The sequence below is a fragment of the Lithobates pipiens genome, unplaced genomic scaffold (assembly GCF_037356315.1).
Source record: "Lithobates pipiens isolate NorthernLeopardFrog02 unplaced genomic scaffold, aLitPip1_a1.2 Scaffold_16, whole genome shotgun sequence".
Taxonomy (NCBI): domain Eukaryota; kingdom Metazoa; phylum Chordata; class Amphibia; order Anura; family Ranidae; genus Lithobates; species Lithobates pipiens.
In genome coordinates this window covers 60969608-61113786 of record NW_027507748.1, presented here as the reverse complement: position 1 = coordinate 61113786, position 144179 = coordinate 60969608, and the positions used below count along the sequence as shown (strand labels likewise).

Genomic DNA, 144179 nt, shown 5'->3' with positions numbered 1-144179 from the left:
ACACTGTCCACTGAGCTACTGACACCGTCCTCTGCCCTACTGACATCATCCACCTCCCTCCCCACAGACTCCCCTTCCCTTATATCGGTCCCCCCCCCCCCTCGATTAGATCAGGGAACCCAGCCATCAGTGTCCCCTGCCCCGAAAGACCCCCATTGGACTGCCTTACCGAGAGCCGCTTCGAGCCAGGAAGTGTGGGAGCTGGAGTTTGGGGGTGTAACTCCTCTACTGTAGTGCTGTTGTTACCGGCCTCAAAATGTGAATTAAGAGAGCCGATGATTGTAGACGCGATGAGATAAGGTGATCAGCTTGGCGTGGACTGTAAAGAATCACACAAACAGCATGAGATATGACCACTGACTTTATGGCTGGAAGTAGTTTAATTTTTACATAACAATACATCTTTTACATTTTTATAGTCACATGTTTATAAACATTAACAATATATATAATACAGATTTTAACTAAAGTATTTTAAAACGTAGTTATAACAATGAACATTACTAAATTTAATAACATATATATCCCTGTTATTCAGCGTTATAGATAATTATCTTTATCTCTCTGGTACATTTTAACTGTGCAATAATCATACTAGCAATGCATTGCTTTAATACAAATATTATCATGGTAGTACTCTTTTTTAACCACTAGATGGTGCACATTGCATGTCTGTATGATGCAATACATAAGCTTTACATACAATAGGTTTTTTTCTATATTAAATAACAGAAAACATGTGCTTCTATAAATCTATGCAATTTCCAATAAATCAGGTTTAAATATACCTATTTAGAAAGGTTTAGTGTTTATCATAGACATTTGTTCTGACTAATGCAGTATTTTCATGTTCTTATGCACTTTTCACTTGTTTCTGACACATGCTGTTCTAAACTTCTAATTACAGCAAAACTATAGCATAAAATCTGCTGAGACTTTTTCTGCATCTGCTCAAGATGTTTAGGAATCTTTCTATCACAGGTTAATACAGATTAGGAACAATTTAGAGTACATACCTGCAAAGAATCACACAAACAGCATGAGATATGACCACTGACTTTATGGCTGGAAGTAGTTTAATTTCCAGTCACATGGTGTGTGGCCTTATATAGACTCTGTTTGTGTACCTTCTCTGCCATCTACTGGTTATTAATAGAATAGAAGGGAGATGTTTAGAAATATAAAAAAAAAAAATGAATATGTACTTTGCTTTGGGGTGTCTGTTTTGTGACCATATAAACCCCAGTCCGTCACACTCTCCCCTCCTTCAGTTAATGGCTCCCGACATTAAACTCAATTGGTATCTGAACACTATTTAGTGATTTAAGTAACCCAAATAGGTACTTGTTGCCACCAAGGAGCTACGTTAACTACCTGGCATGTCCTGGGAGTAGCTAGCATTGTAGGAGTTTGTATGGTGTGAATCTGACTTGGTATGTATCTTGGCTGACCTAGTGTGTCATATGTAAAGATCTCTTTAGGCTTAACTTGTCTGGTAGATCTTCTGACAGGAGTTGAGTCTTCTCCATCAACATCATTTTCCATTTGCATATCTTGGTTCACAGGTAAGTCTTGACTTAATGAGGGTAATTCTGCAGTGTCTAGTCCCACCATATCTGTAGCCCAGATTTGGTCGCCAATTACTGTTCCATCATTTTGTTCTTGTTCAAGATTGGGTGTGGTAGTTGTAGGATAGAACTCTTCAGCAGAAACTCTTAATGGGATTTTCTGTATTTTTTGACACCATTCGTCCAAGGTATCGAATCTGTCGTTTAAAGAGTTCACACTTCTTCGGTCTAAGTTTGATACCATGCTCACGCATTCGACTAAGCACTTGCCTAATATCATTGACATGCTCCTGAAAAGTTTTGGAGTAGCAAAGTACGTCATCCAAGTATGGAGAACAACATTTGTCTCTGATGCCCTCTAATACATTCTCCATGCATCTCTGAAAAGCTGCTGGGGCATTCGTTAATCCAAATGGAATACGGTTCCACTCCAGGAGTCCCCAGGGGGTGCTGAAAGCCGTCAGATGTCTGGAGTCTTCATGCACAAAGCCTTGATGATACGCACTACCCTGGTCAAGGATTGAGAACCACGTAAATCCTCCTAAGCTATCCAACAGATCTTGTATTCTGGGTAGTGGATGTCTATCTGGGATAGTCTTTCGGTTTAACTCCCTAAAGTCAACACATAGTCGTAGGCTACTGTCCTTCTTTCGAACACAAACAACTGGTGATGAGTATGCGGAAGAAGATTTTGTTACCCAACCTCGGTCAAGAAGGTTTTGGATATATTCTTTCACTTCTTTGTATAGGGGTTTCGGTATCGAATTGTAGCGTTTCTGGACAGGAGTTTCATCTTTCAGATTTATCCTCAGTTTCAGGTTAGGGATGCATCCTATGTCTCCCTCATCTCGAGCAAAGACATCTGATTCATCATATAACATTTGTCTCGCTATCTCCTGTTCTTCTTCTGAGAGATCTTCCAAATTGACAGGTGGGTGCCACTTAACAGATTTGTTAGTGGGTAGCTGATTTCCAGTGTCCCCTTGATTCAACTGGTTTACATGAAACACCCTTTTCTTCTGATCAATTCCCTTTCCATCGTCTTTGTTTGGAGACAATGGTAGAATCTCAGCTGCTGGAGAAATGGTACCCAATACTGTTCTGGGTGGAAGGTAGATGTCATGTTGAGCACGGTTCAGTATAGGTATCTTCACCAGTTTAGAGAACCCATTTGGCACATCTACCACTGAAGGAAATAGTTCAAGTCCTTCCTCGACTGGATATTCGGGAAGTGGTTCAAATGGCATGATTCCTCCTTTCGGCCACGCTCTAATTCTGCATTTGACTTCACAGAGCTCGCCTCCTTTAATCTGGAGTCCCTTCTTCCCCACTTTGACCATACGACTATCGAATATTTCTCCTGGGTCAGTTGCTTGACTGACAGCATTTACAATGTTATTCGCTACACTCTGTCTTACTTTCATAGCTTCACTCAGCAAGATAGTCAGGTTTTGGGTGCTGTTTGGTCGGTCACGGTTTTCTCTGATCAATTCTTCGATAACATTAAACCCAAGAATTGGATTGTCATTACAGCAGTCACTCACCAGCATTGGCACATAAATGGCTGAGTTTCCATGTCCACTACTTTTGAATTCCAGGCAGACTTCAATCCATCCGATGAATGGAATGAGAGAACCATTTGCAGCTGTAATGGATAAGTTGTCATCACAAAGTAAATCTTGTATGTGCCTAATGGAGACACTGGGTAGAAACTTTTCTAACCATGCCTTCCCGACAATGCTGACCTGAGCTCCTGTATCCATCAACATGTCAACCGGAACACCATTCATCCGACATGACAGTAGGCATTTTCCTCCAATTAATTGTGCTACGTGTTGTTTGGAGAATCCATTCTCTTTTGGGAGTGTTCTAGTTGACCGGTGGGTGAATACCCTGTTTACCTTAGTATGGGACAGATCATTTGAGGTGGTCACTGGTTGTCCCTTTCCCAGTGACCGTCTGTCGTTTCCCGACTGCCTTCTTTTCTTCAAGCAATCAACTGCTCTGTGTCCTGTCCAACCACAGTAGAAACAATGGTAGCAGTTCTGACTCTCTCGTTTAATGCAATCATCACACCTGGGCTTGCAGTGAGTTGTATCTGGAACTTGAACATTGGTTAGTGGCTTAGTCATTTGGTTTCCAACAATAGGAGTTAGCTTCATCATCTTTTCCAGGTTCTTTGTGAAAGCAGAGACCTGTGTTAGTTCCATTAATGCAGTGTGATTTGCTCTAGCATCTCCCTCAACTCTCTGTTGCAAGGTGTCTTTTTCGCTATTCCCTGGTGTCTGTGATGAATGAACAGTAATAGGTTTATGTTTAGGAGCACTGTTTAAGCGTCTCTGCCTTTCTGTTTCCTCATCAACTGATCTGGTGACTTGCTCTATGATAAAGTCATCCGTTACTGTCAAATCAGACACATAAGGCTTGATATCTCGTCTAACATTAGAATTTTTCTCATTTAGTCCCTGATAGAGTGTATGAAGGAATATGCCTTGCACCAGTTTTTTGTCATAGTTAAACTCTCGCCTATCATGTTGTGATGTAGACAGAACTTTTTGTTTTAACCCCACTAGCCTGTAAACAAATTGTTGTGCTGTTTCTCTTTCTTGCTGGGCAGCATTGCTAAGGTCCTGAAATAACTCCTTACCACTTCGTTCTCTCATATGTGACTTCAAAAACCTTTTCAATTCAGCAACAGTAAGATCATCTTTGTCAGTCAACATATCTTTAAAATTACCAGGTTTGATTATTCTCAACACTGTGCGTATAATTTCAGATTCAGGGAATTTTTCTGTTAGACCCTGGTCAATTTGTCTGCACACGCTACTGTAATTCATGTCCGAACCATGATCTGAAATTACACCACCGTGCATTTTAAATTCTCTACGTGGCAATAAAGCAACAACATCAGTTAATCTCACCACCTCCGATACCTGTTCAGTCCTTGCAGTCCTACTACTTATTTTTTTTGCAGCGGTTGCAATGTCCACAGTTGGTGTACTTTCCTTGTTAAGTTTTAGTTCATTGATCTTGTCTTGGATGATGAGTAGGTAAGACATACCTTGATCTTCCAACTTTTCCAGCTGATCACTTCTCAAGTAGTCTTCAATAAATTCAACAAGTTCCATTTCGTTGGTACCAGTCACTGATGGAACGTCCACGTCTCTTTCATCTCCCAGCGTAATAGCGAGGCTATGCAGCTGTTCTTCATTAAGCAGATGAATTTGTTTCCGGATATCCCACATCAGCGCACGATGAGGAGACGCCATCTCTGTTGCAATCTGAAGACTTGCACTCACAAGGCAGACGACACTCAGGACTCTCCTTGTAGCTCTGTAGCAGGCTCACGCTTGTCTCGCACTTCCTTCTCACTGGTAACACAACGAATCCCGGCACACGAGCCCCCAAAATGTTACCGGCCTCAAAATGTGAATTAAGAGAGCCGATGATTGTAGACGCGATGAGATAAGGTGATCAGCTTGGCGTGGACTGTAAAGAATCACACAAACAGCATGAGATATGACCACTGACTTTATGGCTGGAAGTAGTTTAATTTTTACATAACAATACATCTTTTACATTTTTATAGTCACATGTTTATAAACATTAACAATATATATAATACAGATTTTAACTAAAGTATTTTAAAACGTAGTTATAACAATGAACATTACTAAATTTAATAACATATATATCCCTGTTATTCAGCGTTATAGATAATTATCTTTATCTCTCTGGTACATTTTAACTGTGCAATAATCATACTAGCAATGCATTGCTTTAATACAAATATTATCATGGTAGTACTCTTTTTTAACCACTAGATGGTGCACATTGCATGTCTGTATGATGCAATACATAAGCTTTACATACAATAGGTTTTTTTCTATATTAAATAACAGAAAACATGTGCTTCTATAAATCTATGCAATTTCCAATAAATCAGGTTTAAATATACCTATTTAGAAAGGTTTAGTGTTTATCATAGACATTTGTTCTGACTAATGCAGTATTTTCATGTTCTTATGCACTTTTCACTTGTTTCTGACACATGCTGTTCTAAACTTCTAATTACAGCAAAACTATAGCATAAAATCTGCTGAGACTTTTTCTGCATCTGCTCAAGATGTTTAGGAATCTTTCTATCACAGGTTAATACAGATTAGGAACAATTTAGAGTACATACCTGCAAAGAATCACACAAACAGCATGAGATATGACCACTGACTTTATGGCTGGAAGTAGTTTAATTTCCAGTCACATGGTGTGTGGCCTTATATAGACTCTGTTTGTGTACCTTCTCTGCCATCTACTGGTTATTAATAGAATAGAAGGGAGATGTTTAGAAATATAAAAAAAAAAATGAATATGTACTTTGCTTTGGGGTGTCTGTTTTGTGACCATATAAACCCCAGTCCGTCACACTGTGTTCCTTCCTTCCATTGTGTGGGGAGCCTTGGGGAGAAAAATGTCGGCAAGACACAGGATTCAGGCCACATCCAAACTGGTGCACTCACTCACAAAGCTGCTGTTAGCAATTATTGGGGCCCCATACAGCTATACTCATGGGGCCCCCATCTCCTGAGGAGGGAAAGAGGTGGGGGGGAGGGAGGTCAAAAATGGTAGGGTAAGAGGAGGAGGTTGAGAGAGAGGAGAAGGTGAGGGGGTGAGAGAGAGGAGAAGGTGAGGGGGTGAGAGAGAGGAGGAGGTAAGGGGGGTGAGAGAGAGGAAGAGGTGAGGAGAGGAAGAGAAAGGGGGGAGGAGGCAGGAGAGAGGGGGGAGTGGGGGTGGGGTGAGATGGTGGGGGTGAGAGGGATGGGGATGAGAGAGAGGGGGTGGGGTGAGAGGTTGGGGATGAGAAGATGGGGGGTGAGAGAAGGGGGAATAGAGAAAGAGTGGTGGGTGCGAGAGAGGGGGTGAGCGAGAGGCTGAGACAAAGAGTGTGAGAGATAGAAAGGGGGAGCTGACACAGAGGAAGGGGGCTGACACAGAGGAGGGGGCTGACACAGAGGAGGGAGGTGACACAGAGGAAGGGGGCTGACACAGAGGAAGGGGGCTGACACAGAGTAAGGGGGCTGACACAGAAGAAGGGGGCTGACACAGAGGAGGGGGGGCATGACACAGAGGAGGGGAGACACGGGGGGGCGACACAGAGGAGAGGGAGCTGACACAGAGGAGGGGGGGGGCGACAGAGAGGAGAGGGAGCTGACACAGAGGAGGGGGGGACACAGAGGAGGGGGGTGACACAGAGGAGAGAGGGTGACACAGAGGAGAGAGGGTGACACAGAGGAGGGGGAGCTTGACACAGAGGAGGGGGTGACACAGAGGAGGGGGAGCTGACACAGAGGAGAGAGGGTGACACAGTGGAGGGGGGTGACACAGAGGAGGGGGTGACACAGAGGAGGGGGAGCTGACACAGAGGAGAGAGGGTGACACAGAGGAGGGGGAGCTGACACAGAGGAGGGGGGTGACACAGAGGAGAGAGGGTGACACAGAGGAGGGGGAGCTGACACAGAGGAGGGGGAGCTGACACAGAGGAGGGGGAGTGACACAAAGTAGGGGGTGACACAGAGGATGGGGAGCTGAAAAAGAGGAGGGGGTGACGCAGAGGAGGGGGAGCTGAAACAGAGGAGGGGGTGACTGACTGATCCAGAGAGCAGAGGGGGACAGGACGAAAGAGAAAACGAAGGGAGAAGGTGTGAAAAAAAAGGAGGGAGTCCTCAACCTAACCTTTTTTCTTTTAGGGGTTGGTAACCCTGCATTCTATATGTAGCGCATGTCTGAACTCAGCACTCTGTGTGTAATGCACTCCTTAACCCTGCACTCTGTGTGTAATGCACTCCTTAACCCTGCACTCTGTGTGTTAGGCACTCCTGGTTTTATTTAACAATGTTCCTTTAAAGCCCTCTGACTATTAGTGCAATTTGGCCACATCCACCATATGACACTGTGTGCGCAAAGCACCGCATCGCTACTCTCCCCGCTGGGGTTGGAGTTCCTAAACCTATTCTCTGAGAAAAAAAGCCTTGACTATACTGTATGATTGCTTTGATCTGAAACAAAAGGTAGATGAAGGAATTGCTTAAGAAAGCAAATAATATCATGACTAGACTGTGAAACCATAAAGTTTTTGTACGCCTGCCAACCCATTTCCCCAACCCATTTCCTTCTTAGAATCTAACTCACTGTCTACAATTTTCCTGGTACTGTAACTGCATGGCTAGGGCTGGGTTTTAGCAGCTGCTACATATAGATAATAATCAGATTTCAAAAGTATCTAAACCCAAAAACAAATGCAATTTATTGCAGCTTAGCAGTCCTTATGCCGCGTGCACATGATCGGACTTTCTGGCAGACTTAGACTGGTAAACTTAGATGTTGCGGCAGCGTTTAAAAAAAAAAAAATTTAAAGGCTCTGTTTTGCCTGGTAATAATAATAATAATAATAATAATAAAAAAAAACACTTCCTATCCTTTTGTTTCCACACTAATTTCTCCTTTGTGCCGGGGGGAGGCTTGCGGCAGCCATGGTTGTCAATCACACAGGCTGGACTTTAAACCCTTGTTCAGCTCCATTACGTGGGCCTATTGGATCTATATGGGTCTAAAGGGACTACAATAGTAGTTTACACAATTTGTCTTTTATCGATGTGTCATTTGCAAGCCTCCTTTCATAGATTTGATTGGTGGAGGGACCCAGTTAAAAGCCAGGAGTACCCACCTAGAGGCGTGCCACTCTTTGTTGTTGATCCTTTACGTGCCTGGTCCACTCAATTATTAAACAAGGAGTGCACCCTGTAGTAAAAATTCATTAAAATAATATATTAAAAAGGACCAAAAGCTTGTGTAAATTATTATTACATTTATTTTCATCAGTGGCGTCCCGTCCATATATTACCGTCCCCCGTCCCCCCAAATCCATACACCTGGACTCTATTTATTTTTTGCGTAGAATGAGAGGCAAGTCTAACCCATATGTTTATTTAAGGTTTCTATTATACCTGCCAAATACATTTATATCGGCTGATTTTCCATTAATGGGTTAATATTAGTTTGGACTCGGACTTTAAAAAGTAGATTGTCCTTTAACCCTTCAAAACACAATAGCCTGATTAGATATAGAAATAAGGTTTGATTTTTATATTAAATTTTTGGTTAGTCTACTAAAGCGCTATAGATATAACTATCTCCGTTCTTGGGAATAAGGGAAAACTTGCCCATTTCCGTGGCGTTTTCTAGATCCATTTACTGGTGACTCAGAGCAAGGCTTGGGTGTTCTATCTATGAAGGTGAGTCACTGCGGTGCCTGTTCCCCATTGAAAACGTATACTTGATGACGAAACGCATCTGGAAGAGCACGCAGTGATGTCACCACGCCATTCGTATAGGAGGACAGGCTCCGTTTGTAGATGCCGGTCGGCATTGTTTCTTATATGCATTCTGATATTACAAAACTGTGCAACCTTTACTAGATATATTTGATAAGTTTTAAATATACTACACTATGGCAGTCCTTCTCTTTCTCCTGAGCAATATATGAAAGTGTACGGACACCTGGACGGACTTAGTGTACAGTTGTATCTGGTTCCCATTTGAGTTGCGGACATCTGCAAGCTTAAAGGCCCTAGGCTGGGTTTAGCCAACTGTCTTTAATGCTTGCCATCTGGTAAGTACAATTTACATCTATAGTGATTGGGCAGTTTTTAGAGTTCATGCATTTGCACTGCGGTGTTCAACAATATTTTTTCCCTGTGATCATTTAAGTAATATTTTCCTGGGACTTTGTGGGATCATGGACATTAATGCATTCATTTTATAACATATGACATCCCCGGTACAAGTTTCATAGTTGTACATGAATACTCATGTTTTTCAAAATATGCATGCCTGTGGCTCTGGCAGTGATTTGCATCCACGTGGTTTCTGGAAATGTTGGTGGTGTTGGGGGCTTCTTTTTCTCACCTACGGAAGCTGCGATGCGCATTATGGGCTCCTCCCCCTCCTCCCAGTATATTTCCTATGTCTGGGAGGCTCGGGTGGTTGCCCCTCTGTGCATCGGCGCCATGGTCCTCGCCTCATGCGTGTCATGTCGTTTCTGACTTCATTGCGCTGACATTGTGAGCACCATCTGCCTGGTCATGATGGGGGTAGCGGCTGGTGCCAATCACTGAGCGGTTCTATCAGTTCTAGTGTGGGCACCCCTCCCCCCATCTCAGCTCATGCACGTGGTGTTGGCGGCGTGTATTTATTTTCTCCCAGTCGTAGCTGGCTGTTTACACAGCCGGTCTCCTCCTGGGGTTCCTGCACACCAGTTGTTTTTTTACTTGGTGTTGCATGGCTCACAGCAATCGGGTAGGTGCAATTTGGTCCTAGGTTCACATTGGTTGTCATCTCTGTTTTATTTTCTGCACACTTCAATAATCATTATATTGCTTACATTACCATTCACTTGCTTTACCATTCCACACTTCTATGTTATTACCCGGCACTCTGTTCACTCAGGTTTACTTACCACACACCCCACGCTTTCACTACATTTCCTATCCCTATTATACTTTTGTAGGTACACTATAATTACTACATACATTTACATATTAATTTTAAGCTCATACCCATGTTCACTCAATACCTTTTCAAATGTTTGTTTTTAGACATTATTTTTCCAATACAAACTTTACATTATTACTATACTCTTGTAGACTTATTATATTTACCATACATACTCATGTATTACCTCCAAGCTTATTACCGTAATACTTCTTAATTACATGTTTACTCAACGCTTATTTATAAATCTGATAGTGTGTATGGTGCTTTAGAGGTCAGGAGTAAGTGACGCAGAGCATTCAGGAGTCAGTAGTAAGTGATGTGGAATTCAGGGGTCAGTAGTAAGTGATGTGGAATTCAGGGGTCAGTAGTAAGTGATGCAGAGTTCAAAGGTAGGCAAAAGTGACGCAGAGTTCAGGGCCAGAAGTAAGTGACAGAGTTGAGAGATCATTAGTAAGTGATTAAGAGCTCAGGGGTCCCAACCAGTTTCAATCGAGTCTTCATCATGGAGAGGAAAATACTCATATCTATGAAATATATAACAAGAGCAATCAACTCATAATGTAATATACATGTTTAAAGATGTTTATATGGAATCCCAACAAGCTTACATCATAAGGCTGGATTCACACCTATGCAGTTTTAGTGCTGTTTGCAGATTTGGACTACAGTCCATTTAACTTGGTTTCCTATGGAACACATTCTGTAGTACAAATCTGCAAAATGCAAAAAGCACTAAAAATGCATAGGTGTGAATCCAGCCTCAGAGAGGAAAAGATACTTATCAGACAAGCAAACCCATGAGAGCTCATCATGCACATAGCAATGCCAAAAAACAATTAACAAAATGAAAGGAAACGTAAACGCACATACGTGAACCTAGGCTAAAATTAGATTTTGGGTTTCTGATTGATATTCGTTCTTGTTTTTGCATAGTGAATACTTATTCTGTTCTGTTCACTGTCCTACACAGACTAAGCAAGCAGCTTGTAGGAGGGAAGCACATTAGGTGGCTTGTATTGAGAGGACATACCGGCACACATAGCATATAGTGTACTGATGTCTTTATATAAATCTGACACAGTGTGGTTGCAGCAACAGATAAACTGATCTTCAGCACTGATATCAGAAACACAGGGAACATATAATCTCATTGTTTACAGCATTGGTTCTCACTTGGTCCTCAAGTAACCCCAAAAGGCCATGTTTTGGGAATTTCTCTTAGCTAAAATAGCTGTCCAAAATACAGTACCAGGCCATTGACTCGGATTTAAAGCACCTGTGCAAGATAAAGGAATACATGCAAACATGGCCTGTTGGGGGTACTTGAGGACAGGGTTAAGAACCACCGGTTTACAGAATATGATACCAGAGAACAACTTCTGTTACCAGGGGTAGGGTAGTGTCCAGGGGCGTAACTATAGGGAGTGCAGCAGTCGTGACCGCAACTGGGCCCTGTGCTGCAGGGGGCCCATGCAGCCCCCTCTACATATGGCCGGTAGCAGCATAGGCAGCTAGGGGTACCAGTGCACCATGCACACGGGTGGGCGGAGGGTGACTAGCAGAGCTCCATGCTCGACTATCGCACTGGCTGCTTTTTAGTTGTGCATTCCCCGCATGACCTGTGTCCTCGGCTGGCTCCTCAGAGTACCCCTCTCCTGCTCCATGCATTGCCGCTCAGTCCGATGTCTGTTCTCCCCAGCCAGAGTCCTGCCCCCCCCCATCCGAGTCCGGTCCACACTGCACTGCATACTTCTCCCGAGTAAACAAACTTTAAGCACCCAGATGCAGTGCAGCCCTATGAGAGCCCCCCGGAGGACACTGCAGGCTTGTCTGCCAGCCCCCCTCCTCCCCCATCATACACAGATGATGAAAGGTCTTTCTGGGAGATATGCTGATCGCCCGTCCAGCACACTGGATGGAGCCCAGGCCAACATAGATGCGTGCGCAGCCTGCAGCTTGGTCATGGTGAGTGAGAGGACCCCTTCTCACATGGGGACAGGGACCCCCATCTCCCCTGGGGACAGGGACCCCTTCTCACCTGGGGGCAGTAACTTCATCTGCCCTGGATAAAAGGACCTCATCTCTTCTGGGGATGGGGACCCCATCCTGCCTAGGGACAGACCACCAATGGTGCACCTAAAAATAAAATAATAAAAAATAAAAACTACTGATGCCAGTGGTGGAACTACAGGGCTCACAAAGGTCATACCTGTGACCACGCCCTGGAGTTCCACTGCCGGACTCGGAGGGAAGGGCCCTGGCTGGGGTTCAGGGGGGCCCTTCATGGTTTCTTGCATCGGGTCCCTGAAGGTTCTAGTTACGCCACTGGTAGTGTCCCTTCTTGGCATGGGCTGAGGAAGCTTCTGCAGTTTGTACTGGCGCCTCACCTTCACACCAGTGTGTAAAAAGTGAAGAAGGAACCTTTGATGAGCTATTTCAGGTTTGAAAACGAGCCCTGTGCTAAACTCTGTCCCTTACAAGCTGGTTCCTCTCCCTACTACTCACTCGCCAGAAGCTCATTAAAATGACGTGGGGTCCCCTATTTAAAAGATTCCCTCACCCAATATGGCCGTTAAAGTCTCTTGAGAGTTTAATGTCCAATCAGGCTACTTTCTTCTCTCAAGGGGCCAGGTGGAATCACTAAGGGATCAATTCCCTTATGAGACTCCCCTTCCCATGCAATAATGGCATGATGCCACCTACAGGCATGAAGGCTAACTGCACCTGCTACAAGCACCCCCCCCCCTCGTAAATGGTGTGGTCTGCTGTGGCATTCTTTCAGAGTTGTGAGGTTTGGCATTGTCAATCTTTTACAAGGAACAAAGCCTTACCTACTCACTAGTCATAGTTCCCAACTGTCCCTGATTTAGAGGGGGCTGTCCATGATTGGGAATTGGAACAAAGTCTTTCTGTTCCTCTTTTCTCCTCGTTTGTCCCCCATTTTGGTCTGATCAATATAGTTGTATATAAAATGATAAAATTAACTTTTTATGTTTCAAAAAGTGTTTCCCAGCGCTAAACCTTTCATCCAATTTCTAAATTGCTGCATTTATAAATTGCAAAAGCCAATATAAAGGAATAGTAGTGGAAATAAAAAAACATAAAAAAAAAAGCACTTGTGGGTTTAACTAATCATTTTTTTTTTCTTTAATTCTTCTTTAAGGGGGAGTGGTAGGGGAGGTGTCTTATGCCTACATACTTTTTCTAATATGTGTCCTTCGTTTCAATTTCAAAAAGTTGGGAGGTATGTCACTAGTGTTGTAGTCTTCCCTTGAAGGATGGGATCTTAGTTTCTAAAGCTGTTATTTGAGCACTATTTTGCCTCAGGCACCAGGGGACCATCCTGTGGGCCTCCCAGGAGCACATTTCTGCTACCTGTTGTGGCACTCCAATTTAGGCGAACTTGAATCTGGGTGGTGGAGCCTGGTAGGATGCAGGGTTACTAACTGCTATGCTATTAGTACACACTATTTTTGTCTATTATTCATTTTTAAATGTGTTCAGGTTGCCTGTACACTTGCCATTTTCCCTCTTTATATTTTGTCAAATCTGTGTTGCGGAAATTATCACTTTATGCAAAACATGTAAACCTGTTGCCTTTAATGCAGACCTGCATTTCAGGCAAACCACAAATGTTCTATTTCCCCTGCTATCACTTCCTCTTATATTACTTTTATACTATGCCCACATTTTGCTAAAGCTGTGCGTGCGTATCTAGCAGCTGAGCAGTCCCGAAATGGAACAAATTCACACTTCTGAAGCAGCACTAAGCACCTTTGGGTGCTATTAATGTTTACAGCAGTATGTACCCAGAAAAATTCATGACATTTACTGGCAGAGCCACATTTTTTACTGACACTGCAAAAAAGTACCTAAAATGCCTGTTTTCAGTGCTAAACGATGGTTAGAGCAGCCCTCAAAAAATCCACTCTCCTGCTCCCATTTTGCAAGTGGATTTTCAGGGCTTGCGAGTGTGGGAGCCGTTCTCCCAGCGATCGGAGGGGAGGAGAGCCGCCGCCGTCTGTTGGATTAGAGCGCCAGGGAACATAACAGCTTTCATTTCAATAGCTATGTGTTCCCCGCCACGCGCTGTCATATACAGCCCCTCCCCCTTATCAGGGGAACTTTGATAGACAGATCGCCTGACCCAGGATTGAGCGGGTGATCTGTCTATCAAAGTGACCCGAACAAGGGGGAGGGGCTGTAGCAGCAGGGAACACACAGCTATTTAAACGAAAGCTGTTATGGCACTCTAATCAAAATTGCGGCGGCGGCTCTCCTCCCCTGCACAGGTAGGCTGCACTGGGGACACATGCTGCACCAGGGGACACACATGCTGCACTCGGGGACACACATGCTGCACTGGGGGGCACTGGGGACACATGCTGCACTGGGGGACACTGGGGTACACATGCTGCACTGGGGGACACACAGGCTGCACGGGGGGAAACACTGGGGACACAGGCTGCACTGGGGGACACTGGAGACGCAAGCTGCACTGGGGAACACATGCTGCACTGGGGGACACACAGGCTGCACTGGAGGGGAGACACAGGCTGCACTGGGGCTGGCTGCATTGGTGGACAAAGTTGTTGTTAATATTTATTTTTATAACTTAATTCTGCATAAAACATTTAAAGAGGGATTCCACCAAAAAACAAATATTAAAAGCCAGCAGCTATAAATACTACAGCTGCTGACTTTTAATAAATGGACACTCACCTGTCCCGGGTTCCAGCGATGCCGGCAGCCGAGGCCGATCGATCGCTCGGCCCTCGGCTGCTGCCACCACCATTCTAGGTGAGGGAATCAGGAAGTGAAGCGAATCGGCTTCACTTCCCGGTTCCCTACTGTGCATGCGCGAGCCGCGCAGCGCAATAGAAAATCTCCGCGCTGTCACTGGGACCCGTGTGTGTCCCAGCAGACAGCGCGGCAGGGCAGGAAATGGCGTAGACTCCCACGGGAGTCTATGCCCGGAAGTCGGTGTAAATACCTGTCTTTGACAGGTATCTCCACCCCCCTCCCCCCTGAAAGGTGTCAATTGTGACACCGGAGGGGGGGAGGGATCCAATCAGCGGAGGTTCCACTTTAGGGTGGAATCCCGCTTTAAGTGTCATTTCATGAGATCATTTATGGGGGCGTGTTTAGGGGCGGGACAGGGTAGGGGTTGGGCGGGGCAACTGGTGGCAAGTAACCCTTGAGGCCTGGCTAGTAGCTCTGGAATGTTGAGCCCTGGGTTAGAGGATGCGAACATGGTACAAGAGATGGTTAGAGGCTGCGGACGTGATACCGGAGATTGTTAGAGGCTGCGGACATAATGCAAGAGATGGTCAGAGGCTGCGGACATGATACAGGAGATGGTTAGAGGATGCGGACATGATACAACAGATGGTCAGAGGCTACGGACATGATACAGGAGATGCTTAGAGGATGCTGACATGATACAAGAGATGGTCAGAGGCTACAGACATGATACAGGAGATGCTTAAAGGATGCGAACATGATACAGGAGATGGTGAGAGGCTGTGGGCATGATACTAGAGAGGGTTAGAGGATGCAGACAGGATACAGGAGATGGTTAGCGGATCCGGACAGGATACAGGAGATGGTTAAAGGATGCGGACATGATACAGGAGATGGTTAAAGGATGCGGACATGATACAGGAGATGGTTAGAGGATGCGGACATGATAAAGGAGATGGTTAGAGCTACAGTTACTCCATCAGTAAAATCCCTATACAATTCATACTAAAATATATAGTCAATGATCCACATAGAGATAACCTTCCTAATCGAACAAAAGGAACAAACAAAGACAATAATGAGATGTATATATACCTAAAAAAATGAGGATATGGCTTAGTAGTGCTGTTCAACATGGAGTTATTCAATCACTTTTAAGGATAGTGTAGGGTATATACTCTGCAAATAATACAAAGTAATATGACAAAGGAATTAATACTGTCATTAGATAAGTGTGTATGAGAGTTCTAGTAAAAGCAAAGAATTCACCAGAAGCTGACTATGTCAATTTAACCACTTACCGTCTGACTAGTGGCAATTGAAACTCTCCACCCTACTAACATTGCTATCTAGTAAAAAAACTCTTGTCTCATATTCCCTCCACCGTGGTCATCCAAAGGATATGCAATTACATCACAGAAGGCCTGACCAAAATGGGAATCACTGTGCTCCTACCACCTCAACCCCACCACCTTGGTCAGGGAGAGGGCAGAAAAAAGCCCTATTGCCCCCAGATTAGAACCATGCCTGACCAAAGTGGTGGGGTTGAGGTGGTAGGAGCACAGTGATTCCCGTTTTGGTCAGGCCTTCTGTGATGTAATTGTTCCACTACATATTTAAAATGATGAGTAGTTTACCCAGTCTGTAGAAGGAGGAAGGTGTGGTGCAGTGTGTGGATTTTTTGGGGGGTTTTGGATCTGACATTAGACTCCAACACCCTCTGTTCGTTGCAGGACAGGGTTTTTATGTTAGCTTTGATATTGCGATACTCGTGTCGACTCTGGCTGGCATGCACGGACTTTGGCTCAGCGCATGCACGGGAATTCAAATGGCTCATCACATTATTATTTTTCCTCCCTACCCTCCCCACACCTTGCCAGTACCCTCCCATCATCTCACCTGCTTTTCAGATCAATTAAGATGCCGTTTTGGCGCCAAAGCAGGCTATATAATCAGTGTTGATTACAAGGGCTTAGTGAACAGTGCTGTGTTTGTTGATGGGAGACATAGACCCAAAGGGCCTTGTATGGATTTTGGGGGGAACCCCCACACCATTTTTTAAAAAGAAAATTGGTGTGGAGTTCACCTTAATATCTATAACAGACCAGGGCCTAGTATGGACTGGGGGGGGTGCCCAACCGCGTTGCTTTTTTAAATTACTTTTTATGTATATTGCCAGGATCTGGAAATACGTTACAGCCGAGAGCAATTTTAAATTACATGTTTTTCTTTAGAGAATACTTTTACATATAAGCCTTTAAAATGAGCACTTTTGATTTTTCACATGCATGTCCCATAGACTTTAACGGTGTTCGTATGTTCGCACAAATTTTTTGTCTGTTCGCAAATTCTGGTGCGAATAGAACCGGGGGGTGTTCGGCTCATCCCTAATCTGGAGAGTCTTTCAGTGATCTATGGTGAGCTATGGTATCTGGGACCCATAATCCTCACCTCCTTAACCTTCTGTAATAAAACTATTGTAGCACACAGACCAGGTTGGTCTGGTGGTTTGATCCTTGTTCCATTCCCAGATAGGCATGCAGCAGCCAGGTACATAGCATTTCCACAAACACTTTGGTCAGTAACGAGGTTGTGCAAGTCTTTTTTTGTTTTGGGGATAGAAATTGCATAGGGTGAGTCTAGAGATACTCCAGTAACAGTAAACTTGAAAAATTAGGACATTACTCTGCACAAAGACTTCAGGGTGAAGGTACCCCATGTGAAGTGTCTAACGAACAGCACCAAACAGAAATTCCTCTACAGGAATACAGTCCTGAGTATACAGACAGCAACTGCTGATTTTACAGAAAAGCTAAGGAAAGACTTTAGTATGTCAGGGTGAAGGCATTCCCTGAGAAGTCTATTGTTGAACAGTACCAAGCAGGAATAAAGATGAAGGGCGGGGCATGAAATGTCCCCGACCCCACCACCTGTGGGATCGTGGCAGACCACTAATTTTAAGTTAGGTCAGTTATTTAAAAGAAAAGAATAATGTAAAAATAAATACTTACTTGGTAAGGATTGGTAGATACATTGGCAGTTGCCCAAAAAAATGGACCTCCTATATAAAAGCTTCAACCTATACAAAGAAAGAGGATGTGTCATTAGTGGGCAGGAGATGACGTGGATACAGAAAGCAGCACATCTACGTTTGCTTCTCATGGAGCCCTTACTTTGTCTGATGATGGATCAGGCAGGGGATGGTGATAGTTGGATGCAACAATGCCTCTCTCTGCCTGGGCCTTCGTCTGTGCTGGGGTAGCTTCCTTCCTTGCCTGCCTTTGTCCTCTTGCCCCCTGGAGCCCAATATTAAGGCCATGTGGACTAAGGGTACCCAACCTATGTATCCACTGGGTTTCGTTCTGCAAGATAGCTTTTTTAAGGTTAGAACCCCTCCAGTGGGATTCAACTCTGTCAGTCCCACAGAACTTCAAACCCCTAGGATCACTATTATGAAATAGTCTAAAATGATTAGACAAACTATGATATTTAAAAACCTTTTTTAATCCTGTGCACATGTTTTCTTAACCACATGCCAACCGGGCCATAGCCGAAAGACGGCTACAGCGCGGTCGGCTTGTTCTGGAAAGTCTTAGACGTCCTCTGGAACTCCTGCTCCCTGCGCGCCCTGTAGGGTGCATGCACGGAAGTGTCCATGCCCGCCGGGTTCACGGGACCCGGCACAACACGGATCACGGTGAAGGGTAAATTACAGCGGCCCTTTACCATGTGATCGCTCCCTCCAATGAGGGAGCGATAATAATGTCAACAAACTTGGGTCATGCAAAGATCCCAGCTCTCTTCTCTCCTTACACCGATACAGCGTGAGAGGAGAGAAGAGAGATCTAGTGAAAAACAGTGAGTGATCAGTACAACAGTGCCCAGCAGTAGAGATGGACGAACTTCCGATGGGACGCTTCTAGAACGCGGCCGAAAGTTCGCGAACCGCAAAGTTTGCGGCGAGCCCCATTGACTTCAATGGCAGGCGAACTTTAAAAACCTACAGGTCATATTTCTCATTCAAAAGTTTTTATTTTATGTTAAAATAAATTATATGTACAGAATATAAAACAAATTATTTGATACCAGAAATAAAAAGACATATTGAAGTACGGATGATATAAAACAAAGAAGAATTTCAAGATATTCTCGTGGGAATGACAATAAATGGCCTTATATATTTTAGAATTTGAAAACATTCTTATAGCTGAGTTTTAAACATTTTAATCCCAAGAAAATATAAATATGTCTAAAAGAAAATATATGATTTTAAAGTTTTGACCATAACTTCTAAAGTATGTTTATAGTAAGTATTATATAGTAAGGGAGGAACGAACATAAAAGGTATATAGGAGGGGAAGGGGAGGGAATAATTCTCTGGAGGAGGTTTTATATATCAGCTAATGTTGTAATTCTATAGAAAATCTTAATCACCATAACAATAAAACTCGGTTATCAATATTATCTGATGTATAATATTTAATCCAGGGTTTCCATATGATATCAAACTTTGTCATCTGGTTTTTATCTATAGCGTCCATTTTAGCATGGATGAAAGATTTATTCATTCTACGTTTGGTTTCTGCAATATTCACCACGTCTGTTTTCCACGCATTGGTAGTTGGAGTGTAAGAACTAATTTGAATTGTTTCTGATTCAGAAAGGCTGGTTTTAAATTAAGGTGAGCTATAATTGGGTCTGGAAAAATTGGACGATCAAAAATTTTTGAAATTATCAGAAAGATCTTTTTCCAAAATGATTGTACAATTGGGCAATGCCACCAGGTATGTATATAGGTAACTTTTTCTGGACAGCCACGAAAGCAGAGGCCAGTGTTGTCTGTTGAGAATTTGGCGATTTTCGCAGGAACCAAATACCAGCGTGTGAGAACTTTATATGATGATTCAGACGCCAATATATTTATAGAGGAAGATTTTGTGAAAGACCATATGTTGGACCAAGACCTAGAATCGATCGTACAATCCAAATCTTTTTCCCACTTGGCCACGTATTTAGGTATAACAGTATTAGAATTAGATATCAATTGTGTATACAATGATGATGACCTTTAGCATGTGGTTCCTTGAGACAAAATCTTTCAAATTGAGAAATATTATGTAAGTTTACATTTAAATTGAGAAGAGGAGTATAAAAAAATTTGATTTGGAGATATCTGAATATTTCTGATTGTGGAAGCTTATATAATTTACATAGATCTGTAAAAGATTTTATTGATGTAGTTGAAGTTAAATTATATAGACAAGTGATACCAGCCTTAGACCAAGCTTTAAAGGTTTTGGGATATTTCCAGGCTGGGTAAAAAGTCGGATTCTTGTGAAAAGATAATAGCGGATTTTGTGGAGATTGCAGACCATGTGAATTTCTATACCTATCCCATATAGATAGAGAGTGCTTAGAAATGGGGTTATTTATAAACTTACGATCCGCAGGTTGTAAAAACCTACAGGTCATATTTCAAGCCACAAAATAATTACTAGCTGTGCACACATAGTCCCACCACATGGCCACTGACATAACACATGTATGAAGTGAATCTGGGATCGACAACTACAAGCATTCTTTTTTTATATGTGAAATTTTGACAATTCAGGACTCAGGAGTGCATGAAGGCAATGGAGGAGAGGAAAGGTCAGGGTACACGAGCACCATGATAGAGTGCACTGACACCAGCACCGTGATATAGAGAACTGACACCAGCACCGTGATATAGTGCACTGACACCAGCACCGTGATATAGAGCACTGACACCAGCACCGTGATAGAGTGCACTGACACCAGCACCGTGATAGAGTGCACTGACACCAGCACGATGATATAGAGCACTGACACCAGCACTTTGATATAGAGCACTGACACCAGCACCGAGATAGAGAGCGCTGACACCAGCACCAAGATAGAGAGCACTGACACCAGCACCGTGATAGAGTGCACTGACACCAGCACCGTGATATAGAGCACTGACACCAGCACTGTGATAGAGTGCACTGACACCAGCACCATGATAGAGTGCACTGACACCAGCACCGTGATATAGAGCACTGACACCAGCACCGTGATATAGCGCACTGACACCAGCACCATGATAGAGTGCACTGACACCAGCACCGTGATAGAGTGCACTGACACCAGCACCGTGATATATAGAGCGCTGACACCAGCACCGTGATAGAGTGCACTGACATCAGCACCGTGATATAGAACACTGACACCAGCACGAGATAGAGAGCACTGACACCAGCACCGAGATAGAGAGCACTGGTAGCAGTACTGATACCAGCAACTCGCCGCTGGGCCCCAAAAATATGTCACCGCTCAACCTCTTCAAACAGGAGGCTACAGGCATATAGTACGGTGTGCTTTTTTTGTACAAGGAAGTGAGCCAAATGTAGAAAAAAGGTCTGTGTGCTCGATTAAATAAATTGTTTATAGAGATATATATGGTCTACTGGTCACATGTGTTAAATTCCTCCGAGATCCATGCCTCGTTCATTTTCAGAAATGTGAGGTAGTCAACACTGTCGTGAGCTAGGCGAATGCGCTTATGCCCCCTGCTGCGCTGAACATCCTTTCGGACAGGACACTGGACGAGGAGCAAGCCAACAGTTCCATTGCAAATTGGGAAAGCTCTGGCCAGAGGTCAAGCCTGCCCACCCAGTAGTCCAGGAGTTCATCACTCCTCAGAGCGTCCACATCGGCCGTTAACCCCATGTAGTCGGACACCTGTCGGTCTAGGAGTTCCCTGATGCTGGATCCAGATGAGACCTGTCGATGGATCGGCTGAAAAAATGACCTCATATCAGAAGTCACCAACACATCTTCAACCCGCCCTCGTCTTGCAGGCGCTGTTGGATTGGTACCCGCAACTCTTTCTCTGGGAGTGGGAATTCCTCCTCTGCCAGCGCACGCAAAAGCAGAATGCAGCATTTATCGAAGCAAGGCCTGGAAGTGCTCCATTCTGACAGCCCTCTGTGACGGTCGTAGCATTTCCGCCATTTTGTATTTGTACCGGGGGTCTAAGTACGTTGCCACCCAGTACTGGTCCTTGACCCTTATGCTTTTTATACGAGGGTCCCTGTTAAAACACTGGAGCATGAAGGCCCTCATTTGCACTAAACTGGAAGCGGTGTGGTGGCCAGGCTCCTGCTCACCATCCAGGATAATGTCGTTCTCCTCTCCCCATACATGCACAACAACAGGGATCCCAGAAAGGTTTAAAGCATGCTCTTCTTGCTCCTCCTCATCCGCCCCGCCACCATCCTCCTCTGACTCCTCTTCAGACTCCTGTTGTTGACTTGTCTCAGATAGAGTAGCCCACCCTGGGAATTCATCCAGCATTGCGACTCCCTCATCTTCCCTCTCCTGCTCCTCCACGGCTTGATCAATGACACGACGCAATGCACGCTCCATAAAGAAGGCATAAGGTGCCATGTCACTGATGGCACCATGGCTGCGACTGACCAGTTTGGTGATCTCATCAAATGGCCGCAGAAGTCTGCATGAGCAGCCACTGGCACGGTGAAAAAAAAAAACAGCTCCCCAGAACCTGTTCTGCCGCAGAGTTCATACAGGTAGACGTTAAATGCACGTTTCTGCTGGAACAGCCTATCAAGCATATAGAAAGTTGAGTTCCATTGCGTCGGGCAATCGCAAATAATACGTCTGACCGGCAGATTGTGTCACCGCTGAATGTCAGCAAGGTGAGCCATGGCCGTGTAAGATCTTCTGAAATGGGCCGAGATTTTCCTTGCCTGCCTCAAGATGTCCTGGACCCCAAGGTATTTGGAAACGAATCGCTGCATGACCAAGTTTAAGACGTGTGCCATGCATGGGGCGTGTGTAATTTTGCCCTGTTTCAATGTGCTAAGCAGATTGGCACCGTTGTCACACACCACTTTACCAAATGTCAAATTGAGCGGTGTTAACCACTGATCTGCCTGTGAACGCAAAGCTGAAAGGAGTGCAGGGCCAGTGTGGCTCTTGGCTTCCAGGCACAACAGACGCAGCACAGCATGGCAATGTCTCACCTGGCATGTCGAATAGGTTCTGGGGAGCTTGGGCGGCGCAGTGGAAGAGACACTAGCAGCGGAAAAGGTGGAGTCAGCTGAGGAGGAGAGGGAGGAGGATGAAGTAGGAGGAGGAGGAGAAGAAGAGCCAGGCCTGCATGCAATCTGTGGCGGTAAAACCAAATCTACACGGGTGCCACGGGTTACATGCTTGACGGCCATCAGAAGGTTCACCCAATGATCAGTAAAAGTGATATACCTTCCCTGCCCGTGTTTGCTAGACCACGTGTCTGTGGTCAAATGTATCTTGGCACCGACACTGTGTGCCAGAGATACCTTCACTTGCCGCTGAACATGGCCATATAGCTCTGGGATGCCCTTCTGTGAGAAATACTTCCTTCCTGGGACCATTGTGGTGTTCTAATGGCCACAAATTTGCGAAAGGCCTCAGAGTCCACCAGTTTATATGGCAGTAGTTGGCGAGCTATGAGTTCTGACAAGCCAGCCGTCAACCGTTGGGCAAGAGGGTTATCCGGCGTCATCATTTTTTTTTTACGCTCAAACATTTGGCCCACGGAAGCCTGCCCTTTTGCAGAAAAACGTGAGCTTGTCGTGATGGAAGGTGGAGTGGAGGACAATTGTGAGGAGAGAGGAGAAGGAGAAGTAGAAGATGAGGCTGGAGTGTGGCTTTGTGTGTTCCGTTGCTCCCACTGGGCTCGGTGATGGCAGCTCATGTGCCTTCTTAAGGCGGTCATCCCTAGGTGAGTGTTGGGCTTACCGCGACTTATGCATTGACTGTAAATATTGCAGATGGCAACACTATTGTCATTAGTGCACAATCTAAGTTCTTCCTGCTTCTCCTCCCTATCTGCTGGTCCATATCTCCCTCTGAACTCCCCTCCTCTTCCTCTCTTGTGGGCACCCACGTGGCATCACTAGACACGTCATCATCGACGTCACCTTCCCCACTGCTATAATTAGAGATCTCGGATTAGGCAGCAACAGCGGGGACAAACCTCCTCCTTGGGCTGATCTGGGTACTGTCATCAGACTGCTGAGCGGCGGTTGTTGCTACCTCCTCTTCTTGATCCAATGCCAAGAGTGGCTGCACATCGGAGATGTCTTGATATGGATCAGAAAATAATTCCTGTGATTCAAGCGGAAGGTAAATGGTGGTGGTGGTGTTGGTGGTAGTGTCTTGGGGGGTGCACATAGCAAAGATTGAAGAAGAGGGTGCAGATCGAGAGGATGAGGAGGGTGCAGAAGAGTAAGGCTGAGTGAGCCACTCAACCAAGTCTGGTGCGTCCTTTGACGTAATCGCATGCACCTTCTGCAATTTGCCACTTTGGCTCAAGTCTGTTGCTCCTGCCCTACCCCTACCACCCCTGCGGAAGGGCCTGCCTCTTCCTCTGCCTGTAATTTTTTAAATGACCCTGTGACAAAAGGCTCTAGAGAAGTGCAGTATGTATGTGGAAGAAGGTATATAACACCCCGCTTCAATCTGTTGTTTTGGGGGGCCACTGGTCTATCACACCAGTTATAATACTTTTTTTTATTGCGTTTGTCACTCTTTGTAGTATCGCTGCAGAACCGCTCAGCAGTCACAATGCTGCACAGTGGAAATGCACTATACTATGCTTTCTATATGTGCAAGTATTTTATATGTTTATTACACAACTATATACTGCACACCAAATAGTACACCTATACCAGTCCTTACAAGGACCTTTGTGGACCAAGTACGTAGCTAGTGATTTGCAGACTGTACCTCAATCCCTACACTGATAAAGGACTGCTGCAGAATAGGACAGCAATCTGCAGCAGTGCACCACAACTCTCCAAATAGTACACCTATACCAGTCCTTACAAGGACCTTTGTGGACCAAGTAGCTAGTGATTTGCAGACTGTACCTCAGTCCCTACACTGATAAAGGACTGCTGCAGAAAAGGGCAGCAATCTGCAGCAGTGCACCACAACCCTCCAAATAGTACACCTATACCAGTCCTTACAAGGACCTTTGTGGACCAAGTAGCTAGTGATTTGCAGACTGTACCTCAGTCCCTACACTGATAAAGGACTGCTGCAGAAAAGGGCAGCAATCTGCAGCAGTGCACCACAACCCTCCAAATAGTACACCTATACCAGTCCTTACAAGGACCTTTGTGGACCAAGTAACTAGTGATTTGCAGACTGTACCTCAGTCCCTACACTGATAAAAGGACTGCTGCAGAATAGGACAGCAGTCAAGTATAATTTTCTTTCTATATTTGGAAGAAAGTATATTATACGTGTACAACCCTATATACTGTACACCTATACCAGTCCTAGAAAGGACCTTTGTGGACCTAATAGTAATAGCTAACTAGTGATTAAACTGACTGTCCTTGCTGCACTCAGCATCCTGTCCCTCCCTGCACTGACAAAAGACAGGCTGCTGCAATCACCAACACAGCAGTGCACTGAACCCTATATACTGTACACCTATACCAGTCCTTAAAAGGACCTTTGTGGACCTAATAGTAATAGCTAGTGATTAAACTGACTGTCCCTGCTGCACACAGCGTCCTGTCCCTCCCTGCACTGACAAAAGACAGGCTGCTGCAATCACCAGCACAGCAGTGCACTCAACCCTATATACTGTACTACACCTATACCATACCAGTCCTTAAAAGGACTTTTAAGGAGCTAGCGATTTGTGTCAATACAGTCTCTCCCTGCTCCACACAGCATCCTGTCCCTACACTGAAATAAGACAGAATGTAAAATGGCCACCAGAACAGGTCTATTTATATGGTAGGGGGAATGTACAATTGTCCATGTGCTGAAATGTCTCAATTGGTTGTCCTGTACCCCATGATGGATGTGTCATCATGGGTCAAAGTTCTTTCTGTAAACACATATGTCCGCCGGGCGAACAGCGGCAATAGTCCGCCGATCGGGCGAATCGAGAACACGCAAAATTCGCCATGAAACGACCGCTGGGCGAACAGTTTGGCCATCCCTACCTAGCAGTGCCATACAGAGCCAAACAAGTGCCACTACAGTGCTAATCTGTGCCATACAAGGCCATCAGTGCCACTACATTAACCATCAGTGCCACTACAGTACCCATCTGTGCCACCAGTGCCACTACACTACCCATCAGTAACACTACAGTACTCATCTGTGCCACCCGTGCCACTACAGTACCCATCAGTGCCACTAAAGTGTCCATCAGTGCCACTATAGTGCTCATCTGTGCCATCAGTGCCACTATAGTGCTCATCAGTGCCACATCAGTGCCACTATAGTGCTCATCAGTGCCACCTCTGCCACTTCAGTGCCCATCTGTGCTGCCAGTGCCACGTTAGTGCTCTGTCAGTGCCACACCAGTGCCCAGTGCCATTACAGTGCTCATCTGTGCCATCAGTGCCACATCGGTTCCACCAGTGCCCATCAGTGCCACCTGTGCCACTACAGTGCCCATCAGTGCGACCAGTACCACGTCAGTGCTCCATCTGTGTCACGTCAGTGCTCCATCTGTGCCATGTCAGTGCCACTACAGTGCTCATCAGTGCCACATTAGTGGCAATACAGTACTCATTTGTGCCATCAGTACCACATCAGCATCGCTAGCATGCTCATCCGCACCACTACAGCACTCATCAGTGCCACTACAGTGATCATCCTTGCCACTACAGTACCCAATAGTGCTCATCAGTGCCACCATATCAGTGGATCCTCTCAGTGTCCATCAGTGCTACTTTATCAGTGCACATCAGTGCCAGAAAATCAGTGCATCCTCAGTGTGGTGCATTTGTTCCCATCAGTGCACCCTCATCAGTTCCCATCAGTGCACCCTCATCAGTACCCAGCAGTGCACCCTCATCAGTACCCAGCAGTGCACCCTCATCAGTACCAAGCAGTGCACCTTCATCAGTACCCAGCAGTGCACCCTCATCAGTACCCAGCAGTGAACTCTCATCAGAACCCAGCAGTGAACCCTCATCAGAACCCAGCAGTGCACCCTCATCAGAACCCAGCAGTGCAGCCTGTTCAGCACCCAGCAGTTAAGCCTCATTAGACCAGCCTCATCAGCACCTATCAGTGCAGCCATATCTGTCCAAGTGTCCCTACCACAGCAGTTTGCCACCACAGACACCAGTATGGCGAAAAAAACTGTTTCCGCTGAGGAGGCATACCAACAGCTTAGCTTGACCGATGAGAGCAGCGGGGAGCTCTCTGAGTCTGCATCTGATTCTGGTTCAGAATATGAACCCTTTGTAAGCAGTGGGTCTGATGCAGAATCAGAGGAAGAGCAAAGTGCGCCCGTGAAACGAAGGCGTTCTGGCATGGAGCAGCAGGCTACCACAAGTAGTGCTGTGGCATCAACCAGCAGCTCAGTGCCATCAACTAGCAGCTCAGTGCCATCCACCAGTAGCACAGTGTCATCCAGAAGAAATGAAGTACCACTGCAGCAAAGGCCAAGAACTAGGGGGGTGTCATCTCTGCCCCAAAGCGTTAGGACCCATGCTGGCCTTCCCTATGCCCTTGAAAACCCTCTGTGGCTTCCCGCTAATTCAGGAGCAGCAAACATCCCCCCTTTCACCACCCAGCCAGGTGTTCAGGTGAACACAGAGAACACAGAGAATTTTGCCCCTATTGATTTTTTAATCTAACTATTGATTTTTTAATTTAATTTTTACCCAAGACCTATTTTCCTCCATCGTGGCCCAGTGCAACCTCTATGCACAACAATTCATAACACGCAACCCTGGTTCAAGTTATGCCCATCCCTATGAGTGGAGATCATTAACAGTGGAGGAACTTAAATTATTTTTAGGCCTAACATTCAATATGGGTCTCACAAAAAAAGGAATTATACTCCTATTGGTCCACCAACCCCATCCACCACATGCCAATCTATTCATCCATTATGCAAAGATCAAGATACCTCATGATAATGCATTTCCTCCATTACAATGATAACACCCAGTGCCCTCCCCGAAATGACCAATCACATGACAAATTATTTAAAATTCGGCCACTTCTAAATTCTTTCTCTGAGAAATTCCCCCAGCTATTTATCCCCGACCAAAATATCTCCGTGGATGAGTCATTGGTCCACTTCACAGGCAGGTTTGGCTTCAAGCAGTTTATCCCCAGCAAAAGGGCCCGATATGGGGTTAAGCTCTACAAGTTATGTGACCGAGAAACGGGGTATATCTACTTCTTCTGGGTGTACGAAGGGAAGGACACCCAACTGCATCCCCCTGAATGTCCAGAGCATATCGGAGCCAGCGGAAAGGTTGTTTGGGAGCTTGTATATCCACTCCTTGGAAAGGCTTACCACCTTTATATGGATAATTACTATACAAGATTGCCCCTCTTTCGCAATTTTTACCGCAAGGACACTCCAGCATGTGGTACAGTGTGAGCCAATAGGAAGGGCTTCCCGCAAAGGCTTGTTACTGAAAGACTACGACAAAGGTAGATGGCGTCTTTGCGCAATGAAGAGATATTGGCTCTCAGGTGGAGTGACAGGCGAAACGTCCACATGCTCACAACTATCCACAATGACACCTACGTGGAAATCCCCAGACGAAACGGCCCAATCCAGAAACCAAAATGTGTCCATGACTATAATTTGCTCATGGGGGGAGTCGACTCCAATGATCAGATGATCGAACCCTACCTTCCCACTTTTGGTATAAAAAAGTCTCCATATATCTTTTCAGTTTGGCCATTTACAATAGTTTTGTTATTTACCGTAAATCTACAGAGAGCCCCGTATCTTATCTTCAGTATCAAGAAGAAATTATCTCCACCCTTTTGTACCCTGAAGGAGCATCAGAAAGCATTCTGTCGGATTCAGTGAGCAGACTCCACGAACACCACTTTCCTGAGAAACTCCCTTACCATGAAACAGGTCGGAAATGTCAGAAGAAATGCCAGGTGTGCTCCAGAGGAGGAGCTAGAAAAAGACACTGTGTATTATTGTCCTGATTGTCCTTCCCAACCAGGCCTCTGTATTGATTAATGTTTCCGCCGTTACCATATTTCTCTACATTATTAGGGAAATATGGTAATAACTGTACATACCGCTACCTTCTCTGGAACTGACCCTGGCCTGCTAAACGGCCACGCTTTTGCCTAATGCTAAACTTTAGCTACCTCTGCTTTCTCCGGAACTGACCCTGGCCTGCTAAATGACCACACTTCTGCCTAACGCTAAACTGTACCTACCTATGCTGGCTCTGGAACTGACCCTGAACTGTTTGACCATGTTTTTTGCCTGCCTCTTGAACTGGTCTTTTACTCTGCTACTGGAGTAGTGGGCTTCATAACACATATGTGAGGGCTGCAGAATTGTTTTTCTGGATGAAGAAAACTCTTTTTTTTGTTTTCTCATTCCCGGATTAGGGTCTGGAGACTCGGAGGCTTCAAAGAGATTTTGGTGGGAGAAGCCTCTACCCCTGTCCCCATTCTTTCCTGCCCTGCTACTTGGACTATGTTCCTGCTTACTACCAGGACCAATATTTTGGCACTGCTGGAAATGTCTCTACTTGCACTGACCCTGGACTGTATATGGACAGTATCCCTGCCTGTACTGACTATGGACAATATTCCTGCCTGCTGCCTGGACATTTCCATTCACTGTTGCTGACCATGTCCCTGCCTGCTGCCTGGATCAAGGCTCTCCTCCTCTGGACAGCTGCACTACTAAAACCACAGGTAATATTTTGTTTACCTGTCAGGGAAATAGGCGCAATCTCACGAGGTTTGTTCGTGTTAGCGCGCGTCGGCGCCTACGGAAGCGCAAGGTAGTTTGAAGACGAACGGCCGACGCTACGTCTAACCAGGCGGGCATACGCGGTGATGTTACGAACACACAACGTACTCGACGTAGCCGTACGATCGCCTCGACGTGCTCACGACGTGACCTGGGTACCTCGCCTATTTAAACGTTCGCCTGACAGTGCTGCATCGCTGGATTATCGTCAGCTCCCCTGTGTACCTGTACCCGTGTTTCCTGCTATCCGATCTCCTGTGTACCGACCCGGCTTGCTCGACCTGCTCCTGTTATTCTCCTGGCTCTTACTCCTGGCTTGTACCCGACGTTCCTGGTCTGCTCCCTGCACCCGATCCCGGCTTGTCTTGACCACTCTCTGGACTTCTGCTGCCCACTCTTGGACCTCCTAGCACGGTTGCTCTCAGAGACTTGTTTACCCGGCACTTGACCTCTGCTGCTGCTACCTGGAAACCTGTGCTACTGTGGGCACTGCATCCCTGTGTCAACTTCAGGGTTGTGCTGCACTCGGCCGCAAGGGGAGCCCTCTCAGCATCTCGGCCTCGATCCTGACCGTGACAGTATAATCCAGCCATGTCAGAGGTCGACAGAGGTGACTCCCCAATGGAGGCCATTTTACAAGAACTTACGGCCCTTACTCCAGCTATTCAGGAGCTCCAAGAGAGATATCTCTGGCTGAAGGAACGCCTGCAACACCCTCCTGAACCGCCCACCTCCTCTGGTCAAGTTCCTGCTTTTACAACCTCAGCCGCTCCAGAACCACGAGTCCCAGCCCCAGAACGCTTTTTTGGGGACCGAAGGAAATTCAGATCCTTCAAAAATTCATGCTTTCTCTATTTCTCCCTGCAACCTCAGACCTTTTCTTCAGAAGCGACCAAGGTGGGGTTCACCATTTCACTGCTGAGGGACGATCCCCAGACGTGGGCCCATGGCCTGCTGGAACAATGCAGCCCTTATGTGGATACTTTGGATCTGTTCTTCAAGGCTATGGAACGCTTGTATGATGACCCTTTTCGGACAGCTACAGCTGAAGCAACCTTGTACGCCCTTCGCCAGGGTGAGCGGCCTGCAGAGGACTATACAGTAGAATTCCGTACCTGGAGCTCTGATTCCGGCTGGAATGAAGCAGCACTGAAATATCAATACCGGGTGGGGTTGTCTGAAGCTCTCAAAGACGAGTTAGCCAGATTAGAGATTCCCACTACCCTTGAGGATCTCATCTTACTTGCTATCCAGCTCGACAGGCGTCTACGGGAGCGCCAGTCTGAACGCGCTCGGATTTCTTGTTCTATCCAGGCTCCACCTTCAGCTCGCCCAGCAGTAGCTCCCGTTCTGAGGGGCATGCCCCATCCCGCTTTAACCTCCGAAGAGAGACTTCATCGCCGACAGGCACACCTTTGTTTTTATTGTGGGGAATCAGGACATTTCATTAACAACTGCCCCACAAGACCGAGTAAACCAGTCCTATGCACTCCATTTCATCTTCAGGTAGCGAAGTCAGCTTCCGCCCACATCACTCTTCCGGTCACGTTGATGGTAGCAGGTAGAGGAGTTCCTCTACAGGCAATAATTGACTCCGGAGCCTGTAGCTGCTTCCTGGACTTAACCCTGGCTAAGAGTCTGGCTCTCCCACTTAACCTCAAGGAACGGAGATTGACTGTCCATTTGGCCGACGGCTCCTTACCCAGTTCTGGCCATGTCACCAAGGAAACTATTCCCATCCTGGCGATCACCGATTCAGGTCATCGGGAATTCCTTAAATTTGATGTTCTGAGTTCTCCGATGTTCCCCGTTATCCTAGGGATTCCTTGGCTACAGGCTCACAACCCCCGGATCGATTGGCTCAAAAAGGTGGTATCCTTCACATCTGCCTATTGCCAACAGCATTGCTTAGATTCCGTATCCCATAACTTGCCCAGTTGTCTGACTGTACAACCCGTACCCAGTCCAGTTCCTCACATACCAGCAGTTTACCAGGAATTCAGAGATGTGTTTGATAAGAAGAAAGCCGATACCCTACCTCCACACCGCCCCTATGACTGCCCCATTGAATTATTACCCGGGGCCCCCATTCCTTTTGGCCGGATATTTCCCCTTTCTGAGACTGAACTTGAGGCTCTGAGACAATATATTGATGAGAACCTGGCCAAAGGAATCATTCGTCCCTCTTCATCCCCTGCCGGTGCAGGCATCTTTTTATGGAAAAAAAAGACAAGACTCTAAGACCATTTGTGGACTATAGAGAATTAAATAATATTACCCTTAAAAATCGCTACCCACTTCCGCTCATCCCTGAACTCTTCCAAAGATTCCACACCTCACGTGTCTTCACCAAACTCGATCTACGTGGGGCTTACAACCTTGTCCGTATCCGGGAGGGGGAAGACCGCCTTCAGAACAAGATTTGGGCATTTCGAGTACTTAGTCATGCCCTTTGGACTATGTAATGCCCCGGCAACCTTTCAGCATTTCATTAATGACATCTTCCGGGAGCATTTAGACCACTTTGTTGTCGCTTATCTTGACGACATTCTGATTTTTTCAACTTCGCTAGAGCTTCACAGGGTACATGTTAAGAAGGTACTATGTATTCTTAGAACACATGGGTTATATGTCAAAGCCGAGAAGTGTGATTTCGAAAAGGAATCCATTCATTTTTTGGGACTCATCATTACCACAGGTGGAATTGCCATGGACTCGCAGAAAGTGAAATCTATCCTGGATTGGCCCGCTCCTTCTGACAAAAGGAGTGTACAGAGATTCATCGGGTTTGCAAACTTTTACAGAAGATTCATAAGGGGCTTCTCCACCATTGTAGCCCCCATCACTCAGAGCACTCGCCAACACACCAAGTTCCACTGGTCCCCAGCAGCTCAGTCCGCCTTTGACCAGCTCAAGACCCTCTTTACCACTGCGCCCATCCTGCAGCATCCAGATCCCGCCTTGCCCTACGTGCTAGAAGTTGATGCCTCGGAGGTGGCCACAGGGGCGATCTTATCTCAGCGTCAAGGTTCCAAAGCTTAACTGCATCCTGTAGCCTTTTTCTCTCGAAAGATGAGTTCCCCAGAGAGGAACTACGATGTAGGGGATCGGGAACTTCTAGCGATCAAAACCGCTCTTGAAGAATGGAGGTATCTCTTGGAAGGTGCCGCTCACCCCATTCTAATTTTTACTGACCATAAGAACTTAGAGTATCTCCGCACAGCCAAACGTCTGAGACCCCGACAGGCCCGATGGGCTTTGTTCTTTTCAAGATTTAATTTCCACATAACCTATCGCCCAAGATCTAAGAACAGCAAAGCGGATGCTTTATCGCGGATGTTTCCTGATACCCCGGAAGGAGTCCCACCCAGTACAATTTTGTCCCCCCAAAATTTCTTACTGATCCAACCGGACCTAAGGTCTTCAATCGAGCTGGCCACTAGGCAGTGTACAGAAACTGAAGTTTCTTCCCTGAGAAGCCAAGGAGGGCTTCTATGGCATCGGGACAAGATTTTTGTTCCCCGGCAAGCCAGGTTACTGGTATTAAAGACTTTCCATGACCACCAACTAGCAGGCCACTTTGGAGTCCGTAAGACGACTGACCTTGTACAGCGGTCCCTATGGTGACCTACTTTAAGGGCTGACTGTAAAGTATACGTTGACTCCTGTGCCATCTGCCAACGTAACAAGGGATCTAACACCAGACCCTGGGGTCTGTTAAGGCCACTGCCAGTCCCGGAGAAACCATGGAAAGAAATTTCCATGGATTTTATTGTAGAACTACCTCCCTCTGAAGGGTTTACGACCATTTTGGTGGTAGTAGACCGCCTGTCCAAGATGGCGCATTTTTTGCCGTTAAGAGGGACTCCCTCTGCCCTGGATACGGCAAAAACTTTTATAAAAGAAATTGTCCGATTACACGGGGTACCTGACAGCATTGTATCGGACAGAGGGGTACAATTCACCTCCAAATTTTGGAAAGAACTGTGTAAATTACTCTCAATTAGGATATGTTTGTCCTCTGCCTATCACCCACAGAGCAACGGTCAAACTGAAAGAACCAACCAAACGTTGGAACAGTACCTGCGATGCTTCTGTTCCTTTTCCCAGGATGATTGGGTTTCCTTGTTACCTTGTGCAGAATTTGCCTATAATAACTCAGTGCACGCCTCTACCAACCAGTCACCCTTCTGGGCAAACTACGGATTCCACCCCTCATTTCTGCCTAATACCATTCCTGAATCTTCTGTCCCGGCAGTTCAAGACAGAGTAAACCTCATTCACACAAACTACCAAATACTTCAAGATACCATGAAGAGGGCTCAGGAGGAGTACAAAAGACAGTACGATAAGAGGAAGAGAGTTAACCCTACCTTTAAGGCAGGAGATAAGGTGTGGCTTTCAGCAGCAAATCTTAAACTGCCATGTCCATCCCGGAAATTGGGACCTAAATTCCTGGGTCCTTTCGAAATTAAACGGGAGATTAATCCCGTAGCATTTGAACTTGTTTTGCCTTAATCGTTTAAGATCCATCCTGCATTTCATGTTTCCCTTCTTAAACGTGTTACCTTTAGTCCTTTTTCAGGAAGAGAAGAAGTGCCCCCGCCTCCAGTTCAGGTTGGAGAAGAAACCGAATACGAAGTTGAGTCTATCCTTGACTGTCGTCGGAGAGGTAGGACTATCCAGTTTTTAATCAAATGGAAGGGGTATTCTGCTGAAGAGAACTCTTGGGAACCTGCCAATTACATACATGCTCCTAAGCTTATACACAGGTTCCGCAGCCGTTATCCTGAAAAATGGGCTCGGTTGGGTATCCGGAGGCTGCCCCTTGGGGGGAGGCACTGTCAGGGAAATAGGCGCAATCTCACGAGGTACGTTCGTGTTAGCGCGCGTCGGCGCCTACGGAAGCGCAAGGTAGTTTCAAGACGAACGGCCGACACTACGTCTAACCAGGCGGGCATACGCGGTGATGTTACGAACACACAACGTACTCGACGTAGCCGTACGATCGCCTCGACGCGCTCACGACGTGACCTGGGTACCTCGCCTATTTAAACGTTCGCCTGACAGTGCTGCATCGCTGGATTATCGTCAGTTCCCCTGTGTACCTGTACCCGTGTTTCCTGCTATCCGATCTCCTGTGTACCGACCCGGCTTGCTCGACCTGCTCCTGTTATTCTCCTGGCTCTTACTCCTGGCTTGTACCCGACGTTCCTGGTCTGCTCCCTGCACCCGATCCCGGCTTGTCTTGACCACTCTCTGGACTTCTGCTGCCCACTCTTGGACCTCCTAGCACGGTTGCTCTCAGAGACTTGTTTACCCGGCACTTGACCTCTGCTGCTGCTACCTGGCAACCTGTGCTACTGTGGGCACTGCATCCCTGTGTCAACTTCAGGGTTGTGCTGCACTCGGCCGCAAGGGGAGCCCTCTCAGCATCTCGGCCTCGCTCCTGACCGTGACATTACCCTTTGTTCAGTAGAATGTATTTTAGGGTGTAATTCTTGGTATGTTCATGCTATGTGTTAGAAATATGAAGGGCCTTCAAAAATGTGATAGATTGTACAGAAATTAGATGTGTAATTTATGCTCCTAGAACGCCTGAATCTGCTACTTCAATGTTGGGCCTCTGTTTGTGGCCAGGCTGTGTAAAAGTCTCACACATGTGGTATAGCCACACTCAGGAGGAGTAGCAGAATATATTTTGGGGTGTCAGTGCCTGAATGTGCTACTTCAATGTTAGGCCTCTGTATGTGGCCAGGCTGTGTAAAAGTCTGGTGGTATCACCATATTCAGGAGGAGTATCAGAAAATATTTTGGGGTGTCATTTTTGGAATGTACATGCCATGTGAGAGCAATAACCTGTTATGATGATAATTTGGTGTGAAAAAAAATAAAAATTAAAAAAATCTTAATTTTGCAAAGAATTGTGGGAAAAAATGACAACTTCAAAAAACTCACCATGCCACTAAATACCTGTCTACTTTCCAAAAAGGGGTCATTTTGTGGTTATTCATACTTTCCTGGCTTGTTAGGGTCTCAAGAATTGAGATAGGCCTCAGTACATCAGGTGTGATCAGCTGTGATCAATTTTCAGTGATTGGCACCATAGCTTGTAGGCTCTATAACTTTCACACAGACTAAATAACATTCACTAATTTGGGTTATTTTTATCAAAGATATGTAGCAGTATAAATTTTGGCCCACATTTATGAAGAAAAATTACTTATTTGCAAAATTTTATAATCGAAATGAAGAAAATGTATTTTCAGTCTTTTTTCATTTATAGCACAGAAAAAAAAAAAAAACAGAGGTGATCAATTGCCACCAATGACTAAGTAATTGTCATTCAAAGTGTGAGAGCACCAAAAGCTGAAAATTGGTCTGGTTAGGAAGGGGGTTTAAGTGCCCAGTTGTCAAGTAGTTAATCTAATACCTAATTTTCTGATAGTTCTCCATACATATTGAAGCCCCCGGGGGCAGGCTAAAAGATAAGTTACATGGGTAGCTCCACAAGCCATGAATGTATTTATTTCATATGTTTTACCTTGAAAAAAAAGAAGTACAATTTTTCATTTTTCACAACTATAAAAACCTATCTGATCCAAAAAAGTAAGAGATTTCTTAGGTGGATTAACAACAATATGTACCAGTTTTAAGTGGGGGTTTTGGTATAACTGAACTGCGCTACAGTGAGTAAGACCTTACCAAGATCTCTATCTTTAAGCAGCAATGACCAATGTTCTTTAATTATTTTTTCGAATTGCTTATGCTGTCTAGTAAAGCCTGTTAAAAAAGCAACTCCATAATCCTTTTTCTTTCGAGGATTTGTTTTAAAAAGAGAGGGAGAACCACCAGAAAATTAGGTATTAGATTAAGAGTACCTGTGAACAGGATTAAAAAAGGTTTTAAATATCATAGTTTGTCTAATCATTTTAGACTATTTCATAATAGTGATCCTAGGGGTTTGAAGTTCTGTGGGATTGACAGAGTTGAATCCCACTGGAGGGGTTCTAACCTTAAAAAAGCTATCTTGCAGAATGAAACCCAGTGGATACATAGGTTGGGTACCCTTAGTCCGCATGGCCTTAATATTGAACTTGACTTGAATTGTTTTTTATCTAATTTATAATAAGTTTTAATTTAATTTTATATTTATTTTTATTATTTATTATTTTTTTTATTTTCATTTTTTATTCATTTGCATTTATTTATTATTTGTTTTTCATTATTATTATTATTTTTTTATATTTTATTTTCATTTCTATTTTATTATCTTTTTTTATTTACATTTTTTATTCATTTGTATTTATTTATTCATTTGTTTTTTTATTTGTTTTTATTTTCATTTTATTTCAAATAAATTTTTCACCAAATTGATTTATTTATTTAATCCAAGTGGCTTTTTTCCTCAACTTAAAGATTTTGCAAGTATTTATATTTGTATACATTTGTATTTTATCATGTTATTATTATGTTTCTGAATGTGTAATTTGCCATTAAAATTTTTTACGACTTGATATAAGACAGGAAATGATGTAATATGGAAGTCAAATGAGTGTTGATTATACTGGATGGTTTCCTTTCATTTCATTGGTGTATTCGCCAATTAGCGGCGATCTGTAAGCATATATAAACCAACTCTGCGATACCGGAAGTGATGTCCTTGATGACGCTCTGGAGGAGGAGCGAAACGCATCAACGTATTTCCGATATTGAGAACCAGTGACGCTACTTCCGGTTTCCGGGGAACGCACACTCAAGGTGTGGACCCGGAAACACGCTGATGCCTGTTTTATCCAAACGTCTTGTGAGTGACAAATGTTAGCAGCGCATTTTGTGTGTGTATTGAAGGTACTTCACATGTATGTTTTCTCTCTTTTTTTACCCCGGCATATTCCAACATTCTGGATTCTTTTGAGAACATAATGATTGAGTCTCTGGATGGTTTGTACATTGTCTCCCCCACTCTTTAAGCTCTCTCTGACCCCTGGACTGAAAAGCTGAGGGTTCAGCAAATTTGGTGAGTGGGGTTACCAGAGGGGATCATCACCTCAAGGAATAGAGTTTTTTCATCATCATCGAAAGCACTATTTTAGCACTTAGCATTTTTATTTATTTAAGCACCTTTGCTAACACTTGTTATATTATGGCATCATAAGATTATTATGTCACTTGTTATAGCACTTTATATGTACAAGCACTTTATTCCGCTAGCGCAGTTTTTTTTCTGTTATTTATTGCTTTCTAAAATTTAGCTGGATCTGTTGTGTTTACATACTGTTTTGACTAATACTATTTTTTTTTTCAGAAGTGAGCCTTCAACTTAGTTGGTTTTTATACTCGTATTGTAAATATTTTGAGAAATTTTGAAAAAGACTTAATGGGGCTATGGATAAATTCATACCTATGGCTCATGGTATGTCATATAGACATGTGAACTTAGAAGCAGTGGCGGGTGGTGCTCATAATTGTTTAGGGGGGTGCAAACAAACTGAAAAATTCTAACACACACTGTGCAGGGACTGCCCTGTCAGATCTCCGCTCTCCTATGGGGGATCGGATGATCGGATGTCCGTGTTTATCCGATCCGCTCTGCAGATGGATAGAAAAATAGGAATTTTTCTCCATCTGCAGAATCGGACCATAGCGGAGACGGACGATATCAGGTGTCAGAGGATGTTCGTCCTCAGACACCCGCTATCCCATAGGGATGCATGTATGTCCGTATTTCATCCGCAAACGGATGGATGAAATACGGACATACTGTCCGAATGTGTGAAAGGGGCCTTTGGTTCTAATCAGGTGCTTCAACAGAAACACTCCGTTGCTGTAATTCAGGCACCCGGCATTCTTAAAGGGCCAGATGCCTGAATAGGAGGTGGCGGCGGCGGCCATGGATAAATTAAAGCTCTGCATGAATATATCCATGATACATATAGGGTGGGTGGCGTGATAATGGGGGCCGTGCCCCTGCGCCCTTAATGCACGGGCTGCCACTGCTTAGAAGGCGGATTGTCTGTTTTTTTTTTTAGACATGACAATGTGCATTTATCTGATATAGCCCGTGACAGTGGCTGCCCAAATGAGGGGCTAATGTGGCCACCAAGCAGTGGAACTACAAGACTCAGAAACTGCCTGAGTAACACAAATGATGTTCCCAGGACTGAGGCCCCTGGGTTCGAGCCCTGCCATGCCTGACCTAATTGCGCTGACGTACGTGATGTGGCAACACAAATGAGGGGGTGAACCGAGGCCACCAGTTTGAGGAACTACAAGACCCAGCGGTTGGCCTGAGTGACCCCACTGAGGTGCCCAGTGCTATGGCTCCTGGTGCTGGAATGTTGACCGCTGGCCAAACTGATGGTAATGCAACTGCCACATGGTGTCATAAGGACAGCTTTGTCATGAATAACCATCAGGAGCCGCAGGTGCGGAAATGGAAGTGTGGTGAACAACGAGTTGACAGGTACACATGAAAACAAGTGAAGAAGTAACAAACTGCAAGATTCAATTTCAACCCCCTAACCTGTGAACACCAGGATTCCGCAGGTTGAACCTGAGTGATGTCAGTGGGACTGCCAATGCTGTGAGCCACGGGGACAGAGAGTGGCTGACTGCTACCCTGGGACTGAAATAGTGCCCTGCTACCCTGGGCTTCTGGTCCCGCACCTACCTTCTATCTGAATGAAGCATGCTAAATAGGGATGAGCTTCATGTTCGAGTCGAACATACGTTCAACTCGAACATCGGCTGTTCGCCCGTTTGGCGAATTCCGAACATTATGGGCCGTTCGCGCCAAATTCGTGTGGCACTCACGGCCCACAATGCACTGTGTCATCGCAGTGCATTGCTGGCTCATGATTGGCCAAGCATGCACTGTGACCCCGCATGCTTGGCCAATCACAGCGCCAGCAGCGAGTAGAGCCATGATTGGCCACAGGCAGGATGCCTGTGGCCAATCATAGCTCAGGCTGTGTAGTACACGCCCCACACTATATAAGGCCGCCAGCGCGGCGGCCTTGTGTAGTGTGTTGGCGTCTGAAGCAGTTAGTGGGTGTTCTGTGTACCTTCAACACAGTATACACCGATCGTTATCGGCCGATTCTCGATCTTGCTGTTGTGTAGTGGTTGTTGTCTGCGTGCCCTGACCGCAGTATACACCGCTATATTCACCTCACCTATATAGCAAGTGATCTATCTTTTATAATAGAGCTTGCAGTCAGTAGTGTTAGGAGCTTGTGCGTGCTGTCTGCGTGCTCTGTACCCAGTACACATCGCTATATCCACCTACATAGCTCTTCTCTATTTGAGCCCACTTGCCATCTGCAGGAGTTATTGGAAGTTGTGTGTGCCTCCAGCACAGCACAGTATACATCTGTATATACCCCTTTATCTCTGGTGTTCTATAATAAAGGCATCTGCAGGAGTTAGTGGGTGTTGTGTGCCTCCAGCACAATATACACTACCCAACTGCTGTTTTACCCAACTCCCTTCAGGCCATTATCATGTCTGGAAGGCCAGCAAGGAGAGGCAGACAGGCGCGAGCCAATAAAAGAGGGCAAGCAGGCTCTGTGTCTAGAGACAACAGTGCTGGTCATCAGCACGTGGCCATGGGACATGCTTGTCCTTCTTTTCGGCAGCTGGACATGTTGAACCGCAACATGCCAACGACTTGGTAGAGTGGATGACCAAGCCCTCTTCATCCTCCTCATCCTCTCTCACCCAGTCTTAGGGTACTAGCAAAGCAGCTGCCAACGCATCGTCTTCCCTCCTCTCAATGTCATCATCAGTGACTCCTTCCCTAGACCCACCACGTCCTCCCGAGGAGTCTCCAGAACTCTTTGAGCACAGTGTTGGGTACATGCTCCAGGAGGATGCCCAGTGTTTTGTAGGCTCTGATGATGATACTCAGCTAGAGGAAGGCAGTAGCGTGAGCGCAGAGAGAGGGGATGCTCAAGAAGGACAGCAATCTGGCAGTAATGTTCCACAAGCTGCAGCATATTGCCAGGTTTGCTACAGCGATGAAGAGGGAGGGGATGATGAGGGCACTGACTCCACGTGGGTGCCTGGTAGGAGAGAGGAGGAGGAGGCACATGTCCAACGAGGCAGGGGGGGCCAGCTTAGGGGCAGCACACCGACTGAATCACACCGCAGAGCTCCGCCTGTGCAGGGCGCTGCCTCTGTTATTCTAAAAGTTCTTTGGCGTGGGCCTTTTTTGAGACGAGTGCATCAGATCGCACCGCTGCTATTTGCAACATATGTCTCAAGCGTACCTCGCGTGGCCAAAACATCAGCCGCTTGGGCACCACATGCTTGACCAGACATATGTTGACCTGCCATGCAGCTCGTTGGCAAGCGTACCTCAAAGACCCACACCAAAGAACAAAGCGGACCTCTCCTTGCTCCTCATCAGCTGGCATCTCCAACCCCACTAGACCTTCAGTCCTCTCTAAAACCTGCTCTGAGAGGAATGAAGGTGTAGAATTAGGTGTGTCACAGCCAAGTGCTTCCGGGCACTCTGCTAGCAGTACACCCACATCCGATTATAGCAGGCAAATGTCCCTGCCCCAGCTGCTGGACCGGCGAAAGAAGTTCACTCCCAGCCATTGACATGCCCAGCGGTTGAATGCTAGCTTGGCTAAATTTCTAGCACTTCAACTGCTGCCTTTTCAGTTGGTAGACTCGGCCCCCTTCCGTGAGTTTGTACAATGTGCGGTTCCTCAGTGGCAGGTCCCCAAACGCCACTTTTTCTCACGGAAGGAAATTCCGGCTCTCTACCGGCATGTGGAAGGCAATGTCCTTGCCTCGCTGGACAGGGCGGTCAGCGGTAAGGTGCATATTACCGCTGACTCATGGTCCAGCAGGCATGGACAGGGACGTTACCTGTCTTTCACGGCCCATTGAGTCACTCTTCTGGCAGCTGGGAAGGATGCAGGACAAGGTGTAGTAGTGTTGGAGGTTGTTCCGCCACCACGCCTCCAAAATGCTACTATTGATTGTGACACACCTCTCTCCTCCACCCTCTCCTCTTCTTCTTCCTCCATGGCCTCTTCCAGTGCTCTGTCCTCAGAACCAGCGGTGCTCCGTAGGCGTTCCAGGGGCTACGCAAGTACACAGGCAAAACTATGCCATGCCGTGCTTGCGCTGGTTTGTTTGGGGGACAGGAGCCACACTGGGGCGGATGTTTTGTCAGCTCTGCAGGGGCAGGCTGAGAGGTGGTTGACGCCATGCCAGCTTAAGCCAGGAATGGTGGTTTGCGACAATGGCACCAACCTCCTCTCCGCCCCCCGACAGGGACAACTGACCCATGTGCCCTGTGTAGCTCACGTCCTTAACCTGGTGGTGCAGCGGTTCTTGGGCAGGTACCCCGGCTTACAGGATGTCCTGAAGCAGGCCAGGAAAGTCTGTGTGCATTTCCGCCGATCATTTAATGCCTATGCTCGGCTGGCTGAGCTCCAAAAGGAGTTGAACCTGCCCAAGAACCGCCTTATATGTGACATGCCCACCAGGTGGAACTCAACGTTGGCCATGCTGCAGCAGCTGCACACGCAGCAGAGGGCTATCAATGAGTACCTGTGTGACTACGGCACCAGGACAGGGTCAGGGGAGCTCGGTTTTTTCTCGCCACGCCAGTGGGGCATGATCAGGGATGCATGCACTGTCCTGTCACCGTTTGAGGAGGCCACAAGGATGGTGAGCAGTGACAGTGCATGCATCAGTGACACTGTACCTCTTGTCCACCTCTTGGAGCATACGCTGCGTGGAATAATGGACAGGGCACTTGAGGCAGAACAGAGGCAGGAAGAGGAGGACTTCCTTGCCTCTCAAGGCCCCCTTTATCCAGACAGTGTTCCTGCTGTGCCACCCATCACACAGGAAGAGGATGAGGAGGAGGAAGAGGAGGAGGAGGATGATTGTGTCAGCATGGAGGTGGAGGCTGGCACTCAGCATCAGCAGCGGCAGTCTTGTAGGGATGATTTACAGTCCCAAGAAACACGTGGACTTGTACGTGGCTGGGAGGAGGTAGCTGCGGATCATGTTGTCCTTAGTGAACCAGAGGACTCCAGACTGAATGCCTCAGCTAACCTACGCTGCATGGCCTCCCTGATCCTGCAAAGCCTGCGGAAGGATCCTCGTATTCTTCGGATCAAGGAGAGGGACCATTACTGGCTGGCCACTCTCCTTGATCCACGGTACAAGGGTAAGGTTGCCGACCTCATCTTGCCATCGCAGAGGGAGCAGAGGATGAGACATCTCCGGGAGGCCTTGCAGAAAGGTCTGTGCAACGCGTTCCCAGAGACTGGGAGGTTGCAAACTCCTGGTCCTGGACAACGTGTTGCTGAGGCATCGGTCAGATGGAGCGGTGGAGAAGGTGGCCGTCTGACTGATGCTTTCAGACAATTTTTTAGTCCGCAGCCCCAAGGTATGATCGGTTCCAGCAACCATCGCCAGCGTCTGATTTACATGGTGCAGGAATACCTAGGGGCAAGGTCAATCTTGGACACCTTTCCCACCGAAAATCCTCTGGCTTACTGGGTCTTGAGGATGGATCACTGGCCAGAGCTTGCACAGTATGCAATTGAGCTACTGGCCTGTCCTGCATCCAGCGTTCTTTCGGAACGCACCTTCAGTGCTGCTGGTGGCTTTGTTACCGATCATAGGGTGCGCCTGTCCACAGAATCAGTTGATTGACTGACCTTCATCAAGATGAATCAGTCTTGGATCACCCACAGCTACCAAGCACCTGAAGCTGATGTAACCGAATAATTTTTTTTTAAATATCACATCCCTTCAAGACTGCCTATGCTGATGCTGAGTGACTGTCCTGTTATGTTGATTGTCTATCCTCTTCCTCCTCCGCTGATATGTTGGAAGAACATTTCTGGTTCTGGGTGATGCCATCAGCCCAATTTTTCTGCCCCTGTTTAACAGGGGCGTTTAATTACAATTTTTGATGCAATGCTTTGCAGCAGGGCTAATTCCTGCAATAAAACTAGAGTATATGGGAGAGGTTGCAGTGTGGTGGCACCAGCACCAGTGCCTAAGGCCCAATTTTTCTGCCCCTGTTTAACAGGGGCGTTTAAGTACAATTTTTGATGCAATGCTTTGCAGCAGGGCTAATTCCTGCAATAAAACTAGAGTATATGGGAGAGGTTGCAGTGTCGTGGCACCAACACCAGTGCCTAAGGCCCAATTTTTCTGCCCCTGTTTAACAGGGACATGTAATTACAATTCTTGATATAATATTTCACAGGAGGGCCCGTTCCTGTGCCCACCCAGAGTAACTGTGAGGACTTATAGTGTTGTGGCACCAGCACCACAACCACCAAAGGTAAATTTTTCTACCACTGTTCAACAATGGCATGTAATTACAATTCTTGATATAATCGTTCACAGCAGGGCGCTCCAGCGCCCACCAAGAGTCACTTTGAGGGCTTACAATGTTGTGGCAAAACCAACATATTGTTCTGCCATTTCTGCAGAGCATATAGGGCAGGCCCCTACTTTCAAACATCCAACTTACAAACATCTCCTACTTGCAAACGGAAGGAGACAACAGCAAGTGAGATGAAAAAAGATGTACGACAAAACAAATTATACGGGGGTGATAACCCTTCCCTATGTTTTCCAAAAAGCTTAAAAATTGTTTTTTTGACTGTATACTGCTGTTCTGAGTATATAGGGCCTGGGGGCCACACGCATTTCCTTTTTTTAATATGGGTACGGGGTTCCCCTTAATATGCGTACAAGACCCAAAGGGGCTGGTAATGGGCAGGGAGGGCTACCCATGCCATTTTTCTCAATGATTTTCAACCATATTGCAGGAACCAGATATAACATTAAAACCGCAAGCAGCTTTAAATTATGTTATTTCCATTTAATGTCATTTTGTGCAAGGACTGTTCTAAACACGGGAAACACGTGGCACTTCACAGGCATACTACAGACACCCCCCCCCCCCCCCCCCAGGCACCATATTTAAAGGAATATTTCACTTTTTTTTCACTTTAATCGTCATTAAAATCAGTGTTCCCGCCAAAACGGCCATTTTTTAAAACATTTCAGGCATTGACCCATGTCCCCTGGGGCAGGAGCCAGGTCCCCAAACCCTTTTTAGGACAGTATCTTGCATATTAGCCGTTAAATTAGCACTTTTAATTTCGAACGTTCGAGTCCCATAGACTTCAATGGGGTTCTAAAGTTCGTACGAATTTGGGGTCCGTTCGAAAGTTCTGGTGCGAACCGAACCGGGGGGTGTTCGGCTCATCCCTAATGCTAAATCCTGTGATATCCTCGCTAAGTACCCACACCACTGGCCGAGACTGATGCTGCTATGACAATGAAGGAGAGTCAGAGGGCCCAGAGTATCCACACTGCCTGCCACAGACCACTGTACAGAAACCAGAAGTGACATTGTCGACCACGTCACGGAAATTAAACCAGAAAAAATGCTAACCGATGAGTGAGTAGGGAAGGAGGGGGGATTAAAAGCCCCAGATTCCTCCTACAAACTCAGACTAGCCAATGGCCAGTCCCCACTGTATATATATACAGTGGGGACGGAAAGTATTCAGTATCACAGTTTCGAAGGCCATAAAATGCCAAAATAGCACAAAACCCCCCAAAATGACCCCATTTTGGAAAGTAGACACCCCAAGCTATTTACTGAGAGGCATGTTGAGTCCATGGAATATTTTATATTTTGCCACAAGTTGCGGGAATATTACAAACTTTTTTTTTTTTTGCACAAAGTTGTCACTAAATGATATATTGCTCACACATGCTATGGGCATAAGTCAAATTACACCCCAAAATAAATTCTGCTGCTTCTCCCGAGTACGGGGATACCACATGTGGGGGACTTTTTGGGAGCCTAGCAACGTACGGGACCCCGAAATCCAAGCACTGCCTTCCGGATTTAAATATAAAATGCTACCAAAAAAAACTGTTAGCGATCGCAGGGATCAGGCCTGACTCTGCGATCGCTGCAGTTATGTGTTTAGTGTTTTGTAAGTGACAGTGATCGATCGATACTGCACTTGGGTGGGCTGGGCAAAGGGGCAAAACGCAGGTGCTAGCAGGTATCTGGGCTGATCCCGCTAACAATGCGTTTTTTTGGAACCCTAAACTGCTGGGGACGCTAGTATAGATCTGATCAGATCAGATATTGATCTGTTCAGATTCTATACCACTACGGGAGGTTTATGCTTTGCGTGTGGGTGTTAGCGGTACTGGCACTAACCTAGCGCTGCCTGGGGCGACGCAGACCCTGACCCTAAAACCTAATTGATATCACCCGCCGGGTGATCAGGGGGTTAAACTTTTATTGGGTAATAAATGGTGGGTGCCCTGATGCTATAAAAAGCAAACTAACCAGAGTCACCCGTAACACTTATACGGTGATCAGTGGTGAAAGGGTTAACTAGGGGCAATCAGGGGGTTCAAATTTTTATTAGGTAGTATATGGGGGTCCCTGGCGCTATATAAAAACCTGACGGGGAACCTAAACAACTAACTGGCTAACCAGCGTCACCAGTGACACGTATACTGTGATCGCTGGTGAAAGGGTTAACTAGGGGCAATCAGGGGGTTAAAACCATTATTGGGTAGTATATGGGGGTACCTAACGCTATAAAAACCTGGCGGTGAACCTAAAAAGATAACTAGCTACCTAACGACACTAGTGACACTAATGCAGCGATCAGAAAAACGATCGCTTAGTGACACTGGCAAAAGGGGGTGAAAGCGTTAACTAGGGGCAATCAGGGGGCTAAAACCATTATTGGGTAGTATATCGGGGTACCTAGCGCTATAAAAACCTGGCGGTGAACCTAAAAAAATAACTAGCTACCTAGCGGCACTAGTGACACTAATGCAGCGATCAGAAAAATGATCGCTTAGTGACACTGGCAAAAGGGGGTGAAAGGGTTAATCGGGGATCGGGGGGGGGGGGTTTGTGTACCTATGTGTACCTATGTGTCAGTGTAGTGTTTTGGTGCACTTACTTTTTGTCTTCTCCTCGTAGTCCGGTCAAAAAGACCGCCCCGAGGAGAATGACATCACTTCCTCCTTCCTGTGTATACAATACACAGTGGGAGGAAGCTTCTCATTGGCCAGGAGCGATCCAGAGGGGGTGGCCAGAAACCAACGGCCATCCCCTCATCATGGTTCGCTCCTGAAGCTACTGAGAACTACATTTTCAGCGCACACCACCACAACGCAGTGGTGTGAACGGACACCATAGGAAAAAAAGCAAATTGCATTGTCTTTGTGTTGGGACTGCACTGCACAAAGCTGCCTAGCGCACCCCAAAGCAAATGGTGTGAATGGGCCCTCACAGCCAAGGAAGCTGCCATCATAGCCTCTGTCTGATCTGCAGTTGCCATTGTGCTGTACATGTGATCAGTTATGACACCAGACATTTGATGGCTTGACAGTTCTGTTTAGAGCACAAGTAACTGTGGCGTTATCATTGACAGCACGCCTTGAATGTAAATGTTTAGGGAAGCCGTTAAATGAATGGATTTAGTACCGCAGTAAAGGGTTAGTTCACCTTTACCAAAAAACTACCTATGTAGATTAGGGGCATCTGTAGATTAAAAACAAACTGTGCACCTTTTACCAAAGCCGAATAATGCCCTTGCTATAGGTGAAGGCCATTTACATACCTCATGAAGCCTGAAAAACTCCCAGGATGTTGCAAGAATATTGATAAGCAAAGCCCAGCTTTTATTCTTCACCTTCCCTGGCGTGAGCTTTCAAACACCAAGCTCAGAGCTACTACATCAGGAAAGAGGAAGCTCATGTGAGGAGGTTTGAATCAAATAATGAGCTTGCTCCTGTCATGGTGAAGGTGAAGCATAATATCTGAGCCCCGCTTAGCAATGTCCTAGCAAAGGGATTTTTCCAGTCAGGCTTTATGAGGTACATGAATGGCTTGCCCTACACCAATAGCAAAGGTATTATTCAAGTTTGGTCAGAGCTGCACAGTAAAGATACTCCTTTATCTGCATAGGTAGTTTTTTGGTAAATGAGACCTAAGGCCCCGTTCCCACCTGAGCGATATTCTGTTCAAAGCTTGTAGCTCTAAAACGCTCAACAAGCCAAATCCCATTTATTTGAATGGGGATAAGGATGAGGACACTGAACATTGAAGCTCGGGGATAGGGATGAGGACACTGAACATTGAAGCTCGGGGATAAGGATGAGCACACTGAACATTGAAGCAGGGGGATAGGGATGAGGACACTGAACATTGAAGCAGGGGGATAAGGATGAGGACACTGAACATTTAAGCTCGGGGATAAGGATGAGGACACTGAACATTGAAGCATGTAGCTCAGGATAGGCACTACAAGTCCCAGCAATGCAGAACCTAACACGGCACGTAGCTCAGCATGGTTGGTAAAAAATGATACTAGGTAACAAGGGAAGTATTAGTGTTGTAACGCACGGCCCAGTGTTTGTGTTGTCTGTAACGTCACTTCCGTAACATTATGTGATGGTTTCGCTGAACTGTATTGCCGAAACTAAATTGGAACTCACAGCGCGAGTGTTTGGAACGCTTTGCGCATGCGCAGTACGCAATTTCTGGCGGCAACGTCACTTCTGTAACATTCTGTGATAGGCAGCAAAATATGACACTACACCTGCATACATATGTTAGTAGATGTCCCTCATTCCCATCTCTAAATGTTGGGAGGTGTGGGTTTGATCTAGTTTTTAATCAAAAAATCCACCATGTTTCTCTCCCTGTCACCTCCACTGGATGAATGAGACAACCGTTCTATGAAATGAGGAATCCCTGAGGACATTCTCTAGTCTAAAATTAAGTGTTGCATTCTAAATATTTACTATACTACTAATACATGCGTTTTCAGGTTGTTGAGAGTTATTATTGCATGTAGGAGACCCCTTTTTATTAGGCTTTTAATACTGTAAGCTAAAGCACAGGTACTCAGGTAATTCATTGTTATTATAAGAAGTGTGAGGGGACAATCAGTCACTCCTTATCTGGAGCACAGACTCAGCAGAGACCAGGCTGTGAGGAAACAGAAGCGAAACCACGTGACCCGCCCCTGACTCATGACGAAGGGAAAGCCATCTACAAGCACGTGGTCGCAATCCCTCCCCTTTGCTTGTCATTCATGGGTGTTCCGCCAATCAGAGGACTGAGTGGCTTGTTGCTGGAGGAGAGAGGCGGGGACACGAAGCAAACGTGTGTGCTTTCAGGAAATGACACAGAGAGGAGCTGGAGAAGGAGGGTGGTGCAGGTAATGTGCTTCTGCGTATGTTCTATATCTGCGCTATATATGATCTATGCATGCTGGGTGTTCTATATATAGAAATATGATCTATGTATGCTGGGTGTTTTTATATATATATATATATATATATATATATATATATTGTATGTGCTGGGTGTTCTTAAATAAGAAAAAAATATGTGTTTCTCTCTCTCTTGTTTGATGCACTTCAGAAAGTGCACCATCCCTGCAGGATATAATAAAAGTCTATGGCAAAGTACAGCTAAGCCACAGGTGCACTACACTGCACCCTCAGAACACAATCAGAACCTCCATTCACCTCTAGTGAACCACAGATGTAAACAAACTTGTGGCTATTTACACCCACCTACCTCCAATCCGATAAAAAAAAATACAGAAGGGAAGGGGGTCCATCCCCTTCGATCTGAGGGCCCATAGAGTTGAGTGGGCTGTGTCTGTATCAGCTCTGCATATGCGGAGTGCACTTGGACCTGTCATCCGCCCACTCATTGTGGCCCGTGATTAGTTACCAAGTTGCAAAAGTGGCCCTCGCTCTTCAAAAGGTTGGGCACCCCTGATCTATGACCTCCTCATAGTTTGTGGCCCCCTTGCAGTCTTCCTGCCCCCCCCCCTCCATTGCCTCTTAATATAGACCCTATCAGGAAGTGTGGGGACCCCATATAATGACATCGGGTATCCCTGGTCTGTTATGGGTTTCCTGTGTGTCACGCTGGCCTGGTTGGCATTACCGGGTATGCAGCAGAATTGTGTGTGCTCCAGAAGCGCGCTGTTCCTTAGACTTTAGTATCGCCAGCTGCATGCGCAAAACTGCATGGTGCGGTGCAATGGTAAAATAAAGATTGGGAGACTTCTTTCCCCATGATTCTCCCAGGAGAGGCACCCCTTTGAAATGACTGCCCTGCAAGTGATGTGTGAATGCACATGGGGTTGCACCTATTCCAATACTGCGCATTTGCACAAGTACTTGTGCAAATGCTGTGATACTTTTTTATACTTTAGAAAGAAGATCTCCCTGAAAGGGGTTGGTGACGTAGCCTTCCCAGGATTCAGCTGTGGTGTGGGGGGCGCTACATCACCAGAACCTAAAGCTAGCCATACATGGATTTCTTTTTTTTTTTTTTTTTTCGATGAGAAAAAAAAAATCACGAAGTGGGTGGAGAAATTCTTCCTGCTGTGTTATTGTATTCTGACAGCAGGTACCGCTCCCCCCCCCCCCCCCAAATATGGTGGGTGGGGAAGGTCCACTTAAGTCTAGGTTCACATTAGGGTTGCACCTAGTTTTGCAACAGCTGGAGCTCCTCTAATTGCATATCCCTGGTGTAAGAAATAGGTAATTTTATTAGTTTTACTAAATAGATTGCTTTAATGTAGTCAAGTTTATTAATGTGGAAAATAATTATTATGACTCAGGAAAACTGAGCTAAATATACTTTTTTTTTTTTTCCTTACAAATATATTTAACCACTTTCAGACCGGACCATTTTGCTGGTAAATGACCAGAGGTCTTTTTACACTTTGGCACTGCGCTGCTTTAACTGGTAATTGCGCGGTCATGCAATGTTGTACCCAAACAAAATTTGCGTCCTTTTCTTCCCACAAATAGAGCTTTCTTTTGATGGTATTTGATTGCCTCTGCGATTTTTATTTTTTGCGATATAAACGTAAAAAGACCGCAAATTTTGAAAAAAAATGATATTTTCTACTTTTTGTTATTAGAAAAATCCAATAAACTCAATTTTAGTCATACATTTAGGACAAAATGTATTCAGCCACATGTCTTTGGTAAAAAAAAAGTCAATAATTGTATATTTATTGGTTTGCGCAAAAGTTGTCACATCTACAAACTAAGGTACGTTTTCTGGAATTTACGCAGCTTTTAGTTTACGACTGCCTATCTCATTTCTTGAGGTGCTAAAATGACAGGGCAGTACAAAACCCCCCCAAATGACCCCATTTTGGAAAGTAGACCCCCTAAGGAAATTGATAAGAGGCATGTTGAGCCCATTGAATATTTTATTTTTTTGCCTCAAGCGATTGAATAATGACAAAAAAAAAATTTTTTTTTTTTTTTTACACAAAGTTGTCACTAAATGATATATTGCTCACACATGCTATGGGCGTATGTGAAATGACACCCCAAAATAAATTCTGCTGCTTCTCCTGAGTACGGGGATACCACATATGTGGGACTTTTTGGGAGCCTAGCCGCGTACAGGGCCCCGAAAACCAAGCACCGCCTTCAGGCTTTCTAAGGGCGTCAATTTTTGATTTCACTTCTCACTACCTATTACAGTTTTGAAGGCCATAAAATGCCAAGATGGCACAAAACCCCCACAAATGACCCCATTTTAGAAAGTAGACACCCCAAGCTATTTGCTGAGAGGCATGTTGAGTCCATGGAATATTTTATATTTTGCCACAAGTTGCGGGAAAATTACAAACTTTTTTTTTTTTTCACAAAGTTGTCACTAAATGATATATTGCTCACGCATGCCATGGGCATATGTGAAATGACACCCCAAAATAAATTCTGCTGCTTCTCCTGAGTACGGGGATACCACATATGTGGGACTTTTTGGGAGCCTAGCCGCGTACGGGGCCCCAAAAACCAAGCACCGCCTTCAGGCTTTCTAAGGGCGTTACAGTTTTGAAGGCCATAAAATGCCAAGATGGCACAAACCCCCCCCCCCCAAATGACCCCATTTTAGAAAGTAGACACCCCTAAATTTAGGGGTACACTAGTGAGACTAGGTAATAAATGGCGGGTGCCCTGAAACTATAAAAAAATAACTAACCAACCAGCGTCACCTGTAACAGTTATATGGTGATCACTGGTGAAAGGGTTAACTAGGGGGCAATCAGGGGGCTTTATGCGGTAGTATATGGGGGTCCCTGGCGCTATAAAAAGCTGCGGCGAACCTAAATACCTACCTGCCTAACTAGCGTCACCTGTGACACTAATACAGCGATCAGAAAAACGATCGCTTATTAGGCTGGGTTCACACTGGAGCGATGCGGGAACGCCACGAATGCGCGGCGGGTTCCCGCATCGCATGCCTCCCGGCGGCAGTTCACACTGCCCTATGCGAACTGCTGGGAGTGTCAGTGAAATGTTAATGACACCCCCAGATCAGTTCGCATATCGCAGTGCGATCTGCAAACTTGGATCGCATGGTGTGAACACCCATGCGATCCGATTCTGCTGCGGACCAAAAAAAGGGTCCCGTGCGAGTTTGCGGCGGGTGCGACACGAATTCAGCCATACTATCTGTATAGCTGAACTCGAATCGCACAGAGATCGGATGTGATTTGCACTGCAGTGCGGTGCGAATCACATCCGTTCTCATAAACCGCTGCAATGTGAACCCAGCCTTAGTGACACTGGCGACGGGGGGTGATCACGGGGTTAAACCTTTATTGGGGGGGTTAGGGGGGTACCTTAGAACTAAAGGGGGCTAACCCTAACTGCCCTAACAGTTATTAGTCACAAATGACACCTGCCGGGTGATCAGGGGGTTAAACCTTTATTAGGTAATAAATGGCGGGTGCCCTGAAACTATAAAAAAATAACTAACCAACCAGCGTCACCTGTAACAGTTATATGGTGATCACTGGTGAAAGGGTTAACTAGGGGGCAATCAGGGGGCTTTATGCGGTAGTATATGGGGGTCCCTAGCGCTATAAAAAGCTGCGGCGAACCTAAATACCTACCTGCCTAACTAGCGTCACCTGTGACACTAATACGGCGATCAGAAAAATGATCGCTTATTAGGCTGGGTTCACACTGGAGCGATGCGGAAACGCCGCGAATCCGCGGCGGGTTCCCGCATCGCATGCCTCCCGGCGGCAGTTCACACTGCCCTATGCGAACTGCTGGGAGTGTCAGTGAAATGTTACTGACACCCCCAGATCAGTTCGCATATCGCAGTGCGATCTGCAAACTCGGATCGCATGGTGTGAACACCCATGCGATCCGATTCTGCTGCGGGCCAAAAAAAGGGTCCCGTGCGAATTTGCGGCGGGTGCGGCGGGTGTGGCGGGTGCGGCGGGTGCGGCGAATGGCTGAACTCGAATCGCACAGAGATCGGATGTGATTTGCACTGCAGTGCGGTGCGAATCACATTCGTTCTCATAAACCGCTGCAATGTGAACCCAGCCTTAGTGACACTGGCGACGGGGGGTGATCACGGGGTTAAACCTTTATTGGGGGGGTTAGGGGGGTACATTAGAACTAAAGGGGGCTAACCCTAACTGCCCTAACAGTTATTACAGTCACAAATGACACCAATGCAAAAAAAAAAAAAAAAAAAAAAAAAATGACATTGGTGTCACTGTGACTGGGGGGCAGGGGTAATTGGGGGGGTGATCGGGGGGTAAAGGGGGGGTGTGAGTGTGCCTGGCATGTTCTACTGTGTGTGGGATGTGTTGGTGCAACTCACTGATCCGCTCTCCTCCGTGTCGGAACGAAAAATACCGACACGGAGGAGAGAATACATCACTTCCTCTCCTGTGTTTACATTACAGGAGAGGAAGTGATGTCACCGGGGATTTCCATTCGTCGGGAGTGATCGCGAGGGGGTGGCCATGAATGAATGGCCGTCCCCTCGTCCGGGATCGCTCCCGAACGAAAACCGACCGCCGCAGGCACCGGGCGGGGGCCCGATCGGGCCCCCGACCCGCGGGAGGCAAAGGACGTACATATATGTGCTTATGCCTGCCCGTGCCATTCTGATGACGTACATCGGCGTGAGGCGGTCGGCAAGTGGTTAATACCTAATTGCAATAGGTGAGTTCTAAAGTGGGAGGGGCCTGTGCAATTTGAGTGGACCATTTTACTGCAGGGCCTGCTTTTAATAAGACAAGGTCCAGGAGAGATGCACATTGACATGCATAGTGTTAAGAATAACTCCTCTTGTTGTGGGGGGAGAGAGACTTCACCTCTGGGTGATCTATGTACACTGCAGGGTTTTTAACAAACGACTGTTATAGATTCCTATCTTTTGTTATTTTAAAGAAATAGCCGTTTGGTTGTCTGTATCAATGTGCAGCGTGAATGTGTATGGGAGCGGTTTTATCATCATCAATCAGCTGCTGCACCTGCAGGGTTCTAATGAGGAAAGTGGCAGGATCTGCATCCTTTTATGTATAATTTCACCAAAATTAAATTTATGTTGCATGAGATGCCAAAAATCTGACTTGTATCTTAGTGCAGACTTGTAGGAAAATCAGTGAGCCAATCACACAAGTAGAAAATGACATTTCTGGGGAAGTTCTGTATACGGAATGCCTCCAGGTTGCCATAGTGCATTTTACAGAAAATTGCAGCGGCTGCAGATTAGGAAGGAAATGCATTTTTGGAAATTTTTTAATATTCAATTACAATATGACCTGAGTAGCAACTGTTTATAAATATTTTTTTTTTAAATATAAATATATATATATATATATATATATATATATATATATATATATATATATATATATATTATCTCTTATATTTTTCTAATTTCGTGGAACAAAAAATAGTAAGTTCCTCTTTAAGGCAGCCATTTAATTTGAATGGGCATCCTGATCCACCAAAAATGGAACATGCACTATTCTTAGCAGAACACAACAAAGCAAGGTACTGCATTGCCGTGCAACACAAATAACACACTTACATAACACAACAGTATGAATCCAACATCCACAGAGTACAGTAATAATATTGGGACTTTCCATCTACTCTGTTGTCTCATATGGGAGTTTCCCGTTCTGATTTTTGTTTCTTGTTTTGTTGCCAAAGTTTCACAAAGCAGATGTTTCTTATTCATTAGGACAGTGTTCTGTTATTTTGTAACACTTTTTCCACACAGAGGACTGTGGGAAACTATATTAAACCCAGGACCCTGCATTCACTATATCTGGTCTCCCAACGTACAAAGGACATGGAAATGCAATTATTTTAGTAAACATAAACTGCTAAATACTAGAGCTGCATGATTCTGGCTAAAATGAGAATCACTATTTTTTTTTTTTTTTTTTTTTTTTTACTTGCGGCATTTTCATTATTTATTTTTAAATTATTCAAGTGTATTTTTTTTCCCCAAAAAATGCGTTTGGAAGACCGCTGGGCAAATACAGTGTGACATTAAATATTGCAGCAATTGCTATTTTATTCCCTAGGGTCTCTGCTAATATATATATATATATATATATATATATATATATATATATATATATATATATATATATATATAACATATGTATGTAATTTTCTAGCAAAAAATATTGATTTTTTTAACTTAAGAAAGAAGTATCAGAAAAAGATTTAGACTTTTAAAGCGGTAGTAAACCCGCTGAATTTTTTTTTTTCCCATACCTGCAAGGGAAAAGGCACAATGAGCTGGTATGCACCGCATACTAGCTCATTATGAAACACCTTAGAACAAGGCCCCAACATCTCGCCCAATACATGCCGAGGGAGCTGACATGTTTCCTCAGTGTGTCTTCCAGATATCGCGGCTCCGGCGACATCGTCACTTTTGAAAAAAAAAAACCTGCATTTTTCTTTGTTTCTGTGATAAAACTTTGCAAATTAGGAATTTTTCTTCATAAATTTTGGCCACAATTTATACTGCTACATATCTTTGGTGAAAATAACCCAAATTAGTGGATATTATTTGGTCTTTGTGAAAGTTAGAGAGTCTACAAGCTGTGGTGCGAATCACACAAAATTGATCACGTCTGATGTACTGGTGGCCTATTCTTGTGACCCGAACAAGCCAGGAAAGTACAAATACCCCCCAAATTACCCTTTTTTTTAAAGTAGACATTCCAAGGTATTTAGTAAGATGCATGGTGAGGTTTTTGATGTTGTCATTTTTTTCCCACAATTCTTAGCAAAATGAAGATTTTTTTTTTTTTTTTTTTTTATCTTAATTTTTTCCACAAAATTGTCATTGTAATAGGTTATTTTTCTCACGTGGCATGTGTATACCACAAATGACACCCCAAAATAAATTCTGCTACTCCTCCCTGAGTATTACAATACCACATGTGTAGGACTTTTCCACAGCCTGGCCACATAGAGAGGCCCAACCTGCAGGGAGCACCATCATGTGTTCTAGGAGCATAAATTACACATCTAACTTGTTGACTACCTATTACACTTTTGAAGGCCCTGGAGCATCAGGACGATGACACGTGGCACTGATGACACAGGTGGCAGTTGGGGCAGATGGGCACTTTATTTTTTTTTTTTTTTTTTTTACACTAACCGCTGCATCTCTGCAGCGGTTCATATCTCCCTCCTCACACGCTGTCTGTGTGAGGAGGACGAGCGGCGCTGAGAGATGATCTCATATGTTTTCATATGAGATCAGCTCTCATTGGGCACACTGATAGCGCTGTAAACGGCTGCTGTGATTGGCCGTTTACAGCGATCTGTGACATGTGCGGGAGCCGTCAGTCACAGCACACAGTGGTCTGTTTCTTCACAGCGCACAACATCGACATACAGCGGTGCACATTTAGGAGATATTTCCACTACCTATAGGTAAATTGCAGACAGGCTAGATCAGTGATGTGGCAAACTCTGGTGCCCCAGATGTTTTGGAACTACATTTCCCATGAGGCTCATGCATTCTGCAGTGTAGTTGAGCTTCATGGGAAATGTAAGTCCAAAACATCTGGGGTGCCAAGGTTCACCACTACTGCATTAGATTATACCAGTGTTTCTCAACTCCAGTCCTCAAGGTGCCCCAACAGGTCATGTTTTCAGGATTTCCCCCAGATGAAACAGCTGGGGTAATTACTAAAGCAGTGAAACTGGAAGGCCTGAAAACATGACCTGTTGGGGCGCCTTGAGGACTGGAGTTGAGAAACATTGGATTATACTAAAGATTTCTGCCTTGATGTCTAGGACTCTGTGCAGCAGACGGTAAATTGAAATGAGTTTCTTGATGGCAGTTTCTGTGGTCGGAGACAAAGGAAGGGTATTTGTCACTGCTTCTGTAGCATGTTGTTGCTTTGTCAAAATTGAATGGGCGCCAAAAAAAATGATTCATTTATTAAAAAAAAAAAAAAAAAAAAAATATTATATAAGTGTTATTTCGTTCTCTCTTAGGAACATTGACCAGTTTAAACTAGTTCTTGGTTTCAATGATACTTAGTCTTGTATCCCAACTACACATATTATTCATAAACAATCATTCTGGGGCTGACTTTGGTTTGCAACCAGTTGAATTACCAGTAACGTTAAACTTTGGTGTCCATTATTTGAATCATATCCAAGACCACGTTGCTGTAAGCGGGGCCACATTTAACTTTGGGCGCCATAATCCTGTACCTGCAGTATAGACAGATTTTCTCTGTATAGTTATAGGATACTTTTTTTTCTTTTTTTGATATGCTGCAGCTACTTGGTTATTGTACTCATCAGTGTAGATTCCTCCACCTAAACTCAGCTTGCCAGGCATCCATCTCGGATATTGAAAACAATGGGACCGTGCCGCAGCCACAAGCCCCTTGGCTCAAGGTTGTGTGGTGGTATATCAATACAAAATCCCATTTTGGGTTTAAAATAAAAACACACTCAGGATGCAGCAGATTCACCTCCTGAATGCCTGGCAGCTGCTACCTCCCTCGGAAAAAGGATTTGCCACGGCATAGGTTGACATATCGGGGGGCCCTTTAGCATCACACCTAAAAAGAAAACCCCCTATAACTTCCCTTACAGACATTTCTTTAGCTAAAATACCCAACTTTTATAACCTGTCCTTTACACCTAGCCCACATCCAACTCCTAGAACCCCCTCTACCTTGCACAGCATGGCTTATCTCCTCCAGAAAAATAATTGAACACTTCTTTGCTCAAAGTTGTTGATGATGGAGAAGGCACTTGGAAATGACATGCACCAATCAGCCATAACATTATAACCACCCACTGAATATTGAGTAGGTCCCCTTTTTGCCACCAGAACAGTCCTGACCCATTGAGGCATGGACTCCACTAGACCTCTGAAGGTATGCTTTGGTATCTGGTTCCAAGTCACCAGTAGCAGATCCTTCACTCTTCCACCACCTTGCCGCATTCTTCCCAGAGTGCATAATGGTGCCATCTCGTCCCCAGTTAAGCGGCATGCATGCACCCAGCCATCCATTTATAATAGAAAAAAAACTTGATTAATTTAGTCAGGTCACCTTCTACCATTGTTCTGTGGTCTAGTTCAGTCATGCTCATGTGCCCATTGTAGAAGCTTATGGCTCAACATGGGCACCCTGACCAGTCTGCAGCTATGCCACCCCTTGTACAACAAACTGAAACAAAATAGGAGATAGTTTTATAGCATTTTTATTTATTTTTTACTAGTAATTGCGGCGATCAGCTTTTTTTTTTTTTTTTTTTTTATGTATACATATATATATTTTTTTTTTTATATTGTGACTGTGACATTATGGCGGACATATCAGACATTTTTGGGACCATTGTCATTTATACAGCAATCTGTGCTATTTAAATGCACTGATTCCTGTGTAAATGACACTGGCTGTGAAGGAGTTAACCACTAGGGGGCAGTGTAGGTGTTGTGTATGACATTATGTGTTTTTTTTTTTTTTATTGTAGGGGGCGTGGCCTGGCATGTGACGTCCCTGATCGTCCTTCCCTATGAAAGGGAACAGATTGGTGCCAGCCACAGTAGGAAACACGGGGAGAGGTTTGTTTACACAGATCTCTCCTCATTCTTCAGCTCTGTGACCAAATCGTGGGATACCAGCGGCGATCTGGTCCCGCGGTCACGGAGCTCAGGACCGGGTCGCCGGGGGCGCACTCCCGACCCATGGCTGGGCACTTAAAAAGCAACGTACAGGTACGTGATTGTGCCATTCTGCCGACATATATGTGCAGGAGGCGGTCCTTAAGTGGTTAAAGGAATGGGCTGGGACATTCAGGCTGTGAAGGAAAGATCTAGATGATGCTGGATGTTCTCCAGCCAGGACATAAGGCAGGCTCTATCTGACTTGCTGCAAGTTCTAATGCATGTTGTGAGATGATCACACAGGGCAATAAAATCGGAGTAAGCAATTTTGGTACAGGAGAGGTGCCTATATGCCTATAATTGGGCAAGGCTGAAGGGAAGGCTGGAGTTCAGCTTTAACAGTGTACGATTTTTCCTCCCTGCAGGACTGTGCCTACACACCAGAAGAGGATGATTCAGAGGATGTGACCAGCAGCTGCCATGGCAAGCTTGACACCCCTCCTCCTAACCTGTCATGTGATCTTCCTGGGTAGGAAATGCTTTTACATTGCCATTGCTCATTGTTTGTACATCTTGGATGAAAAGAGATTTTATCTCCAAATACGGAAAGGTTTCTTCACAGTAAGGCCCCTTTCACACTGGGGTGGGGGCGGCGTCGGCGGTAAAGTCACTTTACCGTCGTATTTGTGGAGGTATTCGGCCGCTAGCGGGGCTCTTTTAACCGAAAAAGGGTTAAAACCACCAGCAAAGAAGCAGCGCTTTGCTGGCAGTATAGCCGCGCTGCCCCATTGATTTCAATGGGCAAGAGCGGTATGCAAACCAGTCCTTTACCGCTCCAAAGATGCTGCTAGCAGGACTTTTTTTACCGTCCTGCCAGCGCACCACAGGAGCGGCTCATTCAGGGCGATTTGCAGCCGCTATGTTTAGCGCTGTAGTGCCTGCAAAGCGCCACAGTGTGAAAGGGGTCCAAGAGATGTGGAATAGACGCCCTCCAGAGGTGGTTCTGGTTCTGACCAGCTCAGTAGATTGCTTTAAAAAAGGCCTGGATTATTTCCTAAGTGTACATAACATAACTGGATACTAATCTTTTAACTTTCAAAAGTTTTTTTTTTTTTTTTTTTATTTTGTAATGAGCATCAAAATAAACAAGTAAATAATACAGCCATCATATAAAGAGAATGCAGCGTACAGTCACATTTGTTGGGCACAGAGAATAGACACAATCAACGGGTGCCTCAAATGTGGGGCACTAATATTTCTAGGTAAAGTTCAGGGAATATTTGATTGCCTAGTGGGGAAGCAGGAAGGAATTTTCTTTCCCTGCTGGAGCACATTGGATCATGCTATATTTGGGTTTTTGTTGCCTTGCTCTGGATTCACTTTGTGTATAGGATTGTGTGTATATATGGAGGTTTTCTATTTGTGTGTGTGTGTGTGTGTGTGTGTGTTTGTTTGTTCCCCCCCCCCCCCCTGTTGGTTGAACTGGATGGACTTGTGTCCCTGTTTCTCCCCCCCCCCCCCTCCCCCCCAACCAGGCTAACTGTGTTCAGTAGGTGAACGGTAAGGGCAGTGATGACATGCTGAGTGCAGTCACCCATAGCAACCAACTAGATTTCAAGCTGCTCGGGAGAAAACTACTTACACTAAGTAACTGTACCTTGTCCATTATTCTTTGGCCTTAAATAGTGCTTTAATATCACTTTTATATATTTATTTTTTTATTTTAAAGTGGAGGGCCACCCTGAAAAACAAAAGTACATTAAAAATTAGAAAAAAAATTATTATTATTTTTTTTTTTTTTTAAACTTACCAGAAATGCCTGTTGCTAGGCATATCGTCCTAATCTGCCTCTTCCTCCTCCGCGGTGATGTTCTGTCTTCTCTCCTCCGTGCGGCGTCTTCTGGATAATGGGTCGCACTGTGTTCTGGGAACTGTGTGTCCCAGAACACAGCGTGCCCCATTCACAAAGCGCTGTGCAGCTTGCGCATGCGCAGTAGGAAACGGGCAGTGAAGCCTCAAGGCTCCACTGCCTGTTTCCCGTAGTTGAAATGGTGGCACCGGGGCCCGAGGGACGGGTCGGCCTCGGGCGGCCAACATCGCGGGCGCCCTGGACAGGTAAGTCTGCTTATTAAAAGTCAGCAGCTACAGTGTTTGCAGCTGCTGACTTTTAAATGTGTTTTTTTTTATTTTTTTTTTTTTTTTTTTTTTAAAGCTGGCCCTCCTCTTTAATAACCAACATGTCATACTTACATATGCACTGGTTTTGCACAGAGCAGCCAGATCCTCCTCTTCTTGGGTTAATGATGTACAGTAACGTCTAGCAGCTAAAACCAGTGAGCAGTAATGACGTGCAGTAACCTCTAGCAACTAATCGGTGAGCGGTAAGAATGTGCAGTAACCTCTAGCAACTAATTGGTGAGTGTGCACCAGTTCTTTGTTGACATTATTAACGTGATTCTAAAGGCCTAAAAAAAAAAGTCATACTTGCCTTCTCTGTGCAATGATTTTGTACAGAGCAGCCCAATCCTCCTCTTCTTGGGTCTCTCGCCGGCGGTCTTGGCTCTTGCCGAGTGCCCGCAGAGCAAACAGCTTGCAATAGAGGCACCCAAGCAGGCTTCTTCTTGAGCCACGGCTCTGCGTGTCTATTCACACACAGAGCTACGGCTCAGCCCCGCCCCACTCTCTCCTTATTAGCTAACTGGCTGCAGTTGCCTATCTTAGCCAATGGGGAGGGAGAGCCGAGGGGCTCAGGTAAGTATTGGATGCATGCATAGAATGCATGAAAGTAAAAAACCTTTGAGACTTTAATAATCCTGAATTCCTACAAACAGCCAATCAGATTTTCCCTTTATTTTATAACCTGCTCTGATAGGAAGAAGCTGACTTTGGCAACACGGATGTTTTCTTTTTAGAAACTTTTATGCTGATGATGTTATTTCCCTAGTGTATAGCGCAAGAGCCAGAAATTCTACCTAGTTGTGCAATGAAAGCTCGACGACTTCTGCTTTTATTAGGACTGTACAAACAAGTCATCAGTCCTCGTATAATCCATTAAATTCAGGATTGGTATCTATTGATCGGTTCTTATTCCAACATCAGGACTTTTTTAAGATTTTTTAATGTGTAGATTTTATACAGTGCATAGGTTTGACATTTTGAACTTTGTTTATATACCTACATGGTTCGGTGAATGGTATCGGAAAACAAACAAAACAAAAGATAAAAACAAATTTCCTTTATTGGCCTTCAAAATAATCGCCAACCTTCACAACACACTTTTTTGGCAAAGTTCATAAAGCTTCTGGAAACTGTCAGCAAAGGACTCTTTAGGAATCTAAAGCAGAATCGCTGTCGCGCATTATTGGATTTGCCGCTACGTCCGCAAAAAATATGCGCCTTTCTTGGCGCTCTTCGGGCGGTGATACAGAAGTCCACAGATGCCAGATCAAGGGTGTGCAGTGGATGACAGAGAACACATATACTGTGCTGAGCCAAGTATCGCACAGTGCGCAGGCAGGTGTATCCTGGTCACACATGGCAATAAAATCTCCAGAAGTTTCCATCCGTTTTTACTTTCTGTTTGTCTGTCAGCTTGTGCGGCACAAACCGGGAACAGATCTTCCGTGAAGATTTGGATAGAAGGATGATGGTGCGCACTGTGTCCTTGCTAATGCCCTATTCCTCCGCCATCAATTGTAGAGTCGTTCACCAATCTCCTGCCAGCATTTGTCGCACTCGCTCATGTCTGGGCTTTTGCTTGTCGATGGCCGTCCAGAGCGTGCCTCATCCTCAGTCATTTCCTTCCCCGTCACGAAAGCAGTTGAACCAGTCGTAAACTGTTTCTGCTCACAGCTTCCGTCCCGTACACTTGCTTCTTGACTTGTCTCTGGATAGCCGCGTGCAAGCGTGCGCACCTGGCCCTTGTTGCCGTTGAGATATTGGACCATTCAGAAAACTTTTTAGTCACGCATCATATTTTCATAGCTTCATGTGTTTATAGCCCTCATGAAGGGAGTGTGTGACTTCTGAAATTGTGTACTACTTTTGTGTCGTAAGGTAGCAAGTCTTTATTATGAAAGAAAAGTTTAGCAATTTATTTATAGCAAACTTTTACTTTGCCATTTGTAGTGCAATACAACAGGTTTGCTTTGGTTCCCCCTCCCCAGCATCAAATACTCTCCTTTCCTTCACTCCTCCACTGTTCCATTCAGCAGCAATAAAAAAAATTGCTGGTATATTTATATATCAGGAATATGCAATTAGTGGACCTCCAGCTGTTGCAAAACTACAAGTCCCATCATGCCTCTGCCTCTGGGTGTCATGCTTGTGGCTGTCAGAGTCTTGCTATGCCTCATGAGACTTGTAGTTCTGCAACAGCTGGAGGTCAGCTAATTTTATATTCCTGCTATAGATGAACATTATTATTATTATTATTATTATTATTATTATTATTATTATTATTATTTTTATTAGTATACAGGATTTATATAGTGCCAACAGTTTGCACAGAGCTTTACAATATAAAAGGGGGCAATACAGTAACAATACAATTCAATACAAGAGGATTAGAAGGGCCCTGCTCCTGGGAGCTTGCAGTCTAATAGGGGAGGGGCTTGTGGAACAAAAGGTAGTAACTGTGAGGGATGAACTGATGGTAGAAATAAAATTTGGTTATTAGCTGAAGGCATGATGGGCTTCCCTGGATAGATTAGTTTTTAGGGATCGCATGCCGCTATAGTGCCCTATGACCACACTGGGCCAGCCACTAAGCGCCATCTATGTCACATGGGGAGAGTTGGTCCCGTGTAAGCTATAACTTGGGTGGCACAGTGGTGTAGTGGGCAGCACTCTCACCTAGCAGTAAAAAGGCTGGTTTGAATCCCAACCAAGACACTACCTGCCTGGAGTTTGCATGTTCTCCCTGTGCCTGCGTGGGTTTCCTCCGGGTGCTCCGGTTTCCTCCCACACTCCAAAGACATGCTGGTAGGTTAATTGGCTTCTGTCTAAATTGGCCCTAGTATATGAATGTGAGTTGGGGACCTTAGATTGTAAGCTCCTTAAGGGTAGGGACCGATGTGAATGTACAAAGTATATTTAAAGTGCTGCGTAAATTGATGCATGTAGACCCAATGCTGGTATCTGGGGAGCCAATGAGGTCCTGGTATTTGTGACTGATGATTGTCATTAGCTCCTTGGCGCTTGAGAAGGAAGAGAGGGCACATGTGACCGTCACAAAAAAAGTGAAAAAAAACCTCTTTACCATTCTTGTTTTTATTTAAGATTATTAATGTGGTTTGTTTGCTGAAGCTATGCTGATTGTTAACCACTTGCCTACTGGGCACCTAAACCCCCTTCCTAACCAGTCCAATTTTCAGCACTCTCACATTTTGAATGACAATTACTCAGTCATTCAATACTGTACCTATATGAAATTGTCTTTTTTTCACACAAATAGAGCTTTCTTTTGGTAATATTTAATCACCACTGGGTTTTTTTGTTTGGGGTATTTTTTTTTGCGCTATAAATGAAAAAGATTGATTTTTGGATTAAAAAATTAAAATTTTTCTATGTTTATAAAATTTAGAAAATTAGTAATTTTTCTTTGTAAAATTTTGTCCAACAGTACTACATATCTTTGGTAACAATAACCCAAATAAGTCCCTTTCACACGGGGCTGTCCGCATTGAGCCCCTAAATAGCTCAGTGGGGATCGCTCCATTGATCCCCCGCTGAGCCAGCGGATGACAAGTCCGCCTCTGCACTCCATGTAGGGACGGACCTGTCCGAGCCCCGCTCTCCCCTATGGGGGATCGGATGATTACGGTCCGCCTGTCTGTTTTTCATCCGATCCACCAGACTGATGAAAAATATAGGGTTTGCATCCATCTGGTTTTAGCGGAGAGGATCGGATCGGGGCTGATCGGATGTCAGCGGACATGTCTCCGCTGACATCTGATGCTCCATAGAGGTACATGGAGCTCCCGTTCAGATCCGCCTGAAAAACTGATAGGCGGATCTGAATGGTCCGCAGGTGTGAAAGGGGCGGTTTTCAGGCGTTACAGTGCTAAAAATAGCGCATGTGTAGCGCCTGAAAAAACCGGCCCCCTTCACTCCAGTGTGAAAGCCGGAGGGCTTTCTCACTGGAGCGGTGCGCTGGCAGGACGGTGAAAAAAAGTCCTGCTAGCCGCATCTTTGGAGCGGTGAAGGAGCGGTTTATTCACCGCTCCTACCCATTGAAATCAATTGGACAGAGCGGCAATACAGCGGCACTTTGCGGGCGGTTTTAACCCTTTTTCGGCCGGTAGCGGTGGTTAAAACCTCCCCGCTAGCGCCCGCAGAACGCCTCTAAAACGACGGCCGCACCGCCCCAGTGTGAAAGGGGCCTTAGTGTATATTATTTGGTCTTTTTAAAAAAAAAAAAAAAAAAAAACACTTTAAATCTTGACTGGAGATCAGCAGAGCTTCCTAGTTAGGGGGATGAGTTCTCCTTTTTATAGGGAACATGTCGGGACAGAAATAAGAGAACTGATACTGCTGACTTGTTTATGGTGTGTGCTTCAGTAATGCCGTGCTTGGTCAGTGACCTGCCAAGTTATGAATAAGAACTGACATGTGACTACCATGTAGGGACACTTGATGTGTAGAAGCTTCTCTAATGTCAGTGACTTAGTGAAGCTGAATTCTAAGCAGATCTAAAATATAAAAAATATTTGTTGCTCAGTATTTATGAATAATCGTTAGCCTTCAAGTGGTTGTTGAAAGGTAATTTTTATTTTTTAAATGTTACTTGTTCTGTGCATTGGTCTTGTACAGAGCAGCCGGATCCTCGTCTTCCTTTTTTTTAGGGTAACCCTCTGGTAATCCTGGCTCCTCCTCCTTTTTGGTGTGCCACCATAGGAAACCACTTCCTATTGTGTCGCTGCCACGGACTTGATCTATAGACACAGACCATGTGCACATTGCTGGATCAAAATCGGACTCTGGTAAGTATACGGGGGCTGACAGGAAGGGGCACGGGGGGCTCCTGCAAAAGCTTCCACTTTCTCTTTTCTGCATTTCTGTATTGGCAGTTGCAGAGCTGGAGGAAGTGTCAGTGGAGTACGAGTTAAAATTATTGTAAACCCTTACACATACCTAGTGAAGTGACTGGCCTCATGTGCTACACAGAAATTAAACAAATCCTCCTATATAAGTTGTACCTGTTTATCTGCAGTTATTTCTTCTGTACTTAGGTTCAAAGTGCTGAATTTTAAAGCTTGTCTGAGAGTTCAGGAAAAAGGGGGTAGAGAGCTGAAGTCTGCAGAGCTCAGTGAGGAGAGCTGTGATCCCTGAACTGAAGGGATGACACACGCACGTGCGCACGCACACACGCGCACACGCACACAGGAACAGAGCTAAGGCTGTCAATCAGCTGGAGGTCCCTTCTCTGTCACTTTTATTTTTTTTCTCTTGGTGTTAGGAAAGCTTGTCAGAAGTGACTCGTGCTGCGCAATTGTCGTTTGAAATTGCAACAGCGCCGAAAGCTTGAAATGGGCTTTGGCAGGAAGGTGGTGAAAGTGCCCGGTGTCGTGGTTAATCTGGAACGATGGTTGTTTCACCCGACCACCTTTTTTGCTTTGGTAGCCATAGTGGATTTAAATGGCCTTCAATACTGCTTTAGGTGGGGGACATGCCATATATTGCAATTTAGTGAATTGTTATCTTTATTGCTTTTTAAGAACAATGCTCTTGTGTTTTTGAAGTGAATTTCTCTTCTCCATAGAATCTCCCGCCAAGAATAAATGAACTGAGCAGATACGTTTTTTTCCATGTCCATTTTTTAGCCAGAAATTGGGGAAATGCATGTTTAGTCGCTGGGTTTTGATCTGTTTTTGCACACCAGTCTTTTTTTCTTGTTGTATAGAAAAAAGGGAAATGGCTGCGCTAACAGTGAAGCATTGAATCCAGTGATTAAAACAGTGCTAAATAATAAACTGATAAATATGTGAGTATAACATCTGACTAAAAAATTGCAGTGTATGACAAAAATTAAAGTCCCAAAAATGAGTGAATGGAATATGTCAATCTGTGTCCATAAATCACACAATACTTCACAAATGATTGTGTTGATTGAAACAAAAAAAATTTTGTCTATAATCTTCCACCACCAATATGTGCTGACCAGGGCAGGACTTAGGGTGGTGGGGGCCCCTGGGCTTGAGTCACTTTCGGGCCCTACCTTCTATACATTACCGTATTTATCAGCGTATAACACGCACCCCAAGTTTAGAGAGAAGTTTAAGGAAAAAACTTACATTTAAATGCCCATCAATGAAGCCTTATCGGTGTCCATCTGCAGCCTTGTCCAGTGTCATTTGCAGCCTTGTTATTGTAGTCTTGAAGTTTAAAAATGGCCCCGCTGAGATACAGAGTTCTGTGTATCTCGGCGGCTCTCGGGTCCTCTCGGCGGCTTTTGGGTCCTCTCACAGTCCCGAGCGGAGCCGAGAGTAGCCGAGTCTACTCAACTCTGCTCACAGTCATGCTCAAGCCCTGTGTTATGCCCATCATAGGGCTGGACTGGGTGTGACTGTGAGCGGAGTCAAGCCGAGTACAGTCAGCTGTGTATCTCGGGGGGCCTGCGGGGCCCCCTATTGGGCGGGGCCCATGGGCTTGAGTCCAGTCAAGCCCAATGGTAAGTCCAGCCCTGGTGCTGACGCCAAATAAAATGCACGCTTACCAAATGGCAAGCAAAAAGAGCTTGCGGCTAAACGCCCTGCCGGGGCCTTTGTCCACAGAGATCCAGGACAGCAACTCCAATGGCGTCAGACACAGGAACGGTGACAAACCGATGAGCCAATAACTTGATCAAACAGAGCTCACATTAGTTTTCTTTTTTAAGCTTTTCTTTCTTGTATTTTCATCTGATGATCCAGCCAGCAAACCTGCTAGCAGCTTCAGTGATATGTCCCAATCACCGGCCGACTCCTCTGCTCGTGTTCAGGCCAGCCAGGATGAGAAAACCGGAAGTGATTGGCTGGACTGCTGATGGCAACTCCTCATAGAAGGTCAATAGATTGGTTTGGCAAGAACGATTCTTCATGAATCTATGCTGATTACTGCTATTGATCACTTTCTCATTACTAAAATCTTGTATATAGTCTATTATCCCCTCCAAGAGTTTTGCATACTATTGATGTTACGCTAACTGGTCTAAATCCCAGGGATGTATTTGTAGGAGGAGCCTGAGAGGGCTATTTAAACCTCCTCCTCTGTCAGGGCCAGTGTCGGTAGGTTTTCTGGGTTCCCACCCACCCGTTCCCCAGTTTCATACATTCTCATAGTATTTTGTTCTTATTCTTACATTCAGGGTATGCCCTCTTCTCAGGCATACTGACCAGCTAGGCCAAGGCACACCTCAGGCCTTGGTTCTTAGGAGCGTCGCGTTTCCCGCTTGAAGACTCTGACTACAATTGATGTTACGCTAACTGGTCTAAATCCCAGGGATGTATTTTGGGCCTTTTTTAAATATTGGTGCTACATTGGCTTTTGTCCAATCAGCTGGTACCATTCCAGTCAGTAGACTATCTGTAAAAATTAGCAACAATGGTCTGGCAATTACTTGACTGAGTTCCCTAAGTACTCTTTGGATGCAAGCCATCTGGTCCCGGTGATTTGTTAATGTTAAGTTTCCCTAGTCTAATTTTAATTCTTTCCTCAGTTAACCATGGAGGTGCTTCCTGTGATGTGTCATGAGGATAAATACTGCAGTTTTGGTTACGAAGCCCCCCAATTCCCTCGTGAAGACTGAGGAGAAGAATAAATTCAATACCTTCACTATCCCCCCATCCTTTGTAACCAGATGTCCTTCCTCATTCTTTATGGGACCAATACGGTCTGTCCTCCCTTTTTTACTGTTTACATACAGTACTTAAAGAATTTCTTGGGATTTTTTTTGCTCTCCTCTGCTAAGTCTTTCGTGTTCTATCTTAGCCGTCCTAATTGCATTTTTACATTTCTCGTTGTGTTCTTTATAAAGTCTGAATGCTGATTTAGGATCCCTCAACCTTGTATTTTCACTCCTTCGTGTTCTTTGTTCCTAAGACTTTATCCCAATTCATGCCTTCTAACAAGGTTCGTAGTTTAGGGAAGTTGGCTTTTTTGAAATTCAGTGTCTTTGTATTCCCCTTATGTTTCCTATTTATGTGATTTATACTGAAGCCAATTGACCTGTGATTCCTAATTCCTAAATTGCCCCGTATTTCCACATCCGTGATCAGGCCTGTATTGTTGGTAATCAGTAGTTCCAGTAACGCTTTTTTTCAAGTTGGTGCGTCTACCATCTGGACCAGGAAATTGTTCTGCAAAACATTTAGGAACTGGCGAGCGTTAGACAAATGCGTGGTTCCCTCCACCCAGTCTATGTCTGGATATTTAAAATCCCCCATTTATAACACTTCCCATCCTTGCTGCTAATCCAACTTGTGATAGGAGATCTGTCTCCCCCTCTTCCCTCAGGTTAGGGGGCCTATAGCATACTCCCAGTAATATTTTCCCCCTTAGCTTCATCCCTTTGGAGCTCTACCCATAAGGATTCCACCTCCTCCCTATCTCCCTTAGTGATGTCATCTCTCACATTCACTTGTACGTTTATTTTTGATATATAGGTATACCTCTCCCCCATTTTTACCCTTTCTATCCCTGCGATAAAGGGTATACCCTTGAATGGTTGCCAGACCATCATGAGAGCTGTTGAACCAGGTCTCTGAAATTCCCACAAAATCCAAATCCTCCTTGTACAACAGTACCTCTAGTTCACCTATCTTGTCCGCCAGGCTCCTGGCATTGGTGAACATGCCACATAGTTTTGACCGGTCGCTTACTACCCTGTTATTGGGTATTCCGAGATTTCAACTAGGACTTGTTACTATACTTACCTTGGGTTTATGTACTTTAGTCAACCTACCACTGATGCCCCCAATACTACCCTGTGGAATATGTTATATACACAGGTACTCAACAAGGATTATACCCTGTCCAAATTACCTAACAACTTGCTTCCTGACCCTAATACTCAAGACCAGGGGTTGACAAATTTGCTGGGAATCTAGGAGTCAGCTAAAAAAGTTAGGAGCCAGGTCTGTGACGGCGATCTGGACCTGTCCCTGGTCTGACATGGAGACGAGTGAGGGGAAGATAGCCCCTCATCTGTCTCCAAGTCATTGCCCATAGCTCTTAGAGGGACATTTTATTTAATTTTTTTTCAAATGACGAATTTTTTTTAAATTGCATTTTTGTGTAAATATGAGATGTGAGGTCTCTCTGACCCCAGATCTCATATATAAGAGGACCTGTCATGCTTTTTTCTATTACAAGGGATTTTTACATTCACTTTTTTTTTTTTTTTAAAGAACAGTTAAAAAATAAAAATAAAAGTTAAAATAAGAAAAAACAATAATTTTAAACGTGCCCTGTCCCGCCAAGCTTACGTGCAGAACTGAACGCCTATGAAAGCAGTGTTCAAACCACACATGTGAGGTATCGCTGCGATCGGAAGAGTGAGAGCAATAATTCTAGCCCCAGACCTCCTCTGTAACTTAAAAAGTTCAACCTGTAGAATTTTTTTAAATGTCACCTATGGAGATTTTAAAGGGTAAAAGTTTGTCGCCATTCCATGAGTGGGCACAATTTTGAAGCATGACATGTTGGCTATCGATTTACTCGGCGTAACATAATCTTTCACAATATAAAAAAAAAAAAATTGGGCTAACTTTACTGTTGTCTTATTTTTTTATTAAATTATTTTTCCTCAAAAAAGTGCGCTTGTGAGTCCGCTGTGCAAATACGGTGTGACAGACAGTATTGCAACGACCACCATTTTATTCTCTAGGGTGTTAGAATAAAAAATATATATCATGTTTAGGAGTTCTAAGTAAAGGCAAGGAGATAGGCTGGCAGGCAGGGGAAGCTCCATTAGCATTGCTGGTTGTCATTCCAACGGCCACCACAAGAGGGCGCCAGATTCCAGAAGGAACCATAGGATCGCAGAAGGCCTCAAAGCCGGCGGCTCGATTACCGGCGGTGTGATCACGCTGGGGGGGTCCACAGAGACAGGATATCCCCAGCTGTGCTGCCCCAGGCGCCAGGTTGCTAAATCTAGTCGCAAATGCAACCTGGTGCCCGGGTTTTGTCAAGCCCTGCTCAAGACGATAGATAGGTACTCAACAAGACAATACACAAGCACTCGCTGACTAATGTGCACATGTTGATGGGGACAAGGCTGGATAGGGCGCGTTTAAAAAAAAAAAATAATAATAATTCTTATATATTTTAACTTCTATTTTTACATTTTTCACTGTTCTTTTTTAAAAAAAATATTCACTTTTATTCCTATTTACAAGGAAAGTTAAAATCCCTTGTAATAGGAAAAAAAGGATGACAGGTCCTCTTAAATATGATATCTGGGGTCAGAGAGACCTCACATCTCATATTTACACTAATATGCAATTAAAAAAAAATTTGGTCATTTGGAAAAAAATAAATAAAAAAATGTCCCTCTAAGAGCTATGGGTAATGACTTGGAGACAGGTGGGGGGGGGGGGCCTGATGGCCCCCGCCCATCTTCCCCCTCACTCGTCTCCATGACAGGTCCGGATCGCCTTTTTCAACCATTGGTAATGCACTACGCCATGAAGGACTGCAATGCAGCAGCTCCAGCAAGGTCCCTTTGCTCAAGAAAGCACATATACAGGCCCGTCTGACGTTTGCTAATGAACATCTAAATGAGAACTGGGTGAAGGGTTTGTTTTGTGGTCAGTTGAGACAAAAATGGAGCTCTTTGGCATCAACTCAATTTGCCATTTTGGAGGAGGAGGAATGCTGCCTATGACTTTTTGCACAATTAATCGTTAAAAAAACGTGATCTCAATTCACCCCCCCCCCCCCCCACAATCTCTGTTGCAGAGTTTGCAGATTCTTTCATATAACAAGTGGAGAGACTTATCTGCTCACTCAGCTGTCAAAAGAAAACATCCCACAGTCTGACAAGTTTTAAACTTGAAACATTGTAACTAACTTCCTCCTTAGATCAAAGGGATGTAAACTTCTGTGTGAAAAAAAAAAATCCAGGCAGTCTGTCAAGTTTTTAAACAAGTGTAAATGCAGGAAGTTTAACCACTTAAAGTCTGTTTTCTGACACTTGTTTCTTCAGTTAAAATCAACATGTTTTTGCTAGAAAATTACTTGGAACCCCCAAACTAATATGTATGTATGTATACACATATATATATATACACACAAATATTTTAGCAGAGACCCTAGGAAATGAAATGTCAATTGCTGCAATATTTTATGTATTTGCGCAAAGGTGTTTCAAACGCTTTTTTCTTATTTTTTTGGGGAAAAATGCACTTCAATTAATTTTAAACAAAATTGAAACAGTAAAGTTAGCCCAATTTTTTTGTTTGTTTTGTTTTAATGTGAAAGATGATGATACGCCATGAGAATTGTGAGAGAATCATGATCTATCTTCTAAGCAAAAAAAAAAAAAATAGTGATTCTCATTTTAGCCAGCTAAACTCTACTATGACTCCAAGAACACCATCCCCGCTGTCAAACCTGGAGGTGCTAAGGATACAGGAAAACTTTACTGCATCAAAGGGATGGGGCCATGTACCGTCAAATCTTGGGTAAGGAGGAGAATCTTGGAGAGGATCTGAAAAGGGGAGTGGGATAAAATCCCTCCTGAGATGTGTGCAAACCTGGTGGCCAACTACAAGAAACATCTGACCCAGGGGTCAAGTCCTGGGGAAAAAAAGTGTGGGAACTCCCACCCAAGATCCACTTGCCCACCAAAAAAAAAAATATGCTCATATGCACGAACGCTTCAAAAGTGGTATTTTTCATCCAATTTTCGTATTGTGTGTATGAAGCTTAACGGTTAGTATATAAAAAAGATCCTCAATAAACATAATACGGTAATTCTCTGAATAATCCACATTCATTCAATTGTGCTTCCATGCAAATGTGAACATCATGTTCTGATTTTTATTGGGGAATTTTATTTTGTATATAGAGTGTTTATGTGGTGAGTTTACACTTTTCATTGAACAGAGTTTGGATAACACAGGATTAAACAGGTCATAAAGGAACTGCACATTATCTGGACAGAATGCTTGGGGTGATAGTGATGTGTTCCTGCTTAGGAGATATATGTTAGCTTGGGGGGGCTGCAAACTCTGCAGGGCTCCAACACACACACACTGCTATTCCAAACCTTCATATATTTCCACATAAACTTCCCTCCTGGCATTAAACTTTGCCAGGTATTGTGCTCAGCTTACCACCCCAAACTGATGTTCCTCCCTCAGCTCACCTCTCTCCCTGCATGTCCTGTGAGCAGAATAGCTGTGCTCCTCCTCTGGGTTCTCTCATCATATGGCACTGAAGATAGAGGAGGAGGTATTCAGCGGGACACACAGAGCAAGTATGCAGGGGGGGGGGGGGGGGGTGAGGAGACAGAAAACCTGTATGGATGTAACACTTGACTATATGCAATTGTACTGTATGTTTTCTAAGACACAATAAAAACTTTTCTGATTAAAAAAAAATAATTATAGACTGATCATTTCTTTGTCAGTGGGCAAATATACAAAATCAGCAGGGGATCAAATACTTTTCCCTCACTGTACAGTCGGAATGAAAGAAAGGAAAGAGGAGTCATGATTGAAACCTTTAAATACATCAAGGGGGTGAATAAGGTTCAGGAGGGCAGTTTTTTTCAATATGAAGCCAAAATCAAGAACACAAGTACATGACCTCAAACTAACTGGAGGGAAGTTAAAAAAAAATAGCTTTAGAAAGTATTATTTTACTGAAAGGGTATTTGATGCTTGGCATAAAATTCCAACAGAGGTAGTGAGACAGCCAACAGTAAATGGCTGCAAACAAATGAGTAGACTGGGTGGACTACAGTCAAATTGCCTCTTAGATGTGTGCAAGACTGTGAAGGGGACATTAGAGTGTGAGCTCTTTAACCCCCTGGTGCTGTGCATACGCAAATATGCGGCCTCTCTGGACTGAGCTTTTTTTCGTGGTGCCGCATATTTGCGTATTTGTCTCTGCACAGCATAGAAACCAGAGTCTCTGCAAGACCCCCGGGCCCTGTACAAACAATCGGGACTGTAACTCCCAATTCCGGGTCACCTGATTGCTGTGATAGCCTCTGGTTGGCTATCATGGTGGTCAGTCACTGAGGAGCTCGCCCCCATGTTTTCTCTCTGAATGGAGTAGAGCAATTCTCCGGGGTTAGAGTTTGGGCTAGTATTTATTTATTTCTATTTTTTTATTAGTTTGTTTTAGGTAGGATAAAAAAAGCAGCAAAATGTGCATGGTTTCTAGGCTGCACTAAAAGTACAAACCCAGTTTTGCCTGAAAAAGACTGGTATAATGCATCTGGATGCACAAAGTAGTTGTGGTGATGTGTACGGTTTTACTAACACATGTCAAAGTTGCAAAATTGTGCGGAGGCGTTAACATTTGTTTAGGCCGCTTTCCTGTGGGTGATCCGATCAGGTCCACCTGTCTGTTTTTCAGGCGGACCTGATCGAACCCTTAAGTGTCTTCTATGGAGCGGTAGGGGTCAGCTGACACATGTCCAATGACATCCAACCACCATCCAATCTGATGCTATCTGCCAAAAACAGGCTGCTATTCCCCCATCCGTCTGGCGGATCGGATTGGATGGATAACGGACAGGCGGTCTGTTTCCATCTGACAGCCCTATAGAGAACAGCAAGGCTATGCAGAACAGACACGGACCTGTCATTCGCCTGCTCAGCAGGGATCAGCGGAGAGATTTCCTGCTTATCAATCAGATCCTGCTTCACCGAGGCACCTATGTGAAAAGGGCCTTAGACGTGAAGGGCTTAACCACTTCCCACCGTCGTTATACATCAGTACTTTGAAGAGGAATATAATTATGGGAGTAGCTAGCTGGTATCCTCTTCTTCGATGATTCAAGATAAGTGGTCTCTGTGGCCCATAGCTCTTAAAGGGCCTTTTTTTTTTTTTATTTTTATTTTTTTTTTTTTTGTTGTATTTTAGTGTAAATATGAGATATGAGGTCTTTTTGAACCCAGATCTCGGATCTAAGAGGTCCTGTCATGCATTTTTATTTTATTTTCTATTACAAGGGATGTTTACATTCCTTATAAAAGTGACGCCATTTATTTTTTTATTTTATTTTTATTTTTTATTTTTTTTTAAACTGTGTAAAAATAAAAGGTAAAAAAAAAAAAAATTGAAACGAGCTTGCGTGCAGAAGCAAACGCATACGTGAGTAGCGCCCGCATATGAAAACAGTGTTCCTCTGTAACTCAAAACATGCAACCTGTATAGATTATTTTTTTTTAAGGGTAAAAGTTTGTTGCCATTCCAGGAGCGGATGCAATATTTTGAAGCGTGTCATGTTGGGTATCAATTTACTCGGTTTAACATTGTCTTTCACAATTTAAAAAATATTTGGGCTAACTTTACTGTTTTATTTTTTAATTAAAAAAAGTGATTTCTTATTTATTTTTATTTTTTTTTCAAAAAAGGTGCACTTGTAAGACCGCTGAGCAAATACGGTGTGTCAAAGTATTGCAACGACCGCCATTTTATTCTCTAGGGTGTTAGGGAAAGAAAAGTATATTGTTTGGGGGTTCTAAGTAATTTTCTAGCAGAAAAACGTTTTTAACTTTTAATCCACAAATCTCAGAGGCTCGGTCCTTAAGTGGTTAACCAAGCACTGATATAAATGTTTCTAGATAAATAAAATTCCTAAGTTTTAACACTTCGTTTTTTGTTTTGTTTTTCCCCCCCTTTTGTCTCAGTCTCAGCTATTCTGCAGCCTCCAACAAATCTCACACTTGTTTCTAAAAACTTTGAGCACATCCTGACCTGGGATGACCCTAACAATGAATCGGTTATCTACTACAAAGTGGAGTATGAGAAGGATGGGTATGTATGTGATGAACCGGATTCATTTGAGTATATATTGTAGAACACAGAATAAAACAGTTCCCTTGTATTTCAACTAACAGCCAGGCAACTGTCGCAGGAAGTGAGGACAAAATCACGCTTGCCCTCATTACCCGCTCTAGCAGCCTCTGTGCCCGGTGATGTATAGCAGATTAACTGGGTAATTGGTTTGTATGTATACACACTAAAACATGGGATCTTGTGGATGCATGTACATATGTATATTTTGATATACTGCATGTATACAAATGTATATTATAAAAAAAAATTGCTGTCATCTACGTAGATATCCTGTTGTGGTTATTTATGTGAAATACACCACCCTGATGTGTACTCTTGTTTGTGTCTTAAAATGTTGTTTCATAGTGTTTCATATTGCTGATAAGGTTATTCCTTTTTGTAGAGATGCATTATAAATGATGTATTGCAGGTCTATTGATGTAAAGCATAGGGCCAAGTTGTATTCGTTTGTATACAACGTTATAGTCCATTTTGCTTTATTTTGCGTGCTTCTGAAGGAAAGCAAGGAGGCAACAGAGAGGAGTATCTAACCTCAGATGCTAGGGAAAGCACATTTTGACTTTTAAGTGGTTGTAAAGTGTTTTTTTCTTTTTAATACAAATAATCTGAAACTTGCCTACTCTGTGCAATGATAATGACATATAATGCAGCTTGGCCCCACCTCTACACACTTGATTTGATTGACAGCAGCAGGAGCCAATGGCTCCCATTGTATCAGGATCAGACCTGTAACCAGACACAACACTGAATCAATACAGGAGTCGGGTAAGTTGTGGGGGGGGGGGCAGACAGTTTTTATTCTACATTAATGCAGAGACTGTATTGAGGTTTAAAAAATAAATTTCTTTATCGTACATCAGAGGCTTAATTATTTACTTAGTGGGTTATAGCTACCTTCAGGTGTTGACACTGGCACACGCAATACAGGAAGTTGACTCCCCTATATAATCCCTCCTCCTTCCAGGAGAACCTCAGTTTTTTCGCCAGTGTCTAAAGGTGTTGGCATGAGTGAAGATGTGCTCTGCAGATCTCCAGGAGGGATCCATGCTGGATTTAAAAAGCCTCCACAACCGGATCCATCCTGCCGCTCCTTTTTCCGATCGTGTGTAGAGAATTCTGGTGCACAAAGTGGCATGCATGCTCAGAAAAATTTTGGAGACGAAAGCTATTGGCCTCTACGTAGTCCCATCGTACGTTTTGTACATCACTTCGTTCCGAACTATCGGATTTTTCGTCAACTTTGTGCGACCGTGTGTATGGAAGACAAGTTTCGGCCAAAATCCGTCTGAAAAAATCCGGATTTTGTGGTCGTAATGTCCGACCGTGTGTATGGGGCATTAGTCCTTCTGACTAGGAAGCTGATATTTTTGGTTGCTGTATCCTCAGCAAGGAGGGTTTCAGAATTGGCTGCTCTTTCTTGTAAAGAGTCATATTTGATTATTCATGAGGATAGAGTGGTGTTACGCCCTCGTCCAGGCTTTTTGCCAAAAGTTGTTTTCAGGCTTTCGTCTGAATTAAGATATTGTTCTGCCATCGTTTTTTCCCAAAACCTTGTTCCAGGGAAGAAAAAATCACTACATTGTCTTGATGTAGTGAGAGCAGTGAAAATCAATTTAAAGAAAACTGCTCAGATTTGTAAGACTGATATCTTATTTATTCTGACAGAAGGTCCTAAAAAAGGAGAGGCTGCGTCCAAATCCACTGTTGCTAAGTGGATTCGGCAAGTTATAATTCAAACTTATGATTTAAAGGGTAAGATTCCCCTTATTCAAAGTAAGGCGCACTCTACCAGAGCGGTTAGTGCTTCTTGGGCAGTGCGTCACCAGGCCTCCTTTGCTCAGATCTGCAAAGCCGCAACTTGGTCTTCTGTCCATGCATTCACAAAATTTTACCAAGTGGATGTAAGAAGGAATGAGGATATCGCTTTCAGGTGTAGTGTGCTGCAGGCAGCAGTGTAAGTCCTCAAGGTCTGGGGGTGCCCTACGGGTTGTGTCTCCCTCCCCTCAAGTAGCATTGCTATGGGACGTCCCACGAAGTAAATACTTAAGGTTCTGTGTCCTATGATGTACTCCAAGAAAAGGATTTTACAGGTAAACTGTTATAAAAATCCTATTTTAATGTTTAGAAACCCCTTCATGACCAGGCTGTTTTTTGCTATTCAGCACTGCACTACTTTCACTGGTAATTGCGCAACACTGTACCCAAACTAAAGCTATATCATTTTTTTTCGCATTAGAGCTTTCTTTTGGTTGTATTTGAACACCACTGGGTTTTTTATTTTTGCAATATAAACGACAAAAGCCCGAAATTTTTTATTTTTATTTTTGCTATAAAACGTGTATATAATAAAAAAAGATTTAATTTCTTCATCATTTTAGGCCAATCTCCTTTTCGATTGTAAGCTCCACGAACTTCTATATTGAACTTTATTGTAATTGTACTGTCCACCCTCTGTAAAGTGCTGCGTAAACTGTTGGTGCTGTATAAATCCTGTATAATATATTTGTAGATGCTATAACTTTTACAAAACCAATTTAATATAAACATATTGTTTTTTTTTTGTTTGTTTTTTTCATTGGCCTGTAGCAGAATAAGTTTTGACTTTCTTTTTTTAATTTATGAAGAAATTAGATTATCTTTTTTTTTTTTTTTTTTTTTTTCACTTCCCGTCAAGCCTATAGGAGCTTTATGGCCGGACAGTGGCTTTCCTGTTCTGAGTGGACGTCATATGACGTTCTTCAGAACAGGGCGCTCGTGCATGCCCCGGGGGGGGGGGGGGTGGCGGCGGCATGCAGCGCAGTGATCCGTAGACATACCGCATCAATGATCACGGTAAAGAGCCTATGATATAGAGCTCTGAGTGCGAGGAGAGCCAATAAGAGTCTTTCCTCGTTGGAGACATGCACACAGAAGCAAGGGGGTTGTGGGACTTTAAATGAGGTGCATGATAACATGCACCTCCATCCCTAAATCAGAAAGGGGTTTTTGGGATTTGAATGAGGCACAAGACACGTGTTAGAAGATATTGTAAGCCATTTTACAATTTCTCCTACCACGTGTCTTGTGCCCCACCAGTGATGCCTGCAAGTGCTCATCAGTGCTGCAAAATAGTGCCTACTCATCAGTGGCCATCAGTGCAGCCTCTACAGCGCACATCAGTGAAGGAGAAAAATGACTTAATTACCAAGAAACATTTATTTTTTTTCAAAAATGTTGCACTTTTTTCAGTTTTAAGCAAAAAAAAAAAAACCCAGTGGTGAGTAACCACCTCAATACAGTGCACTTACACCCCCTCCTGTCCAGACCAATTTTCAGCTTTCAGCGCTCACAGTTTGAATGACAATTACTCAGTCATGCAACACTGTACCCATATGAAACTTGCGTACTTTTTTTCCACACAAATAGAGCTTTCTTTTAGTGGTATTTAATCACTAGTGGGTTTTTTAATTTTTTTGTGCTATAAATTGAAAAAAATGCCTTCTTTTGTTTCTGTCATAAAATTTTGCTAATTTAGTAATTTTTCTTCATAAATTTTGGCCAAAATGTATACTGCTACATATTTTTGGTAGAAGGAACTCTCATTAGTGTATATTATTTGGTCTTTGTGAAAGTTATAGAGTCTACAAACTATGGTGCCAATCACTGAAAATTGATCACATCTGATCAGGCCTTCATTACATCAGGTGTATCACATTTCTTGAGACACTAACAAGTCAGGAAAGTACAAATACCCCCCAAATGACCCCTTTTTAGAAAGTAGACATTCCAAGGTATTAAGTATGTAGCATGGGGAGTTTTTTTAAGTTGTAATTTTTTTCTCACAATTCTTTGCAAAATGAAGATTTTTTTTATTATTTTTTACAAAATTGTCAGATTATCAGGTTATTTCTCACATCCAGCATATGCATACAACAAATTGCACCCCAAAATACATTCTCCTACTCTTCCCGAGTATGGCGATACCACATGCATGAGACTTTTACACAGCATGACCACATACAGAGCACCAACATTGAAGTAGTACCTTCAGGCGTTCTACGAGCAAAAATGACACATCTCATTTCACAGCCACCTATTATTATTATTATTATTATTATTATTCAGGATTTATATAGCGCCAACAGTTTGCGCAGCACTTTACAATATGAGGGCAGACAGTACACTTACAATACAAATCAATACAGGAGGGATCAGAGGGCCCTGCTCGTTAGAGCTTACAATCTAGAACCTATTACACTTTTGAAGGCCCTAGAGTACCAGGACAATGGAATTTCCCATAAAATGACCCAATTTTGGAAAGCAAACACCCCAACGTATAATCTGTGAGGCATAACGAGTCTTTTGAACTGTTCATTTTTTTTCCAGAAGTTTTTGGAAAATGTGGAAAAAGAAAAAAAAAAAGCGTTTTCATTTATTTTTATTTTTTTTACACAAAGTAGTCATGTGTAGGACTTTTACACAGCCTGGTCACATAGAGAGGCCGAACACTGAAGTAGTACCTTCAGGCGTTTTAGGAGCATAAATGACACATCTCATTTCATTCCTGCCTATCACACTTTTGAAGGCCCTGGAGCACCAGGACAATGGAATTACCCACGAAATGACCCCATTTTTGGAAAGCAAACACCCCAACATATATTCTATGAGGCAAGGGCTGCAAATAGGTACTCGTGTACTCTGATGGGCTGCAGATAGGTACTCTGATGGGCTGGTGACAGGTACTCGGGTACTCTGATGGCCTGGTGACAGGTACTCGGGTACTCTGATGGCCTGGTGACAGGTACTCGGGGTACTCTGATGGCCTGGTGACAGGTACTCGGGGTACTCTGATGGCCTGGTGACAGGTACTCGGGGTACTCTGATGGCCTGGTGACAGGTACTCGGGGTACTCTGATGGCCTGGTGACAGGTACTCGGGGTACTCTGATGGCCTGGTGACAGGTACTCGGGGTACTCTGATGGCCTGGTGACAGGTACTCGGGGTACTCTGATGGCCTGGTGACAGGCACTCGGGGTACTCTGATGGCCTGGTGACAGGCACTCGGGGTACTCTGATGGCCTGGTGACAGGCACTCGGGGTACTCTGATGGCCTGGTGACAGGCACTCGGGGTACTCTGATGGCCTGGTGACAGGCACTCGGGGTACTCTGATGGCCTGGTGACAGGCACTCGGGGTACTCTGATGGCCTGGTGACAGGCACTCGGGGTACTCTGATGGCCTGGTGACAGGCACTCGGGGTACTCTGATGGCCTGGTGACAGGCACTCGGGGTACTCTGATGGCCTGGTGACAGGCACTCGGGGTACTCTGATGGCCTGGTGACAGGCACTCGGGGTACTCTGATGGCCTGGTGACAGGCACTCGGGCTCTCTGATGGCCTGGTGACAGGTTCTCTGGTGACTGGTATTTGGGTACTCGGATGGGCTGTGATGGCTGTGACGGGTACTCGGATGGGCTGTGAGTGACAGGTACTATGATGGGTGGTGATAGGTCCTCTTTACTGAGGGGGGCAATCAGTGTGATTGGTGTGTACACTGTAAGCAGTAACGAGATGTTACCGCAAACTCCTCCTCACACACGATCGGTGTGTAAGGAGAACCCGGTAACATCTTGTTACCCCGGTTTGTTTACATTTAGTGATCGATTGTGAAACAATCACAGCCGATCACGTGTGTAAACAGCCGGCCAATGGCTGTTTACCAGCATCGGTGACGAGCAGTGTTCCCGGGAACACAGCCACCGACGTGCGATTGCACAGTGGGGGTGTAACCACCTGTGATTGGCCGTGACTTCATCACGGCCGATCATGTGGTAAACAGCCATACCCAATGGCTGTTCACCCCCCTCAGTGGCAAGCGGTGTCTCCGTGACACGCCGCCACCGAAGGAACAGGGACATCATATGACACCCTCCCGCCACAAGAGATGTGCCGCCTGGCCGTCATTTGACGGCCGGTGGTCGGCAACTGGTTAAATACCCCAAAAGAAAGCTCTGTCTCCAAAAAATTATAAAAGCGTTGTTTGGGTACAGCGTTGCATAACTGCACAATTGTCATTTAAAGTGTGACCGCTCTGAAAATTGGCTTGGACAGGAAGGTGGTTAACAGAAAGTTGGGGGAAAAATCTTTTTTTTTTTTTTGCAAAAAAATTTTAAACTTCGTGGTGATCAGATACCACCAAAAGAGAGCTCTATTTGTGGGAAAAAAATATATAAATTTAATTTGCCTACAGTGTTGCATGACCGAGCAATTGCCAGTTGAAAGTATCCCATTGCTGAATAGCAAAAAATGCTCTTTTCATAAAGAGGGTAAAACCTTCCAGAGGTCAAGTGATTGATTAAGGATGGACAGAAGTGAATCTATTTAGAAGATTTTTACACATAAAGGTGTAGGAGTGGAACTGCTCACATTTTCCGAACGAATGACTAAAGCCGCGTACACACGGGCGGACTGTATGGCCTACTTAGTCCGTCGAAACACATTTCAGCGGACAGTCCGCTCGTGTGTGGGCTTCAGCTGACTTTTTCAGCGTGTAGTCTGGCGTACTAAGTATTTCGGAATTTTCGAAATACTGTCCGTCATACTTTGGTTTCAGCGGACAATCCGCTCGTCAGTAGGCTAGTTCGGCGGACTAAGAATGGCGCATGCTCAGAAAGGATTTACACGGCGAAAGGTTGCATTGCTGTGTATTGGACTTCCTATTTCTAGTCCCGTCGTACGTGCTGTACACGTCATCGCGCAAGCTTTAGACGGACTGTTTGTGCATCCGTGTGTGGTCAAGTCCGTTCATTCGAAAGTAGGACGGACTGTCCGTCGGATTGTATGACGGACTAAGTAGGCCATACAGTCCGCCCGTGTGTACGCGGCTTAAGTTATACCCAAAGATACTTCCATATTGGGCACCTCTACAAATTAAACATTTCCTCGATAAGGAAGCTACCCACTCCGAATGGTCACGTTCTCTCACCCCTTTCGAAGACATGTGCCTTAAAACGGAACCCCAAGGAACATAATATCTTTCAATTATGCGCTATTGTTTCCAGCGCAGGCTTCCCAGGACAATTGAAGTAAAGTTAACTGGCTCAAAGACCTCACAATTAACATCTCAGACGCAGACTGGGAAACAATTTATACGATAGCTCACAAAGACTCCTTAAATATATATGCACAAGAAAATACATACAAAATAATCTCGGTGGTACAATACACCACTCAAACTTCATCGTATTTACCCATCCCTCTCTCCACAATTTTGGAGATGTGGAACTGAACCCGGATCCCTACTACATGTATGGTGGTCGTGTGGCAAGAAGTACACCGACTGATACAACAGATCACCACATATCAACTGGACTATACTCCAGCACAATTCCTGCTACATCACCCAGCACGTCCAATCCGCACCCACTTATGATCCCTGCCCATGCATATGATCACAGCTGCGAACATGTGTATCCCACATAATTGGCGTTCCCCACTCCCACCAGCTATTAAGGACTAGTTTAATCGGATCCAGAAAATAGCTGACATGGAAGAATTAATCCATCAGGCAAGGGATACGCCTTTCAAGTTCACACAAACTTGGTTGTGTTGGTTACATTTCATCACAACCCCAGAATATCACAATTTGTGGTCACGAACAGACCGAGGCTCGTGAATTAGAAGACCTTTACCACACTCGGGTATCTTCCACCCACAAAACTACTAGCCTTGCTACACTACTCTGTCTGGACACGTAGATATTATAAGGCGGCTGCGTCCGCAACTGTTTTGTTTCTTTAACAGTTAGTTTATAAAATCACTTCTATGAACACTTTATTATAATATGGCTTACTTACTCATTGTATTACGCTGCTTATATCCCAATTGTAGTAATCTGTTCCTTTAACTCTCACCTAGTCACAGTCAGATCCCTTTAGGGGAGACTGGGTTTTGAAGTAGTTATTGGGCATCTCGCCACCAAAACAACTACTCAGTGCAAACACCTTAGCTCTCCCACACGGAGACACATGACAGAACCCTTATCCAAACTCAGCGCGACATTGATGCTTGAACATATTGGGATACAATATCATATTTGTTCGTCTATTCCCATATTAACTACACATAGTTGAACACGTGTATTAATAGACCTATATTTTCAAAGATATGCATAGTAACTGTTTCTACTTGTTTTGCTTACTGATAAGATGCTTGTATCTAATGTATTTGATTTTTGTAAACCTGTTTAAAGCCAATAAAAACTTCTTTAAAAAAAAAAAAAAAAAAAAAAAGTGTAGGAGTGAATGATACTAAAAAAGGACGGTGTTTGACACACGTAGCAAGATAATTGGAAGACTTCATTGAACATTTATAGCAAGTTGTTTTGATTTTGTATTTTCACATGTCATATTTCTGATTGGTTATATTATTATTTATACATGATAGATATTTTTTTTGCCACTGTAATACTATATTGGTTTAATGTTGGCTCTCCCTTTTTGTACTTTTCTAGCAATTCAGTTGTCAGTAGCAAAAGCTGTTCCAATATCACAACTCGGCACTGCAACCTGACCAAGGATTTCACAGATATTTGGTCAACCTATAGGCCCATAGTCCGCAGTTTTACAGATCATGAAGTCTCCAAAATAGCTGTAGCTGAGGGTTTTTGCCCGGTTAAAAAAAGTAAGTATATTTAGCATCAGCTTTGGACTTTTAATAGTATGTATTCATGACCATTGTCTTTTAATCTCTAGCAGTATTTTATAAGAATTTCTATTATTGTACATCTGCAGATGCAGAGCAACTTTAGTATCCTTTCTAGTGGAGTTATGTGCCACCTACAGGTGGTTGGACACTGGCAAAAAAGTCAGCAAGTCCCATCTTAAGCCTGGTGACACCTCCTTCCTCACCTTTCTTTCTTGTTCGTTCAACCCAGCAAGACTAAACGTAAAAACCTGAAGAGCTCAGGCAGAGCATCTGTGCTAATTATGCAATGTTGGTAAAGCAATTTCACCTGCTGTCCTATTGTGTTCTGACGGGGGGATCTCCCCCACTCCCCCTCCCCTCCCCTCCCCCCAGAACACACGAGCCTGCTCTCTTAGCAATTGGCGTAGAGCGCTGATTGGATGCCAGTCGATCATGCCCCTTTTGACAGATCAGCTGCAATACACACGGTAGAAACCAACCGCCATTCGGCCCATGTGTACTAGGCTTTAGGCATAACCCCTCCCTTTTAGGAGGGACATCAGGTTTATTTGAAAACTGTAAAGAAAATTCTTGCGCTAAAGGCTAAATGGGGGGGAAGGCTGCTGGCACAAGACTCTGGTAAAAGTATCACAGTATAAAAAAAAAAAAGTGCAGCGCTATTGAATTACCATCTTGAAAATACGTTGTGCAATGAAGCTCAGAAATTGTAGATTGAAGTGCTTTAAATGTGCAATAAATACATCAAATGGAAAATTATATCAAATGCATATAACAGTAAACAGTTATAAATCCAAAGTGCCTTGTGCACCATGACTTGAAATAAATAATGGAAATTTAAAGTGCTTATGTTCAATGAAATTAAACCAAGAAGAAAGTTATTGTCCAAGTGCATAGAACCATAAACTATAAAGTCCTTCACATTGAAGTATAAATAACTTCACATGAAATGATGAGCTGTAATAAAAACAATCCTTTTCAAAACATGTCTCAAGAAACCACCAGAAGGTGAGAGATGTATAGTGGTACAAATGGGAGGCTTGCCAGAAGCTTGTGGCCCTGATTATAGTGGTCAACACCAGCCTTAGTCGAATGCAATCTTTCTGATCAATCGTCGCCAACTCTTACCACGATCATACATAGAAATGAGCCTTTCCTTTATAAATATTTTATATTAAGACATGCCTTGCAGGCCCAATTTGGCAAGCAGAATCTAAAGATTTCAAAATACACCCTTTATAGGAATCCTGAAGTCACAGGGTCCGAAGGGACTGATATCACTATTGTACTAATTTCTATTACAAGCTAAAATAGGCAGAGAACCATTGAAATTAAGCGATTAAATGGCAGGTTTTGATCCTATAAATGACAGATAAGAAATGGGAGGAGATACAGTTGTGCTCATAAGTTTGCATACCCTGGCAGAATTTATGATTTCTTAAAGGTTCTTAATACCGTGTATTGCCCCTTTACCATCAATGACAGCTTGAAGTCTTTTGTGGTATTTGTGGATGAGGCTCTTTATCTTCTCAGATGGTAAAGCTGCCCATTCCTCTTGGCAAAAAGCCTCCAGTTCCTGTAAATTCTTGGCCTGTGTTGCATGAACTGCATGTTTTGAGATCTCCCCAGAGAGGCTCAATGATATTGAGGTCAGGAGACTGAGATGGCCACTCCAGAACCTTCACTTTATTCTGCTGTAGCCAATGACAGGTCAACTTGGCCTTGTGTTTTGGTTCATTGTCATGTTGGAATGTCCAAGTACGTTCCATGCGCAGCTTCCTGGCTGATAGATGCAAATGTTCCTCCTATTTTTTTGATGACATACTGCATTCATCCTGCCAACAATTTTGACCAAATTTCCTGTGCCTTTTTGTAGCTCACTGATCCCCAAAACATCAGCGATCCACCTCCGTGTTTCACAGTAGGAATGGTGTACTTTTCATCATAGGCCTTGTTGATTCTTCTCCAAATGTAAAATGTATGGTTCTCATCACTCCAAATGACTTTGTGCCAGAAGGTGTGAGGCTTGTCTCTGTGCTATTTGGCATATTGTAAGTGGGATATTTTTTGGCATTTGCATAGTAATGGCTTTCTTCTGGTGACTCGACCATGCAGCCCATCTTTTTTCAAGTAGCTCCTTATTGTGCATCTTGAAACAGCCGCACCACATGTTTTCTGAGAGTCCTGTATTTCACCTGAAGTTATTTGCGGGGTTTTCTTTAAATCCCGAACAATTTTCCTGGCAGTTGTGACTGAAATTTTAGTTGGTCTACCTTACCGTGCTTTGGTTTCAACAGAACCCCTCATTGTCCACTTCTTGATTAGAGTTTGGATATCTTTTTAGATCCCTTTCCTGTTTTATACAGTTCAGCTACCTTTTCCCGCAGGTCCTTTGACAATTCTTTTGCTTTCCCCATGAGTCTGACCCAGAAACGTCAGTGTAGCACTGGATGAAAGATGCAAGGGTCTGTCAGGAGTCCAGAAACGCATTGACCTTTTATAAACACACACACACACACACACACTATCGCCAGTAGATAATAAGATGATATGATTGTACAGTGACTTGAAAAAGTATTCATACCCCTTGAAATGTTCCACATTTTGTCATGTTAAAACCAAAAACATGTATTTTATTGGGATTTTATGTGATAAATCAACACAAAGTGGCACATAATTGTCAAGTGGAAGAAAAATAATAAATGGTTTCCAAAATATTTGACAAATATGGGAAAAGTGTGGTGTGCATTTGTATTTGTATTCAGCCCCCCTGAGTCAATATTTTTGTTGAATCTCCTTTTGCTGCAATTACAGCTGGAAGTCTTTTTGGGGATGTCTCTACCAGCTTTGCACATCTAGAGAGTGACAGTTTTGCCCATTCTTCTTTGTAAAATATCTCCAAGCTCTGTCAGGTTGGATGGAGAGCGCCTGTGAACAGCAATTTTCAAGTCTTGACAAAGATTCTCAATTAGATTTAGGTCTGGACTTAGAATGGCCCAGTCAAACACATGAATATGCTTTGATCTAAACCATTCCATTGTAGCTCTGGCTTTTTGTTTAGGGTCGTTGCCCTGCTGGAAGGTGAATTTACGCCCCAGTCTCAAGTCTTTTGCAGATTCTAACAGGTTTTCTTCTAAGATTGCCCTGTGTTTTGGCTCCATCTATCGTCTCATCAACTCTGACCAGCTTCCCTGTCCCTGCTGAAGAAAAGTATCCACACAACATGATGCTGCCACCGCCATGTTTCACGGTGGGGATTTTGTGTTCAGGGTGATTTGTAGTGTTCGTTTTCTGCCACATATAGCGTTTTGCTTTTAGGCCAAAAAGTTCCATTTTGGTCTCATCTGACCAGAGCACCTTCTTTCACATGTTTGCTGTGTCCCCCACATGGCTTCTCATAAACTGCAAATGGGGAATGTCTTATGGCTTGCTTTCAACAATGGCTTTCTTCTTGCGACTCTTCCATAAAGGCCAGATTTGTGGAGTGCAGGACTAATAGTTGTCCTGTGGACAGATCCTCCCACCTGAGCTGTGGATCTCTGCAGCTCCTCCAGAGCTACTCTTGGCTGCGTCTCTGATTTAATGCTCTCCTTGCCCGGCCTGTCAGTTTAGGTGGATGGTAGGTTTGTAATTGTGCCATACTCTTTCCGTTTTCAGATAATGAACAGTGCTCGATGAGATGGTCAAACCTTGGGATATTTTTATAACCTGACCCTGCTTTAAAGTTCTCAACAACCTTATCCCTGACCTGTCTGGTGTGTTCCTTGGTCTTCATGATGCTGTTTGTTCACTAGGGTTCTCTAACAAACCTGTGAGGACTTAACAGGACAGCAGTATTTTGTACTGGGATTAAATTGCACACAGGGGGACTCAATTTACTAATTAGGTGACTTCCGAAGGCAATTGGTTCCACTAGATTTTAGTTGGTGGTATCGGAGTAAAGGGGGCTGAATACAAATGCACGCCACACTTTTCACATATTTATTTGTAAAAACTTTGCAAAAAATATGTATCATTTTCCTTCCACTTCAGTTTTGTGCCACTTTGTGTTGGTCTATCAAATAAAATTCCAATAAAATACATGTACGTTTTTGGTTGCAACATAACCCTTGAAATTTTCCACATTTTATGAATACTTTTTCAAGGCACTTTATATAATGCATCAGATATATCTAAGCTCTATTAGATTATATAAACTGGGTAGAAGGTCAACATCGGAATGTTTCTGCCATTTGATTTGCTCATGTAGAGGGGTAATAGAACAGGGGTAGGCAACATTCTGAGCACAGTGTGCCGAAAAATGTTTTCAAAGAACTTGAGTGTGTTGATTTTTTTTACAAAAAAATGTTAACTTCACCCCCCCCCCCCCCCCCGCGCTAATCTGTCCCACCACCGTAACCCCCCTGCACATACATCTTCCTCACCACTGGTACCACCTTGCTCTTCTGTCCCACTGTAACCCCCTGCTCATCTGCCTCAACAATGTACCCAGTTTTTCTCACCTTCCCCACCATTGTATCTCTCTGCATATCTGCTCTACTGCTGTACCCCCATGCTCTTCTGTCTCACCGCTGAACCACCTTCTCACCTGTTCTAACACTGAACCCATCTGCCCCACTACTGCAACCCCCTGTCTCATCTGCCCCACCACTGCAACCCCCTTTCTCATCTGCCCCACCGCTGCAACCCCCTTTCTCATCTGCCCCACCGCTGCAACCCCCTTTCTCATCTGCCCCACCGCTGCAACCCCCTTTCTCATCTGCCCCACCGCTGCAACCCCCTTTCTCATCTGCCCCACCGCTGCAACCCCCTTTCTCATCTGCCCCACCGCTGCAACCTCCTTTTCTCATCTGCCCCACCGCTGCAACCTCCTTTCTCATCTGCCCCACCGCTGCAACCCCCTTTCTCATCTGCCCCACCGCTGCAACCCCCTTTCTCATCTGCCCCACCGCTGCAACCCCCTTTCTCATCTGCCCCACCGCTGCAACCCCCTTTCTCATCTGCCCCACCGCTGCAACCCCCTTTCTCATCTGCCCCACCGCTGCAACCCCCTTTCTCATCTGCCCCACCGCTGCAACCTCCTTTCTCATCTGCCCCACCGCTGCAACCCCCTTTCTCATCTGCCCCACCGCTGCAACCCCCTTTCTCATCTGCCCCACCGCTGCAACCCCCTTTCTCATCTGCCCCACCGCTGCAACCCCCTTTCTCATCTGCCCCACCGCTGCAACCCCCTTTCTCATCTGCCCCACCGCTGCAACCCCCTTTCTCATCTGCCCCACCGCTGCAACCTCCTTTCTCATCTGCCCCACCGCTGCAACCCCCTTTCTCATCTGCCCCACCGCTGCAACCCCCTTTCTCATCTGCCCCACCGCTGCAACCCCCTTTCTCATCTGCCCCACCGCTGCAACCCCCTTTCTCATCTGCCCCACCGCTGCAACCCCCTTTCTCATCTGCCCCACCGCTGCAACCTCCTTTCTCATCTGCCCCACCGCTGCAACCTCCTTTCTCATCTGCCCCACCGCTGCAACCCCCTTTCTCATCTGCCCCACCGCTGCAACCCCCTTTCTCATCTGCCCCACCGCTGCAACCCCCTTTCTCATCTGCCCCACCGCTGCAACCCCCTTTCTCATCTGCCCCACCGCTGCAACCCCCTTTCTCATCTGCCCCACCGCTGCAACCCCCTTTCTCATCTGCCCCACCGCTGCAACCCCCTTTCTCATCTGCCCCACCGCTGCAACCCCCTTTCTCATCTGCCCCACCGCTGCAACCCCCTTTCTCATCTGCCCCACCGCTGCAACCCCCTTTCTCATCTGCCCCACCGCTGCAACCCCCTTTCTCATCTGCCCCACCGCTGCAACCCCCTTTCTCATCTGCCCCACCGCTGCAACCCCCTTTCTCATCTGCCCCACCGCTGCAACCCCCTTTCTCATCTGCCCCACCGCTGCAACCCCCTTTCTCATCTGCCCCACCGCTGCAACCCCCTTTCTCCTCTTCCCTACCACTCTACCCCCTGCCAGTGGTGTATCTAGGTTTTGTGCTACCCTAGGCCTATCTAAACTCATGCACTACCTAATTCAAATATGGGCTTCCTGTTTAAGACCTGCCCTGTCTGTAAACCAAACCCATTCCTATTTAGGCTCAACCATTTCCTTTTAGAGCTCCACCTATTCCGCTCTGTTCATTAAAAGTGGGTAGCAAGTGGCCTCATCAGTCAGTGCCCATACAGCCTTTATCAGTGCAGCCTCGTCAGGGGCAACCGGTGCAGCCTGTTAGTGCTCATCAGTACAGCCTTATTAGTGTAGCCTCATCAGGGGCAACCGGTGCAGCCTTATTCGTGCTCATCAGGGGCAACCGGTGCAGCCTTATGATTGCCCATCAGTGCAGCCCTATCAGTGCCCATCAGAGCATCCTCATCAATGACCATCGGTGTGGCCTCATCAGGGGCAACAGGTGCAGCCTAATAGTGCTCATCAGTGCACCTCATCAGTGACCATGATATAATAACTTCAATATTGAGCACTTGACACACACATTAGTAATAGTAACATGTCCTGGCTGGGGATTCCCCTCTCCCCCTCTTCCCTCTCTCTCCCTCTCTCTCTCTTTCTCTCCCCCTCACCCTGGGCCGGGGAGAAGGTTCAGCGAAGAAGCCGGCCGTGCAGAGGAGAAAGTGGAGCTGTCTAATCAGTGGCTGCTCTTGGGGGGGTGGGGGGGTGCCAGCGTCAACGACTGGCACCCCCCCCATGAGCAGCCAGTGATTAGACAGCTCCACTCTCTCCTCTGCACGGCCGGGTTCTTCGCTGAACCTCCCCGCCGGCCAAGCACGCTCCATGTACTACCCACAATATTTACAAGTGCCGCGCTACAGCAAGCCAGCTGCTGGGGCTGTATTTGTACAGGAGGTGGCTGCAGGAACGGGACTTGGGGAAAACAGGACGGGAGGGGCTTATTTTCATGCAGGGGGGCGGCTTTTTTGCTACCCTAGGCCAAGAAACAGCTCTGCCCCACCTCTGTACCCCCCTGCTGTTCTGCCCCACTAATGAACCTCCCTTTCACATCTGCCCCAACACTGTAACCCCCTGCTCATCTGTACTGTGCTCTTCTGTTTCACTGCTGAACCCCCTTATCTCTCCCAGCACTGTACCTTCTGCATTTCTGCCCAACCACTGAACCCCCCTGAACATCTGCCCCACCGCTGTACCTCTGTTCTTCTGTCCCACCAATGTACCTCCTTTCTCCTCTGCCCTGCACTGTACCCCGCTGCACAACTGTCCAACCTCTGTACCCCCCTTGCTCTTCTGGCCCATCACTGAACCCCCCCTTCTCATCTGTCCTACCACTGTAGCCCCCTGCTCATCTGCCTCATCACTGTAGCCCACTTGCTCTTATGTCCCACCGCTGAACCCCCTTCTCATCTCTTCCACCACTGTACCCTCTGCACATCTGCCCCACCAGCGAACCCTCCTGCTCTTCTGTCCCACCACTAAACCTCCCCTGCTTATCTGCCCCACTGCTGTACCCCCCTACTCATCTGCTCCTCTGCTGTCTGCTCTGCTCATCTATGATATGCGCGATATGCAGCGTGGTGCAAGGAAGCAGATGAGACGCATCAACCTGTCCTGGCACACTCATCCCCGCTGATCCACCTCTTGCCTCCAGCCCACGTGTTTTTATGGGATTTCACATACAACTATCTGGAATGTATGTGCAATGATGAGCTCCGTTCAGGGGAATTTTCTGAAAGCAGTGGGCCTCTGTGCAAGATCGAGCCCGCAGCTGAGAAAAATAAGCAAAATTGTCTGTGATTTTCATTGTGCTAAATACTGGCTGTGGCTTAAAGGGACACAGTGCCGGGGTTCAGTGGTAAGTGATGCAAAGTTCAGGGGTCAGGTGTAAGTGATGTAGAGTTCAGAGGTTGGGAATAGGTGATGTAGAGGTTGGTAGTAGTAGATGATGCAGAGCTGAGGGGTCAGTAGTAAGTGACACATACAAATATATGTATGTGTGTATATATGTATGTTGGGGATGTTTTTATATATAACGTAATATATTTTCCCCCAACAAAGTTGCCAGAAGCTCAATAGTAATTCCACAAACTGTCACCAGATTGTGGTTTTCTTAATCCCAGTGAAATCCCTTCTTTCTGAGATTGGTAGTGGCAACCAAGTGCGTCCTCTTCCTCCACATGGTAGATGGGGCTATCAGGACTGTGATTGGCTTTAGCAGTGGCCAATCACAGTACTCCTCCTCCTGGAAAAAGAGACCGCCCCCTACTAGAACTGCACCCAATCTCTTCCCCATCACAAGAGCTGTAGATCGCAGCTACAGCAAAGCTAGATAACCAATCAATGTTTCCCATCGTTTACAATGTGTGGGGTCACAGTGCCTCCCCCTCAGTGCAGATGCCGCATGGGGAGTTGTAAGATTGGAAAGCATTACTGTCTCACTGACACTTCCCTGCTCTGCTCTTGGGGAGGGAGTTGCGTGCTGGCAAGAGGCTTTGCGTGCCGCTTGTGGCACCAGTGTAGGGGGCACCGGTATGGCTTGTGGCACCAGTGCCCCCTCTAATAGAATATTGGAGTCAAGTGATAAGAAAATTATGTGAAATTATCAAGACTGGTGCCTTGTTCCACTGAAGTATGTTTGTTGGGGATGTTGAATGATGAAGAATGGTCAAGACATGTAAAGATCCTGTTGCAAAAAAAAAACATTTTCAGGCTCGAAAGCAGATTGCTAAGAGATGAATGCAAGTTATAACTCCCATCAGAGACTGGATGAATGCAGTATATCATATTATCATAGCATATGAAAAAGTTACGGTATGTATAAAAGTAGGGGAAACCTACAGAAATATCAGAAAATTTTGAGTAAATGGTGTTGTGTGAAAGGGACTAGTGAGGGATAGAGTAGATGAATGGTATGATTCATGTATAAATTTGTAAATGAAAATATAATTTTTATTACTCTGTATGTTTTTCATATGCAATAAAGTAGGGCTCGACAAAACCCGGGCGCCAGGTCGCATTTGCGACTAGAATTAGCGACCTGGGGCAGCACAGCTGGGGTTATCCTGTCTCTGTGGATATTTATTTATATATATATATATATATATATATATATATATATATATATATATATATATATATATATATATATATATATATATATATATATATATATATATATATAAATTTTTTTTTTTCTAACACCCTAGAGAATAAAATGGTGGTCGTTGCAATACTGTCTGTCACACCGTATTTGCACAGCGGACTTACAAGCGCACTTTTTTGGGGAAAAATAATTTAAAAAAAAAACAGTAAAGTTAGCCCAATTTTTCTTATATTATGAAAGAATGTTACGCCGAGTATATCGATACCCAACATGTCACGCTTCAAAATTGCGCCCGCTCATGGAATGCAACAAACTTTTACCCTTTAAAATCTCCATAGACGACGTTTAAAAAATTCTACAGGTTGCATGTTTTAAGTTACAGAGGAGTTCTAGGGCTAGAATTATTGCTCTCACTCTACCAATCGCAGCGATACCTCACATGTGTGGTTTGGTTTGTATACCGCTTTCATATATGCGTTTGCTTCTGCACGCAACATTGGCAGGACAGGGCGCGTTTAAAAAAAAAAATGTTTTCTTATTTTAACTGTTTTATTTTTATTTTTTTCACTGTTCTTTTTAAAAAAAAAAAAAAAATGCGTGTCACTTTTATTCCTATTACAAGGAATGTAAAAATCCCTTGTAATAGAAAAAAGCATGACAGGTCCTCTTTGATATATGAGATCCGGGGTCAGAGAGACCTCACATCTCATATTTACACTAAAATGCAATTTAAAAAAAAAATTGTCATTTGAAAAAAATAAAATGTCCCTCCTAAGAGCTATGGGCAATGACTTCCCCTCACTCATCTCCATGTCAGGCCAGGGACAGGTCCAGATCGCCGTCACGGACCTGGCTCCTAACTTTTTTAGCTGGCTCCTAGATTCCAAGCAAATTTGTCAACCCCTGCAATAAAGAGTATTTAAATAAATGAGCCTTTCCAACACTCCTGTCTACTGCAGTAAGATCAGTGGTCTCCAGCCCAGCCAGCCAATCTCACCTGTCCATAAATATAGGAATGAAACCGAGAGACCGACCATAGTGAAGTCCCGTTTGTGCATAAAAAAGGTTTAATAAAGTATTGAAATTACAAGTATAGTGGCATTCAAGCGTGTACAGTACATCAGGGAAGAAAACTATTCTGGTCGCCAAAAATTGCCTTTATTGTTATATGCACTTGACCAATAACTTTCTTCTTGGATTCATCAGGTTTATTGCCTGTGTCTGAAAGTGATGGTCACTGCTGTGCAGCTCTCTGCACGATTCTTCCAGATTCTCAGCCACTTGAGAATAAGGTTGGGTCGAAGTGTCTGTCCAGGGGATTAGAGTCCTCTAATGTAGATGCTAATTTGAATGAACGCCAGGCAGATTTCCCTCCTCTCCTGTGTTTAACAGTGAATGCCTGGTAGGGTCCTCTTCAGCAGATTTTTTCTATAGGTACTTGTATAGCGCCGGTAATTTACGCAGATATATATATATATATATATATATATATATATATATATATTACACATACATACACACACACACACACACACCTATATATATATATATATATATATATATATATATATATATATATATATATATATATATATATGTATGTATGTATATATATATATATATATATATATATATATATATATATATATATATATATATATATATATATATATATATATATATATATATATATATATATATATATATATATATATATATATATATATATATATATATATATATATATATATATATACATTCATACACACTAGAGCCAATTAACCTACCAGCATGTCTTTGGAGTGGGAGAGGAAACCCACGCGGGCACAGGGAGAGCAATGCAAACTCCAGTCAGGTAGTGTCATGGTTGGCATTCGAACCGACAACCCTAGTGCTGCTAGGTAAATGTGCCACTGTGCTGCTCTGGTTTGGGCCTTCTGTCAGTGCACGTGCGCAGGATTCTTCAGTTAAAATGCCCCCTGCAAGAAGATACTAGCGGATTTCCCTACCTCATTAGTTATTACTAATTTGGAACCACTAATCAATATGAGGATAGGAGTTGCATCTCTATAAAATTTCCAGAACACCATCTAAAACTAAAAGAATGTTTTGCCTAGAGATACACTTCAGGTCCTCAATGGTAAAGTTTTATGTTTATTACATTTTGTATATATTCTGACACCTTGAAGGTGGATCGATTTTTCTTACAAAGTTGTTTTCCATCTTTTGTTCCTCTGTTTTCCAGCCATGTTGGGCCCAGTTTTAGTGGATGTGGTTCCCTGCATGCATTGTATTAATGTGTCTATCCATCCTCCAATCTCTCATTTATGGGATGAAAACGAGCAGCACAATGTTACCATGGTCAGTGATGATGTCTATCCACTTCTGGAGTACAATGTCAGTTTTGGAGACTCGGCAGAGGTCAGGAGAATGTTATTGTATTATCATATATAATTGCTAAGGTGAAAAAAAAATGTAGACTTATTGTGGGCATATATGTGTGTGTGTGTGTGTGTGTGTGTGTGTGTATATATCTATATATTATATTCTCAGCTTCTTAGGCCTTGTTTACAATTTTTTAGTACAGGGTGCTGTGGGGGAGAAAGTGTATAGAAATAGATGGTTGAGACACTGTTTAACCTCCCTGGCGGTATGATTATTTCAGATTTTTTTATTTTTTTTTTTATTGAAAAAGCCAATTTTATTGAAGTACGAATGCTTGATACATAAATCGACAGGGGCCAACATGGCCAAAACAATAGCACATATATAGACACATTACAGTAACCGGGCAGCATAAAGCAAACTACCCACAAGAGGTAGAGCCATCACATAGTATGTATATAAAAAAAAAAGAGACAAAGGAAAGGGGGAGAAGAGAAAAAAAAAAGGGAGGGAAAGGGGAAGATGAAGGGCGAGTATATCAAGTACACGTTTCACCATCTGCCAACCATCTACCCCAGACCTTTTTCGTATTTAGGTGAACACCCCCTATGCACATAAATCGGCTTCTAATATGAAAGAGTATCATTTACCTCTTTTTTCCAACACTGGATTGTGGGGGGCAGGGCCTGCATCCACCTTCGAGCCACCGCTTTCCTTGCCAGGAATAGGGTCTCATGCAAAAAGGTGTGAAGAGTTTTATCAGCTTCTAAGCTAGGCATCAGAACGAGCAGGCACATTTTGGGGTCTAGGGTAGCAGGTGAACCCATCTTGTCGTGTAGGAATCGTATCACTTGCATCCAGTATGCTTGAATAGTTGGACAGGTCCATAGAAGGTGATGAAGGGAGCCCGGGGTATGACCACATTGACGGCATCCTGGATTGTACATGGGCTTGAAACGTGCTATCTTCTGGGGAGTTAGATATGTCCTGTGTATGATACACTGCTTGGTGAGGCGATCTGACAGCCGGGGGGATACATATTTCACATCCCCCAGAATGTCATCCCAATCCCAATCCTCATCCGCAATAAGCCCAACGTCCACCTCCCATCTGGTGTTAGCAGCATAGGCCAAGGCCATGACACCAGGGAGACGGATAGCGGAGTACAAGGTGGAGATTAATTTAGCTGGCTCAGTACCCGTAACTGTATCTACTATAGAGGGGACTGCCAAGGATGGGTTAGAGCTAATAAATTGGGTTTGTATGGCATGGCGGTGCTGCAGGTATCTAAAAAGGAGACAGTCAAGTAGGGAAAATTCATCCTTGAGAATTTGAAATGTTTTTATTCCCATAGTAGTCATGACCTGATAAATATATAAGATCCCGTGGCATATCCACACTGCAGGATCTGGAATGGACAGCAGTTCAGGTAGGTGCATGTTGAACCAGAGAGGCGTGTGGGAGTGGACCCGTGGGATCCCAAGTTTTTTTCAGTGCCACACCCCACACCCTCCGGTGATGTGTCAGCATGTCTGCGTTATGGCGGGGGGAGCAACCCGTCAAGGGGGCCCTGAGGACTGCCTGAAGGGGGGTGTGGGCTGGATTGTCAGGATGTCCACAGATTAGTGCCTGATATCGTAGTAGCTCGCTTTTGTCAAAATAATAAAAATGGGATAATTGGGAGGCAAGGTAGTACTCCTGAAAGTCTGGAAGAACAGCTCCTCCCAAAGTCGCCGGGTTTTTCAGGAGCTTCCAGGATAATTTATGTCTGCTGTGCCCCCATATTAATGAGTTAAGAACAGACTCAATCGTTTTGAAATTTTTTTGTGGTATATATAGGGGGGCATGCCACACGAGAGAGTATCTTTGGTAAAATTATAATTTTATAAATTAATGCGTCCCATAACCCCCAATGGTAGCCTGGCCCAATTCTGTGTCTTAGTCTTGATCAGGGTACATAGGGGTTCAATGTTAAGGAGTGTGTAGTCTGAGCGATCTGGTCACCTGCACCCCAAGGTACTTAATTGAGGAGACCCTTGGGAGGCTCAGAGGTGGAGACGTGAACGGAGGGGGGAAATGGTCAATGGGAAGGATCTGAGATTTGGACCAGTTAATACGCAAACCCGAATGGCCATCGATACATTCTATAGAATGAAGGGCAGCGCACAGGGAGGGACCCGAGTCTGCCAGGTACAGAAGGGTATCATCGGCATACATTATTTCTGATTTTAGGTGCTAAAAGCGGTACCATTATTTTGCAGGTAAATTTGGTGTTTTATATTGTAGGCCTGCAATTCTTAGGAATAACTCATCCAGGGTATGATAAAGTTTGAAACACAAAATCATAAATTATAATATAATAAATAACTATAAATAAAAGAAATGATAATATAATAAAAAATATTCAATAATGTAATCAAATCAAAAACACTGAAATTTGTTCAGTTGCAGAATTGTCGCTTTCATTAGATTTAGTGTTTGATGACGAATTTCCCCAGAAATCGCTATCACTCAATTCTGCAAGTGATTATAATTTATTATCGCTGTTTTCTAGCTGGTCTATGACCACTTTTGACATAAAGGGACACTTTTTGGTTGCTATGGACAGTCTCCAAATTCCAGGCAGAAAAAAACTGTATTTATAATCTAAAACTACATGCGGGGCACTGGGCAGACCACTAGGGACAAAGGGGGGGGGGTGTAATTTTTTTTTATGCAGTACTGTATGTGTATTGTGTGTTGTGTGTTTTTTACTTTTTTGAATTTGGCGCCAATCTTCGCTCCCGTGGGTCATAACTTCGCAGGGAACGGAGCCCAGCGGCACTCGGGCACTGTGTGAATCGAGCGGAGGACGACTCGCACACACAGCGGGATCGAGGGGATAAGGTAAGTAACTCTTCCTGTATCCTGCAATGCGATCCCGAGTCTGGCTCAGGGTTACTGCTTATGGTACTGAAATTACACCCCGAGGCCAGACTCGGGAATACCTCCAGGGTGGGTTAAAGCGGATGTCCAGTCTGGGAAAAATAAATTAAGTCAGCAGCTACAAATCCTGTAGTCGCTGACTTTTAATATGAGGACACTTACCTGCCCAGGTATCCAGCGCCATCCTTGCCTGGGCTAGGTTCTTCACTAGCTTTCTGGTTTTCCAGCACCTTCACAGCTGGCTGCCCACATGTGAGCCACGCTGTGCTTTGTGAATGGTCCCGCAGTCTTCTGGGACCTGTGATGTGATTTGGGGAGGGGGGAAGGAGAACTTCTGCTCAGATTTCTGAGGCGATCTAAGCGGAAGTGGGACCAGGTACCCACCCTCCAAAAATGACATGCCAAATATGGGAGGGGCGGGGGTGGCTTAAAGAGGAACTTTCCCTTTTGGGTGGCGTTGCGCTTTAAGGCTACATTCACACTGGCAATTCATGCCAGTGCGATCTTCCGATCCCTACTGCGGCTATTAACGGGGAGGTGTGGCTGCTGAACCGTAACACATTAAAGTGAGTAGGGTTGTGCTGCAACAGATTGTGGCGATGAAGCCTCGGATGTGTTAAACATCCAGGAGGCAACATATCGCCTGCCAGCTGCTTGTCATCTGCCTTCTGAAAAGTGATCCACTGTTAATTGCTTTTCAGCAGGGCGGCAATCACGGCCCCAAGTGTAAACGAGCCCTTAGCTTGTGTGTGCCAGACTGTGATGGAGTAAAAATAGCTAGCCATGGTACCTTTTTGATGCACAACAGAGAAGCTTTCCGACCCAGAGTTTCAATAAGTTTTTTTCGTAGTTCCGGTGATCCAATGGGGGAGTGCAGTATAGTACATATTGACAGCAGAGGCTACAAAATGTACCTTATCACTAGAAGTCTGTGCTTCTCTATGCCGTGCAGGCAGCTCATGGCAGATGAGGAGCCAGAAGTGCATGGCTTCCTGAAAACATCACGGCACCCTTCCTCTGTACTCCTTTAACCACTTGCCGACCACCGCACGACGATGTATGTCGACAGAATGGCACGGGCAGGCATATGGGCGTAGATGTACGTCCCTGCCTTCCCGCGGGTGGGGGGCCCGATCGGGCCCCCCCCGGTGCCAGCGGCGGTCGGTATCCGTGCAGGAGCGATCCGGGATGAGGGGGCGGCCATTCATTCATGGCCACCCCCTCGCGATCGCTCCTGACGAATGGGAGTGAAGCATTGCATCACTTCCTCTCCTGTAATGTAAACACAGGAGAGGAAGTGATGTAATCTCTCCTCCGTGTCGGTATTTTTCGTTCCGGCACCGAGGAGAGAGCATCGGTGAGTTGCACCAACACGACACTTCACAGTAGAACATGCCAGGCACACTCACACCCCCCCTTTACCCCCCAATTACCCCTGCCCCCCCAGTCACAGTGACACCAATTGCATTTTTTTTTTTTTGCATTGGTGTCATTTGTGACTGTAATAACTGTTAGGGCAGTTAGGGTTAGCCCCCTTTAGTTCTAATGTACCCCTGTAACCCCCCCAATAAAGGTTTAACCCCGTGATCACCCCCCGTCGCCAGTGTCACTAAGGCTGGGTTCACATTGCAGCGGTTTATGAGAACGGATGTGATTCGCACTGCAGTGCAAATCACATCCGATCTCTGTGCGATTCGAGTTCAGCCATTCGCCGCACCCGCCGCAAATTCGCACGGGACCCTTTTTTTGGTCCGCAGCAGAATCGGATCGCATGGGTGTTCACACCATGCGATCCGAGTTTGCAGATCGCACTGCGATATGCGAACTGATCTGGGGGTGTCATTAACATTTCACTGACACTCCCAGCAGTTCGCATAGGGCAGTGTGAACTGCCGCCGGGAGGCATGCGATGCGGGAACCCGCCGCGGATTCGTGGCGTTCCCGCATCACTCCAGTGTGAACCCAGCATAATAAGCGATCGTTTTTCTGATCGCTGTATTAGTGTCACAGGTGACGCTAGTTAGGCAGGTAGGTATTTAGGTTCGCCGCAGCTTTTTATAGCGCCAGGGACCCCCATATACTACCGCATAAAGCCCCCTGATTGCCCCCTAGTTAACCCTTTCACCAGTGATCACCATATAACTGTTACAGGTGACGCTGGTTGGTTAGTTATTTTTTTATAGTTTCAGGGCACCCGCCATTTATTACCTAATAAAGGTTTAACCCCCTGATCACCCGGCGGGTGTCATTTGTGACTGTAATAACTGTTAGGGCAGTTAGGGTTAGCCCCCTTTAGTTCTAAGGTACCCCCCTAACCCCCCCAATAAAGGTTTAACCCCGTGATCACCCCCCATCACCAGTGTCACAAAGGCTGGGTTCACATTGCAGCGGTTTATGAGAACGGATGTGATTCGCACTGCAGTGCAAATCACATCCGATCTCTGTGCGATTCGAGTTCAGCCATACAGATAGTATGGCTGAATTCGCGCCGCACCCGCCGCAAACTCGCACGGGACCCTTTTTTTGGTCCGCAGCAGAATCGGATCGCATGGGTGTTCAAACCATGCGATCCGAGTTTGCAGATCGCACTGCGATATGCGAACTGATCTGGGGGTGTCATTAACATTTCACTGACACTCCCAGCAGTTCGCATAGGGCAGTGTGAACTGCCGCCGGGAGGCATGCGATGCGGGAACCCGCCGCGGATTCGTGGCGTTCCCGCATCGCTCCAGTGTGAACCCAGCCTAATAAGCGATCATTTTTCTGATCGCTGTATTAGTGTCACAGGTGATGCTAGTTAGGCAGGTAGGTATTTAGGTTCGCCGCAGCTTTTTATAGCGCCAGGGACCCCCATATACTACCGCATAAAGCCCCCTGATTGCCCCCTAGTTAACCCTTTCACCAGTGATCACCATATAACTGTTACAGGTGACGCTGGTTGGTTAGTTATTTTTTTATAGTTTCAGGGCACCCGCCATTTATTACCTAGTCTCACTAGTGTACCCCTAAATTTAGGGGTGTCTACTTTCCAAAATGGGGTCATTTGGGGGGGGTTTGTGCCATCTTGGCATTTTATGGCCTTCAAAACTGTAACGCCCTTAGAAAGCCTGAAGGCGGTGCTTGGTTTTCGGGGCCCCGTACGCGGCTAGGCTCCCAAAAAGTCCCATATATGTGGTATCCCCGTACTCAGGAGAAGCAGCAGAATTTATTTTGGGGTGTCATTTCACATATGCCCATGGCATGCGTGAGCAATATATCATTTAGTGACAACTTTGTGAAAAAATAAAATAAAAAAGTTTGTAATTTTCCCGCAACTTGTGGCAAAATATAAAATATTCCATGGACTCAACATGCCTCTCAGCAAATAGCTTGGGGTGTCTACTTTCTAAAATGGGGTCATTTGTGGGGGTTTTGTGCCATCTTGGCATTTTATGGCCTTCAAAACTGTAATGGGTAGTGAGAAGTGCAATCAAAAATTTACGCCCTTAGAAAGCCTGAAGGCGGTGCTTGGTTTTCGGGGGGCCCCGTACGCGGCTAGGCTCCCAAAAAGTCCCACATATGTGCTATCCCCGTACTCAGGAGAAGCAGCAGAATTTATTTTGGGGTGTCATTTCACATATGCCCATAGCATGTGTGAGCAATATATCATTTAGTGACAACTTTGTGTAAAAAAAAAAAAAAATAATTTTTTTTGTCGTTATTCAATCGCTTGAGGCAAAAAAATAAAATATTCAATGGGCTCAACATGCCACTTATCAATTTCCTTAGGGGGTCTACTTTCCAAAATGGGGTCATTTGGGGGGGGTTTGTACTGCCCTGCCATTTTAGCACCTCAAGAAATGAGATAGGCAGTCGTAAACTAAAAGCTGCGTAAATTCCAGAAAACGTACCTTAGTTTGTAGATGTGACAACTTTTGCGCAAACCAATAAATATACAATTATTGACTTTTTTTTTACCAAAGACATGTGGCTGAATACATTTTGGCCTAAATGTATGACTAAAATTGAGTTTATTGGATTTTTCTAATAACAAAAAGTAGAAAATATCATTTTTTTTCAAAATTTGCGTTCTTTTTACGTTTATATCACAAAAAATAAAAATCGCAGAGGCAATCAAATACCATCAAAAGAAAGCTCTATTTGTGGGAAGAAAAGGACGCAAATTTTGTTTGGGTACAACATTGCATGACCGCGCAATTACCAGTTAAAGCAGCGCAGTGCCAAATTGTAAAAAGACCTCTGGTCATTTACCAGCAAAATGGTCCGGTCTGAAAGTGGTTAAAGAGCCTTAGCCCTGATGCAGCAGTAGGTTGGCTCTTCGGAGATTTATGCAAATATCAAAATGCCTTTATGGGTGGATGTCTGGAGAAGTGGGCGATCCTAGGCAGACTGCATTTGCATGTGGACTGCCTTAAGTAATGCCCACATATGCTGAGCCTCTATGATCGAAAGAACTGAAATTTCTTAATTTGCAGGAATTTCCTCTCACTTCCTGTTTGGCTATGGGACAGGAAGTGAAAAGAAAAATCTCTGCAATGGGAAACAGATGACAGAACATCTGAAACTGGTTATAACCCTCCTTTACGCTATCCAAAATGAACAAAAAAGTTTTCACTATAGTTCTACTTTAAACGCTAGTATTCTAATGATACCGTAATACCACTTGTACTTTTTAACAGAGCTACTAAGCGAGTCCTTTCTAACAATGTCCTCCTCTGTTGCTTTTTAGAGTTTGTCCACCAAAATGCTGACTAACCTGAATCCTACAGTTACCTTAAATCTGCGGCCAAATACAAATTACTGTGTGGTGGTGGAGGTAGAAGCGGGTTTCAACACAGCTAAACCTTCTATACTATCCGCACCGAAATGTGCCATCACAGGAGACGTCTCCAGAGGTACGACAACACTATTATGTTGGTTTGTTTACATTTTAATGTTTGTATTACATTGGTACAGATATGCAACTTCCCGTTTAGTGCCGGTTCGATTGAAACGCAGTGCAGGGAAACCTGCATTCCGTGCTCGTTTTCTGAATCGCATTCAAAACGCACTGTGTCTGCAATCTGCAGCGAGTGTCAATGTAATTGTAAAGGTAACGCCCTAAACACAGATGGCAATTCCAGTGTGTTCTTGCTGCACCTGATCACATGGTACCAAGGTACTATGCGATCCGGTAGCAGTGCGTTTTTAAAAGTAGTGCATGCACTACTTTTGATGTGGCGCAGTGCGATTTTAAGCCATTCAGATGGTCGTAAAACGCACTGCACTCAAATTGCACAGGAAAACAAGCTTGTTTCCGTGCGATTCCTGGTGTGAACCATCCCTTAAAACGGACCTTACACTAAAATGCATCAGGCCTTCATTCCTCCGGTTCAAATCCCTTTAATAGCCGCTTCCACCCTAGAGCATTTTTTTGTTTTTCTGCACATGTTAAAAACAACAAAAAAAATCAGCATTTTTTACTATAAAATTACTTAAAAAGGAGGTCTGCCCACTTCTGCAAAAATGAAAGGCCAGCACTTACAAATACTGCAGCTGCTGACTTTTAATAATAGAACACCTGTCTATTATACCTGTCCTAGAGTCCAGCGATATCGGCAACACAGCTTATGTTTCCATCAGCTGTCGGGTGCTGCTGTTGCCGGTACGGGAACCTGGTAGTGAAGCATTACGGTTGTACGCCGAGTCCCTACTGCGCATGCACAAGGCACCTCTGCGCGCTCCTACTGGCCTGGCGTCAGAGGAAGGTCGAGGAGGGAGCCGAGCTGCTGACGTAATACGCTGCGGCCCGGACTCCCGGAAGTGTGGATAGGAAACCTGTCAAAGATGGGTATCTGCTCCCCCCCCCTCCGGTGCCACATTTAGTACCAAATGAGCGGAAATCCAATTTTGGGTGGAACGTCGCTTTAAAACTCCCAGAACATTATACATTTTATGAAACCTAAGGCTTTGTAGAATTAAAAGAAGATGGTAGGCTACCAGTGTTTTGATCAGTACACACATCCTTGTGTGAAGAGAAGCTGTGCTGGAGGGGTTGGCAGAGTCATCAATCAGGATGGAGTGTTGTCCGTGAGAGAGGGGAGGGACCCGATGACGGCGCCAGCGTGAGCAGATGGGGGCGGTCCTAACGATCAGCTGGAGCAGCGCGAGGGGAAAGGACGCCGAGCTCCATGCATGAAGCCGCCCGGCCCGTACCACCCAATCCCTCCCGCATCTCGATGTATACGGCGGGCACGAGCAGAAGAGTAGAACCACAGTGCGGCGGAGCCTTAACGCCGATCACCCCCTTCACCCCCCCGCAAAGTGCGTGAAGTACTTACATAAAGCAGCCATGCTCCAGGAACAGAAGGAAAGATAAATCAAACTAAAGCCTCAAGTTTACCCTGAAGCACTGGAAGACAGCGGAGTCCTGAGTAGACATTTGCTGCTTACTGCCTTCCGGACAAAATCCCCTGCCTCTCCAGGTATTCATTTTTTTTTGATTACTACTCACTTTGATTTGTAGTTGCTGATTATTTCTGGAACTTTACATGATCCTCTCCCTGATTGTCTAAACCTGTTGAAGGCCCACGGCACATGGGCTGGTGAACTGATGTCAGAGGATGACATACTAAAGATCAAGTGTAAAATAGGATCAAATGGAATGTATTTATAAAGGATGTGCAAGAGGTAATACACCTAAAAATTGATGCAGCGGCTCTGAGCACAAAGTACAGTGGTCAAGTGTCGGAAGGCTAAGTAGGTTAAACGTGAGGTCCTTGCCGTGGAATCGCATTGCAACTTTCATCTTGAGAGCATGTGAAATTGTAGCTAAAACTATATGGGAGAGTTCACCCTGCTTAAAATCATAGAGCAGGTGAAAACGGGTTGAGGCCGGAGTTTTCAGCACAGGACAGGTGCTACAACTAAGGAGAGACTGTACAAAAAATTGTCGCCTTTCCTTTCAGTGCGCTGTTTTTTCGGCCCTAATAAACCTGGGGAGGCAAAGGACAAAAGGGGTAAACATGAGGGGAAGAAATCAAAAGGCGAACGATCCAAAAGAGAACCTGAATACAAGCACGATTCAGAAATATCTGAAGGAAACCAGTTTAAAAAGCCCCGGCATAGAAAAAAAACAGCAGGGAGTAAAGGAGAAAAAGAGAGAAGGATCCAAGACAGCAGGGGCCCCGGGAGCCAATTCAGGGGAGGATACGGACCCAGAAATAGATGGTAACTCGCGGGGACAGAGGGACATCGCCCTAATCCCCACTAAAAGTGAAATGTTGGAAATGTTCGCCAAACTTGAAAACACCATCAAAGTTGAAATTTCTAATGTCAGAATGGACATGGGCCATTTACTGAGGAGAGTGGAAGAGGCAGAGGAATTAACAGGAAAACAGGCCCACGAAATTTTAGAACTGCAAACACAAGTAAAGAAACTGCAAATAGATCAGCGGGACACTTTATATAAATTGGACGAACAAGAAAACCAGAATAGACGACAAAATCTGAGGGTCAGAGCATTGCCGGAACAACAGGGAGAAGATCTCGAGGCTAAGATGGGAAAAATTTTTAACCCCATTTTGGGAAAAGCAATAGGAGAGGTCTTAAAGATCGAACGGGTACATAGGGTGAGGAAACCCCTAGGTCTGAGGGAAGAGGTCCCGAGAGACGTAATCATCAAATTCAGTTACTATGACGACAAAGTTAAGATATGGAGTAGGCTTAAGGGGTCGTCCCCGTTAATATATGAAGGGGTCCCTATACAGATTTTCGCAGACCTATCGGCAGGTACACTGGCCCGGAGGAGACTCTTAAAACCTTTATTAGAACTACTGAGAGCGGCAAATATCAGATACAGCTGGGGATTCCCTGCGGCCCTATTGGTTCAAAGAGATGGACAAACATTCAGATTAAAATTCCTCGAGGAATTGGAGGCTTTTTGCAATAACCTAGGGATCCCAGTACCAACAAATATCAAAGTCCCCTAGTGGATGGACACGGGGGTCTTTGACGGGGGAACATGACTCTTTGGATGGTTATTTTTCTGTGGGGTGGAAGGGGGGAGGGGGTGAGAGGGGTGGGGGGTGAGGGTGGCGGAAGGATCATGGGGGACCCCGGGATATCATACCCCATCGGTGGGGGGACCTCCTGTCTTCTTAGGGGAAGGAGGCAGGGGGGACCCAGACACGGGGGGCCTTAGTCGGAGTCACACCCTAGCGGGAGAAGTCTGCAGAATGGAGGAGATCCTCAGCTGCAGAAAAGTGGCCAGGAATCGGCCAGGGGGCGGGAGGGGGGGAGGTTGGGTGGGAGGGATGAGGGAAGGTAGGGAAGGGGGGAGGTTAGGGGGGGGGGGAGGTGTCTTGCAATGTCAACCAAGGTGTCACAGATCACGCCTTTTTCTTTTTTTCATCTTATCTGAAAAATTCAAATGTTAGAGGTAAATTTTTTGTCTTATAACGTAAAGGGCCTGAACTCTGTAGGTAAGAGGCACAAATTGTTAAAGGAACTACAGATGTACAGAGCGGAGGTGGTATTTTTACAGGAGACTCACTTGTCGCAAGACTCTAATATTAAACTATACTCGGCTAACTATCCAAATTGGCTATATGGGGACTCACCGATAAAAAGGGCTAAGGGAGTGGCAATCGGGTTTGAGAAAGGCATAAAGTTTACAGTGACTGACAGGAAGATAGACCCCGACGGCCGTTATATGTTTGTAAAGGGAAAATTAGGGGATAAGTTCCTCACCCTAGCAAATGTATATTGCCCCAACAAAAATCCTATAAGATATTTGAAGATAGTGCTGGGGAAGTTAGAGGAATTTAAGATGGGGGATGTGGTCCTTGCAGGAGATTTCAACTTTTATATGGATCCATCTTGGGATAGTACGTCCCGTGCTGGGGGGTTAAATATGAAGGCGCGTAAGATGATTAAACTTAGGCTGAAACAACATCAAATGATGGATGTATGGAGGTTACAGCATGAAAAAAAAAAAGATTACACCTTTTTTTCCCCACGTACACGGGACGTACTCCCGGTTGGACCATATACTAGTCGACCACAGATTGTTGGATCACGTAACAGAATCCAAGATTGGAATAGTTACATTGTCAGATCATGCTCCGGTGTCGGTGAGGATGAGGATACCCGAAATGCAGAGGCCACCGTTTATGTGGCGCCTGAACGAGAGCCTATTGCAGGACGAGAAAATTGCGGAGGCAGTGCTAAGGGAAATTGAATTTTATTTCTCTGTTAATGATACAGAAGAAATTTCGGGTGCCACTCTATGGGAGGCACATAAAGTATATATTAGAGGTATCCTCATCTCCATGGGCACAAGGAAAAAAAAAGAAAGACTGGAAAAAATTGAAAGTCTAAAAGAAGAGGTTTATAAACTAGAACAGGCCCATAAAAAAACAGGGGGACAACAGCAGAAATATTTTCATCCATTGGTGATTAAACGGGATGAACTTAAAGATATGATGGAGCAGGATTCAAAAAGGACATTGGATAGGAGAACCAGAGAGAGGTACTATCAGGGAAATAAAATAAGTAGACATCTAGCTAGGCAGCTGAAAAGGAGAAGTGGGGACAACTTTATAGATAAAATTCAAGATAAGGATGGTAAGATGACCCACACATCCAGGGAGATATCGGAAGTGTTTAAGCAATACTACGAAGCTCTGTATAATATAAGTCAGAATGGGATAAAAGATATAGGGAAAAAAGAAAAAATTAAGGAATTTCTGAACAAAGTGAAATTACCAACTTTAGATGAGATTGATAGAAGTAACCTAGATAGACCCATCACAGAAGAAGAGATTTACAAGGCGTTGAAAGATACCGCCTCTGGGAAAAGCCCAGGTCCAGATGGTTTCACGGTTTCATATCTGAAAAAATATAAAGAGACGCTGGTCCCCAAGCTTTGTAAGTATATGAACGGCTTAGGTAAAGACTGTGCGATGGGAGGTGAGGCCCTGCGGGCTTCCATCACGGTATTGTTAAAGGAGGGTAAGGATAGTACATTGTGTTCTAGTTATAGGCCAATAGCCCTACTAAACGCGGACACCAAATTATTCGCCAAGGTCTTAGCATCGAGACTGAAGGACAGGATGTCCGACCTGGTGCACCCGGACCAGGTCGGATTTATTCCTGAGAGAGAAGGGCGGGACAACGGAGTACGCTCGTTGCTCCTGCTACAGGCCTTAAAAATGAATGGGTCCCCAGGACTACTCCTGTCGATAGATGCTGAAAAAGCATTCGACAGGGTAGACTGGGGACTCATGCTTGAAACTCTGAAAGTGATGGGTCTAGGGCCAAGACTGATCCAATGGATCAAGGTGCTGTACAACCACCCGCAGGCGTCAGTAAAAGTGAATGGGTTGTCCTCCTCCCTTTTTCAAATGGAGAACGGCACTAGACAGGGGTGCCCGCTGTCCCCTCTTTTATTTGTCTTGTCTATGGAACCTCTATTGGCCTCTATCCGAGAAAACCCTGACATAAAGGGGATCATGGTCGGAGAGGAAGAGCACAAACTCGCAGCTTATGCGGATGATGTGCTGTTCTATATCTCCAACCCAAGGATCACGATTCCGAACTTGTTGAGGCTACTGGAAAAATATGGGGAAGTTTCGAATTTAAAAATAAACCTCAACAAGTCCGAAGTCTTAAATATCAACATTGAAGGACAGGAAAAGATCAGACTCCAGGAGGAATTTAGGTTCCCATGGAGAAAGGAGATCAAATACCTGGGAGTCTACCTCTCCAATACCATCAGGAAAATATATGTTAACAATTACATCCCCCTATTAGAGGAAATAAAAAGAGAACTAAAAAAAATTACAATCAGCCACCTCTCCTGGTTAGGGCGGATCAATGCAGTCAAAATGGTTTTGACCCCAAAGATTCTATATAAGTTTCAAATGCTGCCCATATCGCTCCCCCCAGTTTTTTTCAGGATGTTGAAGGGGTTGATTTCAGGGTATATTTGGCAACATAAAAAACCAAGGATAGCCTTCGCGGTACTGAGTAGAGAAAAAAAAAAGGGGGGCCTTGCCGTTCCGGATTTCAAAAAATACTATAATGCGGTAGTACTAACTCGAGTGGTGGAATGGGGAAAAGAGGGAAATAATAAAAGGTGGGTAAAAGTAGAAAAGGCACTGAGTCAAGCACAGTTAGGACGAATTATCTGGAACCCCCCTCAATACAGGACAATAGGGCCAAACACACATGAAATAACACGGATTGCTCTTAGACTATGGGACAGAACACATGCACAAAACAAATGGAGTTATAATTCACCTTTGATTTTTTTAAAAGACAATGATTTTTTTATGCCAGGGAAACAGGAGGTGGGGGGAAACTGGATAATAAATAACAATGCACAAGTAAAAGATATTATTTACAGAGGTAAAATAAATACATTTCAAGCACTGAGAATGAGCACGGAACTTATGAGTATAGACACTTGGAGGTACCTTCAGTTAAGACACTTTATATCAAAACTGCCCCATCCAATTAGAGGCGAGGAAGACTATAGGCCTCTCGAGCGGCTTTGCCGTAGAGAGAAATCAAAAAACATAGGTCGAATATATAAAATTTTATCTGCGGTAGAAGGTTGGGAGGGTCCACCTTACATTAAAAAATGGGAAAGAGAGCTGGGGACTCGATGTTGTACACAGACAATGGAGAAAATAATGAAACGTACACATAGTGCGACGGTTAACCATAAGTTGACGGAACTAAATTATAAGTGCCTCGCAAGGTGGTATGCGACCCCAGACAAACTAGGTAAATTTGTAATCGCGCAATCCCCAGAGTGTTGGCGGGGGTGTAAGACAATAGGAACCATGGCTCACATCTGGTGGGATTGCCCGAAAATCAAAAAGTATTGGAAGGAGGTGCTAGAGCTAATAAAAGTTGTTACAAATAAAGACATAGTAGAAGACCCCTGGACTGTATTGTTTCACGGGACCGAGAGCCCTGTGAGACAATATATGTCCTCATTAATCCCCATACTGCTCAGTTCCGCAAAAAGTCTAATCCCTAAAAAATGGGGAGAGACGGACAGCCCTAAGATACGAGACTGGATACACAGGGTTAATGAAATACAGAATATAGAATGCTCAGAGGGGGAGGAAGAAGAAGGGGCAGCTGATGAGGGGTGTAAGGATAAATGGGCAGCGTGGATAAAGTTTAAAAAATCATGGAGGTATGTTGAAGAAATAGTAAAATAAGTCTGGGTAAGATGAACATAGGGTTGGCTGGGGAGGATATTTCTCCAAACCCACTGCAAGACAGGGAGGGGGGGGAGGGGTAGAAGAGGGAAAGGAAATGTTTATTTTGCATGTATGTAAAAGATTTTAAGAAAAGAATGAGATATGGATTGAATGTATTTCCATTGTACCCTCTGTCTTACTCTATTTGTAAGGGGAAGAAAAAAAATAAAAGAAAACTAAATAAAGATATAAAAAAAAAAAAAAAAAGAAGATGGTAGTTTCATCCTTTTTTTTTTTTTTTTTTTTTTTAAGGTATATTTTCAGGAAAAAGGCACTAAAATGTAATTTAGGGATTCAGAAGCCCCCATGTAATAGCACTGGGCAAGTGATTAAAAACACTGTTTATATAGACATCAGGGGTCTGTTAGACTTCTAATGTCTCCTCTGCTCTCTGCACCAGCAACCAAGCATAGGAGTGTAGCTGGGATTTTGACAGCTCTGAACCAGAAGTGCTCAGAGCTGAGCACTTCCAGTTCACAAGACTGTGGAGTAGATGGGGTAACCATCCTTACTGTAGATCAATTTTTACATAAAATCCCAGAGCCCACAGATAAAATGTAAAATTGTTTTAACCTGTTCACTCTTTGAATGTACCACACATGTCCAAAGAGCTGAACTAGTTAAAGTTGGGAGCAGGGGTCGGGGAGGGCACTAAGAGATCACATCCAGAAAATCATGAGACATTCTGAATTTTTTTGCCCATTGACTCACATTGATATGGGGCAGTAAAATACCATGATCCACTTGTACTCACCTGACAGGTGCTGGATCAATGCTCCTTCCACCATTTAAGCCAATAACCCTAGTACTTTGGGGTTTGGAGAAGCATGTGACCTTGTCCCCTGTGACAGATCAGGCCTGGCTTCCAATCACTAGGCCCAAGCACTATCATATGACCAAGGGAGTGAATGCACCTAATCCCTCTCCACCTCTCCTACCCAACCCCCCCCCCAGTAGTTCTCTTCAGCCACAAGATGTCCTTTATCTTTGGGGTTGGATGACAATGAGCATCTGACTTAGGCCATGCCATGAAGTGACCAGGCTGTAGACTTCTAAAGAGAAGTGTAAAGCAAGAACATACAGCATGGGTGGGCCTCCAGAGGAGGAGGTTGGGTCTGAGCCTGGAGCTGGCTTTATTTTAGATTTTTCTCCATTTCTGGTTTGGTGAAAATGTTCACCAGGAGAAATCGAGAAATTGAATCTTCCTAGCAGACACACAGACAGCAGAAAGAACCTAACAGAGGTTCTAGCCTGTTCTTACTCCTTAACTGGTTTAACCACCACCCTCCCCTGCAGAACATAATCGCCCTCTTTTCACTCCCCATTCTGTTCAGCCGCTGTGAACAGAGAGGAGGCTATAAGCGTGTCATGACTTAGGAGTTTAAACAGGACTGAGGACTCTCATATGGGGGCACTAAACTAATCGACAAGCACCAGCACTTTCACATGTTAACCACCTCCTGCCTGCCGTATAGACTGACAGTGGCAGAGTGTCTTTCTCGTCCTGGGACAACGTCATATGTCGCCCCAGTCTCACAGAGCTTGCGCAGCGCTGCGAACACGGGTGCCATCCTAGGGACACTAAATGTTTTGTGTCCCTAGGACACAGCGCAACCCCAATCTCGGTAAAGAGCCAGTGACGTGGCTCTTTACTCATGTGATCAGCTGTGTCCAATCACAGCTGATCACATGTAAACAAGGAAATGCCAGTTATTGGCTCTCCTTGCTTCACATTGGCAGTGTGTTAGGAGAGGAGATCAGCAGCATTTCCTCACAGGGGAGACCTGTACAGATAATCAGGGCACTGATCATCAGTGATGCCACTTTGTGCCCATCAGTGATGCCAGTCAGTTTTCTGCCTTTCAGTACCATCAGTGCTGCAGTACCTCCTAATCAGTGCAACCTCATTGGCGCAAATTAGTGAAGGAGAAAAATTACTTATTTTACATTTTCTGATGGAAATGAAGAACTATTTTTTTTTTCCCAGAATTTTCAGTCTTTTTTTTGTTATTTAATTTTAATTTTTTTTTTTTTTTTTGCAAAAAATAAAAACCCAGTGGTGGTTGCCACCAAAAGAAAACTTTGTCTCAAATGATAAAAATGTCATCTGGGCACATGACCGCTCAATTGCCATTCAAAGCGTGACAGCTCTGAAAGCTGAAAATTGTCCTGGGCAGGAAGGGGGGGGGGAGTGCCCAGTATTGAAGTTGTTAAAAGGAGAATTGCATGCGTCCTTTACCTGAAAGCATCAGTTATTTATCTTCATTGCTACCAGTGTAAAGAAGCAGTTGAAAGAAAGGTGACTGTGCCCCGGGGGAGATTAAATTAGGCATATCTGAATGGGAAAAATACGGCTTCACCTTAAAATCTGATTGTCCAGCTATTGTCTTCCAGTATGTTTAATTCCTAAGAAGATACTTCATAGTTGGTAAGTCTGAAGGAGGTTATAGAACTGGGTTTCAGTGTATGTGGTCAGCGTTGGACTGATCAACAATCTCTAAATGGCCTAACTAAATGCTTTCAAGTGAATGTTTCAATAATGACTCGTAGGGCTCTCTTTATAACTGCTGTCACACCACGTTCACCCAAGATTCACATTTTGCTTATTGGCTTCAATTGGGGGGGAAGGGTAAAAGCTGTGTGAATTTGGTGTGAAAACAGTTATAAATAGACCCCATAATGTGTAACCACTGGACATACCCTGCAGCTTTCTTTTAGCCATCTATCTTATACCTGACCCCATGTTTTTCTTGTTGCAGTCGACAGAACGCATGTGATTCTCCCTGCGGTGTGCGGCATCTTGCTGTTTGTTGGAGTATTACTGTGTTTATTTGCACTAGACAAAGCTGGATACATAGGCATGCACAGGAAATTCTTCCCAAAAATTTTGGTGAGTACCTCAATGTCTTTTGTCTAACTACTTCTATCTGTTATAGGGAGCTGGCTTCTTTTGGTGTTTTATTCTGTAGTCTTGACTCAGTGATGCTTTGGCTAAAGTTCAAATCTCCACAGTGCTAGAAATCCTACACTGTTAGGCTGCTTTTACGTTAGCACATCTCCAAAGTGCGACTTTGGAGCAACTTTGATCTAACTTTACATTCTCTGGAGTGAAGTTGCATCGAAAGTCGGACCAAAGTAGTGCAGGAACCTTTTCTGCAGCGACTTCTGTACAGTGTTAATTTCGTCCACTAAAACATTTAAATGAGTACTATTTTAGTCGACTAAAACAACGGAGATGATTAAAATACGACTAAAATGAAAATGCCAGTTTAGTCAAAAGACTAAAATGGGACTAAAACTAAAATGCCATTTTAGTCAAGACTAAGACTATAAAACTAAAATGAAATTTGACTTCAAAGTTGACACTGGTCTGTAGTGCATGTTCATACCTCAATACCATAATTCAGGGGTGCCCAACCAGTGCCACGGGGGCCACATGTGGCCTGGACCCGACCTCCTGCTTTGTGATGGAGTAGAATACTGTTATTAATAGTAAGTTTATTACTAAAATCACAGTGTATATATGGGCATATCTGTTCTGCAGTGGTTACTGGTCTGCTTTCAAACTGATCCGCAGGTGCAGAGCAGTGCACCTCAGGGTTACCTGCACTGAGCCATAGGCCCCTTTCACACGGTAAGTCCGACCCAGTTGGACCCTCCATTCACCTCAAACTTCAAACAGTAGCAGATGTAAATGGACTTGTGTCCGTTTACAAATGCCTACCTCTAATCCGATCTGCAAAAAAAAAAAAGTAAAGTAGGCTCTATAGAGTGTACTGCCATGCACCCGCTCCGCTCATTGTGGCTCACGATCGGTTACCAAGTTGCTTAGGTGGCCCTCGCTCTTCAAAAGGTTGGGCACCCCTGCCATAAATTATAACATTTAGATTTTTCACTCGAGCAGTATATAATGAGTTTGGAAATTGTAGAGAAATGTTTAACAAATGCATTACAATTTATTTACACCCATTAGATTTTAGACAACTAAAATGAGTTTTAGTCGAATAAAATGTACTAGAGATTTAGTCGACTAAATACGACTAAAACAATTGCAGAAGACTAAAATGGGACTAAAACTAAAATGCTATTTTAGTCCTAAGACTAAAACTAAATTTGCTGCCAAAATTAACACTGCTTCTGTAGTGTCAGTAGGAACGTCTCTCATAGAAATAGATTGAATTTCACATGCCCTGCAACCTGGGGTCTCACAAGTGTAAAAGGAGCCTAAGACATTTGGGGATTGCCCATCACCTGGTCCCCTGCCTTCTGTGGTTTTCTTCTTCTAGTTCCTATGTTACCACAGGGCATAGAAGGGGGTGGTCTATCAAACCACTGAGCTTATTGGGAAACTATGAATTTCTTAAATCAATTTTGTAACAAGAAATTCATGTGAATTCAGATTCACAGATTCATGTGAATGGCAAAGTCATTTTAACCAGTTACTGTCTTACCTATAGCAGATTGGCCGGGCAGGACTCGCCTCCTTTCTGGTGAACATCATATAACATCCTCCCAGTCACGCCGCTCATGCGTGCCCCCTGGGAGCAATCAGTGGTGAGCTGTGTCCTAAGGACATGGCTCTTTACCTAGATCGGTAATGTGCTCATAACCTTGCCTCTTTACCATATGATCAGCAGTGTCCAATCACAGCTGCTCCTATGTAGACAAATGTCAGTAAACGGCATTTCCTTTCCTCAACGCTGTCGATGAGAGAGGAAAGGAAAGCTGCTAACCGGCTTTCCTGTGACAGGGAATATTTGCACTGATAATCAGTGCCCATCAGTGAAAAAGAAAAATCACTTATTACAAAATTTTATAATGGAAATAAAGGGCGTTTTTTTTCAGTTGTTTAGCAAAAAAATAAAAATCCAGTGGTGATTAAATACCACCAAAATTAAGTGCCATCTGTGTGAAAAAAAAATATGATCATTTCATTTGGGTACAGCGTTGCATGACCCTGTAGTTGTCATTTAAAGTGTGACAGCGCTGAAAGCTGAAGATTGGCCTGGGCAGGAAGAGGGAGAAAGTGCCCGGTAGGCAAGAGGTTAAGAGTGGAGTTTAAGCGATGTACAAATGCTCCTTTCTGAATGGTCCCCCTTTATAAAAGTCCCATAAGCCCTAGTGTAGAATTCACAAGATCTTTTCTCCTGCAGCACAGATCCTTGAAGCTTCACCACCTGGACAGTACGCCATGTCATTTTACTATCTATTGTAGGGCAGGAAGAACTAGAGGAGGGGTTACTTCCTCTTTAACGTATCATTCTGCAGGCACTAATTTAAGAACTATTGTACATGGGTGGGAGGGAGGATGTATTTGGTTATCTGAAGCTCAGCCTTGCATAAAATATTTTTTGTCATGTGAAGCTCTTTGTTCCCAGAAGATAAGGAGCCTCCAGTTGTAGCATAGTCCAATTAGTTCACTTTGAAGTCTTCGGCCTTGGCGCAACATGTGGAATGGTTACCTTGCTGCCCAAGGACTGACAAAATAATTAAAATAACTGAGCATAAAAGATTTACAGGGAAGACAATGCTTATTTTATTCCCCACTTTTTTTTTTTCATGTATAATTGATTCCTAATATAATATGTTGATAGAGGGCAGCCATGGTTGCTATTTTTTTTTTTTTTTCAAAATAACATTTTATTGATCTTATCAAACAGAAATTGGACATAGCCTGAACATTGTAACACACATATAATGCTAGGGCGATAATTTAACCGGTGTATACATAGTGTCAACATACCCCATTCTAAGTAGTGAGTTATCATATTTGGCATCAGGGTTGCCAAGCGCCAGTAAATTTACTGGAAGTTTGTAAAAATCTGATTATTTTTTTTTTTTTTTTACAACTGCCAGTAAATATCAGGGGCTGATCATTTCATGCTGCGTTGAATTTTTTATTGTAAATCAAGCAAATTACTTTGTTATAGGTATTATCAGTGTTTACATATCATGTTTATACAGTTCAAACATTCGCAGTGTTAGTTTTCAGTAGGAGTTCTGTAATTTCTCAGGTCACCAGTAAAAAATGCGCTCCGTCAGTGATTTTTTTCACGTTTTGTCAGTAAAAAATGCTGCGGTAGGTTGGCAACCCTGTTCGGCATACTGCATAAAATATCAGTTTTTAAATGAAATCTGCCATCGTCCATCACAGGACCAGAAAAGATCAGAGAAAAAAGAGTAACAGAAAGCAAGACAATACAGATTAGAAAGAGAAGAAAGGGGAGGACTAAGAAGGAGAAGGGGGAAGTGGAGGGTAGAGGTAGGGACCCATCTCTCGGCTCAAGGTGGATCCTCATGGCGGTGCCATTCCTCCCAGACCTTATTGTGCATTTCCATCTTGTAGTCTAGCTGTCATCTTTTCCATGAGTTCTACATCTTTTATTGTAGTGTATAGGTCCTCCTGGGAGGGGGAGGGGGGGGGGGAATGCTGCTTGTCTTGCCTGCCGATTTCTTAATAATTTTTTGGAGGGTTTGGAAATCCATAGAGGTGAGACCCCTAGTAAAAATTGTTTGGGCACAGGGGGACTTGCACCCCCAAAAGGCGGTGTAGCAGGAGTTGTGTCTCTGTCCAAAATGGACAATCTTGGGGCAACTTCAGTATATATGGAAGAGGGTGCCCCTGTCTCCCCGGCAGCGCCAGCACCTATCTGAGCAGGAGGGATATATAGCATGAAGTACATCTGGCGTCGGGTACCAAAAACTAGAACTTTATATGCATTCTCCTTATACAGAGTACAGTTGGAGCTTTTTGCTGCCTGGGACCAGATCGTCTGCCATGTCTCCTCTCCCAGCACCTTTTCCCATCGGAGCATGTAAGCGTGCTTGCCCTTAGTGGCAGTAGAGTAGGAGTTAAGCAGCTGATAGATATCAGATGTCAGGCCTCGGCGTGCTGTTCCTTCCAAAATGATGCTCTCGAAAGGGGATGGCGCAGAGAATTGAAGATTTGTTGCAATAGATTGGGCGTAGTGCTGTATCTGCAAATACATGGTTGATATTTAAGGGGTGTGTGTGTGTGTATGTATATGTGTGTATGTGTGTGTATGTGTGTGTATGTATGTGTATATATATATATATATATATATATATATATATATATATATATATAGTATGTATGTATATATGTGTGTGTATATATATATATGTGTGTGTGTGTGTGTGTGTATATGTATATATATATATATATATATATATATATATATATTAATGTGTGTGTGTGTGTATGTATATATATATATATATATATATATATATATATATATATATATATATATATATATATATATATATATATATATATATATATATATATATATATATTCTCTAGCCTTGGAGAAGTATTCATACCCCTTGAAATTTTACACAATTTGTCAAGTTACAGCCAAAAACCTAAATGTATTTTATGTGATAGACCAACACAAAGTGGCACATTAATTGTGAAGTGGAAGGAAAATGATAAATTGTGTTTTTTTTTTTTTTTTTTTTTTTTTTTTTTTTTTTTTTTTTACAAATATCTGAAAAGTGTGCCATCCATTTGTATTCAGCCCCCTTTACTCTGATACCCCTAACTAAAATCTAGTGTTACCAATTGCCTTCAGAAGTCACCTAATTAGTAAATAGATTCCACCTGTGTGTAATTTTAATCTCAGTATAAATACTGCTATTCTGTTAAGTCCTCAGAGGTTTGTTAGAGGACCTTAGTGAACAAACAGCATCATGAAACCAAGAAACACACCAGACAGGTCAGGGATAAAGTTATGGAGAACTTCAAAGCAGGGTTAGGTTATAAAAAAATAAAATAAAAAAATCCCAAGCTTTAAACATCTCACGGAGCACTATACAACCCATCATCCGAAAATGGAAAGAATATGGCACAATTACAAACCTATTAAGACATGGCCGTCCGCCTAAACTGACAGGCCGGGCAAGGAGGGCATTAATCAGAAAAGCAGCCAAGAGCCCCATGATAACTCTGGGGGAGCTGCAGAGATCCACAGCTCAGGTGAGCGAATCTGTCCACAGGATGACTGTTAGTCGTGCTCTCCACAAATCTGGCAATTGTTGCAAGAAAGCCATAAGAAGTCCTGTTTCCAAGAAGCCATGTGGGGGACACAGAAAACATGTGGAAGAAGGTGCTCTGGTCAGAGGAGACCAAAATTGAACTTTTTGGCTTAAAAGCAAAACTCTTGTGTTTTGCAAAACTAACACTGCATATCACCCTGAACACTCCATCCATGTTGTGGGGATGCTTCTCTTCAGCAGGGACAGTGAACCAATACACACGCAGAGCACACGGGGACACTGGGGGGGGGGGGAGAGAACACGGGGACACTGGAGGGAGAATGCACACACACAGGGGGACACTGGGGAGGGAGAGCACAATGGGGGACACTGTGGGGGGGTGAGCACACGGGGAAACTGGGGGGGGGGGGATCACAAACGGGGGTACTGGAGGAAGAACACACACACACACAGGGACACTGGAGGGAGAACGCGCACACACACAGGGACACTGGAGGGAGAACGTGCGCACACACACACAGGGGGACACTAGAGGGAGAACGTACACACACAGGGGGACACTGGAGGGAGAACACGCGCGCACACACACGGGGACACTGGAGGGAGAATATACACACACACACAGGGAGTCACTGGAGGGAGAACGCACACACACACGGGGACACTGGAGGGAGAACGCACACACACACACACGGGGACACTGGAGGAGAAGGGGGACACTGGGGGGAGAAGGGACACACACGGGGGGACTCGCACAGGGGGACACACACACTCACACAGGAGGACTCACACAGGAGGACACACAGGAGGAGGACACACACACTCACACAGGGGGACACTGACACTCACACAGGGGAACACTTACACAGGGACATGCACACAGGGGGGGGACACTCGCCGAGGGGGACACACTGGGGTGGGGGATCCGGGGCTCATGTATCAGTAGCGCCCGCCCCCCCCCCCCCCATCGCTTGTGCGGGCCCAGGTGTCTCAATCTTGGCTTCACTTACCGGATGCCGATAATACTTCTAACGGCGCGCATCTCCCCACTGGCCCCTCCACTCTTCTGCTGTGCCTGTATCACATGCCGTGATCATGTCGATAATAATGCTGCTAACGACGCGCTGCTCCCTGCCGGCCCGTCCTTCCCTCCAGTCCGTCCCAGGTGCTTGTACTGTATGCGTCGTGAGTCACGACGCATACGATACAAGCACCTGGGACGGACTGGAGGGAAGGAGGGGCTGGCAGGGAGCAGTGCACTGTTAGCAGTATTATAATCGACATGATCACGGCATGTGATGGAGGCATAGCCGCTTCAAGTGGCCTCTCGTGTGGCCGAGTCCAGGCCCCTAATGGCCTTGGGCCATGGGGCAGCGCCCGAGTGACCAACTGGTCAGTCCGCCCCTGACCCCATCTTAATCCAGTGATGTGCATTGGCTCACACAGCAGAAGGAGCCATTGGCAGTTATAGGAGCATGGCTCGGGATTGAGCCTGCTCGAGTGCCCCTATAGCAAGCAGGTAAGTATAACATGTTATAAAGAAAAAAAAATACAACCTTCAGAACCACTTTAACATCTAAAGGGAGAAGAGAGGTTGGGGGTAATTGGAGGACCATAAACACACTGGTTACGTGCCCTCACTATATAATGTTCTTCCTGAATGAGCAAATTGCTTCCAGGCTATTGTGTGGATCATAAGACTGACTGAACAGTAATACAGATATTTCAGCCTTGCATTTAACTGCATAGAATTGTTTGCGTTATCATAGTAAATTAACTGTGCTATTTTCTTTTTTCCCATTTTAAGAAATCCATGCCCCAGTCGGAGAGTAGATACAGTAACGAATGCACTCCGGCATACATTGTACCAGTCGAAGTAGTAAGTCAGAAGATAAATATAGAGAAAAGCCAAGAAAATGAAGACCACTACAAGGAAGGGGGCTACGCCAGCAGGAAAAATCTATTGGACAGTGACACCAGTGCAGGAGACAGCAGTGGTCCAGTACTTTTAAGTAATTCTTCATCTTTAGAGTCCAGTGATCAGATGACTGGATCCTCGGATGAAGAGAGAATCTCCACAATGCACCCTGTAGACTTAGACATAATCACAGATTCATCTGGGAGTTTCTCACCAATACCAAACACTGCCTTAGAATCATCTTCAGACCTCTCGTTCAACAACAGCGGGGTCGTCAATGTCAACCTAAACTCCATTTGTATGGGAAATCCAGTAAATACATGGACAGGCCTCAAAAATGGAGGATCTTTGGAAGTAAAGCCAACTGATGAACTAGATATGAACTCAGGCCAAGGGCTTCCGCTCAATGTAGACATCAGTTCATGTACATCGATTGTATTAGTAGATTTGCAATCAATGCCAATTGAGTATGACAGTGATAATTATGAAGACCACCTTTCAGATAATGGTGATAATTGTGATGTTGATGATCAAGTTGTTTCGGGGTACATGAGACGGTGAACTGGACACTATACAGTTTTTATTACTACTTATATTTTTTATATATTTTTATATCTCTCCATTGTTTGGGTTGTTTTTTTTATTTTTTTATTTTTTACTGTGAAATACCTTGGGAACACAAGCGATTAGAAAAGATCAATACGGAGCCTTCGGTTTTCTGTACAGAATGCAATTGTGAAAATTCCAAATATACAAGTCTTCTGTTTTAGTAAAGAAACTGTAAACCAGATTCCTTCTCTATGGTAGTTTTGCATTTTATTATGTCAAACCAAACTCCTTTATGTGTCAAGAAGACTAAAAATAGACATTTCATGTAGTATAATCTCAGGAAAATGGAAAAAAAGTACCTTTTTATTATATTCACACATCATTTAAAAGTTACCTCTGCAGCTCACCCGCTAAGATCTAGAAGTGTAGACACAGAATCGAACAAATCAAATACCTAAAGGGTAACTCCACTTTCATAATAAAATAAAAAAAAGCAAGTACAGTGTATACAATTGCAACACAAGCCATATTGTAATTTAATGTTATTAAAAATGACCATTCTATTTCAACCCTCAGCTGTTGTAATTTTCTATAAAATCCAATGAAGGCATTCTGTACACTTTTGGTATACAGAATGTCTTCAGAAATGTCATTTCCTGCCTGTGTGATTGGCCAACTGATTTTCCCAGTCTGCACTGAGATACATGTCTGATTTTAGACATCCTCTGCAACAGAATTGTAATTTTTGTTGAAATACTCCCTAAGGCCCCATTCACTCCTCAGCGTTTTTGTAGCTCGAAGCTCCAAAACCTTGGAGGAGAAAAAAAACTGTTATTCTCTATGGAGTTGTTGGTTCACATCTCCACTACAAGTCGCCTGAAGCTCAAAGTTCTGGAGCTTTTATTTGTAGCTTGAATTGGGAAGATTGGTGTGTTTTTTATTTTTTATTTTTGTTCAATTGAAATGCATGGAAACAATTAATTTGAGTGTTTTGTTTTTTTTAATGCGTTTTTCTGCTCAAATACAATAATTAAATAATAATAAAAAACTCCCAAAACTTAACGCTAATAATAATCCCTAACATTAAACCCTAAAGCCCCTTTCACACTTGTGCAACTTTTCCTGTGACTTTGGACATCAGTTGCATGACAAGTTGTACCCCACGGCTCCCAATGATAACATTCATATCTGTGCATCTTCAAGTCGCACTGGCTTCAACGTAGTCCCTGTAATGCTTTGGTCCGACTTCGATGCGAGTTGAGGTCCATAGACCACGTTTACACAGGCATGCCCTGAAATTGCATCAAAATCACATGACTTTCATGTTGCGGCATTGTGAAAGGGTCATAGGTATGCGCATGGGGTATGCGCACCCTAATCCCCCCCCCCCCCCCCCCCGTCCCACGTGACAGCCAGGGCTTTTTCTGGGTTCTCTAAGGGACACTCACTGGCAGTAAGCCAATTTTGATAGGTCAGTCTAGGTGTATACATACCAATGAGAACTGCAACCGCGGAGTAAGCTGGCAGCTGGCCGCATTTCCCAATGCTGCTTCTATAGTTCTGGCAAGTGATCTTACTGTAGACAGCGGAGTGATACAGCTGTATCACTCTGCCTGCCCTCCAGTGCCTCTTCTGCTTTCATAGGATAGGAGGTAAGCAGCATGGCTGAATCTAGAGGGTAGATTTCACTTCACTTAAAATGCTCTACCAGCAAAAATCCCCCCTCTACATGGTATGGAGAGGAGAGAGGGCTCCAGCCCCATCCCCTGTGTCTGTCCTGCCCACGCTGCAATCCTTGTGTGCAGCGTTGGTCTGAGAATGGGGATGTGTGGGCGGGAGATCTTGGGTACAGTAGCTGGCAGATCCGTGGAGGCAAATAGACTGACTCCCCTGTGGGATCCTGCAGCTACCAGCTAGGTGAGTGAGCAGTCTCCCTTCTCCCTCCCCTCTCGCCTCCATCTGTCCCCCACACCCCCTCCAGGAGCTGCCAAATTGATTTCTTGTCCAGCTAGCACTTAGGGATGACTTCACTCTGATTTAAGGGGTACTGTGCCATGCTCTGATGTCAGGGAGCACTACTGTGCCATGCTTTGATTTTGGGGAGCACTGCTGTGCCATTCTGTCAGGGGGCTCTGTGCCATGCACTGATGTAAGGGGGATGGACACTCTGCCCTTCTACTGGCAATTTGGTACTAACTGGCAGGGTCACCAACTGAGATCTCTCTCTCTCTCTCTCTCTCTCTCTCTCTCTCTCTCTCTCTCTCTCTCTCTCTCTGTCTCTGTCTCTCTCTCTGTCTCTGTCTCTGTCTCTGTCTCTGTCTCTGTCTCTGTCTCTGTCTCTGTCTCTGTCTCTGTCTCTGTCTCTGTCTCTGTCTCTGTCTCTGTCTCTGTCTCTGTCTCTGTCTCTGTCTCTGTCTCTGTCTCTGTCTCTGTCTCTGTCTCTGTCTCTGTCTCTCTCTCTGTCTCTGTCTCTCTCTCTGTCTCTGTCTCTCTCTCTGTCTCTGTCTCTGTCTCTGTCTCTGTCTCTGTCTCTGTCTCTGTCTCTCTCTCTCTCTCTGTCTCTCTCTCTCTCTCTGTCTCTGTCTCTCATACACATAGTGCCTTGCGAAAGTATTCGGCCCCCTTGAACTTTTGAAGAATCACCAACAAGTGGAACTATTGGATTTTTGAAACTTTTTTTAACTAATAAAAAAAAATGAAAAGTGGGGCGTGCAAAATTATTCGGCCCCCTTGCGTTAATACTTTGTAGAGCCACCTTTTGCTGCGATTACAGCTGCAAGTCGCTTGGGGTATGTCGCTATCAGTTTTGCACATCGAGAGACTGAAATTCTTGCCCATTCTTCCTTGCAAAACAGCTCGAGCTCAGTGAGGTTGGATGGAGAACGTTTTGTGAACAGCAGATTTCAGCTCTTTCCACAGATTCTCGTTTGGATTCAGGTCTGGACTTTGACTTGGCCATTCTAATACCTGGATACGTTTATTTGTGAACCATTCCTTTGTAGATTTTGCTGTATGTTTGGGATCATTGTCTTGTTGGAAGATAAATCTCCGTCCCAGTTTCAGGTCTTTTGCAGACTCCAACAGGTTTTCATCCAGAACCGTCCTGTATTTGGCTGCATCCATCTTCCCCTCAATTTTAACCATCTTCCCTGTCCCTGCTGAAGAAAAGCAGGCCCAAACCATGATGCTGTCACCACCATGTTTGACAGTGGGGATGGTGTGTTGAGGGTGATGAGCTGTGTTGCTTTTACGCCAAACATATCGTTTTACATTGTGGGCAAAAAGTTCGATTTTTGGTTTCATCTGACCAGAGCACCTTCTTCCACATGTTTGGTGTCTCCCAGGTGGCTTGTGGCAAACTTTAGACGAGACTTTTTATGGATATCTTTGAGAAATGTCTTTCTTCTTGCCACTCTTCCATAAAGGCCAGATTTGTGCAGTGTACGACTGATTGTTGTCCTATGGACAGACTCTCCCACCTCAGCTGTAGTTCTCTGCAGTTCATCCAGAGTGATCATGGGCCTCTTGGCTGCATCTCTGATCAGTCTTCTCCTTGTCTGAGCTGAAAGTTTAGAGGGACGGCCAGGTCTTGGTAGATTTGCAGTGGTCTGATACTCCTTCCATTTCAAAATGATCGCTTGCACAGTGCTCCTTGGAATGTTTAAAGCTTGGGAAATCTTTTTGTATCCAAATCCGGCTTTAACCACTTCAATACCGGGCACTTAAACACCTTCCTGCCCAGACCAATTTTGAGCTTTCAGCGCTGTCGCACTTTGAATGACAATTGCGCGGCCATGCTACACTGTACCCAAAGGAAATTTTTATCATTTTTTTTACCACAAATGGAGCTTTCTTTTGGTGGTATTTGATCACCCCTACGGTTTTTATTTTTTGCGCTACAAATAAAAAAAAATACCGAAAATTTTGAAAAAAAAAATGTTTTTTTTTTTTTTGTTTCAGTTTCAAAACTTTGTAAATAAGTACGTTTTTTATCCTTCACTGATGGGCACTGATGGGGCTACACTGATGGGCACTGATGAGGTGGCACTGATGGGCGGCACAGATGGGCACGGGTGGGCACTGATAGGTGGCACAGGTGGGCACTGATAGGCGGCACAGGTGGGCACTGATAGGTGGGCACTGATAGGCGGCACAGGTGGGCACTCATAGGCGGCATTGGTGTTATACTGTACTAATGGATGCCAATCGGTGCCAAACAATGCATGCCAATCAGTGATGCCCATTGTGGGCACTGATTGGCATCCATTGTGCTGACTGGCATCCCTGGTGGTCTAGGGAGGATTACCTTTTCCCTGGTGGTCTGGTGGCGTCCCTGGTGGTCCAGTGTGGGCATCCTCAGGGGGGCTGTGCTGATAATCGATCAGCACAGACCCCCCTGTCAGAGGAGCAGCCGATCGGCTCTCCTCTACTCGCGTCTGACAGACGCGAGTGAGGAAAAGCCGATCACCGGCTCTTCCCATTTACACTGTGATCAGCTGTGATTGGACACGGCTCATCACATGGTAAAGAGTCTCCATTGGAGACTCTTTACCGAGATCGTAGTTGCCGGGTGTCAGAGTGACACCCCGCAACAACGATCGCCGCGATGCGCGCCCCCGGGGGCGCACAGCGGCTCATAATCCTGATCACGTCATATGACGTCCGATCAGGATTATAAAACCACTTTGCCACCGTCAATTACCTATAGGGTGGGCGGCAAGTGGTTAAACTTCTCCACAACAGTATTACGGACCTGCCTGGTGTGTTCCTTGGTCTTCATGATGCTCTCTTCTGCGCTTTCAACAGAACCCTGAGACTATCACAGAGCAGGTGCATTTATACAGAGACTTGATTACACACAGGTGGATTCTATTTATCACCATCAGTCATTTAGGACAACATTGGATCATTCAGAGATCCTCGCTGAACTTCTGAAGTGAGTTTGCTGCACTGAAAGTAAAGGGGCCGAATAATTTTGCACGCACCACTTTTCAGTTTATTTGCTAAAAAATAGTTTAAAATATCCAATAGATTTCGTTCCACTTCACAATTGTGTCCCACTTGTTGGTGATTATTCACAAAAATTTTTAATTTTATATCTTTGTTTGAAGCCTGAAATGTGGCAAACGGTTGAAAAGTTCAAGGGGGCCGAATACTTTCGCAAGGCTATGTATATATATATATATATATATATATATATATATATATATATGTGTGTGTGTGTGTGTGTGTAATATAAATATATATATATATAATATATTACACAATTATATACTCTCTATCTTTACATAGATATCTTCACGTGTGTTTGAGGTTCTGTCTGGGGTCCGCACCCTAATGCTGCCCACCTATGGAAAGGGACCTAACGCTAATAACCCCCTAACCTCAACCTAACAAGACTCTTTAAAAAAATAAATAAAATAAAAACAGATGAAAAGTTGAAAAACATAGCAACAAATGATGAAACTGACTACATTTTCTCTATTGGGTAATCAAAAAAACGCCCAAGCTCAAAAGCGCTGTAAACACTCAAACGTGCATTTAAAACTCTCAAAAAAATGTGATGTGAATGCAGCCTAAAGATTAATTTTATAAATAAAAATAATAAATAACATACAACCATTATACGGTAGAGCAGTGTTTTTCTCAACCTTTTACGGGGACGTACCGATGCAGGTCTAAAAAAATTTCCTAAGTACCCCTGTCTCGAGAAAGTATTTTCTATTGTTTAGATGTCATGGTTTGTGTGTGTGTGTATGTCAGTATGTATTTGTGATGGTTTTTGTGTGTGTACAAAATCATCATAAACTGCAGCCCCACCAGCACCCATCAATGCAGCCTGATCAGTGCTACAACTCCCACAATGCAACAGCGGCCAGTGTAGCAGAAAGTAGGTATCCCTTGCGCATGCGCCGCCTTGAGGCAAAGCAAGCCGAGCACAGAGCTGCTGCAGTTGTAGACAACTGAGGTGAATACAGCTAACCTGTAAAAAAAATATATATATAAGCGTTGCCTATGCAGATTTTTAAGTACCAAAGTTTGATGTCATTCCACAAGTGTGTGCAATTTTAAAGCGTAACATGTTAGGTATCAATTTACTCAGTTTAACATCATCTTTCACATTATACATAAAATTAGGCTTACTGTAGTGTTTTTTGTTCTTCGTGAAACTTCCCCCCCCCCCCCCAAAAAAAAGCATTTAAAACATTGCTGCGCAAATACCATGTGACCTAAAAAGTTGCAACGACCCACCATTTTGTTATCATTTACATATATCATTTGGGGGTTCTGAGTAATATTCTAGCAAAAAAAATATGATTTTTAGATGTAGGAGCGGAGTGCCAGAATTGGCCTGGATAGCAGGTGGTTAAAAAGCTTTCAAATAAAACCGATGGCTCAACTGACCCACAACATGGCAATTATAACAACATTTTAAGAATTAACATCAAAAGTCCCATTATAGTGTTTATTAAAAAGCATAGTTCCACTTTTGCAATAGAATTTGAGAAAACCCAACTATGTTTGTGTTCCCGCTCACACAGCATAAAAAAATTAAATTAAAACCATACCTGATATTTCTTAGGAGAAGTGTCATCTACTTACAACTGATAAAGATCTGCCTGCACAGTATAGACAGGGCTAATTGTGCCAAACACAGCACCCCAGCCCCTCATAAACCGAGAGCTATGTTGAATTCTACAGTGCTGGAGGGTCCAGAATAGTGTCTATAATGGGTAACCAACATATATTAGAAAAATATATATGTATGTGCGTCTATATTAGGGATGCACCGAAATTTCGGCCGCCGAAAAATATCGGCCGAAAATGCCCTTTTCGGCAATTTGCCGAAAGGAAAAAACGGCCGATAATTGAGCCGAAAATGGGGCGGGGCCTGGGCGGAACTCCGCCCCTGTCCCGCCCCTGGTGCCTCACATGATGGGGGTGAATAGCGCAGGACTGATGCAGCCAGCGATGCCCCTCTGCAGTGAAGAGAGCCGTCTGGTTGAATAGAGCGCCGGGAACATCACAGCTTTCATTTCAATAGCTGTGTGTTCCCCGTCGCGCGCTGTCACACACAGCCCCTCCCCCTTGTCCAGGCACTTTGATAGACAGATCACCCGTCCAATCTGGACGGGTGATCTGTCTATCAAAGTTCCCCGGACAAGGGGGAGGGGCTGTGTGTGACGGCTATTCAACCAGACGGCTCTCTTCACTGCAGAGGGACATCGCTGTCTGCATCACAGGGGGCAACACACACTGGCTGCATCACAGGGGGCAACACACACTGGCTGCATCACAGGGGGCAACACTGGCTGCATCACAGGGGGCAACACTGGCTGCACTTATCTCTTATCAGGTCGCCAGTCTCTGACCACCTCCTGTACCGTGTCGCCAGCCTCTGACCACCTCCTGTACCGTGTCCCCAGCCTCTGACCACCTCCTGTACCGTGTCCCCAGCCTCTGACCACCTCCTGTACCGTGTCCCCAGCCTCTGACCACCTCCTGTACCGTGTCTCCAGCCTCTGACCACCTCCTGTACCGTGTCCCCAGCCTCTGACCACCTCCTGTACCGTGTCTCCAGCCTCTGACCACCTCCTGTACCGTGTCTCCAGCCTCTGACCACCTCCTGTACCGTGTCTCCAGCCTCTGACCACCTCCTGTACCGTGTCTCCAGCCTCTGACCACCTCCTGTACCGTGTCTCCAGCCTCTGACCACCTCCTGTACCGTGTCTCCAGCCTCTGACCACCTCCTGTACCGTGTCTCCAGCCTCTGACCACCTCCTGTACCGTGTCCCCAGCCTCTGACCACCTCCTGTACCGTGTCCCCAGCCTCTGACCACCTCCTGTACCATGTCCCCAGCCTCTGACCACCTCCTGTACCATGTCCCCAGCCTCTGACCACCTCCTGTACCATGTCCCCAGCCTCTGACCACCTCCTGTACCATGTCCCCAGTCTCTGACCATCTCCTGTATAAAAATATTTTTTGAAAACAGTCATTTTTGGTATCGGTGCTGTTTCGGTATCGGTTTCGGTTTTCGGCCTAGTGTATTTTTCATTTTCGGTATCTGTTTCGGCACCAAAAAACCCATTCGGTGCATCCCTAGTCTATATATATATATATATATATATATATATATATATATATATATATATAATGTATATATACACACATACAATGTGTGTGTGTGTGTGTGTGTGTTTTATGCTTTGTGTTTGAGAATAGGTAACAAATATAAAATGGTTGTTATCCCAATTTGGCTGCAAAAGTGGAAATGCACTCTAACCCTTTCACTGCTAGGTCCGTACGTCGTATAAACCTGACAGCGCAGGGTTTTGCACGCATGCCTGGTGGCTGCAGCCATCAGAATTGTGTAAATCTGACAAGCAGACTCCTGCCCGTCAGATGGAAAAATTTGGGCAGCTGCACTACCACTCGATTGCTTCCACACTTCCCGGTGTGTGTGACCCTGCATATCTCATTAATCACTTAACGACCACCCGCTGCAGTTGTACTGCGGCAGGTTGGCTCTCCTGCGTGAACCGACCTTATTGTACGTCGGCTCGTGCAGTTGTGCTCCCCTGGCACGAAACACTCCCGCGACCGCTGCACACGTGAGGAGATGCAGAATGGGGATCTGCCTTTGTAAGGGGGTCATGGGGACGGGACATGTCAGAGATCTACTGTTCCCAGTGATCGGGAACAGTGATCTCTGTCATGTCCCAGGCAGCCCATCCCCCTTACAGTTAGAACATGCTGAGGGAACACAGTTAACCCCTTGATCGCCCCCTAGTGTTAACCCCTTCCCTGGCAGTGTCATTTTTACATTGATCAGTGCATTTTTATAGCACTGATCAATGCAATAATGTCGCTGGTCCCCAAAAAGAATCAGGTGGGGTCATATCTGTCCGCCGCAATGTGGAGTGACCTGCACGTTTGAGATCTCCCAGAACCTTCACTTTATTCTGCTGTAGACAATGACAGGTTGACTTGGCCTTGTGTTTTGGATCCTTGTCATGTTAGAATGTCCAAGTACGTCCCATGTGCAGCTTCCTGGCTGATGAATGCAAATGTTCCTCCAGTAATTTTTGATATCATACTGCATTCATCTTGCCATCAATTTTGACCAAATTTCCTGTGCCTTTGTAGCTCACACATCCCCAAAACATCAGCGGTATACCTTTCATCATAGGCCTTGTTGACTCCTCTCCAAATGTAGCATTTATGGTTGTAGCCGAAAAACTAAATTGTTGTCTCTTCACTCCAAATGACTTTATGCCAGAAGGTTTGAGGCTTGTCTCTGTGCTGTTTGGCATATTGTAAGTGGGATACTTTGTGGCATTTGCATAGTAATGGCTTTCTTCAGGCGACGGGATCATGCAGTCCATCTTTCTTCAAGTGTCTCCTTATTGTGCATCTTGAAACAGCCACACCACATGTTTTCAGTGAGTCCTGTATTTCATCTGAAGTTATTTGTGGGTTTTTCTTTGCATCCAGAAAATAATTCCTGGCAGTTGACTGAAATTTAAGTTGGTCTATCTGACCGTGGTTTGGTTTCAAGAGAACCCCTCATTTAAATTCTTACATCAGTGGCCACAGAGCCATAGTACTTACTATATGGGTTATATCAGCGTATAAGGTGCTGGACACTGGCACACCCCTTAAGGCGTGAATTTCCCCCATATAACCCCTCCTATTACTGGGAGGAGTCAGTTTTTTCGCCAGTGTCTAAGGTGTTGGGCACATGTAAGGATGTGTTGTACTGAGCTCCACGGGCAGTAATCCTTTGATGAGAGCCAGCCATCCTGACCGGATCCGTTCTGATGTCTCCGTAATGGACTAAATGAATGGTACTCGGACCTCGTCATCTGAAGACACAAGGTTTTGCTTGCAAATGCTTTTAAAGCTGGGCCCTGGCATCCAGTACTTTTTGGTAGTGAGGCCATTAAAAGTTTACTGCCAGGGTCTTCTCGCACATCCAGGATTGCGGGATTACCTGAGTGTACCCCTGTTCCTGAAGGTTTCCTTTGAAGGTCTTGGAGCCTACCGTGAAGGGCGAAGATTGTTTTTTTTATCTCTGATAAAACCCTGCGGCGAGGAAAGGTAGGGGAGATTTTCTGCAAAGGAATCTCTTTCCATGTACTGTGTTGTCATGTCATGTCTGTGTCACCACTGGAGGCTGTATTGAGCACTCACCAGTCTGACGCTGGAAACAGCAGAAGCGCCACTCTCATCTCCGTTCAAGCCAGCTCAGGCCCTCAGGTATGAAGGGTGGTTCTGATCACTTCCTGGGCCCCCAGATTGGCGTTTTTTTGTCCTTGAATGGCAGCCAGCTGCCTCTTTTTTCTTAAGCACCCCCCCCCCGCCTGCCGGCCGCCATGATGCCGGCGCTCACACACTTCCCTGTTGAAAGAGGAAGGGGGGGCCCGTTTTTCACGTGGGGGCGTGGCTAAACGGTGTCAGACGCCGGCCACAGGTGGAGGTAGTAATTTAAGCTATACAGGAAAAGCTGCAGTCTGGAAGTGGAGGGATAGAGCAGAGAGGTTGCTGGTCATGTTTGGTGACACAGGCATCTCCCTTTTGTTGACAACATTATACTGTATAGCTAGGACTAATAGCAGTTATTGTACTGTACTATAGCCTAGCAAGTGTAACATTCTTTTTCTCTAGTCGTCTGTCCAGGACAGCACTAGAGAGATAGGCTCCACCTCCAGAGGCAGGAAACACAAACCAGATCTTTAAAGGGTGGTCTCCGTCCCTTCCCCTTCAGTCTTTGTGTTTCCTCCACTGGAGGAGGAGGCTGGATCAGGAGCTCTCCTTCCCCTGACGGTGGGATTGCCCATAAGAGATGGGGAAGGAGTTCTGGTTACCTGTTGATGGTAACAGACATCTGAAGTCCTCTGGTCGGGTTGACAGCAGCTACGAACCGGCGTTCTCCTTCTGAAGCCCGGGGAGGGCTGTCGTTTCCCCGTCTGACGATAGGTTCAAAATTGGGCGCGAAGTCAGGCAGGGGGTGGGCACAGGCATCGAGTTCCGGCCTGTGGAACGCAGGAGGAGGACAGAGGACTTCCGGCAATCCACTACCAGTTCCGGGTCGCGCGGCGAGCGTGGACTTTCGGAACCTTGGCGGCTATTTTAAAAAGCCTCGGCCACATAGCGTTCGTGCTGCTTCGCTTACGAAGGGAAAAGCCTCCAGGCAGTTAGGCAAGATTCCGAGCGAATATGGATGCAGTGGAGTGTGGCAGTGGAGCCGAACCAGCTCAGGTAGGCAAACACAGAGGTGTCTTGTACCTACAGGGCTGGGAGAGAGGGGGGGGAGTGATGGACTAATCAATGCAAAGGCATTTTGAAATGGTCCAAGTGTGTTTTTCCTCCCTCGCTCTCTCAAACAGGATCCGGACTAAAGAGTCTTGCGAATCCTGTTAGTGGTTGGTGGGGTGCACATAGGTGTTTGGTGAAGGCATCCTATTTCTGCTAAGGTTTCGCTGACGTTGGCTTGTCTGTTTTTTTCCTTCTCTTGCCTTAGGCTCTGCCCAAAGAACCAGAGAAGTCAGGGGGGAAGAAGAGATGTCCTTCATGTATGAGTAAATTAAAAGAAGGATGGTCTAAGCCCCTTTGTAAACCATGCATAGACAAATTGGTCTATAAGGAAGCTACGGGAGCTTGTAAGGATTTGATTTCTGGAGTACAGAAAGAAATGGAGTCCATCAAAGCAATGTTAGCGAACCTTGAAACCCCAAAACCAACCGCAGTTCCCCCTGCTTCCACCCAAGTGGAAGGTGACGAATCAGGGGAAGAGGAATTTGATTCTCTGGATGGCCTAAATGAGGCGGCATCATTCAGAGATGTTCCTGTTCAAGGGTCAAGCTCTCCCAGATACAGGCTCTCACTCGAGGAGGTTGATGCCTTATTGGGGGTGATCTATGAGACGCTCGAAATTGGAGAAGAGCCAGTCTCCCTGTCCTTGCATGACCGGATGTATCAGACCCTAAAGGCAGATTCAGTTAGGGTCTTTCCGGTTCATAGCACACTGATAGATTCGATCAAAAAAGAGTGGGAGGAGCCAGAGAAAAAGCTATTCTTTCCTAAAAGTATGAAGCGGAGATTTCCCTTCAGCGAGGACCCCTCTTGTGTTTGGAACAGTGTGCCCAAGGTAGACGCAGCTTTTTTCCAGTGTGCAAAATCAACAGACCTCGCCTTTGAGGACATGGGTGTTCTTAAGGAACCCATGGATAAAAGGATGGAGGTACTGCTGAAAAGGTCATGGGAAGTAACCATGACTAATTTAAAACCTGCAATGGCCACGACAATAGTGGCTCGCAACTTGGAGGTCTGGCTGGAACAATTACAAGGCCATTTGGAAGGGGGGACCTCCAGAAAGAAAATTCTGGATTCCCTTCCTATGCTACATAAAGCAGCAGGGTATATAGCAGATGCCTCTGCAGAGTCTTTTAAATTGTCAGCCAGGACCGCTGCCCTCGTAAATTCATCTCGCAGGGCACTTTGGTTGAAGTCTTGGCCAGGCGATTCGGCCTCAAAAGTGAGGTTATGTGGCATCCCCTTTGAGGGAGACCTCTTGTTCGGACAGGATCTTGAGAAAGTCCTGGACCGTACTGCGGACAAAAAGAAGGCCTTTCCTGTCAAACCCAAAAAGACAGGTAAACGCCTTTTTCGTCCTCAAAGGCAGGGACAGTCACAAGGACAGACCCCTAAAGAGTCAACCCCTAAGAAACAGTGGGGGGGAGGAAAACAGAAAGGCAATCTCTTTTCCTCTTCTAAAAAACCACTAAATCCCAGTGACTTGGTTCCTGTGGGGGGAAGACTGGGGCAGTTCTTCCCACAGTGGCAAGACTACCCCAACTTTTTTTATCCTGAGGATCATCAGGGAGGGTTACAAAATACAGTTCAAGCACATCCCACCTACAATAATGTGTCTGACCAAGCCTCCCAAGGATCCCCAGAAAGCGACAGCTTTGCTGTCGCAAATTGGCGACTTAATAGACCAGAGGGTTCTAGTGCCAGTCCCCTCACAAGAAATAAACCACGGTTTCTATTCACACGTGTTCGTAGTGAAGAAACCATCAGGCAAATTCCGGTTGATTTTGAATCTGAAGTTACTAAACAAGTGGGTAACTTACAAGAAATTCCGGATGGAAACAATTTTTACATTGAGAACAGTACTCCCTCCAAATTGTTTCATGGCCTCTCTCGATCTAAGGGATGTGTATCTACACATCCCGATCCGAGAAGACTCTCAAAAGTATTTGAGGATAGCGATTCTTTGGGGGGGACAGATTCGATACCTCCAGTTCAGGGCTCTGCCATTCGGTCTGTCTTCTTCTCCCAGGATATTTACCAAGGTCTTGGCAGAAGCGTTGACCCCCCTAAGATTGAAAGGGATCGCTGTCATACCATACTTGGACGACCTTTTATTCTTCGCCCCCTTAAAGCTCCAACTGCAGGGAGATCTGAGGGTAGCCATCTCTTGCCTAAAAAGGCTGGGGTGGTTGGTAAACGAAGAAAAGTCGCACTTGATACCAACACAGGCCATACAGTATCTAGGTTTTCTGGTAGATTCAGTGTCACAGAAAGTCTTCCTCACAGAGGAAAAAGTAGAAAAGGTGGAAGAGACGGTAACCTTTTTGCAGTCCAATCGGACAATTTCCATCCGATCAGCTATGGCAGGGTTGGGTCTGTTAGTAGCAACAATCCCTGCAGTTCCCTGGGCAAGAGCTCATTTCAGGTGCCTTCAGGCCAATATCCTTAACAGCTGGGACGGGACACAAGAATCTCTGGACGGGACTATCCATCTATCCTCAAAGACCAGAAGGTCTCTTTGGTGGTGGAAGAGGGAGGAGAACCTAGTACGGGGTCTATGGTGGTCTCCTCCAGTGTCTGTTCGCATTACCACGGATGCCAGTGCTTGGGGCTGGGGGGCCCACTTGTGGTCGAAAGTAGCCCAAGGCTGCTGGGGGAAGACACAGTACCAGAGGTCGGCCAATTGGAGGGAGTTGCAGGCAATCTGGGAAGCCCTAAGGGTGTTTGCCAGGGATCTGAAGGACCACCATGTACAGGTCCTCTCGGACAGTATAGTGGCGGTTTTCTACCTAAACAATGCCTGTCCTTGATCAAGCTAACAAGTACGATCATGCATTGGGCAGAAGAAAACCTAAAATCGGTTTCAGCGGTCCATCTAAAGGGGGTGGACAACCACCTGGCAGACTTTCTGAGTCGACACCGGGTGTACGAATCAGAATGGTCACTGAACAGGGAGAGTTTCCAGCTGATAGTGCGCAAATGGGGTCTTCCGGAGGTGGACTTGTTCGCCAGGAAAGCGAACACCCAGGTCCCAGTATACTTCTCCCTAGAGTGGGAGGCAGGGGCAAAAGGGATAGACGCCTTGGCACAAAACTGGGCGTTTCGCACTTGCAACGCCTTCCCTCCATTCAAACTAATTCCTCTAGTCCTGAGGAAGTTTTTGCAGGAACGGACCACATTGATACTGGTGGTCCCGTATTGGCCGAAGAGACCATGGTTCTCAATGCTGCTGGGCCTGACAGACGAGCCTCCCCTCATACTGCCGAGAGAGAGGATCTGCTGTCCCAGGGTCCAGTTCTGTTGCCAGAACTTCAGACCCTAAAGTTATCGGCCTGGCGTCTGAAGAGAGTCTCTTGAAGTCTAAAGCCGCGTACACACGGGCGGACTGTCTGGCCAACTTAGTCCGTCGAAACACATTTCAGCGGACAGTCCGCCCGTGTGTGGGCTTCAGCGGACTTTTTCAGCGTGCAGTCTGGCGGACTAAGTCTTTCGGAATTTCCGTAATATTGTCCGTCCAACTTTGGTTTCAGCGGACAGTCGGCTCGTGAGTAGGCTAGTTCGACGGACTAAGTATGGCGCATGCTCAGAAAGGATTTACACGGCGAAAGGTTGCATTGCTGTGTATTGGACTTCCGATTTCTAGTCCCGTCGTACGTGCTGTACACGTCATCGCGCAAGCTTTCGACAGACTGTCTGTTCATCCGTGTGTGGTCAAGTCCGTTCATTCGAAAGTAGGACGGACTGTCTGTCGGATTGTCTGACGGACTAAGTTGGCCATACAGTCCGCCCGTGTGTACGCGGCTTTAGGGGCTCTCGGATAGGGTAATTAAAACACTCCTTTCTAGTAGAAAGAAAGTAACCCAAGCAATTTATGTTAAGTATTGGAAGGTTTTTTGTCTATGGTTGGACACAAAAAAGGTGTCTATAAGTATCCCGACGGTCTTGGAGTTTTTACAAGACGGGGTAGATAAGGGACTGGCTATCAGTACCTTAAAGGTACAAATTGCGGCCCTGTCTGTTTTTTTAGATCAACCCCTGGCGGTAGACCCGCTAGTCAGCAGGTTTTTTAAGGGGTTGACCAGGATTAAACCTGTTCCTTTCAAAATTTTACCCAAATGGGACCTGTCAATTGTGTTACAGGGATGGGTGAAAAAGTCTCAGGAAGAAGAACCTTCCTTGAAATGGATCACGCTTAAAACAGTGTTCCTAGTGGCTATTTCCACAGCCAGACGCATTAGAAAGCTTCAGGCACTTTTGGTGAAAGAGCCGTTTTTACAAATTTTTGAAGATAGGCTGGTGTTGCGCACGGACCCTGGGTTTTTGCCCAAGGTAGTGACAAAGTTCCATAGAACACAGGAAATTGTTTTACCTTCGTTCTGTGGGTCCCCCACTAATCCTAAGGAGGTAGAGTTTAGCCAACTGGACGTGAGAGCCTGTGTCTTACAGTATCTGGAGATGTCGAAAAGCATCAGAAAATCAGATGCATTATTTGTTTTACATGCGGGTAAAAAATTGGGGTCACAAGCTTCAAAAAATACAATTGCAAGGTGGATCAAACAAGCTATTGTAGAAGCCTACAAAGGAATGAAAATGGAATGTCCTTTTTCCCCCATGGCTCACTCCACACGGGCATTATCGACCTCATGGGCAGAGCGAGCTGGAGCAACACCAGAGCAAATTTGTCGAGCAGCAACTTGGTCAAGATACTCGACGTTTATGAAGCATTACAGATTGGACCTTATCTCAGCGCAAGACCAGGCGTTTGGGAGAAAAGCGGTAGTCCCCCCTAATCTGGTAAGTTCTCGTTGATCCTCTCTAGTGCTGTCCTGGACAGACGACTAGAGAAAACGAGAGTTAGACTTACCGGTAACTCTGTTTCTAGGAGTCGTCCAGGACAGCATGGATTCCCTCCCTATATGCTGTTATAATGCTGGACAAGTGTTTTTGTCGTTACAGAAGCCGTTTCCGGGGAAGTTCTCGGTTACAAGACTGAAGGGGAAGGGACGGAGACCGCCCTTTAAAGATCTGGTTTGTGTTCCCTGCCTCTGGAGGTGGAGCCTATCTCTCTAGTGCTGTCCTGGACGACTCCTAGAAACAGAGTTACCGGTATGTCTAACTCTTGTTTTCTGGTACTGCCTCTGCTTTGTACTGTAAGCTATGAGTGACAAAGGGACCAGGAACCCCTCTAAGGGGTAAATGGTATCTAACAAACTAAAAACCCTTCCAAAAGAATGTCATCCTTCCCTGAGAGGTAAAATACGGCCAGTCAGATGAGCCATCAAGGGTAGAACACTTCTGTTCCTGTGTATTTCATACAAACAGGATTTTTCTTCTACCATTTAAAAGATTATTGCTATGATGTCTCTCTATAGTAGGACTAAACATAGCAGATTCCCATCTAGTCCTCTGGGCCCTTTTGTTGAGCTGCAAGAGGCTGGGGATCAGGTAGATCTTCCCAAATATTGGAAGATACTTATCTTTCCTTTTCGGAGGAACAGGGAGGGAATAGCCGCACAAGTCAGGTGTCTGTCTACTCCCTTATTTTATGCAGCATAGGCTCTTGAGGTATATACCTATAATAGGGTTCATTTGAACCTCCCCCACCTGGGGATGTTTTTTCCTATTCATGCATAGCTGTGTATTATGAATAGGAACATTTCCATGAAAGAAATGGGTGTTCCAGCTATTAATGCTGCAATCGCCTCAGTGAGCAGAGTCTTACATGTCCAGTGGATAATGCACTGATGTTAAAGGATCCAGCAAGTTAAGGTTGGATTTTCCTTTTAAAGACGAGATGTCTTTGCATTGGAATGTGGACTCCAAGGGGCTAAGGAACAGGTGTGAGATACCTGAAAGTTCTGCCTGATCAGGAGGTCCGGCAAGGGGCTGGTGTATTTGACACACTCACAGATGCTATGAAGGACTCGATGGTTTAAGCCCTATGGAAAGTGATAGCAAACCTCGGCACCCCCAGGTGTTTTGAAACTACATTTCCCATGATGCTCATTCACTCTGCAGTGTAGTTGAGCATCATGGGAAATGTAGTTCCAAAACATCTGGGGTGCCAAGGCTCACCATCACTGCCCTATGGCTTATACTTGGACTATTGCATTTTTGCAGAGGTCCGTGGCTGAGATATTGATCAGCCGAAGCACCAGCTGAAAATCCTTAGCCAGTCTGTGTCCCTTCCTGGGGTACGGCTATTCAGAGTGGATAAATACTTCCAAAAGGGGTAAAGCTCTCTCTACCAGTAAAAGGAGGTTCAAACAGTTCTCCTTTCATCATGCAGCCTCTCCTATGCCTGGGGTATATGCCTTTAGGCAGTCTCGATCATCAGGTTCAGGAGAAAGTTCCCAGGGGCAGCACCAGGATCTTGGGGGCAGAAAGCCCATGAAGCAGAATGCTAAGGCCTTCTCATGAAGGAGCACCCCCACTCGTTTGAGTGAGGGGAAAGGTCCTGCGATTCTCAAAGCCTGGCAGGAACAATGTTAAGAGCAGAGGGATTTCTGTGATTTTCTTCTCTAGGTTACATCTAGAGTTTCAAGAGCCAGGATGGCCCAGTCGGCTTTCGATCCGAGGGTCTGTTTAGGTGCTGTCTGTGGGGTCCTTGGGGCTGCTGATGCGGCAGTCTTTATGCAAGTGTCCGTCTCCTTAAAGAATGCTCCTAAGGTTCCAGAGAAAAAAAAAAAGAGAAGTCTCTCTTGCTGGCCTCTGGATCAGCTGTTATCCCAGTCAGTGATATCAGAGATTCCCTTAGTGGAACAGGTTTTTTTTTGGCTCAAACCTTTAAAGGTCCCAGAGCCAAACAGAGGTAAGACCCATTCTAGATCTCGAAGACCTAAATCGGCACTTGAACATGCAATCCTTTCATAATTCGATCGCCTGTGTCTATCCTGCAAGGAGGGGAGTTTCATATCTCCATGTGCCAAAGTTTCCTGCTTACCAGAAATTTATGCGGTTTGAAATATAAAATAATTTTTTTCAATTGTGGCACTACGGTTCAGCTTAGCCACAGCACCACAAGTGTTCTGAAGAATTCTGCCACCTCCTTTAGCCAAGTTAAGGGCTCAAGGCATAACGGTCCTAGCCTATTAGAAGATCTACTTTTTAATAGATCATTCAGTCTCAGGTCTAAAACCAGAGTCTGATCTCAGCTGTAGATATCTGAAATCTCTAGGTTGGATTCTCAGCCTAGGAAAATTTGTCCTTAAAATCATCAAGGAGGTTACTTGGGGGCTGGTTATAGATACCATACAGAAGAAGGTATTCTTAACCCAGACGTGAATCCGTTCCATTGTAGGACTAATTCAACTTATCAGGATAAAGGAAAATTCCTTCATTCGGCTGCAGGAGATTTTTAGGGGTGGCCCCCTTCAGGGCCGTCCCTTAAGCGCAGTTTTATTCAAAGACACCATCCTGTCGGCCTGGAATAAAGAGGATTCAGGCCTTGTTTGTTTCCAATATGCTTGGCTGCGGACATAGGTCAGAGCCTAAATGGGGGGTTGTTATCCAGCAGGAGGGAAAATCTTTATCCTGCAAGGTGTTAACAGATACCAGCCTTCTAGGCTGGGGAGCAACCCTGGAAGAAGATTCTGTCCAGGGGAGATGGTCCAGGTTAGAGGACCTTGCCTATCAACTTTTTTGGAAGTTTCAAGCAGTACATCTGGCCATAGAATCTTGGCGGTCAGATCACGGGACTGTCCTGATAGGATTCAGTCTGACAGAGCCACGGCAGTGGCTTACATCAAAAATAAATAAATAAATAAAGAGGTGAATAATGTTCTAGCTTTGGCAGAACACAACACTCTTTGCCTATCACCAATTTTAATATTTCAGGCGTACTACTTGAGACGCCAACAATTATTTCTGGGAGAATCTCTTCACCCTGACGTCTTCCTAGCAGTATGTCAGATGGGGTACTCCGCACAGGGACCTATTCGTGTCCACATTCATTACGAGGGTTGACAACTTTGTCGAACAAGGGGTCCGCTAGCAGGCGGAACAGGCGCATTAGTCTTCCCAGGGGATCAGTATTTCACTGATCTATGCGTTTCCTCCAGTTCTGCTACTTCCACGCCTTCTCCGCAGGATTAAGCAGGCACAAAAGGAGGTGATTCTGGTGGCCCCAGCTGGGTCCCAGAAGATCTTAATTTATCGAAATCATAAAGAGGGCAGTAGAAGTCCTTTTGGACTCTGCCATTATAGCCAGACCTTCTTGCACAAGGTCCGTTATTTCATCCTGCTTTACGGACAAGGAGTTTAACAGGTTTGACTGTTGAATCCACTCTATAAAAGATCGTGGGTGATCTCCTTCAGTAGTGTCTACTTTGACTAAACCCAGGAAGCTGGCTTCCAGAATCACTTACTTTAGAGTCTGGAAGGCATAGGTTTCTTGGTATGGATCCAGGGTTTGGCATCCCAGGAAGTGTGTCAATAGGCAGGATTCCTGCATATGGGATCGGAAATGAAGCTGGTATTGACTTTTATCAAGAGCCAGATCCAGGCCGTGTCAATGTTTTTCCTTTGGCCTCTTGCTTCCCACTCTTGGTGCGTAGTGTATTCAGGGGGTAACACGGTTTATCCACCTATCAAAGCAGCTCTAAACCCTTTTAAAATTGGATTTAAAATTGGTAATTTCGGCGTTGCTGAATCAGCCGTTTGAACCTTACGAGAAATTCTCTTGGTTCTTTGACAAGAAAGACAATCTCTTTTGCTTGCCATTTCTTCTGCTAGAAGAGTATTGGAACTAACGGCTGTCTTGTAAAAGCCATATTTCATCATGCATAAGGATGAGGTGGTTTGATGTCCTCATCCTGAATTCTTACCAAAAGTGGTAACAGGTTTTCATTTAAACCAAGATATTATTCTTCCTCCTTTCTCCCCAGAAGCCTTAATCTGGGGAAGAGAAAGCACTACAGTCTCTTGATGTAGTAAGAGCGATCAGAATCTATTTAGAGGCGACCGCTCAGGTTCGCAAAACACAGGTTCTGTTTGTATTTCCAGAAGGTCCAAGATATGGACAGGCAGCGTCAAGATCCACTATTTTCCAGATGGATTTGTCAAGTGATTGATCAAGCTTCAGCTTAAAGAAGAAAATTCTTCCTTCTCATATTAAGAGCACATTCATCCAGGGTGATTAGTGCCTCTTGGGTGATGCATAATCAGGCCTCTATGGCTCAGATCTGTAAGACTGCAACTTGGTCTTTGGTTCAGACGTTTATCCAATCTTTTTCAAATCGATATTAAGTTTCATGAGGATATTGACCTTGGGCACAGCATCCACTGCAGGCTGCAGTATGAGTCCTCTGCCCTCCTGTTTTTTTTTTTTGGTCTGTCTACCCCCCCATTGCCATTGCTATGGGACCTCCCACATATTAAGTACTGTGGCTCTGTGTCCCCTGATGTAAGAAAAGAAAATAGGATTTTTAAAACAGCTTACCTGTAAAATCCTTTTCTTTGATGTACATCAGGGGACACAGAGGTCCCTCCCTTCTTCTTATACACTTTGATTGCTTGGCTACAAAACTGAGGGCTCCCAGTAATGGGAGGTGTTATATGGGGGAAGTTCATGCCTTAAGGGGTGCGCCAGTGTCCAGCACCTGATACGCCGATATAGCCCACATAGTAAATACTATGGCTCTGTGTCCCCAGATGTACATCAAAGAAAATGATTTTTACAGGTAAGCTGTTTTAAAATTCTTATTTTTCCACTTCTTGATTAGAGTTTGAATACTGCTGATTGGCATTCTCAATTCCTTGGATATCTTTTTTTTTTTTATTTTTTTTTTTTTTTTAAATATCCCTTTCCTGTTTTATACCGTTTAACTACTTTTTGTACACACACACACACACACTAATTACAAGCAAACAGATCACAGGTGAGGATGGTTACCTTTTAATAGCCATTCAAACCCCTTTGTCAACTTGTGTGCATGTTACCAGGCCAAAATCACCAGGGTCTGTAAACTTTTGATCAGGGTTATTTCGGTAGTTTCTGTTGTCATTATGATTTAAAGAGTAAACACAGTTAATTGATACTTTTGAAACTTTTTGTGTTATTCTTCTCTGAAAAATGGCCAAGAAATCACAAATTCTGCCAAGGTATGTAAACTTATGAGCACAACTATATATGTGTCCGTATATTGCAGTAGAAAATGTTAATTGACTTTAACTGACCCCCCGCTCACATCCACAAATCTGCATACTGAAATAAAAAATAAAAACATTCCCTTTTACATCAGTTCCTAAGACATCTGACATGAGCAACATGCTGGACGATGGCAGGGAGCCATTGTTGGGCTGAGTTGTTTCTCAGTGGGTGTGTGGCGGCTAGAAGTCGGCCTGACCAACAACAGGTAACATCTGGCTGAAGGTCATTTGCCTTTATACTCCCTTGCTAATTAAGATAATATATATGTGTGTTGCTGGGTAGGATATAGATGTACAATGCATTCACTGTAAGTAAGAATTACCACTGGGACTGATGCAAATATGTGCAAAGTATAGCCATAGGGAACAATTATACGTCCCTATAACAGCTGTTTGGTTGGAGTGATGACATTGCCTTTATGTAATTCCCCAGCCCATATTTGAATACATGTTTTTTGACATGCTATGGTTTGTAGGTACATTGGAGAAACAGGGAAGTTTTAAAGTGATATTAAAGGGTCAGTTTAAAAAAAACAAAGGTGTCATACTTAACCTGCTTTGTGCAGTGGTTTTTCAAAGAGCAGCCCTGATCCTCCTCTTCGGGGGTTCGCTACCTGCAACCCTGGCTCTTCCCCTTTGAGCAGTGCCCCCAATGGCATACCACTTGCTATGGGGACACTGGTGCACACTCGCTCCCGAGCCCTGCTCTTTATGAGACAGAGCGGTGGCTTGGCCCCGCCCCCTGCTCTCTCTTCATTGTTTCACTGGCTGTGATTGACAGCAGTGGGAGCCAATGGCTCCTGCTGCTGTCTCAGCCAATGAGGGGGGTCCTGGGACAGCCGAGGCTGTTATGCACATATCTGAGCCCTCTCTCTATCTAGCTAAGTATTGGGTGGGAGTAGCAGCACGTGGAAGGTTTTCTTACCTTCATGCATAGAATGCATGAAGATAAAAACCTTCAGCCACTCAGGAGCAGTAACCAATAGCATCACATTTCAATGTTACTACTGTATATCAGTCAAATAGGGTTTCCACCTTTTCTTCAAGCCAAATCCGAACACTTTAGTGGCTTATGCCAATTTTTTTTTTTTTTTTGTATTGTACACTATATGATTGTAAATACTGAGGACGCCTTTGGGTGCACTAAGGAGAGT

At 44.7% G+C, this 144179-nt stretch overlaps 1 protein-coding gene across 2 annotated transcripts; it reads left to right on the top strand.

The window, feature by feature from the left end:
* The first annotated feature begins 48852 nt into the window (after positions 1 to 48852).
* On the top strand, positions 48853 to 121799 carry LOC143981835 (interferon alpha/beta receptor 2-like). 2 transcript variants are annotated; one of them, XM_077479965.1, is made up of 8 exons: positions 48853 to 48932; positions 59113 to 59216; positions 75538 to 75664; positions 84198 to 84367; positions 95745 to 95920; positions 103539 to 103704; positions 113829 to 113959; positions 120899 to 121799. In XM_077479965.1, the coding sequence occupies exons 2-8, from the start codon at positions 59168 to 59170 to the stop codon at positions 121568 to 121570; spliced, it is 1491 nt and encodes a 496-aa protein (XP_077336091.1). In that variant the 5' UTR covers positions 48853 to 48932; positions 59113 to 59167; the 3' UTR covers positions 121571 to 121799. The 2 variants fall into 2 exon arrangements, with proteins under 2 accessions (XP_077336091.1, XP_077336092.1); XM_077479966.1 differs by lacking the exons at positions 48853 to 48932; positions 59113 to 59216 and adding an exon at positions 72231 to 72351.
* Positions 121800 to 144179: the final 22380 nt, after the last annotated feature.

Bases quoted from the DNA above. Each gene is read 5' to 3' on its own strand.
- LOC143981835 (XM_077479965.1), top strand. From the start codon at position 59,168: ATGGCAAGCTTGACACCCCTCCTCCTAACCTGTCATGTGATCTTCCTG. The intron at 75,665-84,197 runs GTATGTATGTGA...GTACTTTTCTAG, and splicing joins GTGGAGTATGAGAAGGATGG to CAATTCAGTTGTCAGTAGCA. The intron at 103,705-113,828 runs GTACGACAACAC...TTCTTGTTGCAG, and splicing joins CACAGGAGACGTCTCCAGAG to TCGACAGAACGCATGTGATT.